This window comes from Lithobates pipiens, unplaced genomic scaffold (assembly GCF_037356315.1).
Source record: "Lithobates pipiens isolate NorthernLeopardFrog02 unplaced genomic scaffold, aLitPip1_a1.2 Scaffold_23, whole genome shotgun sequence".
NCBI classification, from domain to species: Eukaryota; Metazoa; Chordata; class Amphibia; order Anura; family Ranidae; genus Lithobates; species Lithobates pipiens.
In genome coordinates, this window is record NW_027507785.1 from 234,303,278 (window position 1) to 234,447,456 (window position 144,179).

At 44.9% G+C, this 144,179-nt stretch overlaps 1 long non-coding RNA gene across 1 annotated transcript; it reads left to right on the forward strand.

The window, feature by feature from the left end:
• Positions 1-5,953: 5,953 nt before the first annotated feature.
• LOC143927025 (uncharacterized) lies at positions 5,954-111,101 on the forward strand. Its single transcript, XR_013262213.1, has 5 exons — positions 5,954-6,040; positions 73,134-73,233; positions 100,871-100,949; positions 101,507-101,610; positions 110,971-111,101. It is a non-coding gene; the product is annotated as an uncharacterized LOC143927025 (long non-coding RNA).
• The last annotated feature ends 33,078 nt before the right edge of the window (positions 111,102-144,179 follow it).

The window sequence follows — 144,179 nt, forward strand, 5'->3', positions numbered from 1 at the left end:
TGCTGATTTTTTTATTGATTGCCCGCTGCCTGTAGTCTTTTTCAAAATGTCGCTTGGTAAAATACTCTGCATGATGTCAGTACAATGTTCTATCATCTTTTTTCAGTGAAATAACACTCTAACGTTGATTTTTTGGATTAAAAGCTGTCTGGTGCCTCTCCTTTTGAAAATGCAATTCAGTAAACATACTTAAATTCTTTTCACAATGTCAGCACAATTTTTAATTACATTTTACGATATTTATGTACAATAGGACAAAAAGAAGTAAAAAAAAAAATATCTACAAACAAAATTAGACCTCACAGGGCTTATCTTTCTTGCTTAACCACTTGAAACCTGCGCTATAGCCGAATGACGGCTACAGCGTGGATCTCCTTTTCCGGGACTACGTCTATTGACGTAGTCCCGTGCACGAGCGGCGAGACTCGCCTGATCACTCGCCTGATCACCGATCCGTGCAAGGGGTCGATCCCGACCCCTTATCACGTGATCAGCTGTCAGCCAATGACAGCTGATCATGTGGTATAACGGAGCCGGTAAGAGGCTAGTATTCCTCCTCGCACTGTCAGCGCGAGGAGAAAAAAAAGCCGATCACCGGCGGCCGTGATCGGGACATCAGTCCCGATCACGGCCAGCCCTGCTAGTGCCCACCTGCCCCCTGCCAGTGCCCACCTGCCTCCTGCCAGTGCCACATTAATAAAAAGTAAGTGCCCCCCGTCAGAGCCACCCAGCAGTGCCCCAGTGCCACCCAGAAGTGCCCACAGTGCCACCCAGCAAAGCAGGCCACAGCACACCGGACCTCATGGCTCAAGATGGCAGACTCCCGCTGAGACATGCTAAAGATCATTACAAGGAGGCAGTCTGTAAGTTTTTTTGCGAAGGCACCAGCGAAGGACTTGCTTACTAAGGTGACAGACGAAATGGTGGTGAAACTCAACCTAGACAGCTGTGAGGAAACTGATGCTGACTCCATAGACTGGCATACAGTGAGTACAAAATATTCCCAGGCTGACATGGCACCCATGTTAGATCAGGGCAGAGCCACTCCTGAATCCACGCTGAGGAAGACATCCTGGAATACTGCCATTAAAACCTAACCAGTGAGTTTAAAGGTGTAAAAAGGAAAATGTCCCTGGTTAGACAGGACATGCAAAAACTGCAGGATCCCACGGCAACCTTGGAAGGCAGACACAGTACCACAGAGGTTGAATGGACCCTTCTGCAGAGGGATGTAAAATACACCCACTCTATAGCTACTGGGAATGCAGCAAAATTGGAAGACATAGAAAACAGGCTTAGGAGGAATAATATCAGGGCTGTCTGGATTCCTGAGAGGGCAGAAGTCAAAAATCCAGCTGCCCTAATTGAGAAATGGCTAAAAAACACCTTTGGCAATGAATCCTTTTCACCCATGTTTGCTGTTTGAGCATGCCTACAGAGTTTCAGCCACACCTCTGCTGCCTGGAAATGCACAAGGCCATTCCTATTTAACTCCTGAACTATTAAGACCGAGACGCAATCCTGACTACACCTAGGACCACTAAAAACATGCATAAGGACAATGCAAAAACTTCAATAGTTTGTGATTTTTTTTTTGGTTAAACGCCAACATCAAAGGACAAAGTTTACTAAGGTTAAGAAACTCTTTAGGCAATTGAACGTACAATAAGTTATGCTCTACACTTTAAAAAAAAAAAAAAATAGTTCAGCAACACCATAGCTGGATTGAGTGGAACGCTCTCTTAAGGAGGCCCTAATGTCATGTCTACCCCAACGCAGGTGGTCAGACACTATAGCTGGCTACTGTGTGCTTTACCTATAGCAACCCCCTTTCCCATAAGGCAACTAGGTCTACCAGTACTTGGTTGCCTCCAGGACTTTTACACAATGCTACAGTGCCTGGCCACCACACCAGGGCAGATATGAACTGAGCAAAGCAAATAGATACTTGTGGTTAGCAAACAGATAACCTGGTTCTATGACAGTCCAGGTAAAAGACAGGCTAAGTTCAAGGAGTAGTCCAATAACCCGGTCCAAAGTCATACACAGGAAAATCCAAACTATCAAAGCAGGTCAGACAGACAGGGAACTTGATCAGGAACAACACATGTATCACTCTCTATCACAAGCACCCAAATGAGGTTTGAGCTGGCTTATAACAGGCTTGGTTTCCACCCAGATACGGATCACATTAATCAGCCTGCAGGTGGACAGACAGACAAGGCGAGTGCCAGTGAAAACCCTGGATGCTGGAATGAAGAACAGGAACACTAAGTGACCCTAACACCTAGCAGCTTAAACACATCAACCATTTGATTCTTTACCTGAGGCCAATGACTGCTTCTACATATCCTTTTAAAGGCGTAACACAGAGCTATACAATTAAATCTCCCAATGAGATCACTATTCCTTTTACTGCAGCTGGTTTCCTGAGACCAGGCAGACAAGCTACATCTCACCCCCATTGGTTGTCCTGCATGGACATTTGGGAAGAGTTTGTTGTTTTGCTCTCTGTTATTTTCGACAATGTTGGTTCACAAAGTTATATTGGGTTGTTATGCAGTGGACTTACAGGAATGTGCTAAATCAAGTCATTTGTTCACAGTTTGGTATATCTATATAAGCTTGCTCTTTACGCACTCCTGGACTCTCTGCCGACATTGACTCATCTCTCCTCCCCAGTGCAGTATTGTGCAGTATAAGAAACAAGCTGGCAATATCTCCTGCTATTACAGTAGCAACTGTCTCCCTATGGCTAAAGTTCAGACTAGTATCTTGAATATTAGGGGCCTGAAAGAAAATACTTAATCTACAGCTGTTTTTCACATAATATGCGCCATCAGAGGTGTGCTTGCAGGAAACACACCTGAAATCAGATTAATGGTAATCTTCTTCAAGTACACCACTATAGCATACAATATGGCATACACTACCTATACAGTACATCCTTTTCAAGAAGGGTCAGCATACTTGTGTCCCAGATGATACAGCTTTCTTGCATTCAATCTTTGATTGATGGTCATGATAGATACAGTATCTCACAAAACTGAGTACACCCCTCACATTTTTGTAAATGTTTTATTCTATCTTTTCATGTGACAACACTGAAGAAATGACACTTTGCTACAATGTAAAGTAGTAAGTGTACAGCTTGTATAACATTGTAAATTTACCGTTCCCCCAATATAACTCAACACACAGCCATTAATGTCTAAAGCGCTGGCAACAAAAGTGAGTACACCCCTTAGTGAAAATTTTAAAATTGGGCCCAATTAGCCATTTTCTCTCCCCGGTGCCATGTGACTCATTAGTATTACAATGTCTCAAGTGTGAATGGGGAGCAGGTGTGTGCTCTCACTCTCTCATACTGGTCATTGGAAGTTCAACATAGCACCTTGTGGCAAAGAACTCTCTGAGGATCTGAAAAAATGTTTTGTTGCTCCACATAAAGATGGCCTAGGCTATAAGAAGATTGCCAATACCATACAATGGTTTAACAGGACAGGTTCCACTCAGAACAGGACTTACCATGGTTGACCAAAGAAGTTTAGTGCACGTGCTCATCATCATATCCAGAGATTGTTTTGGGAAAATAGACGTATGAGTGCTGCCAGCATTGCTGCAAAGATTGAAGGGTTGGGGGGGGGGGGTCAGCCTGTCAGTGCTCAGACCACTGCATCAAATTGATCTGCATGGCTGTCATCCCAGAAGGAAATCCCCAAACAGTTTGCTGAAGACAAGCAGACTAAGGGCACGGATTGCTGGAACCACGTCCTGTGGTCTGATGAGACCAAGATAAACTTATTTGGTTCAGATGGCGTCAAGCATGTGTGGTGGCAACCAGGTGAGGAGTACAAAGACAAGTGTGTCTTGCCTACAGTCAAACATGGCAGTGGGAGTGTCATGGTCTGGGGCTGCATGAGTGCTGCCAGCACTGGGGAGCTTCAGTTTATTGAGGGAACCATGAATGCCAAAATGTACTGTGACATACTGAAGCAGGGAATGATTCCCCTACCTTCAGAGACTGGGCCACAGGGCCGTATTCCAGCATGATAACGACTCCAAGCACACCCCCAAGACCACCACTGTCTTGCTAAAGAAGCTGAGGGTAAAGGTGAAGGACTTGCCAAGCATGTCTCCAGACCAAAACCCTATTGGGCATCTATGGGGCATCCTCAAATGGAAGGTGGAGGAGTACAAGGTCTGATGTTATCATGGAGGAGTGGAAGAGGACTCCAGTGGCAACCTGTGAAGCTTTGGTGAACTCCATGCCCAAGAGGGTTAAGGCAGTGCTGGAAAAGAGTGGTGGCCACACAAAACATTGACACTTTGGGCCCAATTTGGACATTTTCAATTAGGGGTGTACTCACTTTTTTTGCCAGTGGTTTTGACATTAATGGTTGTGTGTTCAGTTATTTTGAGGGGACAGTAAATGTATACTGTTATACAAGCTGTACACTCAGTACTTTACATTGTAGCAAAGTGTCATTTCTTCAGTGTTGTCACATGAAAAGATATAATAAAATATTTACAAAAATGTAAGGGGTGTACACACTTTTGTGAGATACTGTACATACAGTATTTCTTCTCTGCAAACTTGATGGTACACCTTGTATACTGGCTAATATATGCATGCCTCCACCCTTCTCTCCTAAAAAGATCCAGTTTGGTCCAGTTTGCAGCCTTACAGCCTACTGTAATGGATATAGGAAGGAAAAAGGAGATGCTGGCAAATCAAATGGGAGGACTGCTGCAACTAAGACTCCCTGAACACCGGGAGAAAAATATGTGAATGTGATTAAAGTGCGCTGTCCCAATGTATCACAATATCATACTATAAGTGATACCAGTCTATATGCAACTATTAATGGGACTAATGTCCGTGCAATAAAACATATCACAAATAAAATATTCAAAAATACAAAAGTGAACAACCTCCTAATAGGCTGAAACATATAAAACAAATTAATATTGATTCACACCCATGCCAAGCAGGTATGAAGTAACAACAGTGACCAAGTGAACGCTCAGTCCCAAAAGTTATTATATGAACAAAAGTGTATCAGAATAAGAATAGAAAAATGTATTGCAAACATATTTATAAAACACAGTCCCAAGAAAAAAAAAACAGGTGCTGATGTTATAGTATATTCAGTAGCCTCCAAAGTCTCACATGCATCACCACCTGCACATTACCAGACGAGGGAAAGAAAGGAGGTGGACTGATCATGCATTGCCATTTAAAACTGAAGATTTATTGAATGCACTTAGAAACTATTGCATATTCAATAGCACAGAGTAACTAGATGGCACGGACGACTGCAGTACGGTCCATGTGTGATGATGTCAGGGCAGGTCAGAGTCTGACTGACACGTTTCCCCCTACGAGGCATCATCTCCAGTTTGTCCAGTTTGACGCCTTGTAAAGGGAAACTGCAGGCTGCCATGCCATCTTGATACTCTGTGCTATTGCATATGTAATAGTTTATAAGTGGATTCAATGCACCTCAGAATTGTTTATTGTTTTTTAATGTGATTTTGATAGGGTTTGCATCTTTCAGCACTGCACTTTTTTAGATCATGAATCTATAAATCATCCTGATCATTCACTATTCTGGGTGAAGCTACACATGCACTACCCTACGAGATGCACAATATGGAAGGTAAATACATTATTGTGGTGCTTATTCTTGGAGAATAATCAAATCCTTGAAACACTTACAGCTTTCTTAGAGTGACAATAACTCTGCCCCTATAACTGTAATGTAGGATATCCTCAATGCTTTCTTAAGGGAATAAAAACATTAAAACCATTTCCACCATAAAATTCACTACCAAAGCCAGGGAATTCGCTATTGTTCAGGGTGTTCAAAATGCGGAGCTGCGTATATGTTTAACCCCACCCCACCCTCCGCCACTCAATCCAGGTGATTGGAGGCACAAAACCACGCTACTCGATGTCACCACGCTACTCGAGAGAACGGGCTCCTTACTTTGCCGGCCGCCTTTTGTTTTTAATGTGAATGCTCTCATTTAACATGTAAGTGCAATATGATATTTTTTTTATTAAACATATGAGCGGTATTACACTATGGCCAGTTTTTCTTTCCTTTGAGTTTGTTGCTACACCATCCACATATGGTATGATCCTATGAAACATCAGAGTGGGTTTTCCTGTCATGGTGTTCTGGTCCTGTATGATTTAAAGTGTCTTCAGTGCAAGCTAAAGGCCGCGGCTGGGTTATAGCCGAACGCTACTCATGCTTTGCCATCTGGTAAGCGGATTCATATTCTGGTGGTCGGGCACTTCCTGTCTATGTGTGGAGTCACCGAGGTGTTAATGGATGATTAACCATTGTGGACTTAATTATACTCACTTTTGCGGATAATGTTTTTTTTATATAATTAATATTTTTTACTAATAATCAATTGTTTTATATTGACGCAGCTCCATATATGTCCTAAATATTATATTCAGCTCCAACTGCCATATTGAGAATCAACATTGATTTTTCTGAATCCTTCCCATTAAAAAGAGTGACACATCAGGGATGCCCGCTGTCGCCCCTATTATTTGCCTTGGCGATAGAGCCATTGGCAATCTTAATCGGAGTATCACCTACTATTCATAGGTTTTGTATGGCCCCCAGAAGACAGAATTTCTTTGTATGCTGACAATGTTTTATTGTATTGTGATATGTCCTCATGTTTGCAAGCTGCCATGTCCCTTATCCAAGGCTTTGGTAGCCACTCCAGGTTTAGTATCTACTGGGGCAAGTCGGTGTTGATGCCTTTGGATCCCATTAACCAGTATGTGCTGACTTGTGCCTCACAAATGAAAACAGTTTTTTCCTTTAATAACTTGAAAAACATAGTCATCCCAGACCCATAGCAGTATTTGACTTTGAGTCTCCACACATTATTACAATCCTAAACTGAAATGTTCTTGCTGGTGCAGACTGCCTTTGACTGTGATGGGGAAAGCTAATTTAGTAAAGATGATATGAGGATCACAACTTTTATATACAGATGCATCTCATAAAATTAGAATATCATCAAAAAGTAAATTTACGTTTACTTTAGGTAAAGTGATTCAATTCAAAAAGTGAAACTCATAGCCCTTGTACACAGAAAATGTCCGATCGGACCGTGTTGTCGGATAATCCGACCCTGTGTGGACTGTTTCCATCGGAATATCCAACCAACAGAGTTTGAGAGCTGGATATAAAATTCTCTGACAACATGATCTGATGCACGTCAGTTCCGATCGTGTATAGCCTAGTCCGACGGACAAAGTGCCATGCATGCTCAGAATAAATTCTGAGACCGAAGCGCTCAGTCAGGTAAAACTACCGTTCGTAATCGATATAGCACATTCGTCACGCTGCAATGTTAAAAATTCTTTAAAGGAGCACATTCTCTTTTTCTTTATAATGCTACAAGAATTAAGTTGTTTTGCTGCTCATATTCACACACACTTCTCCCAAACTTATTTATTTATTATTTTTCCTCATTTCATGAATACAATATTTAAATTTGTCACATCTCTCCAATAATTTTTTTTTTTTTTTTGTTAAAATTTTGTGGTTGGTTTTTTTAATCAAGATCTCCTTTTTTGACAGTTCGCTCATCTTCGTAATTTTTTTGGTGTGTTTTGTGTGTCAACTTACCACAACACCATTATTATCTTTTTCTTTTATAGTTTTCTTTTTTAATCTCTAGGAGGTTGTTTGGTGTTGGAGCCCCTTGTTATTAATTCGACTTATTGTATTTTTGAAATGTACCTGCCTACTCACAAATAAACTGTCCCTTTTGAAGTAAAACACATAGTCAAGTATTTCTTGAACCAAAAAAAACTTTATTTAGGTGTCATAAACAAATAAAGAGGGAGGCAGCGCTGGAGAAACTGGAGAAATTAGCGAAGCTTTTGGCCCCCAGGGCACATATCAACTATTTAAACGTAAAAATTGGTGGCCTGAGGAGTACATATCTGAGGGAGAACAGTCTGGTCCTGAAGTCCAAGAAACCCGGAACAGCAGCAGAAGACATCTATATCCCCAGGCTGTGGTCATACAAGAGTCTGCACCTTTTGTCAGACCAGACTGAACCCAGGTCATCACTCTTCCTTCAACGCTTCCTTCCAGGCTGTGGCTGTGGTGCTGGAGGCGGGGCAGAAGGAGGAGGAGGAGCATGGTCCAAATTACACAAGTGTGTTGTTTGTGTGATTTGGCCTTTCAACCCCTTATTGAGTGTTTGGATAATTAGCTCCTCACACATGAGGTGTTGCCCCTCCTCCATTTGCTGGAGTTTGCAGGCTGTCAAGGCGGCAAAGGCCTCTTGATATGTGGGGGTGGCTTTTAGGGCTGCTGAAGCCTCCCTAATTAGCTTGAGAGCCGACTCCTCCACATTCCCCCCTTTCTGGCCCTTTTGGGTGGAAGGCGGAGGGAAGGGACCTGTGATTGAGTCAGGCTGCTAGGCCTGCCCACCTCTTGGCTGCCACTTACCCCTGCCTCCTCCTGGCTGCCACATTCCACAGCCACCTCCTGGCTGCTGCATTCCACACCCTCCTCCTGGCTGAGGTCTTCCTGTGTATGAAAAAGGGACATAGTTTTAGTTTTTGGTTCATCAAACACACACAATTTTCAGCTCTTGACTGTTGCAAATTGTTAACAAATAGAAAAGACTATCATTCTGAGCCCAGCATTTTTCATTCTTGGCCCAAATATTTTGGCCACTACTGTCTATTGATATGGGAAACACTTTTTTAAAATCAGCAGTTAGTGAGCAAAAATCAAGTTAACATCATTCATTTTTACTCCAAAAATATATAGAACAATACTATACCTGGCTCAAGCTGGGCTCCTCCACTTCTTCCTGTCTGGAAGGCCCAGGTTGGGTGTCGGAAGACTCAGCAGGGGTGGAATGAAGCGTAGAAGGAAGCATGGAAGGAAGAGTAGAGAGGGATTCCCTGACCTCAGCCTGGTCTGACAGAAAATGCCTCCTCTCATAGTACCACAGCTTGGGAACATAAACTTAATCTGTTGCTGCTCCAGTTTGCATGGACTTCAGCACCTTCTTGCGCGCCCTCAGATAAAGTACTCCTCAGGCCACCAATTTTATTTTTTAAATAGGTGATGTCTGCCCTGAGGACCACAGTTTCTCCATCGCTGCCTGCCTCTTTAATTTGTTGCTGTAGTGGGGATGTGTAGCTTGCCACAGACAGGGCAGCTCCCTGTACTTGCCGATGAACAGGGGGAGAAAGCTTTGGTCGTTAAACCCATCCATATTATTTTATCTGCAAGACACAACACAAGACAAACCCTAATGTCAGGCTAAACTCTCTTAATCTTGTCCCAATATAGGCCTCAATCTAGAAGCAGTATAGGCTAGTGATGTACCAAGTTAAAATTGTACCTTTGTTTGAACATTAGGTGCTTCAGCTTCTCCCTCTGCTCACAGATCGTACGTACGACACGCGTGTTGCGTTTTATATACAGTGCGCATGTGTGAAACTCTGCCCACCCCTGACGTTCTTTCTAGTCTATTCCCAGCCCCTTCTCTTTCAGCACAGTGTGGAGAGCACATGGCGGAGACACAGCAGGGGCATGATAATTCTACTAACGAGGAGGAGGACGAGGAAAGCCAGGAGCCTGAAACGTCCCGATCCCGGAGGAGAAGATTTAAGGCCTCAAATATGTCCTTTGGAGAGATGTTGGAGATGGTGGACATATTGAAGGGGAACGACTATGATGAGAAGTATTGACCTTACCCAAACCCAAAAGTCAGAAAGGCCAAGATCATGACTAAAGTTGTGAAGAGTCTTCAGAAGAATTTTGGGGTATGACGATTCAAGGATCAACTAAGAAAATGCTGGCCAGACCTGAAACTGAGGGAGCACGAGCAGTACAGAAGGATCAAACGAGTTCTTCAAAAAAGTAAGTAGTTGTCGTGTGTTTATACTATTATTATTATTGCTTGCATAATGCTCCATGTACTTTGATTTAATGTTGTACAGTTTAAAATGACCACTTTCATGTTCATGGGTTCAATCGTTCGTAATAAATATTGTTCGTTAGCCCACTCCAAAGACAATGTTTTGCCAAGTTGCACTTGACTACATTTGTTCACACAACAGATAAGTATTCCAGCTTTACATTTGTTCCTATTTCTGCCCTCAAATATCTGTGTGCTAAGTATTCCTTTTTTACATTCTCATAGGGGAGAGAAGACTCGGGACGTCTGAGGACACCAGGGACCCCACACCTCCCAAAGAAGGGGAAATACCAACACCAGAAGCAGAGGAGGAAGGAGAGATTGTAGAGATTGGCGAAATTGGCACCACAACAGGTGAGTGTCTGAGACCACAGCTTCTGGTTAGCTAATTAATGTATGCCTGCATATTTATAATACACAGTGTTTTTTTTTTTTGTTTTTTTTTTTAGGTGATGTGAATGTTGTGGAAGAAGAATCGCATTTTACCAGTGAAAGTGCCCAGATCCTCATTGGGGAGATAATGGGGTGCAATCGTGATTTAGAGAATATCCAGAAAAACATCAATGATGTTCAGCAAAAAATGAAGAACATCATTGATGTTTTAGGGAGAGTCTGAAACACCCAAAGGTAGCTAGCATACATTTAAATTTTTCAAAAACACTTTTATATTTTTAGAAAAGCCAAATTTGGAAGATGCACACAGTGTGTCAACATGTACTATCTCCCATTATGGGGATCAATGTACGCATTTTTTTTTCTGTGCCAATGGGTGTTATTTACTAAAGGCAAATCCACTTTGCACCCAAGTGCACTTTCAGGTGCACTTTTGCAGTGCACTTGTAGTGCATAGTGGATTTGTCTTTAGTAAATAACACCCACAGTGATTTTTAAATTTCCACAATCACGGCATTTTCATGACCCCACATATTTCTGCCATGGTGCTGAAAATTAGCAATATTTTTGTCAGTAATGCAATACATGCATTAACAACAAAAACAAGGTGTGTGTGTAGCAGACCCACAACATAATAAGATTATCTGAAGAAGAGACTGTCATCTCTGAAATTGGGTTTGCACTGTTGTAGAAAAAGGCCCAAAAAACACCTAGGAGACACCTAAAACAAAGCCAAGCAGTAAATGAAAACAAAGATTATTGGAGTTTTTAAAAAAAAGTATTAAGAAAATGCCTCTCAAACATTGTCTGACATATTAATGGCCCCCCTACCCAAAAAGTACTCCACATATCTGGTTCTGACCTCGCGGGCGCTTTGGGGGGGGCAAGCCAAGACGACCAGCTTCAAGGGACATCAGGTTGGCATTTTCAGGTAAGTCTGCATCAGGCCCAACTGAGGCCACGTAGTTTGCTGAGTGTTCTTTCAAAAAATTGTGCACAATGCAGCACAAAAGCACAATATGATTGAGTTTATATTCCGCCATGTGGATTGGAGTCAAAAATAGGCGGAACCGGCTGACCATTATCCCGAAAGTGTTCTCCACTATTCTTCTGGCTCTGGCCAGCCGCAAATTAAAGATCCTCTGGTCCGGGGTGAGGGTCCTCATTGGGAAAGGCCGCATCAGATGGTTTGCCAGAGCAAACACCTCATCAGCGATGAAAACAAAGGGGAGTCCTTCCACATTCTCCTCTGGAGGTATCAAGCCCAGACTGCCACTCTGAAGACACCAGTAGAACTCCGTCCGTGCGAACACTCCACCATCCGACATCCGGCCATTTTTCCCCACGTCCACATACAGGAAGTCATATGTCGCTGACACCACTGCCAACATCACGATACTATTATACCCCTTGTAATTATAATAGTAGGACCCCGAGTTGGGGGGTGGGACGATGCGGACGTGTTTGCCATCAATTGCACCTCCACAATTGGGAAAGTCCCAACGGCTGGCAAAGTGGGAGGCCACAGTCTGCCATTACTGTGACGTTGAAGGAAACTGGAGTCAAACAAGAAAAAAAATTGTCCTTTTTGCACATCAACATTGCAAGCAGATTAGACACAAACATTTTTTTGGCCAAGATCAGTATAACATTTTTGGAAATGAGTATTTAAAGCCGAAAGTATAAGGCCCCCTTATCAGATTCCTCAATTGGGGGGGGGATGTTTTGGACAGGTAACCCTCTCCACTTCATTGAGAGCTGAATGCATAAATAATGTGTGTGTCATGGTCGTCTCCGGAATCCAGTGGCTTATGGAAGGCCTACCCACGGAATCCCCTCGTTGAGAGTTAACAGGTATCCATGGGCGCGCGTTGGCGCGAACGGACGCACGCGGGTGCGTGTAGGTACGAACGGGCGCACGCGGGTGCGCGATGTTGCGAACGAGCGCACGCGGGTGCGCGATTATACGAACGGGCGCACGCGGGTGCGCGGGGTCACGAACGGCTGCACGGTTTCACGCGGGCGCGCGCAGGCACGCCGTGCGACCGTTCTTGGCACCCAAAGGGCTACTTAAGGAATCTGTTACAGTGCCTCTGTGCTGTCCAGTCTACAGCGTGTCCGGTTACTCTGTCTCCTGCTTACCTGATTGTTCCTGATCCTTGTTACCCGGCCTGCTCCTGACGACGCCTGCTTGCTGCCAGCCTCTGACCTCCGGACTGTTTGACCACGCTTCTGTCTTCTCCTGTGTACCGTTGCTGCCCGCCTGTTACCGACCCGGCTTGTACCTTGACCTCGCTTCTTCTGCCAGCTGTTCCAGTCTGACCACCTGTGCCTGCTGCTGTCTGCTGCCTGCCTGCCAGCTGTTCCAGTCCGACCACCTGTGCCTGCTGCTGTCTGCTGCCTGCCTGCCAGCTGTTCCAGTCTGACCACCTGTGCCTGCTGCTGTCTGCTGCCTGCCTACCAGCTGTTCCAGTCTGACCACCTGTGCCCGTTGCTGTCTGCTGCCTGCCTACCATCTGTTCCAGGCTGACCACCTGTGCCTGCCATTGTCTGCTGTCAGCTCCAGGTCCGGGTTCTACTCTTCACCAGCTCGGCACTTGTGCCCTCTGAACTCTAGACTTCCTGTCCCCACTTCCAGGAAATCTCGAGCCAGAGTTTTACGAGAGGCCGCTCCCTGCATTCTGGGCTCCTCCACCAGGTACGTGACAGTGTGATACTTTGGCCAGCCCCTCCTTACTTACACTATTGGCAGCCCACCAGACAGGTAAGAAGTTTCATAATACAAAAAAAAGGAACAAATGGAAGCACATTTTGACATTCTACTATTACCTATCAAGATAGTAATAGGAGAAAAAAAACTTCAAACTGTAGCATTTGAAAGTATTGAGGCAGGCCCTTGCACTTCATACTTTGAATTCATCCATAAATCTGACCAGAAAAGGGGTAGGTATAGTGTGTATTGGGTTTGGCAAAGTCAGCAGATAGAGGATTGCTATCAGCTGACCTAGCAGTTGGGGGGAGGGGGGTTCCTAATGAGTTTGGCCCACCAAAAAAAAACCCTCTGGCACACACATAACATTTGTACACATTTTAGGGGGTGTTTAGGGGAAAGCAATACTATGGAGCTGACAAAATACATTGCTAAGTGACTAGGCTATAGGTTTATGGGCCCAGAAGAGCATGTTAGGGAAGTTAGTGAAGGCAAATATGCATGAAGGACAAAAAAGGAACTTGAAAAGCTTCCAGCATGCATGAGGACAAAGGGGCACAGCATATCAATTACAGCATATTGCAATCATGGTAATTAGGGAATGAGGAAAGAAATCCAATACATTAGCAAACATTAAATACATAGAATGTAATTTTAAAGGAGAAAACTTACCTTAATATAGTCCTTCTGCAGGACCTGTATGATGGCAGAACAGGTCTCTGGAATAATGATCCCCAGAGCCTGGGGGGAGATGCCGGTCGAGAACTTCAGGTCCTGAAGACTTCTCCCTGTCGCCAAGTACCGCAACATGTCAATGAGCCTCTGCTCCGGAGTGATGGCTTGCTGCATGCAGGTATCCTGCCTGCTGATATAAGGGGACAGCAAAGCCAGCAGGAGACGGTGAAAAATGGGGTCTGTCATCCGGAGATAATTCCTGAAATCATCAGGATTATTCTCACGGAGCAAAGGCATGTGCGAGAACTGGTCATGCTGGAGCAACCAATTCTTGGTCCACGAACTCCTCCTCGCCCTGTTGATGGACTGGGCTTGTGTCAAAGCTAAAAGCCCAACACCAAGCCCCTGTACAGCACGAACTCTATGACAAGTACGTACACGTTTTGGCTTCAAAACGGTCGGCTGGTCAGAATGGACTAACAGAAAGCACCCATAAACAGCAAGGCCTGAAAGAACGAACTGAAAACCAGAAATGAGCATACTATATGAAGATATAGTCCGCAATGACCAACAAATGCGAACTGACTACACGCACTGATAATCAGATACGCACCGACAAGCACAAACTGAAGAGTAGTAGCGATCTGAAGCACAAATCTGAAAAGCGCGATTCGTCAACCAAACTTCTACTAACACTTGATAAACCCAAGATCAGCAGAAAGAGCCCAAAGGGTGCCGCAGGTGATGCTAAACTTCCCTTTTCTAGTCCCGTCGTACGCGGTTTACATCACTGCGTTCTTTTCGACTGGAAATTCTGACAACTTTGTCCGACCGTGTGTATGCAACACCACTTCCGGACTAAATCCGTCTGAATTTATCCGACGGATTTTGTGGTCGGAATGTTCAACCGTGTGTACAAGGGCATATAGTTTATATAGATGCGTAACCCATATAGTAATATATTTCAAGCATTTCTTTCTTTTAAAGCGGAGCTCCATCCTATTTTCAATGTTTTGCTCAACCAAATGCCATGAATGTGTTTTTAACTAAATGGATATATATTTTTTTTCATCTGTACCTTTTTTTGTAATGTCCTTCTTTGCTTCCCGTCTCTTATCTGCGGATATGAACGGGTCAACTGCGGCTATTTTGTCATTTCCTTTTCACCTGCAATGACTCCTGGGAGCTCCTGTCATTATTCCCAGGAGACATTGCCGATGCCTGCCGCGAGATCTCGCGGGATTTCAATAGAGCCGTGCCACCGTTGTGAGCTGTTGACGGTGTCCTGTCGAATACTATCCCGTCGGATAGTGCCATGTCGTGTACTGCGCATGCACAGTACGGATGACAAGCAGTTTGCAAAAATATCCGAAGATGAGCGGCGCTCCGATTACTACGCATGCACGAGATCAGGGAAACGGGCGGACCATTAGATGCACAGTGTCCCGGAAGAGGATGCCTGTGGGCTTCACATGCCCACAGGCAAAATGACAACCGTCAGCGTAAACTTTTATAACTTTGTTTTTGTGGCGAAAACTGACTGCAGAATTATTTTTTAAATGATCAAGTGAGTTATATCTTTACATATATTAATCATTGTCATGATGCAAAAAAAAAAAAAACCTTGGAGACAGTGGAACCCCGCTTTAATTTTATAGCTTTTAATTTTATAGCTTACAGCTAGTGAAACCCCAAAATTCTGTATCTTAGAAAATTAGAATATTACATAATATGGTGACATGATCATTAAACGTGGTATTGGTAGTTTTGGCAGTGTGGGCAGGTGGCAAGTCCTGCTGTAAAATAAATTCAGCATCTCCATAAAGCTGATCAGCAGAGGGAAGCATGGAGTGCTCTAGAATTTCATGGTAGAGGGCTGTGCTGACTTTGGACTTGATAAAACAGAGTGGACCAACACCAGCAGATGACATGGCTCTTCAAATCATCACTGACTGTGAAAACCTCACACTGGACCTCATGCAAATTGGATTCTGTGCCTCTCCACTCCTCCCTAAGTGTCATGAAAATCGCATGAAGAGACTGACCTCCAGGTCTTCTGGTTTACGATCGCAGGCTTCGTCGCGGGTGCGCAAGATCATACGTACGCGCATGTGTTCGTACGCTAGTGCGCGTGCACGTGCGCGGTCGCGTGCGTGCATCTGTGTTGGCGCCAAACGGCCTATTTAAACGAGCCTCTTGCTAATGGTCTCTGCTGTCTGCTCTACAGCGTTATACCTGTGATACCTGATCCGTAGCATTCGTTCCTGTTTGACCTGGCCTGCCTGTGACCCATCTGCTATCTGCCTGCACCCGACCCCGGCTTGTTGTGACGATTCTTCTGCCTGTTCCCTTGTACTTCACTTCCAGTCTGATATCCGACCCGACTTGCTTTGACCATCCGTCTGCTAAAGGTGAACCTGCTTACATTGAACTGTGTCATCTGTTGCAAGTAACCTGCTTGTATTGAACTGTTCACCTGCTGCAAGTACCTGCTTATATTGAACTGTGTCATCTGCTGCAAGTAACCTGCTTGTATTGAACTGTTCACCTGCTGCAAGTACCTGTTTATATTGCACTGTTCGTCTGCTACAAGTTACTTGTCTTATTGAACTGTTCACCTGCTGCAAGTACCTGCTTATATTGAACTGTGTCATCTGCTGCAAGTAGCTTGCTCATATTGAACTGTTCATCTGCTGCAAGTACCTGTGTATATTGCACTGTTCATCTGCTACAAGTTGCCTACTTCCCTGCACTGTTCATCTGCTACAAGTTGCCTACTTCCCTGCACTGCTTTTCATCTGCTGCAAGTTACCTGTTCCATTGAACCGTGTTATCTGCTATAAATTACCTGCTGATCCATTCGCTGTGATTACCTGCTCCACTGAACTTCACCTATCCATCCTTCTCATCTGTTGATCCTGCCAGGCACCTGTACCCCTCCTTACTCCTGTGTTCCCTGTTACAATGCCAGGAAACCGGTAGTGGGAGTTGTAAGGGAGGCCTCTTTCCGCAATCCGGGCTCGCTACTAGAAGGTACGTGACACTAAGACTCTGGGACCTGGATTTCCAAATGAAATGCAAAATTTTCCACAGTCTGTGATGATTTGCGGAGCAATGTCATCTACTGGTGTTAGCCCACTGTGTTTTAACACGTCCAAAATCAGCGCAGCCCTCTACCAGAAAATTCTAGATCACTTCACGCTTCCCTCTGCTGACCAGCTTTATGGAGATGCTGATTTCATTTTCCACCAAGGCTTGCCACCTGCCCACACTGCCAAAAGTACCAATACCTGGGTTTAATGATCACGTCATCATATTATGTAATATTCAAATTTTATAAGATGTCAATGCCTGGTTTAATGATCATGGTATCACTGTGCTTGATTGGCCAGCAAACTTGCCTGACCTAAACCCCAGAGAAAATCTGTGGGGTATTGTCAAGAGATAGATGAGAGACACCAGGCCCAACAATGCAGATGAGCTGAAGGTTGCTATCAATGAAACCTGGGCTTACATAACACCTCAGCAGTGCCACAGGCTGATTGCCTCCATACCACGCCACATTCATGCAGTAATTCATGCAAAAGGAGCCCTGACCAAGTACCGAGTGCATACTATACTGTATAAGGACATACTGTTCTGCAAGCCAACATTTCTGTAAATCCTTTTTTTATTGGTCTTCTGTAATTTTATAATTTTCTGAGATATTGAATTTTGGATTGTCGCTAGCTGTAAGTAGGGATGGGCCAAACACCCCTCCCCCCCCCCAGTTCAGTTCGCACCAGAACATGCAAAAAGTTTTTAAAATTACAGTGATTTTAATCATTTCTAAAGTGAAACAATAAAAATGAAATATTCCTTTAAATATTGTGCCTGACATTCCGCTCGCTCCGACGGGTTTCCCCTCTGACGGTTGCAGTCCTGACCAAATGGTATGACGTATCTAGTAGAACGGGCCTGTCCACGGATCCCAGCCCTCTCTCCCCCCTGTTTGATAACCCACTCCTTCCCACTCTCCTATCGGCCACCCATGTAGGGGCTTACCACAGGGAGGACTGGCCCACGGCTAATCAATTTGTTCACCCTTCCACAGGTCACCTACGGGTCCCGGCGGCACTGTCATCCTTGTCCAGCTTAGACTGGCTCTCCGAGCGATCCCTTAGCCAATTTTGTAACTTGCTCCATCTATCCGGTAATGTCCATAGACCGCTCACCCTGTTTGAGGAATTTTGCACCCTCCCCCACACTCCGAAACATACGCTATCTCTTCTCTATAAAGAGATCCAATCTCTCACTTACACCTCTCTTCCTACATACACTGATAAGTGGTCCGCTGACGTTGACATGGCAATCACCCCGTCGCAATGGCATACATCCTTTATCCTTACCCATCAATCCTCCAGATCCGGATTCACTCAGGAAAAGAATTATAAATTACTGTCACGGTGGTATAGAGTTCCAGTCTCGGTACACAGGATGTTCCCCGGCTCAACGGATGTGTGCTGGCGATGTCATGGAGCGACAGGTACATTTCTTCATATGTGGTGGGACTGTATTAAGGTTCGCCCGTTCTGGGATAAGGTTTTTGAGACATATAATGCTATGTATCAGTCTGCCATGCCCCCCTCGCCCTTGGTTGCTCTATTGTCCATCATACCGGGCTCCACCAAAACGCACAAAAATTGCCTCCTTAGATTCCTCCTCTCTGCTGCCCGCCATAACATCACCCTTTATTGGAAAAAGGATCGGGCCCCATCGGTGGTTGGCTGGGTTGACATTCTTAATGATATGATGGTCATGGAGGAGCTACAGGCGAGGGTTGACGACAGGTGTGACAAGTTCACCGCCCTATGGTCTATTTGGCGCCATCATTCGGCCTCACTGGGCTTCCTGGATGGTCTCCGCTAGGACAGCGTTCCGTTCTGAATTTTTAATATTTACCTGGGACACCATCCAGGGGGTTGCACGGTTCGAATAGCTGATCTCCTGTTTATTTATATGCGCCCACTACTTACTAACTAGCTCCTTCTCACCTTCCCTCCCCTCCCCTGTGGCGATTTATGTTATAACTCAGGTCCTTGCACCGGGGCTGCCCCGGAGGCTGTACATTCTACCCGAGCGCTCTTTGTTTTGGGGTTCCTGTCTCCCTTGCTTTTCCCCTGTTCCCTTCCCCCCCCTTGCACCCCCCCCCCCTACCCTCCCTATCAACTTATTCCCTCATTTGTTTATGTTTAGAAACGGATATTATCCAGTTCTGTTATACGCAAAGTTCTTTCTATATATGTACATGTACCTAGGCACTTGTGTATTTTTGGAACTGTATTACCACTTTGTATTCCTGACTTGCACTGAGCTTATAATAAAAAATATGTTCAACCTTAAATATTGTGCCTGGGGGTCCCCTTATGCCGCGTACACACGAGCGGATTGTATAGCGTACTTAGTCCGTCATACAATCCGACGGACAATCCGTCGTAGTTTCCACTGAACCGACTTGACCACACACGGATACACAAACAGTCCGTCGAAAGCTTGCGCGATGACGTGTACAGCACGTACGACGGGACTAGAAATAGGAAGTCCAAGACACAGCAAAGCACCCTTCCGCCGTGTAAATCCTTTCTGGGCATGCGCCATTCTTAGTCCGTCGAACTAGCATGTAGTGGCGCATTTGTGTGATGTGTACAGTGGCGCAGCAAAATTACATTTCTAAAGGAATGTAATTTAAACTTGCTTGTGGCTGTAATTAGGGATGAGCCGAACACCCCCCAGTTCGGTTCGCACCAGAACTGACCCCAAATTCATACGAACGTTAGAACCCCATTGAAGTCTATGGGACTCGAACGTTTGAAATTAAAAGTGCTAATTTTAACGGCTAATATGCAAGATACTGTCCTAAAAAGGGTTTGGGGACCTGGCTCCTGCCCCAGGGGACATGGGTCAATGCCTAAAATGTTTTTTAAAATGGCCGTTTTGGCGGGAGCACTGATTTTAATGACGATTAAAGTGAAAAAAAAAAGTGAAATATTCCTTTAAATATGGTGCCTGGGGGGTGTCTGTAGTATGCCTGTGAAGTGCCATTTGTTTCCCGTGTTTAGAACAGTCCCTGCACAAAATGACATTAAACGGAAATAACATCATTTAAAACTGCTTGCGGTTTTAATGTTATATCTGGTTCCTGCAATATGGTTGAAAATGATTGAGAAAAATGGCATGGGTAGCCCTCCCTGCCCATTACCAGCCCCTTTGGGTCTTGTACGCATATTAAGGGGAACCCCATACCCATATTAAAAAAAGGAAATGCGTGTGGCCCCCAGGCCCTATATACTCAGAACAGCAGTATACAGGCGGTGCAAAGAAGACAGGGACTGTGTAGGTTTGTTGTGTTAAGTTGAATCTGTTTGTAATTTTCAACTGGTACATTTTTAAAGTGTAGCTCCAGTCAAAAAAACTATTTTTAAGCTTTTTGGGAAACATAGGGAAGGGTTATCACCCCTGTATAATTTGTTTTGTCGTCCATCTTTTTTCATCTCACTTGCTGTTGTCTCCTTCCGTTTGCAAGTAGGAGATGTTTGAAAGTAGGGGCCTGCCCTATATGCTCTGCAGAAATGGCGGAACAAGGTGTTGGTTTTGCCACAACATTGTAAGCCCTCGAAGTGACTCTTGGTGGGCGCTGGAGCGCCCTGCTGTGAACTATTATATCAAGAATTGTAATTACATGCCATTGTTGAACAGTGGTAGAAAAATTGACCTTTGGTGGTTGTGGTGCTGGTGCCACAACACTATAAGTCCTCACAGTTACTCTGGGTGGGCACAGGAACGGGCCCTCCTGTGAAATATTATATCAAGAATTGTAATTACATGTCCCTGTTAAACAGGGGCAGAAAAATTGGGCCTTAGGCACTGATGATGGTGCCACGACACTGCAACCTCTCCCATATACTCTAGTTTTATTGCAGGAATTAGCCCTGCTGCAAAGCATTGCATCAAAAATTGTACTTAAACGCCCCTGTTAAACAGGGGCAGAGAAATTGGGCCTTAGGCACTGGTGCTGGTGCCACCACACTGCAACCTCTCCCATATACTCTATTTTTATTGCAGGAATTAGCCCTGCTGCAAAGCATTGCATCAAAAATTGTAATTAAACGCCCCTGTTAAACAGGGGCAGAAAAATTGGGCTGATGGCATCACCCAGAACCAGAAATGTTCTTCCAACATATCAGCGGAAGAGGAAGAGGATAGACAATCAACATAACAGGACAGTCACTCAGCATCAGCATAGGCAGTCTTGAAGGGATGTGATATTTCAAAAAAAATTATTCGGTTACATCAGCTTCAGGTGCTTGGTAGCTGTGGGTGATCCAAGACTGATTCATCTTGATGAAGGTCAGTCGATCAACTGATTCGGTGGACAGGCGCACCCTGTGATCGGTAACAAAGCCACCAGCAGCACTGAAGGTGCGTTCCGAAAGAACGCTCGATGCAGGACAGGCCAGTAGCTCAATTGCATGCTGTGCAAGCTCTGGCCAGTGATCCATCCTCAAGACCCAGTAAGCCAGAGGATTTTCGGTGGGAAAGGTGTCCAAGTCTGACCTTGCCCCTAGGTATTCCTGCACCATGTAAATCAGACGCTGGCGATGGTTGCTGGAACCGATCATACCTTGGGGCTGCGGACTAAAAAATTGTCTGAAAGCATCAGTCAGACGGCCACCTTCTCCACCGCTCCTTCTGACCGATGCCTCAGCAACACGTTGTCCAGGACCAGGAGTTTGTAACCTCCCAGTCTCTGGGAACGCGTTGTACAGACCTTTCTGCAAGGCCTCCCGGAGATGTCTCATCCTCTGCTCCCTCTGCGATGGCAAGATAAGTTCGGCAACCTTACCCTTGTACCGTGGATCAAGGAGAGTGGCCAGCCAGTAATGGTCCCTCTCCTTGATCCGAAGAATACGAGGATCCTTCCGCAGGCTTTGCAGGATCAGGGAGGCCATGCAGCGTAGGTTAGCTGAGGCATTCGGTCTGGAGTCCTCTGGGTCACTAAGGACAACATGATCCGCAGCTACCTCCTCCCAGCCACGTACAAGTCCACGTGTTTCTTGGGACTGTAAATCATCCCTACAAGACTGCTGCTGCTGATGCTGAGTGCCAGCCTCCACCTCCATGCTGACACAATCATCCTCCTCCTCCTCTTCATCCTCCTCATCCTCTTCCTGTGTGATGGGTGGCACAGCAGGAACACTGTCTGGATAAAGGGGGCCTTGAGAGGCAAGGAAGTCCTCCTCTTCCTGCCTCTGTTCTGCCTCAAGTGCCCTGTCCATTATTCCACGCAGCGTATGCTCCAAGAGGTGGACAAGAGGTACAGTGTCACTGATACATGCACTGTCACTGCTCACCATCCTTGTGGCCTCCTCAAATGGTGACAGGACAGTGCACGCATCCCTGATCATGCCCCACTGGCGTGGTGAGAAAAAAACCGAGCTCCCCTGACCCTGTCCTGGTGCCGTAGTCGCACAGGTACTCATTGATGGCCCTCTGCTGCGTGTGCAGCCGCTGCAGCATGGCCAACGTTGAGTTCCACCTGGTGGGCATGTCACATATAAGGCGGTTCTTGGGCAGGTTCAACTCCTTTTGGAGCTCAGCCAGCCGAGCACAGGCATTAAATGATCGTCGGAAATGCACACAGACTTTCCTGGCCTGCTTCAGGACATCCTATAAGCCCGGGTACCTGCCCAAGAACCGCTGCACCACCAGGTTAAGGACGTGAGCTACACAGGGCACATGGGTCAGTTGTCCCTGTCAGAGGGCGGAGAGGAGGTTGGTGCCATTGTCGCAAACCACCAGTCCTGGCTTAAGCTGGCGTGGTGTCAACCACCTCTCGGCCTGCCCCTGCAGAGCTGACAAAACATCCGCCCCAGTGTGGCTCCTGTCCCCCAAACAAACCAGCGCAAGCACGGCATGGCATCGTTTTGCCTGCGTACTTGGGTAGCCCCTGGAACGCCTACGGAGCACCGCTGGTTCTGAGGACAGAGCACTGGAAGAGGCCATGGAGGAAGAAGAAGAGGAGGGGGTGGAGGAGAGAGGTGTGTCACAACCAATAGTAGCATTTTGGAGGCGTGGTGGCGGAACAACCTCCAACACTACTGCACCTTGTCCTGCATCCTTCCCAGCTGCCAGAAGAGTGACCCAATGGGCCGTGAAAGACAGGTAACGTCCCTGTCCATGCCTGCTGGACCATGAGTCAGTGGTAATATGCACCTTACCGCTGTCTGCCCTGTCCAGCGAGGCAAGGACATTGCCTTCCACATGCCGGTAGAGAGCCGGAATCGCCTTCCGTGAGAAAAAGTGGCGTTTGGGGACCTGCCACTGAGGAACCGCACATTGTACAAACTCACGGAAGGGGGCCGAGTCTACCAACTGAAAATGCAGCAGTTGAAGTGCTAGCAATTTAGCCAAGCTAGCATTCAACCGCTGGGCATGTGGATGGCTGGGAGTGAACTTCTTTCGCCGGTCCAGCAGCTGGGGCAGGGACATTTGCCTGCTATAATCGGACGTGGGTGTACTGCTAGCAGAGTGCCCGGAAGCACTTGGCTGTGACACACCTAATTCGACACCTTCATTCCTCTCAGAGCAGGTTTCAGAGAGGACTGAAGGTCTAGTGGGGTTGGAGATGCGAGCTGATGAGGAGCAAGGAGAGGTCCGCTTTGTTCTTTGGTGTGGGTCTTTGAGGTACGCTTGCCAACCAGCTGCATGGCAGGTCAACATATGTCTGGTCAAGCATGTGGTGCCCAAGCGGCTGATGTTTTGGCCACGCGAGATACGCTTGAGACATATGTTGCAAATAGCAGCGGTGCGATCTGATGCACTCGTCTCAAAAAAGGCCCACACCAAAGAACTTTTAGAATAACGCGCAGAGGCAGCGCCCTGCACAGGCGGAGCTCTGCGGTGTGATTCAGTCAGTGTGCTGCCCCTAAGCTGGCCCTTGGAGGGCATCCTGCCTCGTTGGACATGTGCCTCCTCCCCCTCCTCCTCTCTCCTACCAGGCACCCACGTGGAGTCAGTGCCCTCATCATCCCCTCCCTCTTCATCGCTGTAGCAAACCTGGCAATATGCTGCAGCTTGTGGAACATGACTGCCAGATTGTTGTCCTTCTTGAGCATCCCCTCTCTCTGCATTCACGCTACTGCCTTCCTCTAGCTGAGTGTCATCATCATAGCCTACAAAACACTGGGCATCCTCCTGGAGCATGTACCCAACACTGTGCTCAAAGAGTTCAGGAGACTGCTCAGGAGGACGTGGTGGGTCTAGGGAAGGAGTCACTGATGATGACATTGAGACGAGGGAAGACGATGCGTTGGCAGCTGCTTTGCTAGTACCCTGAGACTGGGTGAGAGAGGATGAGGAGGATGAAGAGGGCTTGGTCATCCACTCTACCAAGTAGTTGGCATGTTGCGGTTCAACATGTCCAGCTGCCGAAAAGAAGGACAAGCGTGTCCCATGGCCACGTGCTGATGACAATGCACCGCGTCCACGACCAGCACTGTTGTCTCTAGACACAGAGCCTGCTTGCCCTCTTTTATCGGCTCGCGCCTGTCTGCCTCTCCTTGCTGGCCTTCCAGACATGGTAATGGCCTGAAGGGAGTTGGGTAAAACAGCAGTTGGGTAGTGTATATTGTGCTGGAGGCACACACCACCCACTAACTCCTGCAGATGCCTTTATTATAGAACACCAGAGATAAAGGGGTATACTGTAATGGAGTCACACAACACCCACTAAGCGCTGCAGATGGCTCTATTAGAGAACAGCAATAAAGGGTAGATACAGGTGTATATTGTGCTGGAGGCACAAAACACCCACTAACTCCTGCAGATGCCTTTATTATAGAACACCAGAAATAAAGGGGTATATATAGATGTATACTGTGCTGTGCTGGAGGCACACACAACTTCCAATAACTTCTGCAGATGGCAGATGGCTCAAATAGAGAAGAGCTATGTAGGTTGATATAGTGGTGTGTACTGGGTACAGACAGCACACACAAGCTCCTAACACTACTGACTGCAAGCTCTATTATAAAAGATAGATCACTAGCTATATAGGTGAGGTGAATATAGCGGTGTATACTGCGGTCAGGGCACGCAGACAACAACCACTACAGAAGAGCAAGATCAAAAATCGGCCGATCAGTGTATACTGTGTTGAAGGTACACAGAACACCCACTAACTGCTTCAGACGCCAACACACTACACAAGGCCGCCGCGCTGGCGGCCTTATATAGTGTGGGGCGTGTACTACACAGCCTGAGCTATGATTGGCCACAGGCATCCTGCCTGTGGCCAATAATGGCTCTCCACGCTGCTGGCGCTGTGATTGGCCAAGCATGCGGGGTCACAGTGCATGTTTGGCCAATCATGAGCCAGCAATGCACTGCGATGACGCAGTGCATTGTGGGCCGTGAGCGCCACACGAATTTGGCGCGAACGGCCCATAACGTTCGTAATTCGCCGAACGGGCGAACAGCCGATGTTCGAGTCGAACGTGTGTTCGACTCGAACACGAAGCTCATCCCTAGCTGTAATGTATTGTTGGCTTCCGGCAATATATATACTGTTGTGCTCATAAGTTTGCATACTCTGGCAGCATTTATGATTTCTTGGCTATTTTTCAGAGAATGTGAATTATAATACAAAAACTTTTCTTTCACTCATGGTTAGTGTTTGGCCGAAGCCATTTATTATCACTCGACTAGTTTATTCTTTTTAAATCATAATGGCAACAGAAACTACCCAAATGACCCTGATCAAAAGTTTACATATCCTGGCGATTTTGGCCTGATAACATGCACATAAATTGACACAAAGGGGTTTGAATGGCTATTAAAGGTAACCATCCTCAACTGTGATATTTTTGCTTGTGATTAGTGTGTATGTATAAAAGGTCAATGAGTTTCTGGACTCCTGACAGACCCCTTGCATCTTTCATCCAGTGCTGCACTGATGTTTCTGGATTCTGAGTCATGGGAAAAGCAAAAGAACTGTCAAAGGATCTGCGGGAAAGGGTAGTTGAACTGTATAAAACAGAAAAGGAATTTAAAAAGATATCCAAGGAATTGAGAATGCCAATCAGCAGTGTTCCAACTCTAATCAAGAAGTGGAAAATGAGGGGTTCTGTTGAAACCAATCCAGTGATGCGCTATAATCAAACTACCACTGTATGTTGAAAGTGCAAAAAGCTATTTAAATAAAGTGCCACAAAAAATGCCTGCCGAGAAAAAGGAATCATAAACGAATTCCACTCGGACCTGGCAAACCACACAATAGTTTAAATAAATGTGTCTAAATTTTATATTTTATAATTCCACCATTAACAAATAACCATACCTACAAACACAATTCATAAACAAAGTGCACATGTGCTGAAGGTCGTTCAATAAATACTAAAAAATCTTGTTTATAAACAAATGACCACTGGAAAAAAAAAGGAAAGGTTTGTTTAAAATTAGTTCCTAAATAATATAATTAAATTGTAAGGATAGACTCTAACACAAATTAATCATAATTAAAGGTGCACATCACGCGATATTTAGAAAAGCAATATATATAAATAAATTACTTCAAAAAATAAAAACTGCAAATCAATCAGCTAGTGCAATATAATATGAGCAGCAATATTCGGGCAAAAATATGAGAAAAGAGTTGGTAGTCCTAGATCCAATCAAAGGAAAGGAACCTATTACTCCTGGATCAGTTAGGCCGCGTACACACGGGCGGACTGTATGGCCTACTTAGTCCGTCGAAACACATTTCATCGGACAGTCCGCTCGTGTGTGGGCTTCAGCGGACTTTTTCAGCGTGCAGTCTGGCGTACTAAGTATTTCGGATTTTTCAAAATACTGTCCGTCATACTTTGGTTTCAGCGGACAATCCGCTCGTCAGTAGGCTAGTTCGACGGACTAAGAATGGCGCATGCTCAGAAAGGATTTACACGGCGAAAGGTTGCATTGCTGTGTATTGGACTTCCTATTTCTAGTCCCGTCGTACGTGCTGTACACGTCATAGCGCAAGCTTTCGACGGACTGTTTGTGCATCCATGTGTGGTCAAGTCCGTTCATTCGAAAGTAGGACGGACTGTCCGTCGGATTGTATGACGGACTAAGTAGGCCATACAGTCCGCCCGTGTGTACGCAGCTTTAGAATAAAATGATTAGATCATTTTGAATGAAATTAATTAATATTACAATGCAACACACCTCCTGAGCATATTGAAATGTCAGTATCATATAATAAAAAAAAAGTTTAATGCTAAAGTACAAACAACTCCTGAGTGTGTTAGAAAATCAGTGTCATGTGCCAAAATGATTATATAGTCTTCAGTGTTCACTGTTATAGATACTGCACTCAGGGATGGGCGGATGCACGATGCTGTGAGGTATAGAGGCTTATGAAGCACAATAGTATCACTCACATGTGTTGCGAGATCAAAAGCGCTTCAGCTGGGAGGCTCGTATGTCTATCACAGGCTCCGCCTACACGTTACATCACTGTCATGTGACTTTTTCAAGGTGCTAAAGGTAACTAAAATTTCAGCCAAAACTGCCAGGACAATTGTTTGGGATGCAAAGAAAAACCCACAAATAACTTCAGGTGAAATACAGGACTCTCTGAAAATATGTGGTGTGTCTGGTTCATGATGCATACTAAGGAGGACCTTGAAGAAAGATGGGCTACATGGTCGAGTCACCAGGAGAAAGCCATTTGTATACAAATGCTACAAAGTATCCTGCTTACAATACGCTAAACAGCACAAAGACAAGCCCCAAACCTTCTGGCATAAAGTTATTTGGAGTGATGAAACCAAAATTTAGCTTTTTGACCATAATCATAAACGCTACATTTGGAGAGGAGTCAACAAGGCCTATGATCAAAGGTACACTATTCCTACTGTGAAACACGGGAGTGGATCACTGATGTTTTGGGGATGTGTCAATCCTAGGCAAGTCCTAGGTGCAAGGCTGGGTTGCTTGCAGCTAAGTGCAGCGTACCCCTAGGAGTGAGACGGGGAGTATGGTGCCCAAAGGTGCACGGGTTGCCAGGTGCTGCTGCTGTTTAGCAGAAGGCAGCTGGGGTGCGCTGGATAAGCTGGTTGGGCAACCGTGCAAGGAGAGGTCCCAGGTATGGAGCAGTAGAGCAAACTAGGAACAGAGTCGATAGCCAGGCCAGGGGTCAAACACAGCAGGATCAGGATCAGATGAATGCAGTATGTTATCAAAAAATACTTGCCCCCAAATACTTGCCCCCATCTGTCATGCTTGATGTAAGGGGGGCTCCAACGGGGGGACACCTGATGTAAGGGGGCTCCAATGGCAGATGCCTGATTAAGGGGGGCTTAAATGGGGGGGGGACCTGATGTAAGGGGGCTCCAATGGGAGGACATCTGATGTAAGCAGGGACTCCTCTGGGGATGTCTGATAGTTACATAGTAGGTGAGGTTGAAAAAAGACACAAGTGCATCAAGTCCAACCCATGTGTGTGATTATATGTCAGTATTACATTGTATATCCCTGTTTGTTTATAGTAATTTCTAAGCAGTTGTGATTAGAGGCTTTTTTTTGGAACCCCAAAAGAATGCATGCCAGATGTTGCGGATTTTCATTTGCCACATCACCTGCCACCAGATGCGGATTGTTACTTGCCACATCACCTGCCACACCTTGCGGATTGTCACTTGCCACGTCACCTGCCACACATTGCATATTGTCACTTGCTACGTCACCTGCCACCAGATGCGGATTGTCACTTGCCACGTCACCTGCAACACATTGTGGATTGTTACTTGCCACATCACCTGCCACACCTTGCCGATTGTCACTTGCCATGTCACCTGCCACACCTCTGCAGATTGTCACTTGCCATGTCACCTGCCACACCTTGCAGATTGTCACTTGCCACGTCACCTGCCACACATTGCGGATTGTCACTTGCCACATCACCTGCCACCAGATGCGGATTGTCACTTGCCACGTCACCTGCAACACATTGCGGATTGTTACTTGCCACGTCACCTGTCACACCTTGCAGATTGTCATGTGCCTGCACATGTGTTTTGTTTGCCTTTTGCTTCTTTGTCTCAGAGCCAGGCAGCAGAGCTGTAATGTAATCTCTCTGCTGCCCACGCTGCCTGCACAGTGCACAGTGAGGGTGTGCACAGTGAGGGTGGAAGTTACTGCAGGGATGTGGGGGCGGTGAGAGATGTCATCTCTCTGCTCCCCTGCCCACCGGCTCGTTGATTGGCCAGCTGCCCACTCACACCTAGCCTGCTCTCACTCACCCACACACTGTGCCACACGCCCCTGGATCTGCCCCTGCCTAATGCTGACCACCTCTTTTATATGGATATCAGCAACCAGTAAACAAATATTTTCCAATATGCTCTGTCAATCATTTTATTGAACTCTTTCTCTATGTTGATGTTTTATGTCATAAAACATAACATTTTATTATCTATGTATACTTCTTTATTTTGAGCACCGCTATAATCCCAATCTCCTGTTACTACCATTTTCCATGACAGGAGAAATGTTTACATATGAGATCACCTCCCATTGGACTAGCCGATCGAGTGCTAAATGGCCGCTGTGATTGGCCATTTAGCACGATCTGTGATTGGCTGTGTCCGAGGGACACGGCCAACACAGAACTTCCCCGATGCGCGCCCGTGGCGACACGCATTTGGGAAGTAAACAGGAGGACGTTCAGGGACGCCCTCCCAGCAGTAAGCATCCGCTCTGTAGCCGTCTTTTGGCTTTAAAGCGGGCGCAAAGTGGTTAATTTAAAAAATGTTTACTCTGTAACTTAAATTTTTCTTCAATCACTTTTATTGTGATCAGAAAGGATGAACAGCATCCCTTCTGATAGTATGGGCTGTGACAGGTCCTCTTTTTGGACTCCTCTGCCCTCCAAAGCATCAGATCAAATCAAGTTTTGTTTTTTTACATGAGTCCGAAACCATAAGTGACAAAATGCTGGTGGCTCCCACTTTCTGACGTCACATGGTGGGAGGCACACTATTCGTTCCTCTTACTGTGTCTCAGGAACCGAATGCCACCACTCACCGATCACTCGGGAGAGCCCGGTAAAGGTGGCTGGAGAGGGGGTGCCCTTCCGCTGCCTGTAAAAGTAATTCAGAAGCTATTTAGCCACTTAGATTACAATTACTTTGTACAGCATCACTGGCTCTAAAAAAATGATATCTTGGTCATCACTGCAGCTGCTGCAATGATCAGGATATCACCCTTCCAATCCAAGGACACATGAGTACGTTCTATGGACTGGAAGGGGTTTGGCCTGCCAGTGTCATGCTTGTTTGTGATAGTGTTTGCAACACATGCTCCAAGCTCCCTGTTTCCCTGCCTTGTTCCCGTGCCTCGACCTTTATCTTTGCCCAAGCTGTGCCCTGCTAGTTAGTTTGAATTCCCATATTGACGACCTCAAGTAAAATTTTGATTATGCTCAGAACTCAGCCTGCCTTTTGACCAGAAATTTGACCCTTACTATGCTTTGAACTCTGCTTGCTCTGAGTATTTGCGATGTGAGGCAAAGCTGAAATGAAGACGCTGGGCATGGGGGTGACTTGGGGAAAATTTTGTCTTCTGTTTCCACCATAGCAGAACAGAAGCCTGTGAATTGGCCCTAAACATAGCAGCCAGGAAATTTTCTGTCAACTCCTCATAACCACTTGGCAATGATAGGGTGAGATTAGTGGAGGCTGAGGAGAAAAAAGTGCACAGGAACAACACTAGAAGGGAAAACGGCTGCTCTGTGCCCTTGTGGAGGAGGAAGAAAAGGGCACATTGGCAGGCCCAAAATAAATAGCTGCTATGCACCCTTGAGGGGGAGAGGAAGGGAGCATCAGAGGATGCTATGCACACTTGAGGAACATTATGAGGAAAAGGGCTGCTATGCATCCTTTGGGAGGAGGAGAAAAAGGGCTGGGGGCTTTTTGCTAGATTATATGAGAGTATTGCAACACAAAGAAATTAGCCAGATTAATTGTGTAAATGTGTATAATAAATGTATATAACAAAATCAACATCAGGTCTATGCCAGCTGAGAATCCAATCTGCACTCCCGCTGTGCATTTTTCCATTGAAGGAAAATTTGGTGAAGGGCAAGCAACCTATGGCATAGTTTTTGCTGCTGCCTGGCCTTCCCCTGGCCATATAATTTTACTCCTTCCTCTTTATGCTAAACGGAGGTGAAGGCGGAGGAGTAAAATGGTACATAAACAGCATTCTAAAGTGGCTGCTCTGCACCATTAAGGAATAGGAAGCAGTGCCTTTTGCTGCCAACTTGTGTCATGAAGGGTCTGCCCACACCAATATCTACTGTATAGTTCAGTTATGTATTTCCTAATGCATTTGTTGCACAAACGACTGTTCTTTTAGCATGGCTGATATTCTGCAAGCATTTGCTACAGACCAAAGCAGTGCTGTTGGCAACGGATACCTTAAGAAAAGCTCGCACTTCAGCGCTCTTTCTGTTTCCATCCTATTTATGTGCTTGGATACTGTCCTGACCCTAACCAATTTTACCAAGTACATACCTGAAATCTATACTTCCAGTATTCTTGGAATAATTGGGGATACATGAATGGGACGGGATTCAAAGAATGTGGTGTTATGGTTTTAAAGTGTTTTTGTGCACATTTGATTAAACTTTTTTTTTTAAATCAACCAGGTTTATTGCGATTTACAGTGCATACATGTTACAGATTACATTTACAAAAATGCTACATATCGTACAGATCCTCAAATAACAATTGTATAACCATCTCAAATCTTCAATGTCACATCACGTTTTATGCATGAAATAAATAAAGCAAAAAGGTACCTTGTGTCAGTGGTTTGGGTTACTTCACTACCCAGGGGCCGAAGGATCTACTTGTTATTTACATTACTATGTATTATGCATAAACCGGCTATGAACAAGTACTAGACTCCTGCAGCCACCTGTCCCAGATTTTGTAGTATTTCTCAGGACATCCCCTATTTGTGTATATAAATTTTTTGTAGGGGAGGGTGTTGTTTATTTCTACTTTCCATTCTGCAATGCTCGGGGGATAAGTCCTCATCCATTTCCGAGCTATTGTCTTTCGTGCTGTGAATAACGTCTCGTGTAGAAATGTCTTCATGTACCTGTCGGTCGAGTCTGGCAAGAGTCCTAAAAGGCACATTTTTGGGTCCAGCGTGGCTGGAGAGCCCATTTCGTCATGGAGGAATCTTACTATCTATGTCCATAGTCCCTGTACTTTGGGGCATGACCACAGTAAGTGAATGAATGTTCCTGTCTCCCTTCCACACATTTGGCACAAAGTGGACTGGGAGCCTCTGTACCTGGCAACCCTGAGGGGGGTAAGGTACGCTTGATGGAGTATGTAAATTTGGGTCAGCCTGTCCGACAGTTTTGGGGAAACTGTCTTACAGAATTCCAGTGCTTCCTCCCATTCCCCGTCCTCGATAGGTCCCACCGCCCTTTCCCAGCGAGGTTTAAGTCCATAAGCTATTTTAGTTGCTACTGGGGTGGAGAGTAGATTGTAGAAGGCTGAAATTAGTTTTTGAGGATCCGTGTTTTTGATGATTGCCATAGCAACATTTGAAGTGGGCTTAGGGGGGGACAATGGGAATTGAGTGCGGATTGCATGCTTGACTTGCAGATATCTAAAGAACATATGATTGGGAAGATTGTACTCCTCTTGGAGTGTGTGGAAGGTTTTTAGAGTCCCATTGTTAAGTAAGTGATGGAGATAGAAGATTCCATAGGTGGACCAGCAATCTACATCAGGAATTTGCAAGAATTCAGGTAGGACCTTGTTGTGCCATAATGGGGTGAAGTCGTTGTATTGGGGAATCTCTAGTTTAGTGGAGGCAATGTCCCATATGCGTCTGTATTGACGCAGCAGGGCCAGCTCACCAGTCCTCAAATCAGTATTTCCGGTGTTTATTGTTATTGCATAAATAGGGTCTTTAGTGCATCTGGCCCACTTGGGGCACATCAGCTGGAGGAACCGCTCCCTGTCTGTCTTGTCAATGTGGTATAGTTGTGATAATTGGGACGAAATATAGTATAGGTTGAAATCTGGTAGTGCCATACCTCCCAGGTCAGGTGGGTTTTTTAGCGTCTGCCATGCCAGTTTGTGTCTGTTAGAACCCCATACGAAAGGTTTGAGGAGGGCTTCTAGAGTCTTGAAGTATTTCAAAGGTAAGTATGTTGGGGAGTGCCACATAACATATAATACTTTGGGAAGTAGAACCATTTTAATTAAGTTTATTCTGCCCCATACCCCCAGTGGCAAGCGAGCCCAGGTCCTCAGCTTAGTTTTTACATAGGACGTGAGGGGTTCAATATTGAGATGTACAAAGTCTGTCGACATTCTGGATACATGGATCCCAAGATATTTGATGGTACTAACTCTCTGAAGTGGTAGACTGGCCTGTGACTCGGTTGGTGGGAAACTGTCTATTGGTAATATTTGCGATTTTTCCCAATTAATTTTTAAACCAGAGAAGGTCCCAAAGTGTTCGATTGTATGTAGTGCCACCCGCAAAGAGGAACCCGGATCTGCCAGGTATAAAAGGGTGTCATCCGCGTACATACTAATTTTTTCAATCAGGTTACCTGAGCATAGTCCCTTGATTTCTGGATTATTCCGGATGGATATGGCTAGCGGCTCAGCAGCCAGGGCGTATAACAACGGCGAGAGAGGGCAGCCCTGCCTTGTGCCCCTGGTGAGGTCAAACTGCTCGGAGGGCCATCCGTTCGCCATTACCCTGGCTGTGGGCGACTGATACATCAGTTGTACCCATTTGATGAATTTAGGGCTGAAGCCATACCCCTCCAGACATCTCCATAAGTACTCCCATTCCACCGAGTCAAAGGCTTTCGCCGTGTCTAAAGTCACCACCACCCTAGATCCTGCCTCCATGTGTGTAGCCTGTAAGTTGATGAACAATTTGCATAGGTTAAAGGATGTGTTGCGACCCGGCATAAATCCCGCCTGGTCGAAATGTATTAAAGAAAGGATAACTTTGTTCAATCTCAGGGATAGTACCTTGGCGAGAACTTTTATGTCTACCTGGAGTAGGGAGATTGGACGATATGATTCCGGATATCCCGGGTCTTTCCCTGGTTTGGGAATGAGTACTATTACTGCCTCTCTCATGGATGGTGGTAAGGAAAAGGTTTCAAACAGGTGGTTGTATAGCGTGAGCAGTTTCGGGGTAAGAAGTTCACTGTATTGAGAATAAAACTCGATTGGGAGACCGTCTGAACCAGGGGATTTGGATCTGGCAAAACTGGCTATAGCTGTGGCTATTTCGTCTGTAGTGAGGGGTGCCTCAAGAAGGTCAAGCTGGTCTGTTGTCAGTTGAGGGAGGGTAATGCTATGTAAGAAGGCCGTTCTCTGGTCCGTTGGGTCTGTACTCATGGTCTTGTATAAATCTGCAAAGAAGTCTCTAAATCTAGCAGTTACTCTTTGAGGATCTGTTATCTGATGGCCCTCTGGTCCATGTAGCGTGATGACCACTGGGGGTCTATCCTCACTATGTACCAGGTAAGCCAACAGCTTGCCTGCCTTTTCTCCATGCTCAAAGAATTTCTTCTTCGTGAAAAACAGTTTTTGTCTGGCCTTTGTAAACTGAAGTTGAGTTGCCACTCTGGATTGCAGCTTGAGCCGAGCTGCTATCTCTGGGGTAGGATTAATGGCATACTCCCGTTCCGTGGAGCTTAGTTCTGCTAGCGCCCTGTCAAAGATATCTGCGGATTTTGTCTTAATTACATTTATGTGGGAGGTAAGGGTCGCACGCGCGTATAGTTTGAATGAGTCCCAAATTGCCGCAATAGAGGCAGTTTGGTCGTTGTCCGCAAAGTATTGTTTCCATAGGTTCGGGAGCTCGTCATCATCCGGTAACAGGGACAACCAAAATGGGTTTAGGCGCCAGGGCTTATGGGGTTTACCCACGGGGATGCTCAGTGAGGTCCAGTATGGGCTGTGGTCAGATAGTAGTCTTGGGCAAAAGGCTGTTTCTAATATTCGTGGCGTTAGGGTGCTCGATACAAGAATAAAGTCAATGCGGGACATGGAGTTGTGGGAAGGTGAGAAGCAGGAATAGGCTTTTGCGAAGGGAAATTTGTAGCGCCAAGTGTCTATTAAGTGGACAGTGGAGATCAGTTTTGAAAATTTTGTCTCCCTGTTAGCCGCGTCCGTCCCCTGTGTAGTCTGGAGTCTAATGCCGGCCGCAGGGTGGTATTGAAGTCTCCCATCCAGATCACTGGTATTGTGGGATGTCGGGTCATAAGGGCGAGTCCCTCGATGATCACAGTCATACTGAATGGCGGAGGTATGTAAAAGGCCATGAGGATAAATTGCTCGCCATATAATTTGGCATGAAGAAATACATATCGGCCCTGAGGGTCAGTAATTACTTCACATAGCTGAAAGTGCACAGATTTAGCAATTAATATTGAGACACCTCTGGCGTGGGTAGTGTGCGTGGAATGGTATGCCCACCCCACCCACGGGCGTCGGAGGACCATCTGCAGCCTCCCTTCTATATGGGTCTCCACCAATGCCACCACATCCGCCCTCTGCTGCTTTAGGAATGAGAGGGCTGCCGAGCGTTTAACCTTCTCACGCAGGCCCCTCACATTCCATGTCAGGAATTTTATAGTTGTCATAGCATGTCTTGTGAAAGATAACACCACGGATCATCTAGTAAAGCCGCATGAAGTATCCAGAACTTGAGTAACATCAGACACTGGCATAGATCGTACCATACATGTGATACCCATCGAGTAGACATACCTATTGTCGTGGTCCCCTTCTGCGATAATACATGTGCACTGAGACATTGAGAAAATAACAATATAACGTTCCCCTCCCCCCTCCCCACCCTACACCTACCCCCACATGTGCGGGCCTCATCCCCCGACAGTTGTAAATTAACTGTCCTTCCATAACTTCGGTGGCGGTGAACTCCAGGGTTCAGTGAGGCTGAACCTCGCTGCATCTTATGGACTAATGGGAAATATATTATATAGTAGGGCCGAGGCACATGCTGCACCACATCAAGTACCCCCACAGCACCTGAACATTTTCCCATAGGCATTTCCTGAGGCACCATATGCACATTCAAACATTGCAAAATCAACAGTTGAACAACCCTCGCCCCCCTCCCCGCCTTACACCCACCCCAACTTGTGTAGGCATTATCCCTTAACAACTCCGAACTGTCAGCTGGGAAAAACAGTAACTGCACATCTAGAACGAAGATGAGGAACAGTTTTAGTTGCTGGATCAAACAGTGGTCCCGGGCCCACCACCGCAAAGGAGGATGAAAATGGGGCCAAGTTGCGTGCCCCTGCAGGTGGGTATAAAAAACAGGCAGCAAAGCCCAGGTCCAACGCTCATCCACAAAGTCATGGTTCCCAGCGGCTAGTGGGGCATAAATTCGCTGCACTATGCATGCGGCTTGTAAGACCAACACACCTCCGAAGCTCCGTGCGGCGGATACGATCAGGGGTATAGAAAAAAAAGAAAAAAAAAAAAAAAAAAAAAAGACTCCCATGAGGGGAGCAATGAAATATAGCAAGTCCACTCTAAACATCCAAAAGAAAAAAGGGAAACAATTTGGAAATGCGGCCAGGGTAATTAGGAGGGCCGAGTGCCGGGGGAAACATAAAACAAGGTGATCTCACCATTCCATTCACTGAATGTGTCGTCGGTCTCTCCCGTCGTGCGCAGGCCCACGTTCCAGCCACGAGATGACTTCACGAGGGTCCTCAAAAAACGACACTCGGCCATCATGTTCCACTCTCAGGCTTGCAGGAAAGAGCATGGAATACTTCAGGTGACGGTCGCGTAGCCTGCGTTTGGCTTCCATGAAGCTCTGACGTCGCTTCTGTATTTCGGCTGAGAAGTCAGGAAATATCGCCACCTTTACATTTCCCACTGGGATGTTACCTCTCTCTCTCGCAAGTCTCAACGCGGCATCTCGATCCTTGTAGTTTAAAAGCTTTGCAATGAGTGTGCGGGGGGGCGCCCCCTGAGGAGGGGGCTTAGCGGGCATCCTATGCGCCCTTTCCACCACCAGCACAGGGGAGAAGGCCTCGCGACCATAGGTGGCTACCAGCAGCTGTTCCAGGAACAATGTTGGGTCTTTGCCTTCCGCTCCCTCCGGGAGACCGATGAAGCGGAGATTACACCTCCTCAGACGATTTTCCATGTCGTCTTGCTTGGCGAGCAACTGGTTAATCTGTCGCTGCATGTGATCAGATCCGGCCTGCAATGGCGGGAGGACATCTTCAATTGTGCTGATGCGGGTTTCCGTCTCTGTGACCCGATCGCGGATTTTCTGAAAATCTTGTCTAATCAGAGACACGTCCATTTTAACCCCCTCAATCTGGGCGGTGAGGGATGTCCTGCAGAGTGTGATCGCTTCCAGTAGTTTATCCGTGTCTCCCTGCCCTCGCCCCCCTCCGGTCCTCTCGGCACCACCATCCTCCTCCGGCTCCTCTCCTTCGGTCCGGCGGTACTGCGCAAGCTTTGCTGCGGATGATTTTAGGCTCTTCGGGGGGGACATGATATCAGGTTTGTCAATGGTGTGGGCACGGCAAAGCAGGCCAGGGAGGATGGAGAGAGGGTAACAGAGACAAGGCTCAGAGCCTGCCTGAGAGTCAGGTGTACCAAGATGGCGGCGGGCCTCTGTGTGCAGGCCAAGGCCGTGGCCCTGCCTGAGTGGAGAATTAGGTCCACAGGGTCAGCTCTCTACTCTGGGGTCAGATGGCCAGTAATGTAGGGTGTCCAGGCAGGCAATAGGGACGTCGGTCCGCACAGGGCCCTGTGTTGGTGCAGAGAAAGGGTGTTCCAAGATGGCCGCGGCCTCCGTGGGTAGGCCGAAGCCGGGATCTCGCCTGGCTGCTGCCGCTGTGTAGAGCCCGTTTAACAGGGCCACCCCTCCAATCTGGGGGCGGATGGTCAGCAATGCCGAGGGGCTAGTCAGGATGGCAGGATAACAGTCTGCTCAGGGCTCCGCGCTGGTCCCAGGGATGGGTGTGCCAAGATGGCCGCGGCCTCCGTGTGTAGGCCGAAGCCGGGGACTCGCCTGAGCTCCGCCGCCGCGCGGGAGAACGCTGCTCCGATCGGATCACCGGAGGGCCAAAGGATGCGTGGGGTATGCGGAGGGGTCCCAGACAGGCCGCCCGCTCGACTGGGGGGGTTGTTAGAGTGGAGGATTACTGTAATGCAGGATTTATTGTGGTGCTCCTAATGTGCAGGTCTTACCCCATGCTCAGCCAGGCCACGCCCCCCCATTTGATTAAACTTTTAAGAAAATTGTGTGTAGTATTCTGAAAAAAAATAATTCTATAACTGTACTATCAAACTAATGTACAATTTACTAAGTTGATGGCTTTATCGTTTTAGGTCTGTTTAGATCTTTTGGATCTTTCGATCTTTTTAGATATATTATGTCCACAAACCAAACCAGAGCACATTTGCTTATCCCTAGTTTCTACATGGTAGCTAACCAGACCAGTCTCCTCACTACCTGCCTTTGGAGTGCCATGTCCAGGTCTGCTGGACTTGATGCTATGGGGTTAGCCTGAAATATTACCTTTAGGCACTGTGTTCCACTTGTGGCACTTTCTAGTCATCACAAACTAGAAAAAGTTAGTCACAGAGGCTTTCTGTGTCTATAACCATATCTTTTCTTACCACTTGCCTTGTCACTGAATATGCACGTTATGAGTAGGCTGATTGGGCTTAACAGTGGGAGATATCTCTTTATGGGAACACTGAACTTCTTCAAATGTTCCACTTTTTGTCAGCTTAATTTCAGAAGGGGTTAATACTGAGAGATTGAATGTTGGCATCGGGCTTGAAGTAATATATGTGTGTGCACTCTTTCCCACAATTTAACACTGAGAAAGCACCTTTCCTCTTCTGTTCCTGCTTGCAAGATCTATATGGAACTTAGATCCTTATTTTTTGTTGCTTGCCTACACATTTGGCTAACTGACCTAACACCTACTTCCAAGCAGTTGGTTTCATGAGTACCTGGGGCTTTGCCTCATAGCTTCAGCAGTGCAAAATGTTGCCTTGTGGTGAAACAGGTATGATTCTAGACTTAGGGGAACCAGTTCCATTGTTTTGGAGGCCAGTTCCATTGTACGAGGTGATTCCACTAACCACTCTGGTGTTGCCTGTAGCACGCCTACTGATGTGATCAACACCGGAAGTGAATTTTACTCTCTGCTATGCCATCTTCTGAGTCTTCCCCATCTGGGAACCTGCCTTTTGCCATTACTCCCAAATAGAAATAAACTTTTTTGGCTACCAGTGCAATCCCTAGTCTGGGATACTTTAGAACTCACAAGACATTAAGCTTTCTGATCTCAGACTCATACTGTATTCTTCAGTACAGTAATTGACTGACTCTCTTCACTCCTGCATGTGTCCTGGGCCTGACTGATCTTCTTCAAGGCAATCCCATTTCCCAAGGACTAATTTACCCTCCTTTACAAAAACTGATGATCTCGGTAAGGGTGAACCAGCTTCTCATTCCACCACTTTCTTTGTTACAGACCATTATTTAAGCCTATGGTCTCAAGGATGGGATGCCACCCTTTCTTGTCAAGGCACACACCATTAGATCTGTAAGTGGTGTGAGGGGTTTGCTCGGCAGCGGGTGTGTGTGACCCCCTAGATGGGTTCACAACACAAAATCAGGCACAGCAGACAGCATTGTAGGTGCAAAAAACAAAAGATGCGGTTTATTTATGCTACATGCAGTGAAACATATAACAGCCAAACAAAAATAAAACATGAAAATAAATCCTGGTCAGCTTGACCTCTAATTACACACTTAGATTCCCTTTCTAACAACTGAGTGCAGCCTTGTGCTGCACCAGTCCCTGTCTCTGTTGTAGAGGTTTGCCACACAGACGTTAACTCACCGCACAGAACAGGTGTCACACTCCCCAGTCTATACAACACAAAACTGGTTCCAGGATGGAGCATCTCCCTAAGCATGCTGGGGTTTTTTGTAGAGGTCTTAATGAGCCCACTTACTTCAGCTGGGCTCATTAACTCTTCCCCTCTAGTTGTACAAGTCTGCATAAAGCCTGAATCTAGGGCACACATATTTCCCATCCTGGATACAACCAGGTGACTTTACCTGCCTGCTGCCACAGTGGTTGTTGGGCTCTTTGACATCATGCTGACATTTCTGAGATTTTCAAGGCTGCCACCTGGTCTTCTATTTTCACATTCTCCAAATGTTTACCAGATGGATGTTCAGGCCTCATCTGATGCCAACTTCAGGTGTAAAATCCCTCAGATGGCTCTTTGAGCTGTAGGCAGTCATAAGTTATGTTGTTCTTGTGGGCTAGTTATTATTTAGTTTGCTGTTGTCTACCCTTCACTTGGACTGTTTTTGGATATCTTGACTGTATATGACTTCCTGTGCCACTCAATAGATGAGGGAAATTCCCAGAATTCAGCATAATTTCAGTATTATATAAAAACAATTAAATTAATACCGACCAGAGGTCATTTGAAAGTACGGTATAATGGTATGGTATAATGAAGTATGGGCATGTGGGATGCATCTTTGCATATCTTCTGATGGATAGGTAAAAGTTGGCCCCTTAATGCCCATTCCTGGGAGGGCCCTTTATGTGGAATTTAATACACAAATAACACAAATCTCCTGCGCTGTGATTCGTCCCTTGATGCGAAAGTTCCTGTACTGGTGCTTCTAAATGGATAATGCACTTCCTGTACTGGTGCTTCTAAATGGATAATGCACACCTCGCTGCCTATTGCAGACTGGGAAGTCCAAAATATTGGAACATAAACAAAATAGAAATATAGGTCACGCTCCTTCTATTTTCTTTATGTGAGATTTAATACCTGGGAGGCAGCAATACCTCTGCATTATGTGACTACTGTGATTGGCTTTCATAGCGGTCACATGATCTGGACCCCGTCTCACTGTCTTCTGATCAGAAACTTTGGCTGAGAGTTGTCAGTGACAACTTAGTATCCTGGGAGTGTGCAATGAGCATGCTCTCAGAACTCTCAGCAACCTCATACCAATGCATATATCCAGCAGCTGGGTGTTAAGCCCATCTTTCTTGTTGTTGCATATATGCATTACACGGTTGGCAAGAGGTTAAAAATGAAGCATGTTAAAGTGGTTCTTAAGCCTAAACCCTTTTTACTTAAAATAGGTAAAATATGTTTCGGCATCAGATTCCCCCCCCCCTTTACTTACCTGAGCCCTCATTTAGTGCAGCGCTGTAAACGTCTGGAGCTTTCCTCTTCCCTCACTTCCGGGTCTCGCTGGCTTTGCTGGGGCACCAGGAGACATTAAATCCCAGTGCTGTCAATCAAAGCCAGTGAGGCCTGAGTCCCACTGTCTGTGCCAATAGACACATGTTCGGGAGCGAGCAGGCACGAGTGCTCCCTTGGGAAGTGACTTTCCATGGAGGCACTGGACAGCGAGAAGGGGCTAGGAGCACTGGCCGTTGACCCGAGAAGTGGAGGTTCACGGCTGATCTGTGCAATTCCATTATAGACATGATTTATTTATTTTTATTTGCCTTTAAAATCTCTTTAACTAAGCAGCAACATACCAGAGGCAATAAATCATTATGCAAACTGGTTTCAGTTGATAATTATTATTTTTCTTGTTAATTCACAGACATGTTCTGATATGATATGATATGAGTCATGATAAGGCCTTTAGGACACTCATTACAAATTTTCAGTACTAAAATAAATGAAGAATTTTGAAGACTTTTGGAACTGCGTGCGGTACAAAATATGGCAAACACTAAAATCACAAGCAGTGACAATGCACATGGTTTAGCACAGAATGTTTTAAGTGATACATTAAAGCGTTAAAGGGCTATCACAAATTGCTCATGAGGCAGTGAAAGCTTTTCTTTGAAATATAAGCGGGAATGATTACAGTCAATGAAATAAAATCATACTGCTTGCATATAATGGCTGTCACATATTTCAAAATATCACGCACGAAAGGCCTTGTTATCATTAACAATGTGTTTCTTCATAAGATTCCCTTTGAAGGAGCTGGCAAAATGCAATACATAATTATGTCACTGATGCCTAATTAGATGCCATGAAATGACACCGGCATGTTTTCAGCGCTGGAGAGAAAACTTTTCCAATTATATGTTTGATGTGTATTTCTGTATATACATTTGATTCCTGGTTATGTTGCCTGGCATATACAGAGCTCTTTTCTGCTAATGGAATAATTAGTTGTAAGCCGATATAGTAAGTTTGATACTCACAGCCACAACACACTGAGCAAAACCGTTGTATATCAATTTTCAACAGCAGTATTAACTTTCAGTGGATTACTGCATGAAAGAAATTTTAATTATTTGGCACTGTAAGTGCCGTTTATCATTTATTTTATTTTAAAAAAAAACTATTTGTTATAGTTATCCATATATGTTATGGTTTCCATTTGTCCTCATTTCCTGGGAAACAGTCATACCCAGAATTGGCTGCAAGCATGATCCTGTCTCAACGCCAAGATAGCCCAACATTGCATTGCAGTTTGTAGCCAATACTTATTCAGACCTCAGATACAGTGGCTTTCATAGAGCAGAAGACAGTTCCTCCTAACCACCTCTGTGGCTCTGATGTGCAGTGTCACATGACACTGCTGGGGACATACCCCTCACTGTTCTCTGCTGCTGTATGTGAGTTCTGGTAAGTGAAATATGTTGGATGGGGTAGATATTTGCACTGTGGGGTCTGTACTGGCATGGGGGTGAGGCCTGTACTGAAGAGGGAGGTGATCTAGTAGATCTTGGCGGTGGCTGTTGGGACATATTTTTTTGAAGAAGTATGGTGGTTGGCAGGAAGAGCGATATAGTGGTGTAGATAGCAAAAAGGCTTATCAATTCAAGGAAGTCCATTATCCTGTCATAATTAGAGATTCCATTGAGCTCTTCTATATAGAATTATAATTTAACCACCTCGCACACAGCCACTATATACAGTATCTCACAAAAGTGAGTACACCCCTCACATTTTTGTAAATATTTTATTATAACATTCCATGTGACAACACTGAAGAAATTACGCTTTGCTACATTGTAAAGTAGTAAGTGTACAGCTTGTATAACTGTAAATTTCTGTCCCCTCAAAATAACTCAACACACAGCCATTCATGTCTAAACCGCTGGCAACAAATATGAGTACACCCTTAAGTGAAAATGTCCAAATTGGGCCCAAAGTGTCAATATTTTGTGTGGCCACCATTATTTTCCAGCACTGCCTTAACCCTCTTGGGCATGGAGTTCCCCAGAGCTTCACAGGTTGCCACTGGAGTCCTCTTCCACTCCTCCATGATGACATCACAGAGCTGGTGGGTGTTAGAGACCTTGCACTCCTCTACCTTCCATTTGAGTATGCCCCACAGATGCTCATCAGGGTTTAGGTCTGGTAGATCTGGAGACATGCTTGGCCAGTCCATCACCCTTACCCTTAGCTTCTTTAGCAAGGCAGTGGTCGTCTTAGAGGTGTGTTTGGGGTTGTTATCTACTTGTTGGCATTCATGGCTCTCTCAATGAACTGTAGCTCCCCAGTGTCGGCAGCACTCATGCAGCCCCAGACCATGACATTCCCACCACCATGCTTGACTGTAGGCAAGACACACTTATCTTTGTACTCCTCACCTGGTTGCTGCCACACACGCTTGACACCATCTGAACCAAATAAGTTTATATTTGTCTCATCAGACCACAGGACATGGTTCCAGTAATCCATGTCCTTAGTCTGCTTGTCTTCAGCAAACTGTTTGTGGGCTCTCTTGTGCATTATGTTTAGAAGAGGCTTCCTTCTGGGACAACAGCCATGCAGACCAGTTTGCTGCAGTGTGCGGCATATGGTTTGAGCACTGACAGGCTGACCCCCCACTCCTTTAACCTCTGCAGCAAGGCTGGCAGCACTCATAAGTTTATTTCCCAAATACAACCTCTGGATATAACCACCTTTGGCTGCAATTACAGATGAAAGTCTTTTTGGGGATGTCTCTACCAGCTTTGCACATCAAGAGAGTGATATTTTTGCCCATTCATATTTGCAAAATAGCTCAAGCTCTGTCAGATTGGATGGAGAGTGTTTGTGAACAGCAATTTTCAAGTCTTGCCACATATTCTCAATTGGATTTAGGTCTGGACTTTTATTGGGCCATTCTAACACATGAATATGCTTTAATCTAAACCATTCCATTGTACCTCTGGCTGTATGTTTAGGGTCTTTGTCCTGCTGGAAGGTGAACCTCCGCACCAGCCTCAAGTCTTTTGCAGACTTTTAACAGGTTTTCTTATAAGATTGCCCTGTATTTGGGCCATCCACCTTCCCATCAACTCTGACCAGATTCCCTGCTGAAGAAAAGCATTCCTACAACATGATGCTGCCACCACCATGTTTCAGGGTGGGGATGGTGAGTTCAGGGTGATGTGCAGCGTTTTCTGCCAAACATAGCATTCTGCTTTTAGGCCAAAAAGGTAAATTTTGGTTTCATCTGACCAGAGCACCTTCTTCCACATGTTTGCTGTGTCCCCCCGCATGACTTGTCGCAAACTGACTTCTTCTGGCTTTCTTTCAACAATGGCTTTCTTTTTGCCACTCTTCCCTAAAGGCCAGATTTGTGGAGTGCACAGCTAATACACTGTTTCCCCGAAAATAAGACCTAGCGTGATTGTTGGTGATAGCCCTACCCCCCAAATAAACCCTACCCTGAAAATAAGACCTACAAGGACTTTAACTAGGGCTTGTTTGGGGGTAGGGCTTATATTGCAGCCATCACCAACAATCACGCTAGGTTTTATTTTCAGGGGAAACAGGGTAGTTGTCCTATTGACAGTTTCTCCCACCTGAGCTGTGGATCTCTGCAGCCCCTCCAGAGTTACCATGGGCCTCATGGCTGCTTCTCTGATTAATGCTCTCCTTGCCAGCCTGCCAATGGACGGCCATGTCTTGGTAGGTTTGCAATTGTGCCGTACGCTTTCCATTTTCGGATATTGGATGGAACAGTGCTCTGTGATATGTTCAAAGCTTGGGATATGTTTTTAGAACCCAACCCTGCTTTAAACTTCTCCAAAACTTTATCCCTGACCTGTCTGGTCTGTGAACTCAAGCAGGAGCTGGGACCCCACAAATAATTAATTGAAGCTGCAGGTAGTCTCTTAGGGATACCACAGCCCTCAGGCTAGGTCTTACACCCCCTTAAGCAAGAGGAAGCTATTCTAGGCCCCAGCCTACCCCTCTCATACCCTGCTGGTCACTCATTCTCTTGACCAGGGATTAGCTGAGGAGACATGAATATGCAGGCCAGAGTCAAAGCTCCACCCACTTTATCCCAGAGTTCAGTTTGGAGCAGGGAAAAGTAGCTGAGCCTGCACCAGCAGAACCCAGAACAGACACTAACAAACAATTACTGCTTGATTTCCTGATTACATGGAAAATGAAGTTTATCTAACACTAATAGCCTACCGTGGCACTGCACATGCTTTTGAAATTCCATACTTAGTTTTCACAGCTTAGAGAAGCCCATCCTTTTCCCCTTTCACTGCTGGGTCCGTACATCGCATGGACCTGACAGTGGGGGGTATTACACACAATCCAATGGCTGCAGCCACCGGGATTGTGTGTGAAACTGACAGGCAGACTCCAGCCTGTCAGTTGAGAGCATTCGTGCGGCGGTGCTGCCGCTCGATTGTTCTCTCAAACCCCTGGTACCGGCGCCAACCCCCCCTGCCATGCCCCTCTATGCTTACTAGGCTCTGATTGCCCATCAGTGGGCCCAGGAGCTCCATGGTGGGTCTCGGTGGCTGGAGGCGAAGGAGAAGAGCAAACACACGTCTGATCTCATCCCCTTGTTCTTGTGACCCGGAAAGAGACATCTCTGATGCCACTTCCGGGTCAAGCTGTCCATGTCCCTGGCTAGATCATCCGGGAAATAATGTTTTGCATTGCGATCTGCATTGCAAAACATTTAATGGAGCACAGGGGAGACATGCAAGGTCTTTTAGACCCTGCATATCTCAATAAAGAGAACCTGTCACCAAAAAAAAAGTAAAAATATTTTTTTATTTTTTTTTATAAAAAAAAAAGTTACACCCAACCCAAGATTTTGAGGCCCTCCCCCACCTCCACATATACACACACACACGAACGTAAACGCATGCATCTGGGTGCCAACACGGGAAAATGTTGATTGTGATACACATGTTACATATTTCCATGCAAGCTGGAGTGAGAGCAATAATTCTAACACAAGACCTCCTCAGTAACACTAAACTGATACCTATAGAGGGCTTTTGAAGCGTCGCCTATAGAAAATATAGGGTACTGAAGTTTGCCGCCATTTCACGGTGTACAAAAATTGGGTATCTATTTACTCGTTGTGTTTGTTTGCCCTAAAATTCACGTTAGTGTTTTTTCCTGAAATGTTGTGTTTCCTAGACCTTTGCGGTAATATTGTGTGACATAAAAAAATTGGAGCTACCCCTATTTTGTTCTCTAGGGTATCTGCTTTCAGAAAATATATAATATTTGTGGGTTTTATGTAATGTTCAGGCTTAACCCTTTCTCGACTGCCACAAGCTGATGTACGTCGGCAAATGGCACGGATGGGCAAATGGGCATACCTGTATGTCCCACCCTCCCCATGGCACGGCAGTTGGGTTTGTTAGGGGAGCGATCAGTCCCCAAGGCCAGACCAATGATTTATGGTCTGGACCTGGTGATTGCTCCTAACGAATGAAAAGCTTCCCCTGCCTGTGTAAGTGTAAACACAGAAAGCAATGTCATCTCTCCTTGTTGGAGTCTTTGCGATTCCAGTGAGAGAGAGAGGACATCTAACCGTGAGTTGCACCAACAATACACTGACATCAGCACCCATAGGTACACTTTCTACCCCCTGATCACCCCCGATCATCCCCCCAGTTAACCCTTTCACTCCCTGTGTCACTGTGTCACCAATTGCAGTTTTCAGATTTTTCATTGGTGTCATTTGTGACTGAAATAAGTGTTAGCCCTTGTACACACGGTCGGAGATTCCGTCGGAGCGTTTTGTCGGATATTCCGACTGTGTGTGGTATGCATCGGACTGTTTCCATCGGAATATCCGTCGGACCAAATTTTCCAACTTGCTGGAAATATTTTCCGACAAACTGCTCTGATTGGACATACTCCAATCATGTGTAGCCTACTCCGATAGACAAAGTGCCACGCATGCTCACATTCAAATTCCGACACGGAAGCGCTCGTTCAGGTAAAACTACTGCTTGTAATAGATATAGCACATTCGTCACGCTGCAATGTTAAAAATTCTTTCATGAAGTGCATTCTCTTGTTCTTTACAATGCTGCAAGAAGGAACTTCTTTTGATGCTCATAGTCACACACACTTCTCCCGAACGTATTTCATGACTCTCTTTTAACCATTTCGGCAATACAATTTTTGTTTTCGTCACATCTACACAATTTTAGATTTTGTTTATTCTTTTTTTGGATGCTTTTTTTTTAATTTCCTAAAAATCTCCCTTAATCACTTGCCGACCGCCGCACGCCGATGTACGTCGGCAGAATGGCACGGGCAGGCATAAGGGCTTACATGTACGTCCCTTGCCTCCCGCGGGTCGGGGGCCCGATCGGGCCCCCGCCCGGTGCCTGCGGCGGTCGGTATTCGTTCGGGAGCGATCCCGGACGAGGGGACGGCCATTCATTCATGGCCACCCCCTCGCGATCGCTCCCGGCGAATGAAATTGTCCGGTGACATCACTTCCTCTCCTGTAATGTAAACACAGGAGAGGAAGTGATGTATTCTCTCCTCCGTGTCGGTAGTTTTCGTTCCGGCACCGAGGAGAGAGCATCGGTGAGTTGCACAAGCACTACACTACACAGTAGAACATGCCAGGCACACTCACACCCCCCCTTTACCCCCCGATCACCCCCCAATTACCCCTGCCCCCCCAGTCACAGTGACACCAATTGCTTTTTTTTTTTTTTTTTGCATTGGTGTCATTTGTGACTGTAATAACTGTTAGGGCAGTTAGGGTTAGCCCCCTTTAGTTCTAATGTGCCCCCCTAACCCCCCCAATAAAGGTTTAACCCCGTGATCACCCCCCGTCGCCAGTGTCACTAAGGCAGGGTTCACATTGCAGCGGTTTATGAGAACGAATGTGATTCGCACCGCACTGCAGTGCAAATCACATCCGATCTCTGTGCGATTCGAGTTCAGCCATTCGCCGCACCCGCCACACCCGCCGCACCCGCCGCAAATTCGCACGGGACCCTTTTTTTGGCCCGCAGCAGAATCGGATCGCATGGGTGTTCACACCATGCGATCCGAGTTTGCAGATCGCACTGCGATATGCGAACTGATCTGGGGGTGTCAGTAACATTTCACTGACACTCCCAGCAGTTCGCATAGGGCAGTGTGAACTGCCGCCGGGAGGCATGCGATGCGGGAACCCGCCGCGGATTCGTGGCATTTCCGCATCGCTCCAGTGTGAACCCAGCCTAATAAGCGATCATTTTTCTGATCGCCGTATTAGTGTCACAGGTGACACTAGTTAGGCAGGTAGGTATTTAGGTTCGCCGCAGCTTTTTATAGCACCAGGGACCCCCATATACTACCGCATAAAGCCCCCTGATTGTCCCCTAGTTAACCCTTTCACCAGTGATCACCATATAACTGTTACAGGTGACGCTGGTTGGTTAGTTATTTTTTTATAGTTTCAGGGCACCCGCCATTTATTACCTAATAAAGGTTTAACCCCCTGATCACCCGGCGGGTGTCATTTGTGACTGTAATAACTGTTAGGGCAGTTAGGGTTAGCCCCCTTTAGTTCTAAGGTACCCCCCTAACCCCCCCAATAAAGGTTTAACCCCGTGATCACCCCCCGTCGCCAGTGTCACTAAGGCTGGGTTCACATTGCAGCGGTTTATGAGAACGGATGTGATTCGCACTGCACTGCAGTGCAAATCACATCCGATCTCTGTGCGATTCGAGTTCAGCCATACAGATAGTATGGCTGAATTCGTGTCGCACCCGCCGCACCCGCCGCAAACTCGCACGGGACCCTTTTTTTGGTCCGCAGCAGAATCGGATCGCATGGGTGTTCACACCATGCGATCCGAGTTTGCAGATCGCACTGCGATATGCGAACTGATCTGGGGGTGTCATTAACATTTCACTGACACTCCCAGCAGTTCGCATAGGGCAGTGTGAACTGCCGCCGGGAGGCATGCGATGCGGGAACCCGCCGCGGATTCGTGGCGTTCCCGCATCGCTCCAGTGTGAACCCAGCCTAATAAGCGATCGTTTTTCTGATCGCTGTATTAGTGTCACAGGTGACGCTAGTTAGGCAGGTAGGTATTTAGGTTCGCCGCAGCTTTTTATAGCGCCAGGGACCCCCATATACTACCGCATAAAGCCCCCTGATTGCCCCCTAGTTAACCCTTTCACCAGTGATCACCATATAACTGTTACAGGTGACGCTGATTGGTTAGTTATTTTTTTTATAGTTTCAGGGCACCCGCCATTTATTACCTAGTCTCACTAGTGTACCCCTAAATTTAGGGGTGTCTACTTTCCAAAATGGGGTCATTTGGGGGGGGTTTGTGCCATCTTGGCATTTTATGGCCTTCAAAACTGTAACGCCCTTAGAAAGCCTGAAGGCGGTGCTTGGTTTTCGGGGCCCCGTACGTGGCTAGGCTCCCAAAAAGTCCCACATATGTGGTATCCCCGTACTCAGGAGAAGCAGCAGAATTTATTTTGGGGTGTCATTTCACATATGCCCATGGCATGCGTGAGCAATATATCATTTAGTGACAACTTTGTGAAAAAAAAAAAAAAAAAAAAAAAGTTTGTAATTTTCCCGCAACTTGTGGCAAAATATAAAATATTCCATGGACTCAACATGCCTCTCAGCAAATAGCTTGGGGTGTCTACTTTCTAAAATGGGGTCATTTGTGGGGGTTTTGTGCCATCTTGGCATTTTATGGCCTTCAAAACTGTAATAGGTAGTGAGGAGTGAAGTCAAATATTTACGCCCTTAGAAAACCTGAAGGCGGTTCTTGGCTTTCGGGGCCCCGTACGCGGCTAGGCTCCCAAAAAGTCCCACATATGTGGTATCCCCGTACTCAGGAGAAGCAGCAGAATTTATTTTGGGGTGTCATTTCACATATGCCCATAGCATGTGTGAGCAATATATCATTTAGTGACAACTTTGTGAAAAAAAAATAAAAAAAAATTAAAGTTTGTAATTTTCCCGCAACTTGTGGCAAAATATAAAATATTCCATGGACTCAAAATGCCTCTCAGCAAATAGCTTGGGGTGTCTACTTTCTAAAATGGGGTCATTTGTGGGGGTTTTGTGCCATCTTGGCATTTTATGGCCTTCAAAACTGTAATAGGTAGTGAGGCGTGAAATCAAAAATTTACGCCCTTAGAAAGCCTGAAGGCGGTGCTTGGTTTTCGGGGCCCCGTACGCGGCTAGGCTCCCAAAAAGTCCCACATATGTGGTATCCCCATACTCAGGAGAAGCAGCAGAATTTATTTTGAGGTGTCATTTCACATATGCCCATAGCATGTGTGAGCAATATATCATTTAGTGACAACTTTGTGTAAAAAAAAAAAAATAATTTTTTTTTGTCATTATTCAATCGCTTGAGGCAAAAAAATAAAATATTCAATGGGCTCAACATGCCACTTATCAATTTCCTCAGGGTGTCTACTTTCCAAAATGGGGTCATTTGGGGGGGGTTTGTACTGCCCTGCCATTTTAGCACCTCAAGAAATGAGATAGGCAGTCGTAAACTAAAAGCTGCGTAAATTCCAGAAAACGTACCTTAGTTTGTAGATGTGACAACTTTTGCGCAAACCAATAAATATACAATTATTGACTTTTTTTTTACCAAAGACATGTGGCTGAATACATTTTGGCCTAAATGTATGACTAAAATTGAGTTTATTGGATTTTTCTAATAACAAAAAGTAGAAAATATCATTTTTTTTCAAAATTTGCGGTCTTTTTACGTTTATATCGCAAAAAATAAAAATCGCAGAGGCAATCAAATACCATCAAAAGAAAGCTCTATTTGTGGGAAGAAAAGGACGCAAATTTTGTTTGGGTACAACATTGCATGACCGCGCAATTACCAGTTAAAGCAGCGCAGTGCCAAGTTGTAAAAAGACCTCTGGTCATTTACCAGCAAAATGGTCCGGTCTGAAGGTGATTAAAGACAGTTTGCTAATTTCTCCTTTTTTTGGGGTGTTTTTTGTGTGTAAACTTACCACAACAACATTATTGTATTTTTTATCTTTGGTTTTTCGTTTTTAATCTACAGGAGGTTTTTAGTGTTGGTACCCCTTGTTATTCATTTCACTTTGTATTTTTGAAATGTACCTGCCTGCTCACAAATAAACTGGCCTTTTGGAAGTAAAGCACATACACAAGTATTTCATCAAACCAAAAAAACCTTTATTTTGGTCGCAATAAAATAAAAAGAGGAACGCAGCGCTGGAGAAACTTGTTACTTTGGTGCAGCCTTTGGCCCCCAGGGCAGACATGAACAAATTATAATAATAAAAATTGGCGGCCTGAGGAGTACATATCTCAGGGAGAGAAGTCTGGTCCAGAAGTCCTAGAGAACAGGAAATTCAGATGCCATTTATGTCCCCAGGATGTGGTTCTTCAAGAGGCTGCATCTTCTGGCAGACCAGACTGAACCCGGGCTATCACTCTCTCATCTTCCTTAGGCACTTCCCGCCAGGCATCCTTCGAGGCTGTGGCTGGGCTCCTGTAGTTGGGGCAGGTGGAGGAGAAGGAGAACATTGGTCGACCTCCTGGCTGCCACTTGCCACAGCCTCCCCCACGACTGAGGTCTTCCTGTGTATGAAAAGGGGACATAGTTTTATTTTTTTGCTCATCAATCACACCATTTTGTGCTCCTGGCTTTTGCAAATTGAATGTTACCAAATAGAACAGACTATCATTCTGAGCCCAGCATTTTTCTTTCCCGTTCCAATCATTTTTGGTCACTACTGTCTCTTGATATGTAAACCACTTTGTTAAATCACAACTTACTGATCAATAAGAACATCTAGTTAACATCATTAAATGTAACACAAGAAATATGTTCAACAATGCAATACCTGTCTCAAGCTGGGCCCCACCACATGTTGCTGCCTGGAAGGCCCAGGTTGGACTTTGGAAGCCTCAGCTGGGAGTGAAGGATGCCTTGAAGGAAGATGGTCGAGTGGTGGCCTAAGTGGTGGCCTGGGTACCCCCTGGTCTACCAGAAAATGCAGCCTGTGGAAGTAAACCATCCTGGGGTAATAAACGGCATCTGGATCTCCTGCTCTCAAGGACTCCAGGTGCTTTTTTCTCTCCCTGAGATATGTAATCTTCATGGCCCCAATTTTCATATTCATATAGGCCATGTCTGCCGTGGGGACCATGATCCGCACCAAAGAAAGAAGTTTCTCCAGCACTGCGTTCCTCTTTCTTATGTCGTAATAAAACTCGTTGTGGATCTGCCACAGGCAGGGCATCTCCTTGTACATTTGGAGGAATAGCCCCATAAAATTGGGGTTTTGGAATGGATCCATCTTGTCTGCAAGACTCAACACAAGACAAACCCTCAAATACTAATAATGCCATTAAAAACCCTCCTAATCTTGTCCCAACATCGGCCTAAATAGAAGCAGTCTAGTCTAGTGATGCACCAAGTTAAAAATGTTACCTTTGTTTGCACGATCGTCGTGTCCGCGCCTCGCTCTCTTCCCAGATCGTACGGACGATACACGCGTGTTGCGTTTTATATACAGTGCGCATGCCTGAAACTCCGCCCGCCCCTGACGTTCTTTCTAGACTATTCCCCGCCCCTTCGCTTTCGGCACAGTGGGAAGAGCACATGGCGGAGAGAACGCAGGTGCGCAATCACAGTTCCACTAACGAGGAGGAGGGGGAGGAAAGCCCGGAGCCTGAAACGTCCCTATCCAGGAAGAGAAGATTTAAGGTCTCAAATATGTCTTTTGGAGAGATGTTGGAGATGGTGGGCATATTGAACTGGACCGACTATGATGGGAAGTATGGACCTTACCCAAACCCAAATATCAGAAAGGCCAAGATCATGACTAAAGTTGTGAAGAGTCTTCAGAAGAATTTTGGGGTATGACGATCCAAGGATCAACTGAGAAAACGCTGGTCAGACCTGAAACTGAGGGAGCACGAGCAGTACATAAGGATCAAGCGTGTTCTTAAAAAAAGTAAGTAGTTGTTGTGTGTTCATATGATTATTCTTGCTTGCATACTGCTCCATGTGCTTTGATTTGATGTTGTGCATTTTAAAATGGCCACTTTCAAGTTCATGGTTTCATTCGTTCGTAAGAAACATCATTCTGCAGGTAAGTATTCCAGCTTAACAAAGTGTCCACAATAATGTTCTCACCTTGGAACTCGGCCAAAAAACAATTGTACAACACTTCCAAGCAATGTTTCATATTCCTATTTCTGCCATCTGTGTGCTAATTTTTTTATTTTTACATTCTCATAGGGGAGAGAAGACTCGGCAAGTATGAGGACACCAGGGACCACACCCCTCCCAAAGAAGGGCAACTTCAAAAACCAGAAACAGAGGAGCAGAAGGAGGAAGGAGAGATCGTTAAGGTTGGGCAAATTGTCACCACAACAGGTGAGTGTCGGAGAACACAGCTTCCGGTAAGCTCATCAATGTATGTCACCATATTTTTATTACATGGTGTGTTTTTTTGCTTTGTTTTGTAGGTGATGTGGAAGAAGATTCCCGTTTTACCAATGAAAGTGCCCAGATCCTGATTGGGGAGATAATGGGGTGCAATCAGGATTTGGAAAATATACAGCAAAACATCAATGATGTTAAAAATAAAATGAAGAACATCATTGATGTTTTGGGGAGAGTGTGAAACAGAAAAAACTAGATAGGGTTTTAGTTTTGCTATTTTAAAACACAACTTTTGTATTTATCGAAATTACAAATTTGGAAGATGCACAGAGTGTGTAAACATGTACTATCTCCCATCATGGGGGATCAATGTACGTGTTTTGTGGAAAGTGGCTGAGATGAAGGGGTTGCAGCCCCAAAGCATGTGCATTGATCTCCCATGATGGGAGATAACACATGTTGACACACTGTGTGCATCTTCCAAATTTGGATTTTACAGGGGTCACACCCCATGTGATGAAGGCAATATCAGCCCAGTTTGTACATACTCATGTCTGATATTGTCTTCACTTTTCAAAGTTGAACTTTGTAAGTTCCTGTGTTCTGTATTTTACGCTTTGATACATGCCTGTTTACACCAAAACACCAAGTAAACAAAATTTAGCTTAAACTCTGTTTTTGATACACACAATTTCTTGGTTTGTTGTAAAAACCTTTTCTAAACGCACATGTGAATGTGCTTGGATTAAAAAGTTTAATTATCAACAATGTGTGGCTTCCTTTTTCATTGCGCCAAAAATGTATTTGTAGTAAAATTTTAATTTGTGCTGAGAAGGAGTGTGATTTACTAAAGAAAACTCCACTTTGCACTCCAAGTGCAGTTTCAGGTGTACTTTTGCAGTGCACTTGTAGTGCATAGTGGATGTACCTTTAGTAAAAAACACCCACACTGAGGTGTAAATTTGGACAATCATGCCATTTTCCTGCCATGGTGCTGAAAATGAGCACGATTTTGGTCAGTAATGCACTACATACATTAGTTACCAAAAAAAAGGTGTGTGTGTAGCAGACCCACAACATAATAAGCTTATCTGAAGAAGAGACTATCCCCTCATGTCGCTCTGAACTTGGGTTTGCACTGTTGTTGAAAAAGGCACAACTTGAAAAAACATAAATTTACCTAGGAGACACCTAAAACCAAGCCAATCAGTAAATGAAGGAGTTTCAGATAAAAATGTATTCTTAAAATACCACTCAGACATTGTCTGGCATATCAATGGCCCCCCTACCCACAAAGTAGTCCATGTATTGTGTTCTAACCTCATGGGCGCTTTGGGGGGGCAAGCCAGGATGAGCATGTTCAAGGCCCGTGAGGTTATCTTCATTTTTCAGCAAGTCTGCTTCTTGTTGGCCAACTGAGACCGCATAGTTCACAGAAACTTTTTTTAAGAAAATTGTGCAGAACACAACACGCCAGCACTATGTGATTCAGTTTGTATTCCGCCATGTGAATAGGCGTAAGAAAAAGGCGGAACCGGCTGGCCAGTATACCAAAAGTGTTCTCCACCACTCTTCGGGCTCTGGACAGGCGGAAATTAAAAATCCTCTGGTCTGGGGTGAGGGTCCTCATTGGGAAAGGCCGCATCAGATGGTTCGCCAGGGCAAATGCCTCATCCGCGACGAATACAAAGGGGAGTCCTTCCTGATTCTCCTCTGGGGGTGGCAAGCCCAGACTGCCACTCTGGAGACTCCAGTAGAACTCCGTCCGTTGCGAAGACTCCACCATCCAACATCCGTCCATTTTTCCCCACGTCCACATACAAAAACTCATATGTCGCAGACACCACCACCAACATCACGATACTATGAAACCCCTTACAATTATAATAGTACGACCCCGAGTTGGGTGGTGGGACGATGCGGACGTGCTCCCCATCTTTAGCTCCTCCACAATTGGGAAAGTCCCAACGACTGGCAAAGTGGGAGGCCACAGTCTGCCATTCCTGTGGCGTTGAAGGACACTGTGGAGTGAAACAAGACCCAAAATTAGTAATTTGACAAATCAACATTGCAAGCAGATTAGACACCAACATATTTGGACTAAATTAGTCAAACATTTTGGGAACTTAGTAGTAAAAAGCCTAAAGTCTAAGGTCCCCTTATCAGAGTCATCACCCCCCCACCCCCCATCCCCCCATCTGATGGGCCCTTGCTAAAAAAGGAGGGGGGATGTTTTGGACAGGTAACCCTCTTCACTTGATTGAGAGCTGAATGCCTAAATAATGTGTGATACTTTGGGAAGCCCCTCCTTAGTTACACTATTGGCAGCCCACCGGACAGGTAAGAAGTGTCATAATACCAAAAATAAAAAAAAATGGAAGCACATTTTGACATTCTGCTATTACATATCCAGATAATTAATATGTTAAAAAACAAAATAAAAATGGCATTTGAAAGTATTGAGGCAGGCCCTTGCACTACATGCTTAGGTGAATTCATCCATAAATGTGATCATCAAAAAGGTAGGTATAGTGTGTATTGGGTTTGGTAAAGTCATCAGATAGAGGATTGCTATCAGCTGAGCTAGCAGTTGGGGGGAGGGGGGTTCCTAATGAGTTTGGCACAACCCCAAAAATTTAAAAAATGTCACTCTGCATTAATTGAAGCACACACATCACATTTGTAGACATTATAGGGGGTGTTTAGGGGAAAACAATACTATGTAGCTGACAAAGGACATTGGTAAGTGACTAGACTATAGTTTTATGCGCCAAGAAGAGCATGGTGGTGAAGTTAGTGAGGCAAATATGCCTGAGGACAAAGGGGCAGAGTTAATATAGTCCTTCTGCAGGACCTGTATGATGGCAGAACAGGTCTCTGGAATAATGATCCCCAGAGCCTGGGGGGAGATGCCGGTCGAGAACTTCAGGTCCTGAAGACTTCTCCCTGTCGCCAAGTACCGCAACATGTCAATGAGCCTCTGCTCCGGAGTGATGGCTTGCCGCATGCAGGTATCCTGCCTGCTGATATAAGGGGTCAGCAAAGCCAGCAGACGGTGAAAAACGGGGTCCGACATCCGGAGATAATTCCTGAAATCATCAGGATTATTCTCCCGGATCTCACGGAGCAAAGGCATGTGCGAGAACTGGTCACGCTGGTGCAACCAATTCTTGGTCCACAAACGCCTCCCCTCCCTGTTCATGGACCGGGCTTGTGTCAAAGTAAGAACCCCAACACGAAGCCCATGCACAGCACAAACTCTATGACGAGTACGTAGAGGAAACATGGTTTCAAAACGGTCGGCTCATCAGAACGGACAACAGAAAGCACCGATAAACAGCAAGGCCTGAAAGAACGACCTGAATAGCAGAAGCAAGCAGACAATAAGAAATGCAAATCAAAGTGTACTATACCAAGATATAGTCCACAATGATAAACAAATACTTACTGACTGCACGCACTGATTATCAGATACGCAAGCACAAACCGAAGAGCAGTAGCTATCTGAATCACTAATCTGAAAAGCACGAATCGTCTCTCACCAAACTTCTACTAAAGCGATAGACACGAGATCAGCAGAAGGAGCCCAAAGGGTGCCGGACATGGTGCTGAACTTCCCTTTTCTAGTCCCGCCGTACATGGCTTACGTCACCGTGTTCTTGGCAACCGGAAATTCCGACAACTGAGTCCGACCGTGTGTATGCAACATCACTTCCGGACCTGGTCCGGAATTAATCCGTCGGAATAACTCAGACGGATTTGGTCGTCGGAATCTCCGACCGTGTGTACAAGGGCTTAGGGCAGTTAGTAGTAGCACCCTCTAGGTCTAGGTTACCCCCTAAACCCCCCTAATAAAAGATTTAGTTCCTCGATCGCACCCCAGTTAACCCTTTCACCCTCTGTCGCCAGTGTCATTAATCGATTGCTGTATTTGTTACACTGGTGACACTAGTTAGCCAGTTTCACCATCAGGTTTTTATAGCGTCAGGTACTCCCATTTATACTACCTTATAAAGGTTTTAACCCCCTGGTTAACCCTTTCACCCCCTGTCACCAGTGTCACTAACCGATCACCGTATTTGTGTCACTGGTGATGCTAGTTAGCCAGTTACTTTCATCGTAAGGTTTTTATAGCCTCAGGTCCCCCATATATTACCTAATAAAGGCTTTTTTTTTTTTTTTCCAGAATTTTTTTTATTGAGTTTTATAGAATACAAATACAAAACAGTTCCAAAAAGGCACATAAAAGAAATGTTTACCGCATTTGCATGGAGTCAATATGCACAAAAAGCCTTACAGTTGCCAGCTATTACCAAGCAGTGAACATCGCCTTACCAAGCAGTGAACATCGCCTACCTAATAAAGGTTTTACCCCCTTGATTGCCCCCTAGTAAACCCTTTCACCCCCTGCCACCAGTGATCATCATATTAGTGTTACGGTTGACGCTGGTTAGTTTGCTTTTTATAGCATCAGGGCACACGCCGTATATTACCCAACAAAGGTTTAAGCTCGTGATCGCCCAGTGGATGATATAAGTTAAGTTTTAGCATCAGTCAGGGTCTGTGTTGCCCCAGGCAGCACCAGATTAGAGCCAGTAGCGCTAACACCCACCTATGCACCATACACCTTAGTAGTATAGTGTCTGAACGGATCAATGTCTGATCTGATCAGATCTATACTAGCGTCCCCAGCAATTTAGGGTTCCCAAAAATGCACTGTTAGCAGGATCAGCCCAGATACCTGCTAGCACCTGTGTTTATCCACTCTGCCCAGCCAACCCAAGTGCAATATCAATCGATCACTGCCACTTACGAAACACAACACACATAACTGCAGCATTCGCAGAGTCAGGCCTGATCCCTGGGAACGCTCACAGTTTTTTTTTGGTAACGTTTGAATCAGTCGCTGACAGTCAGGAGGTTTTTTACCTGTGAGTCTCACTAGTGTACCAGTAAATTTAGAGACCAAAATGTGAAATCAAAGGTACACTAGTGAAGAGGCCTACACATTTCTGAGCATGACAAGTGAAGGGGAAGTCACTCATCTGTCAGATTAAGGCTCAGAATACAATCCTGTAGACAGCAGGGGCACCCTGACAGATAGCTCTGATCACAGAGTTGTGGTCCCTGCCAAGGTCAGGCGTACCAGACCCCGTTCTTCTGCTATTGTTGAGGTGCAAGAACCGTATACTTATGGAGCAGAGAGCCAGTACTAGCGCCGCTCATCCTTCTGGTGAACTGGCAAGCATCAGCGGCCTAGTACACCCTGGTTGTAGTCAAACCAGCACTGCAGTAACACGTGGTGATGTGGCACGTCCCATAAGTGCAGTTCAAGCTGGTGCAGTGGCTAGCACAACTAGTGTGTTACGCAGTCACCAAAAAGAAGACAAACAAAGGCCCATCGAGCACATAGTGCCCTTCCTGCTGCATTCACCAATCCTAATTGGGAACCCACCACTTCTCCAGCAGCTGTACTTCCTCCATTCACTTGTCAACCCAGAATTCAGGTGGAAACAGTTGATTTTACATCACTTGATTTTTATTCGCTGTTTTTCACAGAAGATCTCTATAGATAGTTTGGCCCCTCGTAAACAGAAGAAAAACAGCTATACAAACAGAAGAAAAACAGCGCCAACCTAAGTGCAGTATTTTAGATCACAGGTATTTATTTGTAAAGTAGTACACTCACTCTCAATCGGAATGTTTCAGGCACATCACGTTTTACGTGTAAGAGAAGGTTCTGGGGGACATCACAGGGCTCCCAGGGAGAAGCGGTTCCTCTTTTAGCTGTTTTTTTCGTCCGGTAGCGCCGGTGGTTCCCAGTGTCTCACGGCCCGGTGTCGCAGCATCAGGGAAGTCCGTTCGTTGGTCGTGCGGGGTCGCGCTGTGATGACGTTCGTTGCACGCGTTCGGAGCATGCGTGCTCCTTCCTCAGGCATCGATGGCCCCTCGTAAACCACTTCAACCAAAGGTTTGCAGTCTTGTTTACTCCCCATCAAGTTTTCTGCATTGATGAGTCTCTGATCAAGTTTTCTGACCACTTGTCTTTCAAACAGTATCTTCCCAGCAAGCGTGCCAGATATGGGGTCAAGATGTATAAGCTCTGTGACAGGGCCACAGGCTATACATATAGTTTTCTGGTTTACGAGTGAAGAGATAGTCACGTAGAGCTGTAGAACTGCCCAGATTACATAGGGAGCGCTGGTAAGATTTTGTGGGACTTGGTGTCACCCTTATTTATTTTATTCATTTATTTATGAAAGGGTTAACACTTGTATTTGGACAATTATTACATGAGCGTGCCACTTTTTAGTCACTTGTTTGATCATGGAATTGACGCATGTGGCACTGTGCAATCTAATTGCCGAGGCTTACCTCAGTGGCTTGTAAATTCCCATCTTAGGCTGGGGGAGAGAGCCTGCTTGAAGTGTAATAATTTGCTCGCTGTGAAGTGGAGGGATAATCGAAATGTTTTTGTTCTGTCCTCCCTTCACGCAGACATGAGGGTCCAAATTCCTACGGCAACTGGTATTGAGGAGAAACCCCTCTGTGTCCACGAATATAACCTTAATATGGGAGGGGTGGACCAGTTGTTGGCGCCGTACCTAATTGTGCGTAAGGCCAGACGCTGGTACAAAGAAGCATCTGTATACTTATTTAAATTGGCTCTGCTGAATGTTTTTGTGCTATACAAAGCTTCAGGACAAACTGGATCCTTCCTTAAATTCCAGGAAGAGCACTTCTGTTTCCAGATGGTGCTGTGGCCAAACTTTCCAATCCATATTGTCATGGAGATCCTGCCAGAAATCTGTGCCCCAGGCTATCTGTCTCGTGTCCTCGGGCACGTGCGCGAACACGTGCGCACGCCCCTGTTGGCGCCAGATGGGCTATTTAAGCCTGTCTGTCACAGCCAGTCCCTGCTGTCTGCTCTACAGCGCTGTGTGCCCGAGAACCTGATCTGAAGTACTTACCTGTGATTTAGACCCGGCTTAATTGTGACCTACCTGTTATTTGCCTGCACCCGACCCCGGCCTGTCTGTGACTACTCTCCTGCCTGTTCCCTTGTACCTTTGCTGCCAGCCTGATACCTGACCTTGGCATGTCTGTGACTTCTCTCCTGCCTGCTCCCTTGTACCTTGCTTCCAGCCTGATACTTGACCCGGCCTGTTTGATGATCCAGTCTGCTAAGCTAATCCAGTTTGCTGAGCTGATCCTACCTGCCAAGCTGTTCCAGTCTGCTAAACTGATCCAGTTTGCTGAGCTGATCCTACCTGCCAAGCTGTTCCAGTCTGCTAAGCTGATCCAGTTAGCTGAGCTGATCCTACCTGCCAAGCTGTTCCAGTCTGCTAAGCTGATCCAGTTTGCTGAGCTGATCCAGGTTACTGAGCTTATCCAGTCTGCTGAGTTGATCCTTTCTGCCAAGCTGTTCCTGTCTGCTGAGCTGACCCAGTCTGTTCATCCTTTCTGGTCTGTTGATCCTGCCAGGCATCCGTGCCCCTCCTTACTCCTGTGTCTCCTGTTACCTTACCAGGGAACCGGTAGTGGGAGCCGTAAAGGAGGCCTTCCTCTTGCAATTCGGGCTCAAACCATTAGGTACATGACACATATGCAGTAATATGGCTGCATGAAAGGCATTTTCCTTATGTCCTCCCTGGTATCCCTACCCAATGAGCCCCCCAAAGAAAATGCAGTGTTTGTAGAAAGCGCAGATATAGGCATGACACCTTCTACTATTGTCCTTCTTGTCCGGACCATCCTGGTCTTTGCATTGGTGAATGTTTTGAATGCTACCATACACTAGTGGAGTGTTAGCGTAGGGTACAGCACTGCACAGACTAGGACACACATTCACAGGGTCTCCAAAGATGTCATCGCATTTTAGGAGACCTGAACCGAACCATTACATCCGTTACAGTTACAAAAAAAGTGTAAAAAAAATAAATAAAAAGTAAAAAAATAAAATAAATTAAAAAAACAAAAAAATTGTTGTCAATTTATTGTTCTCTCTCTCTATTCCCTTTGTATTGTTCTGCTCTTTTTTTTACTGTATTCTACAATGCAATATTTTATTGTTATTATGTTTTATCATGTTTGCTTTTCAGGTATGTAATTCTTTTTTACTTTACTGTTTACTGTGTTTTATTGTTAACCATTTTTTTGTTTTCAGGTACGCCATTCAGCTGCAGCATGGATTTATTTATCTTGACAGCAACAGCATTTGCTCCCACAATATATAAAGCCGTGACTCCAGCGCTGTCGGAGTTGATTTCACCACCACAGTTAAAAAAATAGCATATATGCCGAAGCATGGGGGCAAAGGGGAGGAGCGATTTGCTCCTAACATTAGGGGTAGATTGCCCCCATGTTTCGGCATATATTTTTTAGGCACAGATTGCGTTAAAAAAATGTATTTTTACTATGTTTTATTGTATTTGCTTTGCAGGTATGGTAAAGGCCTGTACACACGGTCGGACTTTTTGACAACAAACATGCAAATGAGCTGTTTTGGAGCAACATTCGACCGTGTGTACGCTCCATCGGACAAACTTTTTCTGTTTTCATCGGACTTTTGTTGGCTGTGCGAACGGACAAACTTTTTGACAACAGAAGTCCGATGGAGCAAAGTCCGATCGTGTGTACACAAAATCATCGGACTTTAGTCCGAAGTACAAACACGCATGCTCGGAAGTAAGGACCAGCACGAAGAGGTCGGTCTTGTAAAGCTAGCATTCGTAATTTAGTTAGCACATTCGTGACGTGTCAAATTTAGAATTTTGGAAATGCAGCGTACATTGTCTTAATTTAATGGCTTAGTAATAATAAATATGATTTGCTGGTGATACTGACCAAGTACTAACAAACATATTTTTACATAGGACTTGTGTGCTAATGATATCCAAAAACAGTTATTTTTTTGGCCATTTTTTTTATTGTGCATTCACAACATAAATCAAATTGGAAAATAATTTTAGACATATTTTCTGTCACCACAATTCTAAAAGAAAAATTAGAAACCAAAGAGCAAATAATACACTGAAAACCAAAACTATAGCTTATTAAATCAGAAGCCTCTAAACTCCCCAGACCACTGGCCTTGTTGGGCCTCCTGGGGCTGATTTTGCCACTGACCACCATGCTGCTGAGGTGGGTGGGCTTGCTGAGGTGGGTAGGTTTGCTGAGGTGGGTAGGTTTACTGAGGTGGGTAGGCTTGCTGAAGTGGGTAGGCTTGTTGTGGAGGAGGTAAAGGTGTGTGGTCCAAATTACACACATGTGATTTGTTGTTTAGCTCACGCTTCCTGGCCTTGCTGAAGAGCTGGATTATGATCCCCTCACATAGCTCCCTTTGATCTGGATCAATTTCTCAGAGTTTATTAGCTGTAAAACAGCCAAACCCTTCAGCACTATCGGGTGCTGTGGTGATAACGGAAGTAGCCCTACTTAGGAAGTCAGCTGTGGCATCATCCAGGTGGTGGCTCTTCCTGGCCCTTTTTTTGGGAGGACGCAGGGGAGGGATTCTGCACTCTGTTGTCTGGCTACTGGGCCCAGCCTCTTCTTGGCTCAAAAGTTCCTATGTGTGAAAAAACATAATTTTAATGTTTGGTCATCCATCACAAACACTTTTCAGATCATGACTTTTTTAATTTGGAATGTGTCCAATTAGTAAAGACTATCAATCTGACTCCAGCATTTATCATTCTTGTCCAAATAATCCTTTTTGGCCACTACTTGTCTATTGATATGGAACTCACTTTTTTAAGACAACTAATTATTTTAGGCATACTAGCATCTAATTAACAACACACACACTATATACATAGATATATATATATATATATATATATATATATATATATATATATCTATGAAAAAATATTGTTTTTTGTAGCCAAGATTTTAAACAATGCTATACCTGAGTCAAGTTGAGCTCCTCCTCCTCTTCATCCTGTGTAGGATCAGGCTCAGTATCGGTGGCCTCAGCTGATGCGGAGGGCAGTGTAGAGAGCGATCTACGTAGTACAGTTTGATCACGTAAAAAATGGAGGCTATTAAAATACCACAGCTTGGGAACATAGATCTCTTCAGCTGCTGCTCCAGTCTTTTTGGATTCCTCGATCTTCTTTTGTTCCCTGTTATACATGCTTCTGAGGCCCCCAATTTTTGTCTTTATTAAACTGTAGGTTGCTCTGGGGTACACAGTTTTTGCTAATTGCACCAGTTGCTCAATTGCTGCTATCCTCAGGTTTTTATTGCAATAGTCTTTATTTTTGACTTGCCACAGACAAGTGAGCTCCCTGTATTTTTCGATAAATTGGCTAAGGAATTTGTGAGAATTTAAACTTGACTTTGCCATTTTGATCTCTGCAAAACATAATAAAAAACAAACCATAATGGGTGGCGTATAGCTCATAAGCTGCTCAAAATATGAGCCTTTATTTAAGCTGTAGGGACGGGCTGTATGTTCAACCCGAACATGAGTTTGACTTGAACATTGACATCACCCAATAGCAAACCATTTAAGGTTGTTTGTGACAAGTAATAAACCCACAGAACACCCTATTAAAAGCCTATGTGAGAATTCCAAAGTCAGAATTTTAATCAACAATATGCAAGCTATTGTCCTAAAAAAACTTTGTGACCCAGCGGACATGTATCAACGCAAAAGAACGTTTTAACAAAACGGCCTTTTTTTATCGTGCCCATGTACTTTAATGTTTAAGTCATTTAACAGTACCAGCGATAACGAAAAGTTTTAGAAACGTACCTTCCTTTCTGGTCTTTCAGTTTGCGTCAGCTTGCGTTTGTCTCCCGCCTATGCTGAACGTTACGTTGCATCATACCCTCGGGCTTTATACATGGCAAACCTCCGCTTTCGGAATGTCATGACGTTGGGCCGTGACGTTACAGATTCTGCCATATATGTCGTATATTCCGATCGGATATAGTCCGCGCGGTACGCTCAACATACAGTGCGCATGCGCGAAACTATGCTCGCGCCGCCCGCCCCTGACGTTCTTTTTCTGTAATATTCCCCGCCCCTTCTCCCTTCGTTGCGCAGTGGGAGTAAAGTAAACATGGCGGAGAGACAGACATCCAGTGAGGAGGAATCCCGATCTAGGAGGAGATTCAAGGCCACCAACATGGCCTTTGAAGAAATGGTGGAGATGGTGGCCATTATGAGAAGGGAGGACTATGATGGGAAGCATGGCCCATATCTGCATCCAAATTTAGTAAAGGATCAAATCCTTACTCGAGTGGTGAAGACTCTGGAGGAGAAATTTGGGGTGCGAAGGTCTAAAGACCAATTGAGAAAACGCTGGTCCGACATAAAATTGAGGGAGCCGGATCAGTACCTCAAAATCAAGAAGGCGCTCCGAAAAAGTAAGTACCTGTCATACGTTCCCATTATACATAGCGACGTGTATGAATTCGTATACCGTTCGTATATTTACATTAAATTTGTATACCTTTCGTATGGTGTTCATTAGCGCATACAATGTTATTAGCTGATCCAGGGTTATGACTGTTTTGGTCTGGATCATTTGACGTAATGAGTAAAGTTCGTAACGTTATTGTTTAGCTGTCTTTGAAATGTATTTCAGTATGGTTAAAAGGGAAATTTCATTGTCTTCAACTTGGATCTCTTCATTAACAGAAAATTGTACAACACCTCAAAGCAATGTTTCATATCTGTGTGCTAAAGTATACCTTTTGTTTGATTCTCATAGGGGATAAAAGACTCAGACACCAACCCCGCCAGGACCCCCAACCTCACCGGAACCCCCAACCCCGCCGGGACCCCCAACCTCACCGGAAAGCCCAACCCCGCCAGGACCCCCAACCTCACCGGAAAGCCCAACCCCGCCAGGACCCCCAACCCCACCAAGACCCCCAACCCCACCAGCCTGAATGGCAGAGAAATCAAGAGGAGGTGGAGGAAAGAGAGGTGGAGGAAGTGAACACACCAGGTGAGTGTCTGACACCCCAGCTTCACGTAATCTATGTCTATGTATATATGCATATTTCTAAATACATGTTTTTTATCCCATTTTTAGATGATGTGCTGTTTGTGGAACAACAACCTGAAGCGTTTAGTACAGACAGTGCACAGAGGCTCATCGGCCAGATCATGGCATGGAATGGGGAGATTGATGCCATGCGCAATCGCCTCAATGTCATGCAGCAGGAAATGAAGAATATGATAGATATTTTGGGAAGAATCTAATCCCTTTTTCAAAAAATAATAATTTTCTTCATTTCCTGCTGCATGGTGTTGAGGCGATGCCCCCATTCCAATGTTATTGTTATTTTAAAAATGTTTTAATTAAAAAAAAAAAAAAATCTATATTTTGATTTTAATAAAAAAATGATCCAAAAAAAACCCCAAAAAAATTTTGATTTAAAAAAAAAATGATCAAAAACAAAAAAGATATTTTGATTTTTTTAAAAAAGGATCAGAAAACAAAAAAAAAAAGATATTTTGATTTAAAAAAAAATGATCAAAAAAAAAAAAGATATTTTGATTTAAAAAAAAAAGATATTTTGATGTAAAAAAAAATGATCAAAAAAAAAAAAAGATATTTTGATTTAAAAAAAAAATGATCAAAAATAAATAAATAAAGATATTTTGATTTTAAAAAAAATGATCAAAAATAAAATATATATTTTGAGTTTAAAAAAAAATGATCACAAAAAAAAAAAATTTGATTTTAATCAAAAATGTGGCACAGATTAAAAAAGTTAAACTAAAAACGATGTGTGGCTTCTTATTTCAATGCTCAATACCAGTATATTTGTTCAGTTGTTGTAGTTACATGTCCATGACCATGTACTCTAAAATGTGTGTAGCTGAGATACAGCACAATATAAAAGTTAGCTCAAAGAGAGATTGTCACCTCATGTTGCACATCAGGTTGGTTTAAACTAGTGGCAAAAAGGACAAAGATCATGGCTATTTGCAAACATAAGAAACACAGACAACAGTAGTTGAACAGAAATATTATTTTATGAATAAGTAATATATTTACAAGTTAGTAAACACATTTTGCTGCCAAGGCACTGCCCCTCTACCAACAAAGTAGTCCATATATTGTTCACGGACAAGACGGCCATTCTGGGAGCCCAAACCAGCACGTGCACCTTCCAGAGCTGGCATCACAGCCTCTTCAGCTGGTACGGAAAAAGCATCATCTGTTTGCCCTGAGGCAATATAGCTGGAAGCATTCCTCCTTAAAAAAATATGGAGGATGCAGCAGCATAACACTACATGATTTAATTTATATTCTGCCAAGTTTATGGCAGTTAAAAAGAGACGAAATCTGCTTGAAAGAATGCCAAAGGCATTTTCAACTACCCTTCGGGCACGAGACAGACGATAATTGAAAACCCTTTGTTCTGGGGTTAGGTTCCTCATTGGAAAGGGTTTGAGAAAATGTTCCCCCAAAGAAAAGGCATCATCTGCCACAAACACGAAATGTAGTCCCTCAATATTTTCCTGAGCAGGTGGCAAATGTAAGGTCCCTTTCTGCAGCCGGTCATAAAATTCAGTATGCATCAGCACACCTCCATCAGAGTGACGGCCATTCATCCCAACATCAACATACAAAAAATCATATTTGGCTGACACCACAGCCAGCAGAACTATGCTGCAAAATCCTTTATAATTAAAAGAATACGATCCCGAGTTTGGCGGTGGAACTATCCTCACATGCTTGCCATCAATGGCACCTCCACAGTTGGGAAAATTCCATAAATTGGCAAACTGTGCCGCCACATCCTGCCATTGCTGGGTGGTTGAAGGAAACTGTGGAATCAAACAAATAAAAAATATTAATACCCGAGTACATAAAATTGCAAACATAGTTGACACAAACATTGTGGGGCAACATAATATTAGAACATTTAAATGTTTTCTTCCAATAAAATGATAAGTTACAATTATATGTTCCCTCACCCTCTCTGGTGGCACATTCCAAAAAACTTGGGGGGGGGGGAGTTGTGTATGATAGTTTGGACAAGTCAACACTTCCATGAGAACTAAATGCATTAAAATGTAAGTTTAATTTGGCCAACACATCCATCTTTCCAAGATTGTCAGGCCAGTGGATAGGTAAGAAGTGGTATAAAACAAAAAGAAGAATGCACATTGTCCAAATCTACACACATTTTGACATACATCATAAACCCAAAAAAATGTTAATTATGAGTAATCGATATGACGAAGTTAAAAAGCCAGGAAGCTGGGACAGCATAGGGATGGTGGGAGCCATTCATAATGATAAGTTAATCCTAACCAAAGTATAATTTGTACATTTTGAAGGTAATCAGGCAGGCCCTTGCACTACATTATTTTAAGTATTTAGGCAGCAATCTTAACTCCAAAAATAAGGTACACAGTGTATGTGTTTAGCTAAATCTGCAGATAGAGTAGTTGTATTGGTTTACTCTGCATTTTTTATTATTGTTTTCTTTAGTTTTTGTTTTTTCTAGATTTTTTTGGGGTGTTAAAATAAGTGTGTGAAACACAAAAAAGGGACTCTTGCACTCTGCATAAATTTAAGGGCAGGAATAAGATTGACACACATTTTAGGTGGTGTTTAGGGTAAGGAATGAAGCATTATAAATAAAGTGTGAAGTACTAGGTAGGGATGCACCGAAATTTCGGCCAAAGAAATATATTGGCTGAAAATGGCCCTTTCGGCAAGAAGCCGAAAGAGAATTTTCGCCAATCCTGGTGCGAACATGGGGCGGGGGCTTCTGGCCTTGGTCCCGCCCCTGGTGCCACCCATCACGGGGGTGTAATTCCATTTTTACTCTCTCCTCCTCTCCTCCCTCCTCACCCATGCTGCAGGCAGCCTGTGGGGTCTCAGTGTAAAGTCTCCTTCTCCACAGCGGTGGCTCCTCAGCTGATGTGGAAATCAGCTGTGGAGGAGCTCGAACATGCCGTTTACTATGAAAGTGAAAGCAAAGGAGAGGCATCTAGCAGTGTGTGCTGTGCTCTCTGCCTCCCCCTACAGTGCAGTACCCAGCATGGAGATTAAAGTACAGAGCTGCAGCTCCCAATTTTAAAAGGACTGTCTATATCTATATATATCTATCTATCTATATATATATATATATTTATTTGTATGCCTCTCTGTGTGTATGTGTGTGTGTATGTTTATTTATGTGTTTGTGTTTTTATATATGTATGTTTATATGCACTGGTGAGGCACAGGCAGGCTATATGATGGCCACTGGTAGGCTGCTGGGGACAGTGAGGCTGCATATGGTGTGCACTGATGAGGCTGCATTGATCTCCTGTAGCATGTACCCAGTCTCTGACCATCTCCTGTAGCATGTACCCAGTCTCTGACCATCTCCTGTATAAAAATATTTTAAAAAAATAGTCAATTTCGGTATCGGTGCTGTTTCAGTATCGGCTTCAGCAACCAAAAAACCCATTCGGTGCATCCCTAGCACTAGGCTAGGTGTGTATGGGCCCAGGGTGACATGCTGGGGAGGTTAGTGAGGGGAAATATGCACGTAGGCCACAAAAGAGGTTACAGTATGCATGAGGACAAAGAGGACATTCATTCACAGCATATCAAAAAAATGGGAAGGATGGAATACAAAAAATATAAATTGAGTTGGAAAACAGGAAGGTGATATTAAAGCAAAAAACGTACACGCATATAGTCCTTCTGCAGGACTTGGATGATGGCACAACATGTTTCAGGAATAATGACTCCCAGAGCCTGCGGAGAGATACCAGTGGTAAACTTAATATCCTGGAGACTCCTCCCTGTCGCCAAATAACGCAAGGTGGCTATGAGTCTTTGTTCTGCTGGAATAGAAGCTCTCATGCAGGTGTCCTGCTTCATGATATAGGGGGACAGCAAGGACAATAGTTGCTGAAAGCAGGAGTCCGTCATCCGGAGATAATTACGAAAATCATTTGGATTATTCTCCTGCAGCTCACGCAATAAGGGCATATGGCTAAATTGGTCTCGATTAAGTAGCCAAGTTTTGGCCCAAATACTCCTCACCCTACTACTCCGATTATTCCTAGACCGGGCTAAAGTCACAGCAACAACTCCAAGCCCATAAATAGCACGCTCTCTCCTAGGATCGCGCAACATAGCTAGTTGGTCAAATCGGTCGGAAACCAACAAGAAACGCACGGAACGAAAAACCGCGAATCAGCACCGACCAAATGTCTACTAACTCGAAAATAGCAGACGGAGCCCGAAGGGTGACGGCAGAGAATTGAACATCCTCTTTTGAAGCGTCGTCAGTACGTTGTGACGTCACTACGTTCGTGTTTGTTGTCAAAAAGTCCGATCGTGTGTATGCAATACAAACTTGTGGACCACGCCCTTTGTACAAAAGTCCACGGAAAAGTTTGTACAAAGTCCGACCATGTGTATGAGGCTTAAGTCTTAAGGCCCATGCACACGATCAGACTTTTTGACAACAAACATGCAAATTAGCTGTTTTGGAGCAACATCCGACCGTGTGTACGCTCCATCGGACAAACTTTTTTGGTTTTCATCTGACTTTTGTTGGCTGTGCGAACGGACAAACTTTCTGGCAACAAAAGTCTGATGGAGCAAAGTCTGATCGTGTGTACAGAAAACCATAGGACTTTTGTACAAAGTACAAACAGGCATGCTCAGAACCAATGCAAAAGATCAGACAACAATACAGAAGTTGACCAAAGGTGGCAGTAAAGAGCAGAAAAACCACGTGATTTGGTGAAAGTTGGCTGAAAAAGTCCTGCTGTGCGTATGCAATACAAGTTCAGGGCCCTTTGTACAAAATTCCAAGGGAAAGTTTGTACAAAGTCCTATCGTGTGTATGAGGCTTTACTGTGATAGTGTAATGTTACTTTGTTTTATTGTTAACAATCATTTGCTTAGAAGGTACGCCATTCAGCTGCAACACTGATTTATTTGTGTTGACAGCAACAGCGTTTGCTCCCACAATACGTAAATCAGTGACTTCCACGTTGTAGGAGGTGATTTCACCACCACAGTTTAAAAAAAAATGGTGCATGTATGCCCACCATTAGAAGTGGGTGGATGAAGGGTGGTATTCTAATGGTGGGCATAACAGATAAAGGGTTTATACAGCGCACTCAGGATCAAGCTGAATACTTATAATAAGGGGTGACGTAGGGGGGAAAGGGGTAGAGGGAAAAGGAAACCAAAGTCTGGCAATAAAAACAATTAAAAGGTTTCACTTCAAGTCCAAGCATTAGTCCATGTGAGGATAATAAAATACTGAAACTGTAGAAGGCTGCCAGTCCATAAAAGCCAGAAGAAGCTCTGAAACAAGACAAGACAAAAAAGACGGCGCCCTCTAAATGCAGCGTGTAAGACAACAAATTTATTAAAACGGGTTAAAGAATCACATTTGAGCAGAACATTTCCATCATACAATGCAGTGGCATTAGGTCTTCCGCATGTTCCCGGGTGGTAGGAGTATTACGGGCTGTAAAGGGTGTCCTATATCTCTAGTCCTTGCAACTACTAACCCCAAATGACTCCTGAAGAAGTGCACAACGAAACACGTAGACGCATTAGGGCTCCCATCATATATAGACTGCTTTTTGTGTATATGATTTTTATCTACATTTCTTTCATGTCCCTGTTCTTTGTATTACATATTTCAATAAATGTTAATATTTTTTAATATTTTTATTGTTTGTTGTGCCTTTAAAGTCCTACCATAGGTTTTCCTCTTTTGGAATCCTTTTTCTTTATTTCTTTATTATTCATGGATGAGGCAATTTGAGTGCTCTTTCTTTTCTTTATTTGAATCACGTACATGTATGTGATTGGCTTCAAGTGGTTATACCAGGGTTATGGCTGAAGCTGTATGCCATAACTCTGGCATTTTTATTTTCAGTCAGCAATGCATCCTCCAACTCCTGCCACCCACCTATGCCTCTCTGGGCTCTCCCGTGCAATTTATTTTTGTTTTTTGTTGTATATATTCGAGTATAAGCCGACCCGAATATAAGCCAAGGCACCTAATTTTACCACAAAAAACTGGGAAAACATATTGACTCAAGTATAAGCCTAGAGTGGGAAAATGCAGCAGCTACTGGGTAAACAATGCCCATCTGCAGCTTCACTGTGCTCATTTGCAGTCTACTTGTGCTCATTTGCAGTCTACTTGTGCCCATTTGCAGTCTAATTGTGCACATTTGCAGTCTCACTGTGCCCATTTTCAGTATAATTGTGCCCATTTGCAGTCTAATTGTGCCCATTTGCAGTCTCACTGTGACCATTCACAGCCTAATTGTGCCCATTTGTAGTCTCACTGTGACCATTTGCAGCCCAATTGTGCCCATTTGTAGTCTCATCTGCATCCGTACCTTTGATTACTAAAACAGCACGTGTCTCCCGCTGTGTTATGCAGTCTGTTCAGCCGTCCATTGTAACAAAGCCCCGCCTCCTCCTCATCTGTGATAGATGGAACACTGATACAGTTTCCCAGCATTATATCAGTGTTCCTCTATCACAGACGAGGAGGAGGTGTGGCTTCATTACAATGGACAGCCAAACAGACTGCATAACACAGCAAGAGACGCAATAGTAATGAAAGGTACGGCTCACTCGAGTATAAGCCGAGTTTTCAGCCTTAAAAAATGGGCTGAAAAACTTGGTTTATATTCGAGTATATACGAAATGTTGTGCCATTGTCAGAACAGTATTTTGTTACCGACAAGCTTCTGATTGTATCAGTATGGTACTAATTGTGTTTCTGGGGACATGTGTTTTGTTGTAATAATATGACACAAATTGTGTCTCTGGGGGCACATTTCTGGCTGTGTGAGAATGGCACAGATTGTGTCAGCAGGTTACTAACTGTGTCACTGTGGACATGCATCTGGTTGTGTCAGTACAGTAATGGTTGTGTCTTTGTGGACAGAATTCTGATTGTGCCTGTTTATTTTGTTTAAAATATATTCCAATGCTATTTCTAACATGTTTACTGAAATGTATTTGTGTATGTTTCTTTTTTATATGGAACAGTGCATGTGCTTGTGTGTATGTTGGTTGTGGGTGGGGTTCAGCAGTGTTCCAAAGCTACTGTTGGGGGGAGGGCAAGGGTGGGCAGCATGGTAAAACAAAAAATAAATAGAAAATTAACACTACTTTATTTTTTATGGTCACCAGTTTTAATTCAGATGCCATATAGGCTGCAAAGTCTGCAGGTGCCTGTGGATAAAATATGCTCCCAAACTCAATGCTTACAAGGATGCACCAAAATACAGTAGGCCAAACATAGGAAAAGATTGCTGCAAAATATAATCATCAGTTAAGCCAGATTATGATCCCAACTGATTACACTGATGATTCTTAGGAGACTGGCATTGTCCACAGAGAATATTAGGATATACTTTTAAATAGCAGGAAATGAAGGTAATAGGTTTGGCAGCTAGGAGAGTGAGAAACAGCTTTTTAAATAGGCCCTTGGGTGGAGTGTTTTATGTTTACTCAAATGACTATGGTATGTAATGCCCTTTCTATTTAACTGAAGTCTGAACCAAACTTTCAGTTTCTAGTACTGTCCCATTTAAAGAAGATGCAGCAGCAAAATACTCATCATCCTCTGCTCAACGGGGGAAAATTGATTCTAAATCTATGGCTCTAATCAAGTAAGTAACTGAGTATTATTATTAATTTGCAGAGATAAAGTTTGTTGGGCTCATTAGTTTTTGAAAGCCTTCCTCTTGTGTAAAAAACGGGTATTTCTTCTAAATAATAAGTTGCTTAAATGTAATTTGTAATTGTTTATAACTATTATTCTTGGAAGAAGCAGCTAATATGCCATCTATTGTCCAACACTCTGAAGGAAATGGTGTATGTACCCGTTCCTCTCACTGCATAACTCTAATGTACACACAAGGTTTGTTGGCATAATAAAGGGCAATCTTGGTCTATTTTAAGACATGCTGAGAAGAACTGACTGTGAAGGTCCTTCTTTTAAGTTTTTTTTTTTTCTATGTATCTGACTTAGATGCATGGGGTTTCCAGATAGAGGTCTATTTCTTATTCAGTGATAATTGGGGCCATGTTGATATTGGGCAGTAAAGCTGCAAGCAGTTATATGTTTATTGTTGATCTGTTCTGAAACCGATGTGAATACAGTTTCACGTGTGTAGGGGTGCACCAGTGTAGTGCTGGGCAGACTGATTGGTGTTGCCACAAATTCAGTCCCACTATAGATTTTTGGGATGCTCAAATAATTAAAAATAATATACATTCTGATGACTGGGAATAAAAACATTTTATATCAAACTGATAAACAAGGACCCAAAATACTGGCACACTAATAAGAGCCATTTGAGAAACCCTATAATTGACTAGAGGAGTCTGTGCGCAAAACTCAAAGTGGTCTCAGTTGCAAGTTAAAGTGGCTCTATCAATTATTTTAAAAATGTAAAACTTAGAATGTGGTTGCCCCATCTACATTTATTATGCCGCGTACACACGATCGGACTATCCGGCGGACAATCCGCCCGTCTGTGTGCTAGTCCGCCGGACTTTTGAAATGAACGGACTTGCCCACACGGAGAAAATTCTATTCATTTTGAACGCGGCTCCAGGTAGACAGGACTAGCGAAGGAAGTCAATGTCGCCGCCTCCATCGGCGAGATTGACACCTCGCTGACCCCGTCACCTGGTATGGATTTAAAGGGGAACCCCTACACCGAATAAAAGGGTGTGGGGGTCCCGCAAAGTCCATAGCAGACCCTTATCTGAGCACGCAGCCCGGCCGGTCAGGAAAGGGGGTGGGGACGAGCGAGCGCCCCCCTCTTGAGCCATACCAGGCTGCGTGCCCTCAACATGGGGGGTGTTTTGGGGAAGGGGGCCCCCCCACCCCAAAGCACCTTGTCCCCATGTTGATGAGGACAAGAACCTCTTCCCGACAACCCTGGCCGTTGGTTGTCAGGGTCTGCGGGCGGGGGGATTATCGGAATCCGGAAGCCCCCTTTAATGAGGGGGCCCCCAGATACCGGCCCCCGACCCCATGTGTATGAGCATGGGGTACATTGTACCCCTGATACAAACAAACCCAAGGATATTTTGAGGAAAAAAATCGGCGTGGGGGTCCCCCCAGGTCCACATCAGACCCTTGTCCGAGCACGCTACCCGGCCGGCCAGGAAAGGGGGGGACGAGCGAGCGCCCCCCCGAGCCGTACCAGGTCGCGTGTCCTCAACATGGGGGGTGCCTTGGGGAAGGGGGGGCCGCGCAGCCCCCCCACCCCAAAGCACCTTGTCCCCATGTTGATGAGGACAAGGGCCTCTTCCTGACAACCCTGAAAGCCCTGAGAACTGAAGAGGGGGACAAGACCCCCGAAGTCGGAAGAAGAGGCCGCGGCGAGGAAGAAAGCCAGGCTCCTCTGCTAGCAAATGAGCTAGAAGAAGATAGCGGAGGAGTCCGGCGAGAAGACCCTCGAAGACGGAAGACCCCCGGAGCTGTGCAATAAACTATTTTATCTTGTGTGTTGTGTTTTTTTTGTACTTTATTTTACAGGTGAATGGGTAGGGGTACATTGTACCCCATACTCATTCACATAGGGTGGGGGGCCGGTATCCGGAGGCCCCTTATTAAAGGGGGCTCCCGGATTCTGATAAGCCCCCCGCCCACAGACCCCGACAACCAACGGCCAGGGTTGTCGGGAAGAGGCCCTTGTCCTCATCAACATGGGGACAAGGTGCTTTGGGGTGGGGGGGTGCTCGTCCCCCCTTTCCTGGCCGGCTGGGTAGCGTGCTCGGACCAGGGTCTGATGTGGACCTGGGGGGACCCCCACGCTGTTTTTTTTTCGGCGTTGGGGTTCCCCTTTAAGTCCATACCAGGTGGCGGGGCCAGCGACGTCTCCTTCGCAGGCCCCGCCTACCTGGAGACCCGCTGGAAATGAGTGGACTTTTCTCCGGGCGGGAAAAGTCCGCTCATTTCAAAAGTAAGGCGGACTGGCAAACACACGGCCGTATTGTCCTCCGAAATGCGAGTCCGGCGGGAAGATTGGAGTGCAAAACTACTTTCTAAGTCCGCCGTACTTTCGGGTCAAAAAAGTATGCCGGAGGCTACACACGGGGGGATTGTCCGGCGGACTTCAGTTTGCCGGACTTTTCCACCTGATTGTTTGATCGTGTGTACGCGGCATAATCAGCATTAGAGTACTTAGTAGTAGGCCCAGATAGATCTAGGGACCCCCCTAAACCCTCCTAATAAAGGTTTAACCCCTTGATCACACCCTGTCACCAGTGCTCACTGTATTAGTGTCATGGATGACACTGGTTAGAAATTTTTTATAGCGTCAGGGCACCCGTTTTTTTGGTAGCGTTTACAGCAGTTGCTGACAGTCAGGTGCTCTTTTCTTTCTTGTGAGTCTCACTAGTTGTACCAGTAAATTTAGAGGCCAAAATGTCCAATCGAAGGTACACTAGTGAAGAGGCTTACACATTTCTGAGCATGACAGAAGAGTGAAGAGGAGCTCGCCTATCCGTCTGATTCAGGCTCAGAATACTAACCTGTAGACAGCAACTGCACCCTGACAGATAACTCTGACGATGGAGTCGTGGTCCCTGCCAAGGTCAGGCGTACCAGACCCCGTTCTTCTGCTGCTGTTGAGGTGCAAGAACCGTAGGGCTCTCGTATGGAGCAGAGAGCCAGTACTAGTGCCACTCATCTTTCTGGGGAACTGGCAAGCACCAGTGGCCTAATACATCCTGGTCATACATCCAGCACTGCAGTAACACTTGGTGACGTGGTGAGTCCCATAAGTACAGTTCAAGCTGGCGAGGTGGCAAGCAGGAGTAGTGTCCATCTGACACCAGAAAGAAGACAAACACAGGCCCGTTGAGCCCATAGTGCCCTTCCTGCTGCATTCACCAATCCTAATTGGGAGCCCATCACTTCTGCAGCACCCGTACTTCCCTGATTCACTGGCCAACCTGGAATTCAGGTGGAAACAGTTGATTTTATGTCACTTGATTTTTATTCTCTATAAATCTATTGTGGACCAAAGCAATTTGTATGCTGGTCAATTCATCGCAGCTAATCCCCAGTTGACTCTTGCCAGAAATTGTAGACCTATTACGGTCCCTGAATTTAAGACCTTTCTGGGCTTATCCCTTCTCATGGGCATAACTAAAAAAAGTGAGTTGCGGTCATATTGGTCCACTGACCCAATTCACCATATGCCCCAAAATTTGGCCCCTCAAACCACTTCAACCAGCAGTTTGCAGCCTTGTTTACTCCAGATAAAGTTGTCTACGTTTGATGAGTCCCCGATTAAGTTTTCTGGCCACTTGTCTTTCAAACAGTATCTTCCCAGCAAGCATGCCAGTTATGGGGTCAAGTTGTATAAACTCTGTGACAGGGCAACAGGCTATACATATAGTTTTATGGTTTACGAGGGAAGAGATAATTACATAGAGCTGGAGAACTGCCCAGACTACATAGGGAGCACTGGTAAGATTGTGTAGGACTTGGTGTCACCCTTATTCAGAAAGGACTACCACATGTATGTGGACAATTATTACACAAGCGTGCCACTTTTTAGTCACTTGTTTGATCATGGAATTAACGCATGTAGCACCGTGCGATCTAATCACCAGGGCTTAGGCTAGGTTCATATTGCAGCGTTGCGGGAACACCGCGAATCCGCGTGGGTTCCCGCATCGCATACCTCCCGGCGGCAGTTCACACTGTCCTATGCGAACTGCTGGGAGTGTCAGTGAAACGTTAATGACACCCCCAGATCAATTCGCATATCGCAGTGCGATCTGCAAACTCGGACAGGAATCGGATCGCATGGTGTGAACACCCATGCGATCCGATTCTGCTGCAGACCAAAAAAAGGGTCCTGTGCGAGTTTGGGCCCGGTGCGATGCAAATTCAGCCATACTATCTGTATGGCTGAACTCACATCACGCAGAGATCGGATGTGATTTGCACTGCAGTGCGGTGCGAATCACATGCGGTTCTCGTAGCCACAGCAGTGTGAACCCAGCCTTACCCCAGTGGCTTTTAGATTCCCGTCTTAGGCTGGGGGAGAGAGCCTGCTTGAAGTGTAATAGTTTGCTCGTTGTGAAGTGGACGAATAATAAGAATGTTTTTGTTCAAATCATATATTTTCTTTTAGACATATTTATATTTTCTTGGGATTAAAATGTTTAAAACTCAGCTATAAGAATGTTTTCAAATTCTAAAATATATAAGGCCATTTATTGTCATTCCCACGAGAATATCTTGAAATTCTTCTTTGCTTTATATCATCCATACTTCAATATGTCTTTTTATTTCTGGTATCAAATAATTTGTCTTATATTCTGTACATGTAATTTATTTTAACATAAAATAAAAACTTTTGAACGAGAAGAATGTTTTCGTTCTGTCCTCCCTTCATGCTGACACGACGGTCCAAATTCAAATGGCAACTGGTGTTGTGGAGAAACCCCTCTGTGTCCACAAATACAACCTTAACATGGGAGGGGTGGACCTCAATGATCAGTTTTTGGTGCCGTATCTAACTGCCATAAGGCCAGACGCTGGTATAAAAAAGTGTCTGTATATTTTTTCCAATTGACTCTGCTGAATGCTTATGTGCTATATAAAGCTTCAGGACAAACTGGATCCTTCCTTAAATTCCAGGAAGAGATCATCACAGCCCTTCTTTTTCCAGTGCTGTGCTGTGGGCCAACTTCCCAATCCAAATGCAGTGAGCCAGTTGCATGGGAGGCATTTTCTGTATGTCTAAAAGAAATATGAGCAAGATATTAGAAAACTAAAATCCCACTCCCTCAGCGCTCACAGTAAGTGCTAAACTATAGCTGCTGCTATATTACTCAAAGATCTCAAATATGGTGCCAAAGAAAGTCACCAACGGTGAACAACACAAAGGCACTAGCAGCGCTTTTAAAAAAAAACCATAAACATAAAACTATAAGTCTGAATTTAAAATGTAATACAAAACTAAGTATATGTAAATATCAACCTACACACAGTAAGAAACCTTATTATGTATATAATTACTTTCAAACAGAAAGCATAAATACTGTATGTTATTTAACAACTTAACAACCGCCCATAGCCGATTAACGGCTTCAGGGCGGTTGTTTAACTCTGAGAGGCCATTAATTAACGGCCTCCCAGAATTCTGCTCTCGCGCGCCCCCTGGGGCGCGCACAGGAGAGCATCCGTGACCACTGGACCCGGCGCATCACGGATCACGGTAAATGGCCGCTCATCGCGGCCGTTTACCACGTGATCACTCCGTCAAATGACGGAGTGATCACTTGTAAACAAACCGGCGTCATGTTATGACGCCGGTTCCTCCCTCCCCCTCTCTGTACCGATCGGTACAGCGGAGGGGAAAGAGATCGGTGTCAGCAGCGCTGAGGGCTGCATCTGCAGTGCCCACATCGCTGCTCACCGAATTTAACCCCTCCATACCCTGGCAATACTCTGCAATACCCACCAATACTCTGCAATACCCGGCAATACTCTGCAATGCCCGCCAATAATCTGCAATACCCCCCAATACTCTGCAATACCCCCTATACTCTGCAATACCCCCCAATATTCTGCAATACCCGCCAATACTCTGCAATACCCACCAATACTCTGCAATACCCCCCAATACTCTGCAATACCTGCCAATACTCTGCAATACCCGCCAATACTCTGCAATACCCGCCAATACTCTGCAATACCCCACCAATACTCTGCAATACCCCGCCAATACTCTGCAATACCCTGCCATAAATTGCCATACACGGAGATACCCAGCCATACTCGATGATACCCTGCAATACCCAGCCATAGACGTCCCCCCCCCCACCGCCCTCCGGTACTTCTACCAACTCGCCAATACGATCAAAGCCAAAATCTTTTTATTTATTTTTTTATTTTTATTTCAGGCTTCCCACCCTAGAGGTGAGATGTGGGGTCTTATTGACCCCCAGATCTCACTGTAAAGAGGACCTGTCATCCCATATTCCTGTTACAAGGGATGTTTACATTCCTTGTAATAAGAAAAAAAGTGATCAAAAATGTATTTTTGGGGAAAAAAATGTCAAACTAAAATGATTAAAGTAAAATGAAGAAAAAAAATATTTAAAGCACCCCTGTCCCCATGTGTTCGCATGCAGAAGCGAATGCATACGTAAGCCCCGCCCACATATAAAACCGGTGTTCAAGGTATCGCCGTGAACGTTAGAGCGAGAGCAATAATTCTAGCCCTAGACTTCCTCTGTAACTCAAAACATGTAACCAGTAAAAAAAAATTTAAGCGTTGCCTATGGGCATTTTTAAGTAGCAACGTTTGGCGCCATTCCATGGGCATGTGCAATTTTGAAGAGTGACATGTTAGGTATCTATTTACTCAGCATAACTTCTTCTTTCACTTTATGCAAAAATTGGGCTAACTTTCCTGTTTTTTTTTAAGCACAAAACTGTTTTTTCCCCTCAAAAAACGCGTTCGAAAAATTGCTGCGCAAATTCCGTGTGAGATAAAAATTTGCAACGACCACCATTGTATTCTCTAGGGTCTTTGCTAAAAAAAAATATATAATGTTTTGGGGTTCTATGTAATTTTCCAGCAAATAAATGATGATTTTTACATGTAGGAGAGAAATGTCAGAATTGTCCTGGGTGCTCCAGAACGCCTGATGGCGCTCCCTGCATGTTGGGCCTCTGTATGTGGCCACGCTGTGTAAAAATCTCACACATGTGGTATCGCCGTACTCGGGAGTAATAGCAGAATGTGTTTTGGGGTGTAATTTGTGGTATGCATATGCTGTGTGTGAGAAATAAACTGATAATATGACAATTTTGTGGAAAAAAAAAGGAAAAAAAATCTTGATTTTGCAAAGTATTTTGGGAAAAAATGACAACTTCAAAAAACTCATCATACCTCTTACTAAATACCTTGGAATGTCTTCTTTCCAAAAAGGGGTCATTTGGGGGGTATTTGTAATTTTATGGCATGTTAGGGTTTCAAGAATTGAAATAGGCCGTCAGTACTTCAGGTGTGATCAATTTTCAGATATTGGCACCATAGCTTGTGGACTCTATAACTTTCACAAAGACCAAATAATATCCACCAAATTGTACTTATTTTTACCAAAGATATGTAGTGGTATAAATTTTGGCCAAAATGTATGAAGAAAAATTACTAATCTGCTAAATTTTATAACAAACGAAGAAAAATTCATTTTTTTTTACAGAATTTTCGGTCTTTTTTCTTTTATAGCACAAAAAATAAATAACCGAGAGGTGATTAAATACCACCAAAAGAAAGCTCTATTTGTGTGAAAAAAAAGGACAACAATCTCATATGGGTACAGTGTTGCATGACTGAGTAATTGTCATTCAAAATGTGAGAGCACCAAAAGCTGAAAATTGGTCTGGTTATTAAGGGTGTTTAAGTGCCCAGTGGTCAAGTGGTTAAGCTCAATTCATTCCTCTATGTATCACTCTACCTACATATTGCTCATATTCAATAGGCATATGTATTCATATAGTTGGTCGCAATACAAATACAAGAAACCAAAAAAAAAAATCTGTTGGTGTCGCGCTGTTCTGGTTTAAGGTATTACATGGGAGGGGATAGTTCCCTATATTTATCACTCAACAAATATGAGTGGGGGAGGTTAAAAAATGGAGAGCAACAGTATTTGGGACTTTAAATGAGGTATACGTAGGAGCCGTTCAAAACTCCTCCTCCATCCCGGGTTCAATATATCGAATAAAAGGGGGAGCAACAGAGCGGGACTTTAAATGAGGCACATGGAAGCTAGAAAATCCAATGAGATAAAAAACTGATTTTAATAAATTCAAATAGTCATGTATTGTACCTATTATTACACATAATCATAAATTAATATTACCGTATATACTCGAGTATAGGCCGACCCGAATATAAGCCGAGGCCCCCAATTTACCCCCAAAAAAACTGGCAAACTTATTGACTCGTGTATAAGCCGAGGGTAAGACATGCCTGTCCATCCCTGTGTGTGTGTCCGTCCATCCCTGTGTGTCCGTCCATCCCTGTGTGTCCGTCCATCCCTGTGTGTCCGTCCATCCATCCCTGTGTGTGTGTGTGTGTCCATCCATCCATCCATCCCTGTGTGTGTGTGTCTCCATCCATCCATCCATCCATCCATCCCTGCGTGTGTGTGTCTCCATCCATCCATCCATCCATCCCTGTGTGTGTGTGTCTCCATCCATCCATCCATCCATCCCTGTGTGTGTGTGTCTCCATCCATCCATCCATCCCTGTGTGTGTGTGTGTGTGTGTGTGTGTGTGTGTGTGTGTGTGTGTGTGTGTGTGTGTGTGTGTGTGTGTGTGTGTGTGTCCAGCCTACCTGTGTCCTGAGCCTTTGTCCCGAGCCTCCGTCCCGTGCCGAGCCTCCTTGCCTCCGTGCCTCGCCGCCGTGCCTCGCCGCCATGCCTCGCCGCCATGCCTCGCCGCCATGCCTTGCCTCCGGTCCCGTCCCGTCCCGTCCCGTGCCGTGCCGTGCCGTCCTGTGCCTTGCCTCCGTCCCGTGCCCTCTTCGTTCGGCGGCCATTGTAAAATTCAAAAGCTGCGCCGCCGCCTTCGCCTGTGATAGGCGGAACACTGAATTTCCCAGCAGCCTGTGTTCCGCCTATCACGTACATCGTATCATCCTCGTCCGTAGTACGAGGATGATACGAAGTCCGTGATAGGCGGAACACAGGCTGCTGGGAAATTCAGTGTTCCGCCTATCACAGGCGAAGGGGGAGCCGGAGGCGCGGCTTTTGAATCAGAATGGCCGCTGTCTGTCTGCTCGACACGCTGATCGAGCGGGCAGACAGCGATGACTCGAGTATAAGCCGAGGGGGGCACTTTCAGCCTCAAAAAAGAGGCTGAAAATCTCGGCTTATACTCGAGTATATACGGTATATAATTTCATCAAAATGTACATTCCAACAAGGACTTGATAGTACATACATAGGAATCTTCACATTGAATAAATACTAGTTATCTATAGATATGTGGCACTCTAAAGTGTCACCTAAGAATAAATAAAAACAAAAATAGGGATAAATCAAAATGGAACGTTCATTCTTTGTTATAAGATGTGTACACAGCATGGAAGTTGACAGCTCTACGCGTTTCGTGACTTTTATATCACTCATCAGGAGAAAAACCATGATGGTAACCTATAAATAGAGAGAACAGCCATGTTTGGAAATGTCTAAGGAAAGGGGGTGACAAATATACAATGTGGGGAAACCCACATGCACACTTGATCCACAAACTTGCATATATACCTGCGCAGAGATGGTGCGGAACACCGGTAATCAGGCCAGCCAAAGATGCCACAGTCCGGGGTTGAGGGGGCAAGGCCAAAGCGATACCCAAAATGCACGAATGGCAACCCAGGCAGGTCCAAGTGTAGGATGAGACATAAATTGAGTGTTGATGGTGGAGTGACAAATGCTGAAGGGACAGCTGAAAATAAGACAATAAAAGAATCTAGATGTGACAGGTGAATGCGAGGAAAATGAGTGATATTGACAAAAGAAATAAGAGGAAAAAAAATATACAATAATGAAAAATAAAATAAAATGAAAAAAGAAATGAAAAGTACAAGGTGCAAAAAAAGGTTAGAATAAAGAGGGATGATGGAAAATGTGAAATGAAAAGACTAGGGTGATAAAAATTACAAAATGGAATCAAGAGGTGAAATAGAAGAACTGCAAAAGGAAGGATTGGTTCTTAACCGGAAGTACAGCGTCCATGTGGCGTACTTATACCAGCTGCTTGGCTGTCCACCTCCGACGATCGGAGGACTCGGTTGACGCTCGTGGCTGCCAAGCCTGGCTGGCATTGTAGGCAGCTGTTGACGCTTCACTTGCCGTCCTTAGTATCGGTTGCATGGCGTTGGGGGTAAGTCTATGGCGGTGCCCTCTGCATGGGTTCTCTTCCCTGAGCAGGTTCCCATACCCAGGTCCTTTCCTTTTCCTGCAGTCCTTTGTTACACTCCCCATCAACACTTACACAATGGTTTCACTCACGTTTTCTCATGCACTTATACATTTATTATTTTTTAATTTAAGAACCAATCCTTCCTTTTGCAGTTCTCTATTTCACCTCTTGATTCCATTTTGTAATTTTTATCACCCTAGTCTTTTCATTTCACATTTTCCATCATCCCTCTTTCTTCTAACCTTTTTTTGCATCTTGTACTTTTCATTTCTTTTTTCATTTTATTTTATTTTTCATTATTATATTTTTTTTCCTCTTATTTCTTTTGTCAATATCACTCATTTTCCTCGCATTCACCTGTCACATCTAGATTATTTTATTGTCTTATTTTCAGCTGTCCCTTCAGCATTTGTCACTCCACCATCAACACTCAATTTATGTCTCAGCCTACACTTGGACCTGCCTGGGTTGCCATTCGTACATTTTGGGTATCGCTTTGGCCTTGCCCCCTCAACCCCGGACTGTGGCATCTTTGGCTGGCCTGATTACCGGTGTTCCACACCATCTCTGCGCAGGTATATATGCAAGTTTGTGGATCAAGTGTGCATGTGGGTTTCTCCACATTGTATATTTGTCCCCCCCTTTCCTTAGACATTTCCAAACATGGCTGTTCTCTCTATTTATAGGTTACCATCATGGTTTTGCTCCTGATGAGTGATATAAAAGTCACGAAACGCGTAGAGCTGTCAACTTCCATGCTGTGTACACATCTTATAACAAAGAATGAACGTTCCATTTTGATTTATCCCTATTTTTGTTTTTATTTATTCTTAGGTGACACTTTAGAGTGCCACATATCTATAGATAACTGGTATTTATTCAATGTGAAGATTCCTATGTATGTACTATCAAGTCCTTGTTGGAATGTACATTTTGATGAAATTCTATAATATTAATTTATGATTATGTGTAATAATAGGTGCAATACATGACTATTTGAATTTATTAAAATCAGTTTTTTATCTAATTGGATTTTCTAGCTTCCGTGTGCCTCATTTAAAGTCTCGCTCTGTTGCTTCCCCTTTTATTCGATATAATGAGTGGGGGAGGTATTTCTCACTCAAAGATATGGGGGAGGGGTATTATCCCTTAACACAATATGAAACTCTTCCCCTCTAGCTAGAAGTGCATATAATATAGTTATATTTATATAAATTATCAGACACTGAAATAAACCCAGGCTATTAAAAAAAGTAAACAATTTTTTTAAATTAGTAAACGCACTACAGGGGTGCCTGCACCTAGACCCCACACAAGAAATATAATACTTGTTTGACCAGAAAGGTAAGTTCAGTGTAATCGTGGTACACCAATACAAACAATATAGTCAGAAGAATTATCAGAAAAGTAAACGCACTGCAGAGCCAGCTATGGTCAGTTGACTAAACATGCACCAGAATGGAAATATAAGCTTATCTCCATCACCTTCAGCAGACCCTGCAAGCAAAAAAGTGCTATGTGCTAATAAAACCAGGGTAAATAAATAACAACTACATGTCTCTTGGTGCAATGTATAAAACTTAATTTAAAATAAAAGTGAAATCAGGTGACCAAAATAGATTAATAAACGTGCTTATCATAAGATAGAATAAACGTGATGTGAGATAAAATTATAAAATCTGTTTCTAAACGAAAAATAAATACCCTACAGAGCCTCTATATCAGGTATATAAGGTTTAACTCGTTGAGAAGTGCTAAGTACAATAAATTAATAAACGTGGATTTCATAAGGTAGACCAAAACATAGTGTGGGGGGAAAAAAAAGATAAAAGTAAATACCCTACAGAGCCACTAGATAAGTATGTTAAGCTTTTTAAAAAAAACACACAATTCCAAAAGTGCTAAGTGCAATAAAGATTAGGTACCGATACGCTAAAGAGACTCTAGAGCAACATATGTGAAAGCAAAAAGGCATAAGTATCAAAAATAATAAACACACTACAGAGGCAAGTCCATATGTGCAGTGAGCTGCATGTGGATCAGCAAGCTGCTGAATCTACTTTAGCAAATTAGTCCAACACACAGGTGATGGGAGGGAACAGTGAGGGCACTTCAACAGTATATATATAGTTCCTCAAGGTGCTCGTATTTTTGTTGTAACTGTGCAATCTGATTGGAGAAACACTGCTTCCCAGTGGATTCCTTTTTTCCTGACCATACACTCAGGTGGGCAGTGGCCCCTTACCTTATGGTAAGGCAAAAAACGCCTTAAGCTGGAGGTCTCTTTAATGTTCTTCCCACCAGGTTAAAACTTCTCCTTTTCAATGTGTTTGGAGCTCCAGGGGACCATAGTAAATTAATACAAGAGGGGTACCATAGTGTAGTAATTTTGAATGATAACCAATTTATTAAAGAAAATTACACAAGCTACTCACAATTTTTCATTCATAAAATATCAGTGTAAAAACGAGTAGCGAACTCGTATCTCTATGCAGTAGCAGAGGGCGTCCTTCCTGTTGGGACAATAGCCTGGGTTTATTTCAGTGTCTGATAATTTATATAAATATAACTATATTATATGCACTTCTAGCTAGAGGGGAAGAGTTTCATATTGTGTTAAGGGATAATACCCCTCCCCCATATCTTTGAGTGAGAAATACCTCTCCCACTCATATTTGTTGAGTGAGAAATATAGGGAACTTTCCCCTCCCGTGTAATACCTTAAACCAGAACAGCGCGACACCAACCTACCCTCACGTTATAACTAAGTGGATTTGGTTTGATCCATCTGGGTGAACGCAGCAGTTCCTCAATCTATCTCATAATAGTGGCAGCGCAGGAATAACTACCCTATTAGCCAAAAAAAAAAGTCCAACAATGTTTCAATAATAATTCATAGTCAGCAAAAATTACTGCAAGCCAAAAAATGAAAATTAAAATGTGGCAAATGTTGCTAGCAGATCATTGGGAATCTCAGTAGTCCACCACCACACCTCCTGTGCAAATCCCTATAGGTTATGCACTTACCAGAAGCACCTGGTTCAAAAGCACATCTCTTATCAACAGATGACCGATCGTATCTTCAGCTCTCACATATGACAAGGCATCGGATATATCCCATCGGTTATATATTAGTCACTTTTCCGAAAGGTGATTTGCACATGTGAAGGAATGAAGAAACTACATAGCGTAATCCCGTTCGTATCAAACCATTTATTTATATTAAAAACTCATCAAAATGCACACTCACAAAATCAACATCTTGAATAGTACATAAAATTCAAAACCATATTACGATCGGTCCGGTCTAACCTTACACCGCCGTCTGCGGTGTTCCCGGGAAGGGTAGACTGTCAAACGATCGTTCAATGAGGTAAGCTGCGTGACTACGCCCTGACACGTTTCAGTCATCACTGTCATCAGAGGGCGTGGCCACGCAGCGCAGCAACCTTCTTTAAATACATTAAACTGAGCGGAAATGCCCTGACACAGTCATCACATGATGTCGTACGACACTTCCTGCACATCCTAAGTTGTCAGCAATGTATGTAACCGTTCGGACGACAGACATGCTTATGCACTACGATTGTTACATAAAAACATCTGAAAATAAATACATAAAATTTGTTTCACAATAGTCTCAACTGCATCAGTACTTAAGCTATTAAGATCAATCCACTTAAATTAAATAATACATTTAATCAGCTTGAATGACTATATCATAAAATGGCCACGATACGAATCGCATGGTTAGTGGCCTTCTAATCAAAACCAAAATTAAGGTAATTGAATGTAGGTGTCAATAATTACTTATGGATCTAATGATGATAATTCTCTTTGGTTTGTATTAGATCAGACTAAACTATAGTCACTTACTTTTTATAGTGTTATACTTACAACCTAAAAGAACTACTCCATCAACACATGCGATTCTATCCTCATGCACATGGACTAACTGATACATAAATCTACATATATCTGTGATCAAAACTGACAACCTAAATAATTCAATCAAATCATATATATTATCTTCATCAAACATTTGAGCATTGTAAAATTACTTAAAACACAACTAGATCAGCAAATGACCAGAAATGGGAAGAAAAAAACAATATATATATATATATATATATATATATATATATATATATATATATAAAATTTAAAAATCGCTGATAAAACAATTTAAATCTAGTTCAACATTCATACCTTTAGGGTGTAAGGTGTCAGCTAAAAATATCCATTTTGTTTCACATTTAGATATTTCCCAAACTTTATTACACCCCCGCCAATCACCTCCGCCAATCAGGATGTAGCTTTTCTATTCCCCAAAACTTGAGGCCTGAGGGATCCCTGCTGTGTTTTGATCTAAAGTGCATAGAAACGCTATGCTCCTTATACCCAATTTTAATATTATTAATATGTTCTGAAATTCTTTTCGTTAAGGTCCTTTTTGTATTTCCTATATAGAGCATATTGCATGGGCAAAGGAGGCCATACACAACATGCGTGGTTGTACATGATATAAAATCTTTGATTTTAAAAGTTTTAAAATTAGAAGGGAATTGGAATTCTGTAAGTCCTCGTAGTCTAGTATGAACCTGCCGACAGGACAAAAAAAAACAGAGGACTCATTGAACATAATAGGTCTCATAGGTGGGTCTAAAATTTTCTTAACAATTGCATCGCCGAAACTCCTAACTTTTTTGTATATAAATACAGGATTCTCAGGGATCGCCCTTGATAAAATCTTGTCGGAAGTCAAAAGAGGCCAATATTTTCAAAAGATACTTTCCACTTCTTTTCGTTGTGTGTGAAACTGAGTGATAAAGCCCCATTCCTGCGTGTTGTTTACTAATTTGGGTTTGTCAGTTAAACAAGCTACCTGGGATGTGGTCATAACTTCATCAACTAATTTAGTTAATCTATCAGGCTTGTATCCTTTTTCTACAAACTGTGTATGCAATAAAATATTGCAGATCTACACATTGACGAAAGTTATGACTGAAACGCGTCAGGGCGTAGTCACGCAGCTTACCTGATTGAACGATCGTTTGACAGTCTACCCTTCCCGGGAACACTGCGGACAGTGGTGTAAGGTTAGACCGGACCGATCGTAATATGGTTTTGAATTTTATGTACTATTCAAGATGTTGATTTTGTGAGTGCGCATTTTGATGAGTTTTTAATATAAATAAATGGTTTGATACGAACGGGATTACGCTATGTAGTTTCTTCATTCCTTCACATGTGCAAATCACCTTTCGGAAAAGTGACTAATATATAACCGATGGGATATATCCAATGCCTTGTCATATGTGAGAGCTGAAGATCGGTCATCTGTTGATAAGAGATGTGCTTTTGAACCAGGTGCTTCTGGTAAGTGCATAACCTATAGGGATTTGCACAGGAGGTGTGGTGACTACTGAGATTCCGAATGATCTGCTAGCAACATTTGCCACATTTTCATTTTCATTTTTTTGCTTGCAGTAATTTTTGCTGACTATGAATTATTATTGAAACATTGTTGGACTTTTTTGTTTCTGGCTTGTAATGGATTTTTTTTTTTTGGTTTCTTGTATTTGTATTGCGACCAAATATATGAATACATATGCCTATTGAATATGAGCAATATGTAGGTAGAGTGATCCATAGAGGAATGGAAGGTTTCTTACTGTGTGTAGGTTGATTTTTACATATACTTAGTTTTGTATTACATTTTAAATTCAGACTTATAGTTTTATGTTTATGTGTTTTTTTTTTTTAAAAGCGCTGCTAGTGCCTTTGTGTTGTTCACCGTTGGTGACTTTCTTTGGCACCATATTTGAGATTTTCTGTATGTCCTCCCTGGTACCCCTACCAAAAGAAATCCCCAAAGAAGATGTTGTGTTTGCAGAAAACGTGGATAATAGGCGTGACACCCACTTTTATTGTCCCTCCTGTCCTGACCTACCTGCTCTTTGCATTGGTGAATGTTTCGAACGCTACTACACACTAGTGGAGTATTAGCGTGGGTACAGAATTGCACAGTCCGAGGGTACACTTATACAGGGTCTCAAAAGATGAGATGGCCATCAGATTTTAAGTGACCCTAATTTTTGAACGTTTACAGTTTATATAAAAGTGCACAAAAAAACACACAAAAACACAAAAAAAAGCCAAAAATAGTTGTGGTTTTATTTTTCTTCTCTCTCTATTGTTCCCTCTCTTATGTTCGCTCTTTATTGTACCATCTATTGTTCGCTCTCTGTTGTTCTATTTTTTAAATTATTTTGCTCTCTATTATTCTATCTCTATTGTTCTCTCTCTATTGTTACCAGTGATGTAAGTAACTCAGTTAAAATAAAGTTACGTAAGAGGATAACAAGTAATCTAACTGATTACTCTTCCCCTCATGGTAACTCAGTTCCCATTACTTGGGCAGAGATACCTCAATTACATCTACTGCCCAGGAGGCCCCGCCATGGCCATTCTGCCTGGCCATTCGATCTGCCGCGGGGAGGTGGGCTTTTGTCCGCTGAGCTGAGAAGAGGCTGAGACTCAGAGAGACTGTCTGGACCACCCCATCCCGCCCGCCTATCCAGAGAGAGAATGTAGGGAGGCGGGGCGGACACTGAAAAATGAAGTCAGCTGACCAGCTGACACCAATCGAGTGAAGGGGGGGTCTCTCTCTCTCCCCATGAGGAAAGGCATCCCTGGAGGCATTTAAGTAAGTGACTGATGATTCAAATTGCAGTGCAATCGATCCATCCCAAGTCCTCCACCACCACTGCTTCTTATGCCGCATACACACGACTGGACTTTTCGAGGGACTAGGTCCGGCGGTCTTTCCGACTGAGTTTCGGCGGAGTTCCGACGGACTTTCCGAATGAACGGACTTGGCCACACACAATCACACCAAAGTCCGACGGATTTGAACGTGATGACGTAGGACTGGACTAGAATAAGGAAGTTCATAGCCAGTAGCCAATAGCTGCCCTAGCGTCGGTTTTTGTCCCTCGGACTAGCATACACACGAACGGATTTCTCGGTCCGGCGGAGTTCCAGTGGAAACATTTAAAACATGTTCTATTTCTAAAGTCCGCTGGATTTTTGGCAAGCAAAGGTCCGATGGAGCCCACACAAGATCGAATTGTCCGACGGACTCATTCCGTCGGACCTTTGCTGTCAAAAAGTCTGGTCGTGTGTACGCGGCATTACTGATCCCTTCCCTACCCACCCACCATCACTTCTACAACAGAGGTGATGGGGGATGGGGTAGGGATGAGATCAGTGGTGGTGGGGGATGGGATCAGTAAGAGGGAGAGGTGGTGGTGGTGGGCGAGGATGGCACCACCACCGCTGCCACCCCCCAAGTACCACGCTGCCTGCCAGCCCCCCAAGTACACCACCACTGCCATCCGCCCAAGTACCACCGCTGCCACCCCCCCAAGTACACCACCACCGCTGCCACCCCCTCAAGTACCACCGCTGCCACCCCCTCAAGTACCACCGCTGCCACCCCCTCAAGTACCACTGCTACCACCCCTCAAGTACCACCGCTGCCACCCCCTCAACATTTGGGTTCAAATAAATACCAAATGTTCTAAAATACTGTATCTAGTGTTTTTATTCTTCAGTTAATATAAACATCTTTGATATTAAAGATGTTATAGAATGTAATTGCATTATAGAATATTTAAAAAAAAGTCACAGTTACTTTGCTGAGTAACTAATTATTTTTCTTGATCATACATCACGGGACACAGGAGCTTCATTACATAGTGGGTTATATAGGCACCTCTGGTGATTGGACACTGGTTGACCCCAATTAAGGAGAATTCCTCCCCTATATAACCCCTCCCATCTGGGAGGCACCTCAGTTTTTTCGCCAGTGTATATGGTGATGGTCACGTAAACACTTTAGCTCTATGCAGGTCCCTGCGAGGGCCGAAGGGCTACAACAAACCAGATCCATACCTCGGGCCGATTTTTGACTCCCAAGATGGTATGGTACCCTGGCCTCGTCAGCCGAAGAAGCGCGGTTTTGCCTGTAAGTCCTCTCCATTGGAAGACTGGGCTCTGGGAAAACCAGACTTGGTGTTATGTTTATACAGAGCACACAAAAGTTTCTGGCAGAGCTTTCTACATGGCCCAGGTGGGAGGTTCTTCCGAGAAGGAACCCCATATAAACCTGAAGGTTGGCTAACAATACCCGCCGTGATGGGTGAAGGCTGGAATTTGTCTGGTTCAGCAATTCCTGCGGTGAGGACAGGTAAGGGAAGTTATCCTGTATATTTAATTATATGAATGGATTTCTTCATTGTGAGTAGTATGTCTTACCTGGTTTCCACCACTAGAGGGAGTAAGAGCAGCCTGATGCATACTTACATGCCTTTCAATACACACGCTCAGTGAAGCCTAGTTCTCCAGCTGACTCACGTCTCCATTGCAGTCCCTGCCACAAACGAAGGTAAACAGGGGTCCCACACAGTTCAGGGGTCCCACGCAGCTCCGTTTTTGGGTTCTCCTTCCCCCCCTGGATTCCGCGGTCCGCGTGCACGCGCGCCGGGCGCGCTCCCAGCCTAATGGAGGAGGAGGGGTGTGGTTGCGAGCCGTGCACGTCAGTGTGCACGCCGCTGTACTGCGCAGGCGCCAGGCGGCAGTTTTTAAAAGCCCAGAGCGTCAGGGGGCTGTAATCGGAGACACAGGAGCTGTGGGCAGTAAGCATCCGTGGGGATTGGATCCAGGAAAACCTTAGACACCTACTCAGCATCAGGTTGTGCAATTTAAGCATATATATTATTGTGAGACTTTAAGCACAACAGTGATTGCACTTGTACTAGTACCTCTGCTTTGTAGCCTAGTACTATGTCTCCTCATAAGAGGGTCTCAGCGGGAGGTAGCAAAGGCACTGGTAAATCACCGCCTAGGTCCAGGGGTTCCAAAAGTGCCTGTAAGTTACCATCCCCCCCTGCAAGACTGGAGCCAGCCTCTCAGGACGAGTCAGTGCCCCTGTTGGGTTTTGCAGCCTCTCCTAATGTTGCAGCCCCGGTTTATGTCACTGAGGACTCCCTTAGGGCTACATTGGAGGGTTTTGAAGGGAGAATCATGAATTTTATTTCTGCTTCCCTAAAAGATAGCAGGAAAAGGGGTAGATCCCCTCCCTCTGCTGAAATCCCTCTCTCAGATGAATCTTCTGAAAATGAGGAAGGATCCCTATCTTGGGATAGGGATCATAAGCAGTCGGATGAGTCAGAGGAAGAGGAGATAGTCCCCTCCTCCCAGGCGCTCAGAAAACAGGTGCAGTATTATACTGAATTGGTGCGTACCACATTCAGAATGCCTGCTGCTGAAGTCGCTACGTCCTCTGTTTCTTCCCTGGGAGTCAGGAAAGCCCCACAGACTGCCTATTCCTTCCCAATTCATCCCTTAATGGATAAATTGATGTATGAGGATTGGGGACATCCCGATAAACTGTTTGCTCCTCCTAAAAGGTTTTCTATGCATTATCCTGTGGAGGAAAGTTTCACCAAGAAGTGGGGGGTCCCATCTGTCGATGCGGCTGTTTCTTGTGTGAATAAGAACCTAACTTGTCCATTGGACAATGCGCAGGTATTCAAGGATCCAGCTGATAAAAAGCTGGAAACCTTATTAAAAGCCTCCTTTTCCATGGCTGGCACTGTGGTGCAACCTACAGTCGCAGCCGTGGGGTTGTGTCAGTTCCTCAAGGAACAGGTTAAACAGATGCTTGGGCTCCTTCCCAGTGAGGAAGTAGAAAATTATACAGAATTGCCTCACATTCTGTGTTTCATAATTGATGCGATTTTGGATTCCGTCCAACAAGCATCACGTTTGTCTCTCATGTTGGTTCACATGCGAAGGGCCCTATCGCTAAAGAATTGGGCAGCTGAGCTGTCATGCAAGAAGCATTTGGCTGGGTTCCCGTTTAAAGGGGAGCGTTTGTTTGGAGAAGAATTAGATAAGTTCGTCCAAAAAATTTCAGGGGGTAAATCTACTCTCCTTCCAGTCAAAAAGAGCAAGCGTCCTTCATTCAGGCGTGCTCTCTCTCCCGAAGCATCAAGCTCTAAACAGTGGCGACGGCCTTCTCAGTCCTCCTCTACTAGAAAGGCTCAAGGCCGAGCCCAGGGACAGAAAAAGACTTGGGGGCGAAAGCCTGCCAAGCAGAGCCCAAAAACTTCCTTGTGAAGGGGCGCCCCCGCTCGGCAGAGTGGGGGGAAGGCTCCTGCAGTTTGCAGGCGCCTGGCGGGAAGAGATCCAGGACAAGTGGGTGATCTCTTCAGTATCTCTGGGCTACAAGCTAGAGTTTCAGGAGATTCCACCTTCTCGTTTCCTAAGGTCAAGGATCCCCAGGGATCCAGTAAAGCAAAAACCGCTATTTCTGGCCTTAGATCAGTTACTATCCCAGGGTGTGATAGTAGAAGTGAACCCGAAAGATCAGGGTTCAGGGTTTTACTCAAATCTCTTCACCGTTCCAAAGCCAAATGGAAGTGTCAGACCTATCCTGGATCTGAAGGATCTGAACCGGTTTTTAAACATCCGGTCCTTCCGAATGCAGTAAATCCGCACTGTAGTCTCCTCCCTGCAAGGGGGAGAATTCATGGCATCAATAGATATCAAGGATGCATATCTCCATGTGCCAATTTTTCCCGCACACCAAAAATTTCTAAGGTTCGCGGTAGAGCGGCGCCATTTTCAATTTGTGGCCTTGCCGTTCGGGCTTGCTACATCCCCTCGAGTCTTCACAAAGATTCTGGACCCTCTCTTAGCAAACTTAAGAGCTCAGGGCATAGCCGTCATGGCTTATCTAGACGACTTGCTTCTCATGGAGAAAACTGCAGCGTTCCTAAATCGCAGCGTCACCAAAACGCTAGAACATCTAGAACGCCTAGGTTGGATCATAAACCTAGAAAAGTCGTCCCTACAACCGACTACCAGGTTGGAATACCTAGGTATGATCATCGACACCGCTCAGAGCAGGGTGTTTCTCCCAAGGCTAAAAGCCTTGGCCATTGGGGATCTGGTGCGCCTGATTCTGGGCAGAAGATCTTCCTCCATTCGGTTGTGCATGAGACTGTTAGGGAAGATGGTCGCCTCCTTCGAGGCCGTCCCATTCGCCCAGTTCCACTCAAGGCCTCTGCAAGGATGCATCCTTGCGGCTTGGAACAGGAAGCCCCAATCTCTGGATCTTCCTATGCGTCTATCCCCAGGGACACGCAAGAGTCTTGTCTGGTGGTTACAAACCAAGAATTTGCTGAAGGGCAAAACTTTTCTTCCTCTCTCATGGAAGATTATCACAACAGATGCCAGCCTGACAGGCTGGGGAGCTGTATTGGAGGAAACATGCTCGCAGGGGAAATGGTCTGCGACCGAGAATCTACTGCCCATAAACATCTTGGAGATCCGGGCAGTTTACATGGCTCTCATAAAGTGGTCTTACAGACTGTGAGGTTTCCCAGTTCGGGTTCAGTCCGACAATGCCACCGCAGTGGCTTATATCAATCACCAGGGCGGTACCAGAAGTCTGGTGGCCCAAAAAGAGGTGAATCGCATACTTGTCTGGGCAGAAAAGCCTGTTCCGTGTCTTTCTGCAGTCTTCATCCCAGGAGTGGAGAATTGGCAGGCGGATTTTCTCAGCCGCCAGCAGTTGTGCCCGGGAGAATGGGCTCTGCACCCCGACGTGTTTCAGAACATATGTCACAAGTGGGGTACTCCAGACGTAGATCTGTTTGCATCCAGGTTCAACAGGAAACTGGACAAGTTTGTATCAAGGACAAGAGATGCACTTGCTCAGGGGTCAGATGCTCTGACAGTTCCCTGGGATCAGTACAATCTGATCTATGCCTTCCCCCCGAGCCCGCTTCTGTCGCGGTTCCTGGGAAGAGTCAAGAGGGAGACAAAGTCGGTTCTTTTGGTGGCCTCGGCTTGGCCCAGGCGACCATGGTATGCAGAAATCATGAAGTTGGCAGTAGGCAGGCCATGGACCCTCCCTCTCCGGCCAGATCTGCTCTCACAGGGTCCAATCTACCATCCTGCTTTACGCAGTCTGAATTTGACGGTTTGGCTGCTGAGACCCACATTCTGAGAGACCGTGGCCTTTCGGGGCCAGTCCTTTCTACTCTGGTCAATGCCAGAAAGCCGGCCTCCAGGCTTATTTATTACAAAATCTGGAGGACATATGTTTCCTGGTGTGAACTCAGGAAATGGCATCCTAGAAAATATATCATTAACAGAATCTTGGCCTTTCTCCAGTCAGGCCTAGAGATGAATTTGGCCATGAGCACTATCAAAGTGCAGATTTCGGCCCTGTCAGTATTTTTTCAAAAGCCGCTTGCATCACATTCCCTAGTACGGGCTTTTATCCAGGGGGCTATGCGGACAAAACCACCAGTTAAACCTCCAGTATGCCCATGGGATCTGAATTTGGTTCTCTCGGCCTTACAGGGGCAACCATTTGAACCTTTGCATCTGGCTTCTTTAGTTCTCCTGACTAAAAAGCTGGTCTTCTTAGTAGCCATATCTACGGCTAGAAGAGTATCAGAGTTGGCAGCTCTTTCCAGTAAAGAGCCGTATTTAATTATACATAAGGACCGGGTGGTCATGCGTCCCAACAGGTCCTTTCTACCTAAGGTGGTTTCGGGTTTCCATTTGAATCAGGATGTAATCCTACCATTCTTTTTTCCGGACCCTCAGTCCACAGAAGAAGAATCTTTACACACTTTGGATGTGGTTAGAGCAATCAGTATGTATCTTCAAGCAACGTCTCAGATAAGGAAAACTAATTGTTTGTTTATCCTGCTGGAAGGCCCTAGAAAGGGCCAGGCGGCGTCAAAATCCACTCTCTCAAGGTGGATCAGGCAAGTTATTTCTCAGGCCTATGGTTTAAAGGGGAAGATTCCTCCTTTTCGGGTGAAGGCGCACTCTACTAGGGCTGTTAGTGCTTCTTGGGCAGTGCATCACCAGGCCTCCCTGGCTCAGATCTGTAAGGCTGCGACTTGGTCATCAGTCCACACATTCACCAGATTCTATCAGGTGGATATCAGAGGGCAAGAGGATATCGCCTTCGGGCGCAGTGTACTGCAGGCTGCAGTTTAGGTCCTCCGATCCCTGGCGGTCTATATTTATGATCTGTGTCTCCCTCCCCTCAATCTGAGCATTGCTATGGGACATCCCACTATGTAATGAAGCTCCTGTGTCCCGTGATGTATGATCAAGAAAATGGGATTTTTATATACAGCTTACCTGTAAAATCCTTTTCTTGAGAGTACATCACGGGACACAGGGCTCCCGCCCCTCTTGGGTTTTACGTGGTTTCTTATTGCTTTGCTACAAAACTGAGGTGCCTCCCAGATGGGAAGGGGATAAATAGGGGAGGAATTCTCCTTAATTGGGGTCAACCAGTGTCCAATCACCAGAGGTGCCTATATAACCCACTATGTAATGAAGCTCCTGTGTCCCGTGATGTACTCTCAAGAAAAGGATTTTACAGGTAAGCTGTATATAAAAATCCCATTTTCCAATGTGGTAATTGAGTTACTAATGCAATTACTTTTTGGGAGAAGTAATTTGTAACTTAACTAATTACTTTTTTAAAGTAAGATGACCAACACTGATTGTTACTGTATTTTAGAACTGTAATTTTTTTTTTACTATGTTTTATTATTTGCTTTGCAGGTATGGTAAGTCTTACTGTTATACTGTAATGTTACTTTGTTTTTTTGTTAACCATCATTTGCTTAGCAGGTACTCCATTCAGCTGCAGCATGGGTTTATTTATTCAGACAGCAACAGTGTTTGCTCCCACAATACGTAAAGCCATGACTCCAGCACTGTAGGAGGTGATTTCACCACCACAGTTAAAAAAAAGAGCATATATGCCGAAGCATGGGGGCAGGGGTGGAGGAGTGATTTGCTCCTAACATTAGGGGCGGATTGACCCCATGCTTTGGCATATATTTTTTAGGATTGCGTTAAAAAATCTAATTGTTTTATTGAGTTAATGTTTCATCGTTACCATTGTTTGCTTTTCAGGTACGCCATCCAGCTGCAGCACTGATATATTTATCATGACAGCAACAGTGTTTGCTCTCACAATACCAAAATCTTTTTCTTTTTTTCTTTTTTTTCTTTTTTTTGTGTCTATGTCTGTGTGTATATGTTTGTAAATACTTGTGTCTAAAGTATGGTTAGGTAGTATATATGATAGTGGCAAGGAAGAAAAATATAAAAAGTTGTTTTGCACGGATCAATTGAAATAAATAGGAAAACGAGAATAGGACATAATAGCGGTATAAGGAAACAAAACTGTAAAATATATACTGATACTGTAACTTGGTCTGTTATAACTTGTAATATGTCAAATAAAGAAATAAACAAAAAAAAAAAAATACCAAAATCAGCAACTCCAGCGCTTTCTAAGGTGATTTTACCACCACAGTTAAAAAAGCAAAAATGGTGCATGTATGTCCATCATTAGAGGTTGGTGGTTGAAGGGTGGTATTCTAATGAAGGACATACCCACCGATCAATCATCATGGTATCATTCTTTTCAGCCAGTGGTTGGCTTTCATATAAAAGCAATCCTAGCAGCTAATTGGCCTCTAGACTGCTTTTACAAGCAGTGGGAGGAAATGACCACCCCCCCACCAACCTCCATGGTTTTCCCTGGCTCTCCTGTCCCAACAGGGAACCCGAGAATGCAGCCAGTGGTTCCGCCAGCTTACCATAGAGCTGATCGGAGACCAGAATGGCTCCAATCTTCTCTATGTCCTAGAAAAACAGAAGCAATGAGCATTTAATGACTTTGGTTTCGCCAGATATAAACAGTGCCGATCCAATCTTGGTGCGGTCAGATGCTTTGAGGGCAGAGGAGAGATCTAGGGTCTAATATACCCCAATTTTTTCTAAAAAAGTACCTGTCACTACCCCCCCTCCTATAGTGTAAAAAAAAGTTTAAAAAAAAGGCCCTTTAAGACATAAAAAAAAAAGTAATTTAACTATTTAACATAGTGTACTGTGGCGCCGGTCGCAGTGCACTATGAGAAGCGCCACATCGATGCAGTCACAAGATTGCATCCATGACGCTTCATTTGCGGGTTAAAAACCCGCCTTGCGGCGCACTGTAGAACGCCGACTAGCTTCCGCCCGTAAAATCACTGTGATTCTACGGGCGGGAGCATTGTCATTCAAAGACAGGCAGGTCACTTCCGCCTTTCGGCTGATTCACGAAACCTGGAAGTGACGTCGGCAGCTCCGTTCCTCAGCCCGAGCGGAGCTGCAAAACAGTGAGGTGAGTGGCATAATTGCTGTCTCTGGGAAAAAATGTAAATTATTAATTGAATTAATTGCCAAATGCACCCCAGCCGGCCTAAGCCTTTACTAGACCACTCTGTTGTGTGCTGTGCAGGAATTATTATTAGAGCAATAAGCAATATGTAAAAGAAACAATATAATTTAATGCTTCTTGCAGGAGGATCACATCATGCCATGCGGTATTCTTATTCAGCAAAGTGCAAAGTAATGGTCTGCTCTGTTGCTTGTTGTTACTCACAGTTAATTTGCTGGCAAAGACATTTTTATAAACCTTTTTTGCATTTTAGTGTAAATATGAGGTCTGAGGACTTTTTGACCCAGATCTCATATTTAAGAGAACCTGTCATGCTTTTTTCTATAACAAGGAATGTTTACATTCCTTGTAATAGGAATAAAAGTGACACAATTTAAAAAAAAACTGTGAAAAAATAAATATAATAATTAAGAAAAAAAAATGTTTTTTAAAGCACCCAGTCCCGACGATCTCGCGTGCATAAGCGAACGCATACATGAGTACTGCGCCCGGCCGCATATGAAAACGGTGGTCAAACCACACATGTGAGGTATCGCTGCGATCATTAGACTGCTATCAATAATTCTAGCCCTAGACCTCCTCTATAACGTTAAAGATGCAACCTGTAGAATTTTTTAAACTATGGGTGGAAGGAAGTGAAATACAGGGGACGGATTGGGTGGATAATATAAGGGGCGTGGTTTATGAGAAGTGGGAGTGGCCAAAAATGGTGGGCGGGGTCTGGCGCCCCCCCATCCAAAAACTTCACCAGCCATCACTGCCCGCAACTTGTGGCAAAATATAAAATGTTCCACGGACTCAACCTGCCTCTCAGCAAATAGCTTGGGGTGTCTCTCAAAATGGGGTCATTTGGGGAGTTTTGTGCTATCTTGGCATTTTATGGCCTTCAAAACTGTCATAGGTAGTGAGGAGTGAAATCAAAAATGTACGCCCTTAGAAATCCTGAAGCAGGTGCTTGGTTTTTGGGGTCCTGTTTGCGGCTAGGCTCCCAAAAAGTCTTACACATGTGGTATCCCAAAACTAAGGAGAAGCAGCAGAATGTATTTTGGGGTGTAATTCCACATATAACCATGGCATTTGTGAGCAATATATCATTTAGTGATAACTTTGTGTAATTTTTTTAGTTTTTTTTGTCATTTCTCAATCACTTGTGACAAAAAAATAAAATATTCAATGGGCTCAACATGCCTCTCAGCAATTTCATTGGGGTGTCTACTTTACAAAATGGGGTCATGGGGGGGGGGGGGGGTTGTACTGCCCTGCCATTTTAGTAGCTCGAGAAATGAGAAAGGAAGTCATAAACTAAAAGCCATAAATTCCAGAAAATACATCCTAGTTTGTAGACGCTATAACTTTTGTGCAAACCAATAAATATACACGTGTTGACATTTTTTTTACCAAAGACATGTGTCTGAATACATTTTGACCTAAATGTATGACTAAAATTGAGTTTATTGGATTTTTATATAACAAAAAGTAGAAAATATTTTTTTTTTCAAAATTTCCGTTTATATCGCAAAAAATAAAAATCGCAGACGCAATCAAATACCATCAAAAGAAAGCTCTATTTGTGGGGGAAAAATATACAAATTTCATTTGGGTACAGCATTGCATGACCGCGCAATTACCAGTTAAAGCAGCGCAGTGCCAAATTGTAAAGAGCGCTCTTGTAATTGAGCAGCCAAATCTTCCAGGGCTGAAGTGGTTAAAAGTAATGTGTAGCTACTAGGTCTGCTGTTGAGTTTCAGCATCAGAGCTGGACTTAGGCTTCCCCTGGCAAAAAGGGAAATATGAATAATGGACATGGCAATTACTTCATAAATATTTTAGAGGAAAAGTAAATAAGATGCACAGTAGTTTCATACCTAACAAACAACTTTGTTTATTTTCTTTTATAAAGTATGTCTAAACTGGGTTTTAAAGACTGTAATATAATTATAGAATTTCTAAGTTTTGAAGCTTTTTTTTTTTTTTTTTCAGAAAGAATACAGAATATACTATACAACATCATGCAGATTTAGGGAATAAGGGAATCTCTAACTACAAACCAAAAAGTTCCGTAAGTTTATTTTATTGTTTAAAGGATAACTCAATTTTCGTGGGAAAAAATGAGCAAAAGAAAATAATAATAATATAGCGTATATAATTGTGACACGTCATATTGTATTTTAATGTTATTAAAAATCACTTTTCCTTTTCAACCTGCAGCGCTGTCATTTTCTGTAAAATGCAATGCAATATGGCTACCTTGAGGCGTTCTGTACACAATGCCCCCCAGATATGTCATGTCCTGCTTGAGTGTTTGGCTTACCAATTTTTCCAGAAGTCTGCACTTAGATACAAATTCAGTTTTGAATGTCCTCTGCACAAAAATGTCATTTCCCATCTAAAGGGATGCAGACCCTGATCATTTTAAAAGCACTTCCATACAGATTCTTCTGAATAACAAAAGATAGGACTCTGCCACAAAGTTTGTTAAAAACCCTGCAATGTACATGGACCACCCAGAGGGGAAGGTTTTTTTCACAAAAAAAAGTGGAGTTGCTCTTTTAATACAAACTAAAACTGTTTATTGGGTCTCCTGAGCTAATTTTTATAAAATACAATTTATGACAGGATGATTCTGATCAATATCTGAAGAACAGAAATTGTGCCAGTGGTGTTTATACCAGGTGTCAATCTGGAGACTTTTTCATCAGTCATGCTACAGGCCATGGAAAGTAAGGTTATGTAGAAATTATTTTGTCTCGTTAAGTGGTAACCACATGAAACCATTGTTATTCTAAACTTGCTTGTCTTTCCTGAAAATTGTTTCTTTTTCATATTTTGGTTACAGAAAAAACTGAACCTGGAATCTCATCGGATATTATAAAAAAACATTAAAAAAAACAATTAAAGTGGTTGTTAGACTAATAAAAAAAAATGCTCCCCTCCCTTTAATGCATGATATATATAGCACAGTGCTTCTGCAGTGTCAATTGGCCCTTTCCATGTTCCACAATACCTGGTTAATCCTGTATGTTCCTGCGTTCCCTTGTTTAAACTGACCATGCTAATCATGACTGCTGATCCATGATAGTGTGGTCAGAATATGTGCCTCCACCATCCTGTTCTCTCCTCAGTGTCTCTGCATCTCCCTCTGGCCCCCTCCTTCTCTCCCTGTCATTTCCATAGTCTGTGTGTGAGGTGATCTCCTCCCCCTCCCTTCCTCCACCGCCTGCTTTGCTTGAGCAATGCTATTCCCCCTGCAGCTGCGTCCCTTTTTTTTCTTTTTAACATGTTCAGCTAATCAGCATGCAAAATGGTTCGGCCAATCAACAAAAGGTCAAAATGTAGAGTTCCTCTGCTGATATAATTACATACATCAGAGAGGAATACCAGCCCATCCCACTGGAGTCCCTGTGCTCGGAAATGAGAGGGAAAAAAACACATGACAGCACAGAAGCTGTGCTCCAAAAAAATTTTTTTTAGAGCTATTAGAACATAAAAATAAAGACAGTAGCATTACTATTTCCCTGAAACAGAAAATATTATGGCAGTTTAAAGCTGAGACTCTACAACCACTTTTATCCAGTTATGAGTCTATTAAAATAATTTAAAGTCTAAGTTCATGATTTAAAGGATTGAATGATGTTGGTAGGTGAATACATGGTAGTGGGGAGCTTATCACATAATGCTACCATAAGACAGTGCAGCATCTTTGTTGGGACCATGCTCTCCAGCCAAACCAAAAGGACTCCCATTTGCCAATATAAATTGAGATTGCGAGTGTAGGCTGTGCAGGAAGAGGGTGAGGTCTGGAGGATCTTTTTGTTTCCACGCCACAACTGCCGTCTTCCTGGTCGCGATTAGACAGTGTGCGATAAAACTAAAAAAAGTAGGGCCAAAGCAGGATCTGGCTGAATTTTGGAATTAGTCACAGTGGATATTAAAGAAACGCAGACCCAAAAAGCAGAGTTTGGAGCAGGCCCATCATGATCCCTTGAGAAGAATAGAAGGTTTGTGGAAGATCTTGTTCCCACTTCTGCATAGAGTGAGTTATGCTCGTGGGTTTTGAACAGATCAGAGTGTGGTAGAAGAAGGAGAACCCTTTAGTCCATTTGTGCTGGTCAGAGTAGAACAGGAACTAGCAAAGGACTAAGATCCCCTCTTTCGGAATAAAGTCCTCTGTATGGCAAAGGCGCAGATATTAATAAAAATCTTTAGAAGGAGGATCATAGTGCTGTTGCAATGTTGAAAAAGTGCTCATGGTTTCTCCCTCAAATAGTTGGCTTTTCGGAGAAAGTCTCAACTGTATCCAATTGTCAATTGATAGGTTTTCTGTAAATGGTTTGAGGAAGCTGATGGGTAGTGAGAAGATAGTTGAGGTTGCAGGGGAAACTTGGTATTGTAGGAGTGCAATCCAGACTGAATAGATGCCTTTGTGGTAAGCTACAGTGTGACTAGGGGAGGGAGACCAAGGATGACAATGATTCTTTTTTACCACAGTTAAAGCATTTGTTACCCTTAAAAAAAGATCCTGTTCTCTTAAGGTCCTGCCCTCCCCCTGTAAACTAACTACGGTTTATCATGGCTGCTGAGCCCTGACACTATGGTCAGTATACATGCCTCCGTCATTCGCAGCTCTCCTCTGTTCTCCCCCCCCCCCCCCCGCGCCTGTCAGCTTGTGACAGTGCCGCTCTGCTTCCTGCCCCTTCATCTCCTGCTGCTATCAAATTTGTTATATTTTCATACTGTTTGTTAACGAAATGTGCCTCAGTGTCTGTGCTGTATAAAAAATATGATTTTTACCTTATTTCACAGCACCTCTCTGTGTTCACATGACTGCTTGCTTCTCTCCTCCTCTCCTCCCCTCCTCCCCAGCTGACATCAGCGGGAGTTCTCAGCCCTCCCAGCTGTAGCTGTCAGTTCAGGAGAAGAGAGCAGTGAGCATCAGCAGCTGCTGTGAAATAAGGTAGAAATTGTGATTTTTTTTTTTTTACAAACAAGTTTTTTTTTTATAGAAAATTAAGCGATACAAAGGTCTGTTTAGTTACAATAACAGTAAAAATTTTTTTTCAGATGGATACAAACAGGCAGTTTTTAACTTCTGAGAGGGATTGTCAAGAACAGTTGAACATACTTGATGATTACATGTCAAAGTTACGTTGAGATTTCAATGTTCTCTCGTTACAACAGTAGTAAGCAGGTCTAATGCTGCTTCTTTCCCTCATGTTTAAAATGAGGTGTACTGAAGAATGATCATCATAGTTAACTTGAAACTTGAATTGCATACTGTAATGTTTGGGTCGGTAAGTCTGTGTCGTCTAGGAGCTTGGTTCTAAACCCAATCGCAATGGGGGATGTGTTTATTGTTTGTGGATGTGTTATGAGCGTATATTCCAGTGTGGTTTGTCTAGCATGTGGTGGTAGCAGAGACACTCAGCCTGGAGTCTCAAAAATTGTCTTTGATCCATAAGGATGGGGCCACCGAACCTCTAGCAACCAGTACGGAGAAAGCAGTGTCTGGAAGGTCTAGTTCACGCTTAAAATGCGCGGGCAAGATAATGAGAATTTTTTTTCTACATACTTTGGAGGGTATGGCTGGTAGTGGGAAGTGTTTCATATGAGGTGGGGGGGGGGGGGGTCATAAAGGGGGACCGTGGGTATGGTTGGGGAGGTGAAGTAGTATATGGTTAGGTAAATGCTCTCTGGGGAAAAGAGAATATGTAGGGAGTCCTACAGTAGTAGAGAGAGAGGAAAGTCAAAGTGGAAGAGAGGAGTGAGATGGGTGAGGGTCCTTCCTCCTCCTCCTCCTCCTCCTCCTCCTCCGATCTGATAAAAAACAGTGAACTACCTTTAATGGGTCAGTATTTGGGAGTATATATATTTTCCGAAACTTGGAAGATGTCTCGTTGGCTTAATGTACCAGGGCTTCCATTTCCTCAACTTTGTTTATGCGCCGGAACCAATCCGCTTTCTCATCTACGTTTTGCGGAGGTGGCGATCAGTTCCCCTCTTATGACGCATTTGTGTGTTTCCCAATATGATTGGTGATGTTTCGAGAGAGTCATTCTCTTGAAAGTATTGAAGGAGGCATTTGTGCACCTTGGAGACCGCTGTTTGGTCTGTGAGCAGGGAGGGGTCTAGCCGCCAGATCGAAGGTCAGGTCGGAGTGTCCGAGTATTCTATGGACATATAAATAGGATGATGATCCAACAGAAAAATGAGGTCTATGGAGGCTGTCTTTAGCATCTGTAAATCTCTTTGTGAAATGAATAGGTAATCAAGTCAGGAATAGCGATTGTGAGTTGCTGAGTAGAATGTGTAGTCTTTTACGTTTGGATGTAACGTGGGCTAGGTGTCATGCAGTGTGAGTTTCTGTAGTTGTGTTTGATTTCTTGCAGTGATTTGTAAGGCACCTCGATGGGAAGTTCCTGTCGAGGTATTGCGTAGGGCAGTGGTCATCAACCCTGTCGTCAGGGCCCACTAACAGGCCAGGTTTTATGTATTACCTTGGGGAGATTCAGACTATACTGCAATCACCGAGCAGCAAATGATATCACCTGTGATGTATTTCAGTTATCTTGCAAACCTGGCCTGTTAGTGGGCCCCGAGGACAGGGTTGATGACCACTGGTGTAGGGGATTCAGGGGGACGTTGAAGTCGCCACCTAAATTTAGAATACCTTTTTGGAACGCCAAGAGCAATTGTGTCATGGATCGAAAGAAAGGGTCTTGTTTCATATTAGGTGCATAGATGTTTGTTAGAGTAACTGGTTTCACGTGTAGGGGGCCCTTTACAAAAAGGAAGCGACCTTCCTTATCAGGATAGGAGTCCAATACTTGGAATGGACAATGTTTAATAAAAAGGATAGAAACCCCCTTAGACTTTGATATGTAATTGGGTGCTTGAATGGCTGTTGGGTAGCGGAAGTTGAATAATTTTGGTATGGTATCTGTTTTAAAGTGTGTTTCCTGTAGGAAGATAATGTCTGCTTTATTTTTATGCATTGAGAGCAGCAATTGGGAGCGTTTTTCTGAGATGTTAAGGCCATGTGCGTTCAGGGAGGTGATTTTTAGGGGGAATTTGGTATGTTTGGATGTAGAAGCTGAGGCCATTTTATGGGAGGAGTTTTATCTACTGTTCGGACAGCTGAGTTACTAGGTGGTACTTGGTTCACGCTGGAGGAGGAGCAAGAGTGATAGTTTCTGATGGGGGAATGTAAGTTAGGACAGTTGAAAGTAATGTGGGGTAGGAGGAAAGGGGGGGAGGGGTAGTGAGAGAGAGAGGAGCACAAGAGGGGTTATCTGTAGAAGGGTGAGTAGTAAGGCCAGGGTATGTTATAGAATGAGGGTGAGTCCGGTGGCTTGCGAGGACCTGCTCGCTGGTCTGGGTGAAATGTACACTGGTAATAGGGTTTGCCCGGATGGTGTCAGGGGCAATGTCTTAGATAATGAGAACGTTAGAGTGAGGCTTGTAGTGATCACCACTGTGTGGGAGGAGGTTTTGAGACTGTGGAAAATAGGTCCTTTAATCAATAAAAATGTGGTATATGTCTGAGGAGGTTTGGTGGTAGAGTTGGTCGAGGTAGAGGAGGAGAGTGTATCCGTAAAATGGGCAGCATGTTGTCAAAATGGGAGTGGGGTATCTAAACGTTATGGGTGTCGGGGCCTGAAACAAGTAGGTCAAATGTGAGTTGCGAACCTGTCCATGGTTTTTTGCTGTGTCAAGTTGTAACACATTGAATACTAGATCGAAAGTTGGGTCTAAACAGAACATCAATAATACGGGTTTCAATAAACGACTGGAGAAAGAAAGTGATTAAATACAACTATAAACCCAATACCAGGATTGATTGGTTCTTAATCCCGTTGCATCAAAACAAAATTTAAACATATGAACCAATCTGTGAAAACTTTCCTATGTTTTTCCGTGTTTAGAGCCTTGTATAACACCATACATGTGTATTAATATGATTGGCACAACAGGGTTTGGATATGGGTATCACTCTGGCATATTCTATTGGTGGACAGAAGCAGTGGGAGGATAGCAAGGTATCTGCGACCAGTGGTAAGCTGTCAGGTTGAATAGATCTCCTGCGGGGAGGATGTGAACCCTGTTAATTTAGAAGTTGGGTGTGTCTCAGGGTGAATGAGACCACTGATAGCTCCTCTGACTGTTTCAGGTTTTCTTTAGTTTAACTGGTGGTCTAGACTAAACTTGCATGCAAATGCATAACCATTGCAGCTCAACCCGCATAACCCAAGGTTTTATGTTATGAGTTAGGGGTTTAACTGGGTGTATATGTCTGTGAAGAGTGAGCGTAAGGGCCAGAAAAACAGTGGGGTAGAGTATAGGTGGAAGGTAGGATAATAGCTTTTTCTGCATGGGAAGTATACTTGTGGGCGTGCAGCCAGCCTGATAGAGATGTACTTTTCTGTACTATTCCAACCCTGCATCGCAGAGGGGGGTGATCATAGGGGCTTTAAGACAGTCTGTAAAGGTCCCTGCGGGTTATTCATTTAAATAACAAGAGCTCAATGTCTGTCTTATGTAAGCGGTAAGAATGGAACCAAATATGGCTAATTGTACATGTGTATGCGATCCCTATGAGGCTTTGCAACACCTAGATATTTCAGATTGTTAGTTTCGTATATATGCATGTAGATCTTACAGGTATCTTACAGTTAATGTAGAGGTGGGTTGCAAATAGGGAAAATGCTTTTCGAGTATTGTGAGTTGCTGGATTGTGCTTACAGACATAAGTGAGAGAGGAGGACTCATCAATCATCTTATGAGGCTGTTTTTATCCTCTAGTGTAGTACCAAAAAAAAATAAAGAGGGAGGAGGATCAATTTTTCTTCCATTGGCGTTTGCATATCTTGATCACTAGGACCATGCTGTGGGGTCCTGAGTTCATATAGGAAGCCGATTCTTGATCACATTAGCCCCGGGTGGTGAATCGTAAGGGAATCAGCCAGGGGGCACAGCAGTTAGTTTGGTCAGCTTTGTAGGTGTGTGGGGTTCATGTAGGAAACTCTCAGTTTGGAATAGATTGCATGGGAAGGAGAGTCTAGTAATAGGGAGCAGAGGTAGAGTGCAGAGAGATCCCACAAGGCCACAGCCATAAAAAAATAGTGAGCAATTACATCCATGTATGGCGGAGATCTTTGGACAGCAGAGGCACGGGGCGATAGTGGGCAGCGATTTTATGCTGCAAGTTTACATGGATGGGCGGAGCGGTATTGGGGTAACAGGTATATCAATGAGCTTCCGCGCTCTATGGAAAAAATTTGGGGAAGGTAAATGGAAAGCAGCAGCAATCACTGTATGAGTGAACTCTCAATGTATAAGATAAATTAAAGGGGGGGTGTGTGTGCGCTCACTTTCAAAAAACAAAAAATGCCAAACAATATTCTAAATAATGACTCAGTGTGAGTAAATGTGGAATATGTGAAACAGCACAACAAATAAATATGTGAACATATAAATAAAATAAAATGAGTGGATTACTACAGACAAAAGATGAATAGTGACCGCCATAGTGTAGTAGTTTAAAACGCTATTTTATTAAACAAAAAATATCTACTCACAGACAAATGAAAACACAGGCACAGCAGATCGCCGAGCGTCTTGCCCGGATGTAGACGTCACTTCCGGTTCCTACGCGTTACGTCAACAATAGGACTTCAACTAGTAGAGTAGAGTAGATATTTTTTGTTTAATAAAATAGCGTTTTAAACTACTACACTATGGCGGTACCTTTTGATTTATTCCTCTGAGCCCGGTGACCATATACGAGGAGATTGGAGACATTTGTGCCATTCCCAAGATTCTGCTGTACAGCTACCCCCTGGATTACCCTCTGTTACCTGGTTGTCTCGTGTGATTTTACGCTGCTTATCTTGCAGCGGGGAGGTAATTACCCAGCGCTAGCACCACTGGCACGGATCACCTACCAGAGGAACGTCCCCTGTTTTGGCACACTGCACTTTAATTTGATTTTGCTGCTGCGATTTTTTGAGTTGCATGTTTGCATCTTTTTGGGACACTTTAACCTGATGCACTGATAGCACTTGTGTTTCACATATATGGTCCGTACCATATTGTATTTCACTGTTTGCTGCTATAATTCACTTATGTGATTTTATTTCTAATAGTTTATGCATACGGTCTATGCATCGTGTATGGATGCAGCAATTTCTATTTCATTTTGCACTTAGTCACTATTCATCTTTTGTCTGTAGTAATCCACTCATTTTATTTTATTTATATGTTCACATATTTATTTGTTGTGCTGTTTCACATATTCCACATTTACTCACACTGAGTCATTATTTAGAATATTGTTTGGCATTTTTTGTTTTTTGAAAGTGAGCGCACACACACCCCCCCTTTAATTTATTGGGGTAACAGGGCAACTTACAAACAGAGGAACCTGTACTTATCTGAACTCAGAAGCCCAAAGTGGATCCATTCAGTGTTCACAGTAAGCTCTACGGGATTGTGGTGCCTTTGTTGGACTGGTGTCATACTGCTGACCTGAAGTGGAGAGATGAGCCTGGGCTTCGGATGGAGACCGTTGTTGGTTGAATCTTTGTTCTTGGGTTTCCATGGGTTCAGCTCTGGATCGCACCAGTTTCACAGTGGACGGGTGAAATTCAGCATACCACTCGAGTACGTCCACCAGTAGTATATCTAGGGGTCTATCAGAAATGCTGCAGATCTTCCGGAACCCTGAGGACGGCATTGTGGCCCTGTGTGGTAGCTGACAGGCAGAAGGGGAATTTCCACCTGTATTTGATTCCTTTTGTGCGAAGAATATCCAGGAGGGAGCGAGGTTCTCGGCGGTGCTGGAGCGTGATGTTTTACAGGTCTTGGAACAATTTAATCTCAGTACCACTGAATGATAGTTGGGTGAGGTTGCACGCCTTCCTTAAGATTTCTTCTTTCCGTTTGTTATCTGTTATACAACAGACTACGTCTCTGGGTGGATCCGACTCCCTGCCTCGTGGATGAAGGGCTCGATGTATACGTTCCATCCAAATTGGGGTAGATGGTAGTCTGTCCAGGAGATTATTAAACAGGCCGTTGGTTGTAATTGCTCTGCATCGATTGATTCTGGAAGGCCTCTCAATCTGAGATTGTGACACCTGCCACAATTGTCGAGATATTCCATGTGGCGGTTTAGATCTCTAAGCTGCAAGGTGTATGTGTCTGTTAATTGATGCAAATGGCAGATTACTGTGGTCTGGTGTGCCGCCACTTTTACTCACCTCCTGCATTCTGCCTGAAATTGACTGAATATCAATCCGAAGATCTGTGATAGCTGCGGTCAGTGTATCCTTTATGTCTGTGGCTACAGAGTGGAGATCGTTCAGGCTGGGCTGATGTTGTGGCATCAGGATCACATCTCCATTATCGGGAGTGGAGCAGGTGTTTGGTGCTCCGACTGATGACAAATCCGCGGGGGGGGGGGGATTGGGACCTGAGAGGATTCCGCCATGCTGCCGCTCTGTGACCTGAACAGTGCCTGGATACTCTGGCTCAGGATGCCGCTGGTGTCCCAAGGGGAGCGGAAGCGTGAGGCGGGGGAGCTGCGGGAGGATGTGCCCATGGTTTGTGGCTGTAAATCGAGTGGGTTACCTCCGTTGATGATAGAAGGAATCCTTTGCTGACGGGGGCTCACAGGTTAAGCAGCCATCTTCCTCTGAGGTCAAACCACGCCCTCCAGAAATCGTCAAATTCTTTATACAGCACAGACACTGGGGCACATGCCATTATTAAACAGAGGGGATTGTATGTACCTAAACAGGTGGCTTTACAACCACTTTAAGTACAAATTATTATTTAAAGTTTTGGAATAATTTTTTTTTTTTATCTCTATAGTTGGTTATTTGCTCTGTTCCTCTCAGCTTCCTAACAGTATAATCATTATTTTTATTATTATTGTGCCAAATTTGTGAAAGTTATGGTTAGGTATGATATTGATTATTTGTGCATTTTTCTTTTTTTTTACTAATAGTTGTGGATATGTTTATGATGTGATTAAATCCAATTTTCTTTCCTGTTTATTTGATTTTTTTATTATCTTTCAGTGACAGTCCAGATGAGGAAACCCAGACATTTATTGGCATATTTGATGGAATTTTTTAATAAGTAAAATCAATAACAAACACTTTGACATGAAGAAGGGGTACCCAACCTTCAGTTTTTATATCCATTCATTCACACATGCTTTCTTTCCTTCTGTTTTTTTTTTAATTGTGCGATTTGTGTTGTTTATGTGTTTAGCACAATCACAATTGTTTCAGTTTTGTTTAACCTTCAGATGCTTTATATGATCTGATCTACTCTAATAAAACAATCTTACACCTTTTCTATGTGGTCACAGTAAGAAGGCAAAATAATTAATTTTCTTGGTTGACGGCAAATTTAATTGGCTTTGAATGAATTAGCAAATCCAACATTATAGGGAGACTGGCTGGTTAGCCTCTACATGAATATTAGTTGTGAAATATATATATATTTTTCCTTAAAATACTCTTTTATTGCGCAAAAGATAAAGGGTATACAGCAATAACATTTTTGAGACAATTATCAATAATGTCGTACAGTATTGCAACAGTCATCCCATCATAGCATTTCATATGCTGTTAGTTTTGACACAGTGTGCTTCCTCCACCATCAGTATTAGTCAGTAATAGTAAATAGTTTTCCAATGAGTGTACCATGCCGGCTTGGTTATCTCCCCTTCTCATTATGTACCCTTAATCTGGAAACATATGGATCTTTATATCCTATTGTGCCCATTATTCACTTATAGACATGTTTCAGGTGCCTTAATCCATCTGTCCCATATTTTTTCGTATTTTGAAGTGCACCTTCTATGTGAGTATATAAGTGTCTTGTAGGGTAGAACAGTGTTAACATCCACTATACAGTGTGTGAGCTCCAAGGGGTCAGGTCTCATCCAGACTCTAGCTAAGACTTTCTGTGCTAAGAATGTTTCATGTAGAAATATCTTAGTAAATTTATTTATCTCTGGGTCATGGAAAATTTCTAGAAGCCATGTTTTGGGCTGTAGTGTGATAGGAGACCCCATTGTGTCATGCAGAAAGCGCATTACCTGTGTGTCCAGAAGGCCTGTTTTTTAGTACATTGCCACAATAGGTGAAAAAAAGGTACCTACTGCTTGATTGCACATTGGGCAATTTGCAGATTGACTACGTTTATATTTGGAGATTCTGAGCGGTGTAAGATAAGATCTGTGGACCACAGAAATTTGGGTTAAACGATCTGATAACTTGGGTGATACTAGTTTGCACATTTCTAAAGCATCGCTCCATTCTTCATCTTCCATGGAGCCTACATCCCCCTCCCATCTTGACTTCAGGACATAGGCCGAAGTGGTGGCCTGCGGGAGTGTCAGCATCGAATAGAATTGGGAGATCATTTTTTTTGGGTCAGGATATTTTATCGCTTCCATAAGAGCAGGGATATGCAATTAGCGGACCTCCAGCTGTTGCAGAACTACAAGTCCCATGAGGCATAGTAAGACTCAAGCATAACATCCAGAGAGAGAGCATGATGGGATTTGTAGTTTTGCAACAGCTGGAGGTCCGCTAATTGCACATCCCTGCATTAGAGGATTACTGGCAGGGGTGAGATCATTGAGGGGGAACTGTGTGCAAACAGTGTGTCAAAGTTGTATATATCTAAAAAAAAAACATCTGGTTCGGTAACATAAATTCAGATTTTAATCTATCGAATGTTTTGAGTTTGCCATTGCATGTGATGTGAGATAGATAGAATATTCCCCTCGAACTCCATACTTCACTATCCGGGAGTAAATTGAGTTCAGAGAGGTTTGTATTGTGCCATATGGGGGTGAAGTCATGTATAGATGGCAAATGTAATCTATCTGAAGCTAGGTTCCAGATCTTTGTGTAGTGATTGTCAGGTCACCTGAGACCAGGTGACAGATGCACTCCGTAGGAGTCGGAAGTGCACCGCTAGGTAGTGGACCTTCGGACTGACTGCTGCGGATTGTACCCAGGGAGATTCAGGACACAGGTCTACTGGATCACTAACACGGATCCCAGTAGGAGCTAGAGCATAGATTCCCCAGGGCACGGAGTCTAAGGCCGCGTACACACGGGCGGACTGTTCGCCCAACTTTGTCCGCTGAACAGTGTTTGGGCGGACAGTCCGCTCGTGTGTGGCTTTCAGCGGACAGTTTCAGCAGACAGTTTGACGAACAAGGTTTTTCGGAAATTCCGTAAAACTGTCCGCTGAAACCTTGTTTCAGCGAACAGTCCGCTCGTGTGTAGGCTTGTTCGTCAAACAAAGTTGCGCGCATGCTCAGAAAGGATTTTCACGCCGAAAGTTATAATGCAGTGTATAGGACGTCATATTTTTCGTCCCGTCGTACGTGCCGTTCACGTCATCGCGCACGGTTTCAGCAAACTGTTCGTCCGTCGTGTGTGGCCATGTCCGTCCATGCTAATTTTGAGCGGACTGTTTGCCGAAACTGTTGGACGGACAAAGTTGGGCGAACAGTCCGCGCGTGTGTACGCGGCCTAAGAGCCAGCAGGTGTTCACCAGAGCCTCCAGTGGTGAGGATGGACTTCGCTGCAGCTGGCTCCAGGTCGCGGCCCCTAGGGTCTCACTGCTCACACTCACAGTAGACTACAGGAGAAGGAAGCAGCAGGCTGGAACAACAAGGATAGTAAGGGGATAAGGCAGAGGTCAGGGTAACTAGCAGACAGGAACAACAGAGTACACGCCAAAGTTTCAGGGTCACAGGCAGACAGGGATGGTCAGGGACATGCCAAAAGGTCAAGGTCACAAGCAGACAGGAATCGTTGAGAACACGCCAAGGTCGGTAACAGAGACAAACATAGAGCACACTGCAAGCAGGAAACAGGAAGCCAAACACACAATGAATACACAATGGTTGATCAGCACCGCTGGCTTGCAGTGCACAGGTTAATATAGGGTTCCCTGATAAGGCCTGGGGTGGAGCCATGCTTAGAGGAGAGGTTATAAAAACCACTAGGTGGAAGTGGCTGGCACTGAACACATGAGGAGAGGTAAGCAAAAAGAGGAAGATTACTGCATAACACTGACAGTGATGCTGTAATGATCTGTGCTTGATCATCCTTTCCTTGCGTCTTGCTCTTCCTGTTATCGCTACTAAAGAGTCTTGTGTCGTCTGTGACCACCTAGGGCAAAGATAGCAGAGACACCTCTGGTTGTCCACTTTGTCTATGTGAAAGATTTGAGACAGTTGAACTGCAAGATAATATGCATTAAAGTCAGGTAGGGGCATACCAGCGAGGTCTGTGGGGCTTTATAGTTTGTGCCATGGGAGTTTGTGTCTATTTTTTCCCCATACAAATGGTTTCAAAATAGTTTCCATTAATTTGAAATGCCTAAGTATTAAGTACACTGGTGAGTGCCAGATCATGTACAGAATTTTTGCCAATAGAACCATCTTTGCTAAATGTATGCGGCCCATAACTCCCAGTGGGAGACGGGTCCATATCTGAGTCTCCTGCTTTAGCATTTCATACAATGGATCTATGTTTAGTGAGACATAATCTGTTGGGTCACGAGTAGTCCGTATTCCCAAATATTTAATGACGTCTACTCTCTGTAGGGGCAATATGGCTCTATCTCTGGGTGGGGGGAAGCTGTCTAGAGGAAGTCTCTGGGACTTGTCCCAATTTATTCTGAAACCAGAGAATGTGCCAAAGCGTTTGATTAAGGCTAGGGCAGTCGGAAGGGAGTTGTCCGAGTCATCTAGGTACAATAATGTATCGTCTGCTTATGTACTGATCTTTTCCGTTACCTCTCCTTTGCTGTGCCCCACTATCCCTGGGTGTGTATGGATAGCTATCGCGAGTGGCTCTGCCGCCAGAGAGTAAAGCAGCGGCAGAGCAGTCTCGTACCCCTGGACAGGGGGAACTGTTTGGATGTCCACCCTTTTGCCAGCTCCCTTGCCACTGGAGCCTGATAAAGGAGCTGTACCCTACCTGGCATAAAGCCCGCCTGGTCACTATGTACCAATGATAGCATGACCTGGTTGATACGGATGGCAAGCACTTTTGCAAGTATCTTTACATCCACCTGAAGCAAAGATATGGGGCGGTGTGGGTCCTTGCCAGGTTTGGGAATTAGCACTATAGTTGCCTCTCTCATAGATGCTGGTAACTCAGAGCTCTCAAATATTGCGTTGTATAGCAAGAGTAGCTTAGGGACCAATAGTTCAGAGTAAGTGGAATAAAACTCCACGGGCAGGCCATCTGATCCCGGAGCTTTAGACCTGGGAAATTCTGCTATGGCCCGAGAAATTTTGTCAGACGTTAATGGGGTTTCAAGTTCCTCGACCTGATCGTCAGTCAGTTTGGGGATCGTCAGTTCTTCAAGAAAGGATTGCATTGAGGAGGTGTCCTCCAATGCTGTGGTTGTATACAGCGTGGTGAAGAGGTCTCTAAACATATCCGTCACCCTACTGGGTTTTGTCTCTAGTACATTGTTCTGAGAGTGCAGTGCAATCACCAAGGGAGGTCTCTCCTCACTATGTGCCAAGTAGGCTAATAGCTTCCCAGCCCTCTCTCCATGCTTAAATGTCTTCTGCCTATGAAAGAAGAGTTTGCGTCTAGACTTTTCGTAGTGTAATTGATCCAGTGTCCTTGAGCATAATTTAAGGCTATTTGCCCTGTCTACAGTGGGATCCTCCATGAACGCCCCCTCTGCTGAGCATAGATTATCTTCTGCCCTGTCCATTGCAGTCTCAGATGTTCTTTTCAGTTTATTAATGCGTGTGGTGAGTGTCATACGGGCATGCTTTTTAAATACTTCCCAGACCACCTGAGCGGGATCAATATCCTCATTAGTCAAGAAAAATTGTTCCCAGTCTGTCGAGAGATCGTCATCTTCTGGGAATAGTGTAACCGGTGGACTACCATGTGACAAAGACAGTTTAACCCAGTAGGGACAATGATCTGATAGGGATCTAGGAGAAAATCCCACATCAGACAGCCTGGAGTGATTTGGATATCAGTATAAGGTCAATACGGGACATAGAGTGATATGATGAGGAGAAGCAGGAATATGCCCTAGATGTAGGTTTCCTAATTCTCCAAGTGTCGACTAGGTTAAAGTCATATATGAGCCTAGCAAATCTCGTGAGGTGTGGGGATATCAATGAGGGTGCTGATCTGCTCGATCTATCTATGGCAGGGTCTAAGACATTATTAAAATCACCCAGCCAGATAGCTGGAGTATTGGGATGCAGAGAAATAACCCAGCCATAAGGATGGTGGAGTGAAACGGTGGCGGGACATAAAATGCCAGTAAGAGTATTTCATCTCCATGTATTTTTGCATTTAGTAACACGTACCTCCCCTTCAGATCAATTTCCGAACCCCGGAGCTCAAAATTTATATTTTTTGCTATTAAAATCGACACCCCTCTGGAGTGTGCAGTGTGGACAGAGTGCTATGCCCAGCCTATCCATGGACATTTAAGTGCCCTGTGCATGGAGGCCTCCGTGTGGGTTTCAACTAGAACGTCTGCCCTCTGTTTTTAAGCAGCGTGAATACAGCTGATCTTTTCACTGGGTCTCTAACTCCCCGGACATTCCATTTGAGTAGCTATGTGAAAAGCCTTTGCGCTACTGAGAGTAAATAAAAAGGGGACTAAATATGTGTATTTAAATGTGAATGTGTTCACAAGTGCTGCAAAATAAAAGTGTTCACAATGACACCAAATTAAATATGATATGTGTAGAATTTCGAACAAAAGTGAAATGGCTTAAATAATAGAATGCCTAGGGAAGTGAGAGCTATCAATCAATAATAAAGTAGAGGAGGGGATCAATTACAAAAAGAAATAAAAAATTGGGAATGCAAAAATTAAGCAAAAAGAAATCAAAAAATAAATAAATCAGTAAGTGTAAAAAATTACTCAGATAAAAAAGTGGAGTGAAAAGAGAAGTATGTGAATATAAAAAAAAGAGTGTAAGATAAAATACATAAATAAAATAAATTAAATAAATAGTGTATATCTATTTAAATCAATCAATAATAAAGTCCATCATAGATTTGAAGTTCATAGGTGCAGTTCATAAGGAGTTAATAGTCATAAAGTGTTGGGGAATAATCTTCCAGTAATATGGTCTCTCTAGACTCTCACCTTCTTACTCTCTATTAAAATCATATAGTAATCTATTAGGTTGACACTTCTTTATACTGCTGCATAGTGGTTCTAGGATGGAATCAATTCCTGGATAACACTCCTCTCTCTGTTCCTCCACACCGAGATCTCCATCACTCCACAGTGTATCAAGGAAGGAAAAGAGAAAGAAAGCCTCCACTAGTGCAGTATGTTAAAATCAATTAGGTACATTTATTAGGTAAATACGAGTGGTCTCTTACAATGTAACAACTTGGAAACGGCAAAGCAAAAAAATCACAACAGGTCGGCGTCAGAAACACCTTCTCACTTGTCCTGTGACGAGCGTCCGTCTCAGCCAATCCCTACCTGTCAACCTATTGTGAGTAATTTTAGGTTGGCCATAAGGAGAAGTGCATATATTGGGGAGCTCCAGGATTCAGAGAGTTTCTAATAGCCGGCATAGTGACGTATATCCTCCAAGAAGAGGCAATCTCTATCAGTGCAATGAGATCACTATACAACACAACACAGACATTTGATTAGCATAGATCAGATATTGTGTCTTATAACATTCTAGCACCCATAACCCCCCCTCCCCGCCCTGCACTTTCCCAACCTGGTGCGGGCATCTATCCCTAACTGGCAACATGGCTTAAACAATGTCCAACCTGTGGAAAAAAAAAGTTAAGGAGCAACAGGATTAGAAAGGTGTCTACTGATGCTACTGTGGTTAGTATCCTGGTATCAGTAACGTTCACCTTCAGTCCAGCAGTGGTTAGGTCGTTCCATGTCAGGTTGCGAACTTTGGTAATTGGGGCAAAACTACGCTGTGTAATGTAACACATTACAGGACTTAGCTCACTGTGAATAGTGAGTTCTCCAAGGGAGAATCTTCCTCCACTGGGAATAAATGAAGACCGTTAATCTTTTAAGTGGAAATGTAAGTCTAGTCAACCCTGTGTTGGGTATATAGGACTAAAAGGTCATCCCGTATGTATTGGTCATAAAGGTTCTGGGCAGAAGAAAGGGGATGTATAGGAGTCCGTTGGGCATGCAGCTGCAGTGGCCCTCTAGTAAGAAGCATTTTGCGGTTATATGAGGGAGGGTGAGTAGTGTCAGGCTGTTCAATGACTGGTAATGGGAATCAACAGTCTATGCCATGAGTGACTTCCCGAGGGTCAATATCTGGTGAAAGGGGCTGCAAGTAGGTATGCTGAGCATGTGTCTGCAGTGTTCCCGCTGCATCAAGTCCACTGTGGCCATATAAAAGGTAATAATCAGAATGAGACTGTTCAATAACAGGCAGTGTGCTCAGCCCATCAAAGCTATGTGGCAGCAGGGACAAGGAAGCTCTCAGCCAATATGTATACTACATCCCCCCCCCCCCCGTTTTAGGGGAACGTGCTATAGGAACAGCCCAGGTAAGTTAACATGTTGAAGAGTCATAGGGAAAGGGTGAGGAGAGAAAAAGAAACCCAAACAACTTGTTTACTTATCTGTGGGCTTCCCTCTGCTCCAGCCACATGATGGCGGCCTCAGGGTCTTCAAAGAAATGGGCTCCATAAAGGTTCTTCTTCTGCACTGTACCTCCGCTGAAAAGTCTGGAAAAATGGCAACCATCTTATCTCCAAAGGGGATGTTGCCCCTTTCTCTGCTTAAGCGAAGTATAGCATCTCTATCTTGGAAATTGAGCAATTTTGCGATAAAGGTGTGTGGGGTGCTCCGGCTAGTGCTCCGGCTCCGGTGGTTTGCCCGACAAGCGATGTGCATGTTCCACCACAAATGTGGTGGAGAATGTTTCCCTTCCATATGTATCGCACAGCAGCTTTTCCAGAAATGTGGGAGGGTCTCTCCCCTCTACCCCCTCAGGGAGACCAATAAATCTAAGATTGCAGCGTCTGAGTCTATTTTCAATATCGTCTTGTTTCTGCAGGAGTTGGCTCACCTGGAGTTGCAGGTCTGCTGTGTTGTTTTGGAAAGGGGGGAGGGAGTCCTCTACAGTGCTCAGTCGGGCCTCCGCCTTAGTGACTCTTTCCTGCAGCTTTTGGAAGTCTTGGCGAACTAATGATATGTCGACTTTGACTTCTTCTATCTGGGCTGTGAGAGTTGTCTGGCATGCTGTAACAGCCTCCTGGCATGTGGTGATAGCTTCCAGCACCTTTGCCGTCTCCGCACCTACATGTGGCTTCTCTTCTTGCGCAGCTCCGCCATCTTGGCTATGGGAGTCAGCTTCTTGCCTTCGGTATTGTCCGAGTTTTGCGACTGCGGATGCAGGTTTTTTTGGCGGCGACATGTTCCCCAAGGGCTCTCGGGGTAGAGGCAGTGTTTTCTTGGTCTTAGATCATTAGCTGGATCTCAGGATATGTATTGCAGGATTACTGGCCGGTGGAGCTCTATTCCCTAGCGTCCTATGCCATGCCGCTCCAGGCCACTCCCCCCCCCTCCCCAACCAGAGTTGGTTTTTAGATTACTTAAGTAAGTTTGATACATACGTAGTAGTCAGCCTGGTTACTCATGTCTTCACACTGATACAGGTTTACTTCTCCTCTGAAAAATTTCCTTGACTGGCCTGGTGCAGTGCCCCCCTCTGAGCCACTCTGTCTTGTTGTGAAATATATTTTACTTTACTTGTTAAGCCAACCAAAATAATATTTTTTTAATCTATTTATTGCTGGTGTGTTAGTGGCCAGAAATTACTATCATGAATTGGTGTTTTTTAGCACCAAGATCCTGGCCTCTGTAGTAACAAGCACTGTGGATCAATTTGTCCCCAAAGATCACAACTGAAACATTGATGTTCTTCTCTCTGCAGCTCAGCTCCCCTGATCCCTTTCCCGGCAGTGACTAAGCAGCCTTTAAAACACAATGCTGGGCAGAAATTATCCCTTACCCTCCCTCCCCTCTAAAAAGGCACTTTGGAAACTTTGGTCCAATTTTCTTGTCATGGTAAATACATTCCATGCATTGAAAGCAGAACTTCACAAATTATATTTTTTTGCAAACTTTCATTGGTTCAGCTGTATATTTTTATTGACCTCAAGGCATTCTCTGATTGGACAAGCTAGAGATTATCCTGTTGTTTGCCCCCTCCTGTAACACCACCCCTCTCCCTCCCTCTCTTTTTTTTAATACAATTGATACATGCATGATTTTAGAAACCAAGTCCATAACGCTACTATTTATCCATATTATTCCTCATTTCCAATAAAGTTGCCCTATCAAGTGCATTGAAGCCTGTCATTTTGAGACATCTTGCAAGGACTGTTTTCCACTTCAAAGCTTTTGTGCTTTCTTTAGTACTGAAACACATAACCAGCTTCTCCTGGCACTGGTTCTGTCCTGTACTTCCTATTGGTCACTTGGCAGTTCTGGCACCTGGCAGGTGGAGCCAGTGCTGTGTTTTAGCCTAGGCTGACAAGGCCCAGGCCTAGGGCGGCACTTTGCAGGGGAAGGGTAGCAAAAAAGCTGCCCCCCGCATGAAAAAAAAATCCCCCCCGACCCGTTCTCCCCTGCCCCGGCTCCTGCGGCCACCTCCCACACAAAATATACAATCCCCGGCTGGTGTGTTCGCTGTTCAGACACTTATTATTATGGGCAGTATGGGGCAGTACAGGCCGAGGGGGAGGAGAGCAACTGGCATCCTCATAAAGTGGCCGATGACTGACAATTAATAAGTTACGATTATTTTTGTAAGTCCTTTGCCAAGCAGCCAATATAAAGTGCTCAATATGGATTGAATTAATATACAGATCATATTGTAAAGAAGTGATCTGTGCTGAAGGGATCCATGCTAAAATGATCCGTGCTAAAGTGATCCGTACTGCAAATTCATTAAACCGTCCGCATTCAGTGAAAGTTCATGTACTGCAAACATTGTGGATGGTTTAATGAGTTTGTATTGATTTCAGCATGCATGGAGCACTTTGCAGTACATGAACTTTCACTGAATGTGGACTGTTTGCATTGGTTTCTTTACATGCAAAATGCTACATGCATGCTGAAATGAAAGTTCATTGTCAATGCAAACCTCTTAAACAGTCTACATTCAGTGAAAATGAATGTACTGCAAAATGCTCTGTGCTATAATCCATACATAATTCATATACACCAATAAGTTGTGATATTATGAAACTGATGAGGCTGCACTAATTGCCACTGATGAGGTGGCACTGTTAAGCTGCACTGATAAAGCAGCACTGGTGGCCCCTGATGATGCTATACTGATAAGCTGCACTGATGGATACTGATGAGGCTGCACTGATGGGCACTGATAAGCTGCACTGATAGGCACTAATAAGGCAGCACTGATGGGGCTACACTGGTGGCCCCTGATAAGCGGCACTGATGTGCGCTGATGAGGCTGCACTGATATGCTGCACTGATAAGGCTGCACTTTTCATTATTTTATTTGATGATGACTATCTCTTAAAATAATAGATACACGGGGCGTGGCTTGATCGCAGCCAAGATGGCAGCTTAGCATCAGAGCTCCGGCGCACAGCGGGAATACATAGCGGCTCACGGAGCACAGCGGTCACAGTTTTCGTTCCCATAGCGGTGGTTCGAATCGGGCAGCACCTGCCGACATGTCCAGGAGAAAAAGAGCGGAGAAGAAGCCTAGAAAACTGACGGCTTACTTCATGCAGCCGCCGAGACAGCATGGCAAAGATGGCGCCGGCGCGTCTTCCACTCCGTTCCTATCGCACAGTGTTTTGGAGCAGCAGGAGAAGCAGGCCCACACCAGCGGTGAGCTCTCCCCTGGCGACTCGCAGACGTCAACCCCGCTGAGTAGGAGCCCAGCCAAGGCCAGGAGCAGGAGAGATTGCTCGGACACACCGCAGCAGCATGAGGTGAGATCCCCCATTGACTCTCAGGAAGACACCAGAGAACTGCATGACTCCATTACCTCTTTTCCTACAGCTAACCAGCCTGTTCTGGATACCACCCTTAAGGACATGCTCATCTCTTTGCGTAGTACTATACACACGGATATGATGTCCTGTATGCGCAGTTTCAACACAGAACTCAAAGAGGTGGGTGAGAGGGTGAGCCATGTTGAAAACAAAATGGGGGAATACGCCACCACCATTAACGACCTGATCGATGCCCAAGATTCAGTCGAGGAGGATCAGAATTGGATTAAAGCCAAATTGGCGGATTTGGAGGACAGGGCCAGGAGAAACAATGTGAAGTTAAGGGGTATCCCCGAGTCGGTAACCCTGGCAGACCTGCGTCCCTATGTTACCAACCTGTTAACCGTTCTCATGCCGGATCTTTCGCCAATCGAGATGTCTATCGACCGAATACACCGTATCCCTAAACCCTCCTTTATTCCCGAAAATGTCCCCAGGGATGTCTTATTCCGCATGCATTTCTTCCAAACCAAAGATCGCCTCATGCAACTCACAAGGCGAGGGGAACACCGCAACACGGAATTTTCTAGTCTACAATTCTATGCAGACCTCTCGCAACACACTCTGCAGTTACGCAAGAACTTGAACAATATCACCAAGGTTTTGAGGAACCACAGCATCAACTACAAGTGGGGATTTCCAACTAAACTAGTGGTGAACAGGGATGGGTCTAATTACGTGATCTCTTCATCTGATAAAGGCCTCCAACTTCTTAGAAAATGGAATATCCTCCCTGACGACTCCTCTCCGTCTCCTGCCGCTCACAGCCCTAAGAGTCACCCATTTGTCGAGTAACTATACTATGCTGATGTTTCTTTTTTTGTCGGTATAGCTGCCAGTTGCTACTCTACCTAGTCCCTAATGGGGCCCGCCTGATGGAGCTGTGCTTTGTTTGGTCAATACAGACCCCACTCACTTGAGCAGATATAATCTGCACACGGGTTATGATGACCCTCCTTTTACCCAGTTTTTGTTACTGTTTTGGAAGTTTTCTCCCTTTTCTTTTTTCCCCTCAGGAGATTCCAGCAATATCCCAACGTCTAGGAACCGTCAATCCTAAGTCATCAAATCACTTTCTTCACGAAGGAGAATTGGAGGTGACATCCTACTCATCGCATTTGTTCCTCTACCTTTCACAGAAATACCGGGTCAAGCTGTGCTGTGAGTATCATTGCATCCAAGAGACGCATTTTCACAGGGACTCCCCTCCCAAGTGCACAGCCAGTGGTTTCCAGCACTACTTCCTATCCAGCGCACAGAAGAAGAAAAGAGGAACGATGATAGCCGTTAGAGATTCTGTCTCTTTTCAACTGCATCAGGAAATTACAGACCCGAACGGTCGCTTCACCATATTAGTATGCGATATTAATAACGCCCGCTACACGCTGGTAAATGTTTATGTACCTAATGTACGACAGATCCGCTTTCTGAACAGACTTATGAACAAAATATGCAAAATTAAACAAGGGGCCTTACTGATGTGCGGGGACTTTAATATTGCACCGGACCCTAAGATGGACTCAACTTGCACTACCACTAGGAGACCTCAGTCTCTGGGCAACTTTTTGCGTAAGAATGATATCTTTGATGTATGGCGTTGTAGACATGCCGATGAGAGAGATTTCTCTTTCTACTCTCATAGGCATTACTCTTATAGCAGGATTGATCTCTTCCTCTCGGACAGGTGGCTCCTCCAAAATATTACACATACTAAAATAAATTCGATCACCTGGTCGGACCATGCATCTGTGCTGGTCACCATTGCAGATAATAGTCCCCCTAATGCCGCTTATTTGTGGCGATCTAATTCCCCATTGATTCAAGATCCTACTTCCAAACGCCTACTTGAGGACCACCTTTCCGAATTTTTTCGGTTTAATTCTACCCCTGAGATCTCTCCTGATCTAAGGCTCATCACACGGCCTTAGGTCATCTTAGACATGAACTTAGGCTTTTGTTACTACACAAATTTGAACAAGTGGAGAGGAGACTCAAATTGTCCTTCTACTCCTCGGGTAACAAGGCTGGTAAAGCCTTGGCGCGTAGACTCCAGGGACAGCGTTTTAAATCAAAACTTCCCTATATATCTAATCCTAAGACTAACATCAAAGTATTCGATCCCCAACAGATTGCTGATTCTTTTAGTGACTATTATGATTCCCTGTACAATTTGAGCAATGACAGCTCTACTCCACAACCTTCCAAGGAAGACATAACAGGTTTCCTAGCGCAAGCAAAACTTCCTACACTGTCTACAGAGCAATTAGATAGCCTAAATCTGCCCTTCACGATAGCTGAGTTGTATAGGGCCATAGACACGCTACCAAGTAATAAATCACCAGGGCCCGATGGGCTGACTGGGGATTATTACAAAACTTTTAAGATGGTCCTCGTCCCCCACCTTCTTAGGGTCTATGAGAATGCCGCTGCCTCTGCTCTCTTCCCGCCGGAGATGTTGGAGGCTATTATAGTTACACTACCCAAACCGGGCAAGGCTCCGGAGGTACCTCAAAACTTTAGGCCCATTTCATTGCTGAATAATGACCTAAAGATATATGCTAAAATGCTTGCACTACGCCTAATGCCGATGCTACCTAATCTGATCAATGCTGACCAATCTGGTTTTACTAAAGGGAGGCAGTCATCGGACGCCACTAGGCGGATTATAAATATTATTGACTTAGCACGGGCTCGGCGAACGCCTTCTCTGCTCCTTGCTTTGGACGCGGAGAAGGCGTTCGACCGAGTACATTGGGGATATTTGGGTGAGGTGTTGAGATCATTTGATTTTACTGGCCATATTTTATCGGCAATATTGGCTCTTTATTCCTCTCCTTCGGCTAGGGTATACTCCTCAGGAATGCTGTCGAAACCCTTTCGGATCACGAATGGTACCCGTCAGGGATGCCCATTATCCCCTTTGATTTTTAATTTGACAATTGAGCCTCTGGCGGCGTGTATCAGGCAGGATCCTAGGATCTGTGGGTTCGAGGTGAATAATCGCAAGCACGTCATTGGCCTTTTCGCTGATGACGTGATCCTCATGCTTACGAATCCGACAACCTCGCTGCTGCACATCGCTAGAACTCTGGAGCATTTTAGCAAAATGTCATACTATAGAGTAAACACAACCAAATCCTATGTTCTTGACCTGGGTATCTCCCCTCACGAAAGGAAAATTTTACAGACTAGCTACCCTTTTATTTGGCAAGACTCCGGGATATCTTACCTAGGGACCACTCTAACCCCTTTCCCTGACCAACTCTTCAAAGCCAACTATGTCCCTCTTGTTGACAAACTGAGGTTGGGTCTTCTTTCACTTAGCAAGCATATTCTCTCCTGGTCAGGGCGCCTAGCGGCGTTTAAAATGCAACTACTACCCCAGCTGCTCTATGTCTTCCGCACTGTTCCCATTCCGGTTTCTAATAAGTTTTTTTAGTAAACTACAGACTATGCTATCACGATTTCTCTGGGAAGGTAAAAAAGCTAGAAGTGCTTTCAAGAAACTGAGCAAAACCAGGAGGGCTGGCGGCTTAGGCCTGCCGGTATTAGTGGACTATCACAGAGCTGCTATCCTAGCACAATTGAGGGACTGGTTTACTGCTAGGCCTTCCTCGTTGTGGGGTGACATAGAGCGGCAAAGTGTTCCAGGTGGCAATTTACTCAACTTTGCACTAGCATTCCCTCACTTAGCACGGGCACCGAAAGGCCTTCCACTCCCTGTATTGGCATCCTTGAACTCCTGGAAACTATTAGTTTCCACACACCCGCGTAGTAGCCCAACCTCTTTAATCCCAGTACCTATTTCAATATTAACATTGCTAATCCCCGAAATGTCCCTGAATAGTTGGAATAATTTGGGAATTCAATGGGTGCAGGATCTATTTAGGGGATCCCGACTTAAGCCTTTTGCGCAGTTGCAGGAGGAATACGGTCTACCTCACTCAGAGTATTTCACTCATTACCGTGTGCAATCCTATCTCACTAGTAAATATGTTCCCCCTTACGTAGTCCATTGGCGAATTAAACAATATCTGTGATGACGTAATGAGAAAAAAGGTGGAATCTCCCTGTTCTATGACACCTTGAACGATAAATCACTACTAGAAAAGACTGGACCCATGCTGGCTTGGGAAAGAGACCTTGGGGTCTCTATCTCTGAGGATCAATGGGGCAGAGCTATCCACCACACCCACGCTGCCACTAGATGTACCTCCCTGTGGGAACTATCACATAAAACTACGCAAAGGTGGTATCTAACTCCATACCGTCTTGCCAAGTTTAAACCCTCGATATCGCCACTTTGTTGGAGGAACTGCTCCCAAATTGGCACTATTTTTCATATACTGTGGTCATGCGGTAAACTAGCTAAGTATTGGACGGGAATATTCGCGATCTTTCGACAAGTAACAGGTATTATTATTCCCCCCACGCCTGCCTTGGCCCTGCTTAACATAGGAATAGAAGATATCCCCCCTACACTTAGACAGTTTGTAACTCACCTATTTTTAGCAGCTAAACTGGTGCTTCTCAGGATTTGGAAAGCACCTCATCCCCCGGAAATCTCAGAAGTTATTAGATCCCTCACTACCCATTATGCCTACGAACTTATTCTGGCATCGATGTCAGGAAAGCGTACTGCCTTTCAAAATAACTGGCAACCCTGGTGCGACTGGTACAAGGCTAATGTTCCACAGTGACTGGTATACTAAATCTTCCTCTCCTAAAACAAATGAATAAATGCAAAACTTTGGTTGAGCGATAATCTCCTGCTTTGGGACCGAGTATTAGGTTCCTTCCTTCCTTTCCTTTCCCTTCCCCCTCCCCGATTTTGGTTTTTGTTTCTGTTCTTCCTTTTGTTCACGACTTTCTTCTAGAGGTATGGGAGACACTATAGAGTGCTGGCATTGGTACCGTTGAAACATTTGCTACAACTTATTGGTAATGGAAATGCAATCGATTGGTCTCTGTGCAACACAGGATTTTGCAAAAGGTCCCGAGTGCCTCTTCCCCCGGGGGTGCAGCTAGCTCCCGGAAGGGGCACCTCCGGTGGGGGGGCAGCACAGACCCAGGCTTCAGTGCAGATGCCTGAGTGGAAACATGCTGTAATGATAGATCACACTCTTGTTATATGGATGTTAAAACGTTGTTACCTAGATAAACCTAAAAAAAGTCTCCGAAGTGTACTGATTGAATGACTCATATGCATGAAAGTCAATTTGTTTATTTTATACTCTGTAATTCTGAAAAATTTGAATAAAAATTATTGGTTAAAAAAAAAAAATAGATACACCATTTGAAATGGTATACAAAACAACAAAATACAAGTAGGTACTTGGTATCCACTTTTAATGTATAGAGAGGAAGAGGTGGCGCTCTAAGAGGAAAGGGTGGGGCCTAAAGAGGAAGGGGTGTGGTTTACAGATCACAGGGTGGGTCTTAAACAAGAAAGGGTGTGGCCTTGACAGAAAGGGGTGGGTTATATTTAAATTAGCAGGTGCACTGGTTTAGTCAGGCCTAGGGCAGCACAAAACTTAAATACACCACTGGGTAGAGCATAGCTGCTAAGTGTCCCAGATTGTGCAGGACAGTCCTGAGATTTTGGAGCCTGTTCTGCATATCTGTGTCCTTCAGGTGGATCCTCAGAACCAGAGACCACAAGGACTTTGTGAAGTATCAGGCACTAAAGTGTCCTCCGCTTGCCAGCACCAGCACTGAAATGTCTACACTCTCAGGCAAAGTAATGTCTGTGACAATATAACTATAGTTCTGGCCCAACATCATCCTGGAGAGAGGTAGCGATGCTGGAGTGGGTTCTCATGTAAGAAAACACTAAATACCAATATAAGAGGCATTGACAATGACTATCAATGCTGGGGGTTGTACATTTCACTATCACTGATCACCAATATGGGAGGGGGGTACATTTTGTTGCCACTCACCAGTATAACTGCCAATGGAGAGGTTACATTTCACCGTTACTCACCATAAATGCAGGTGGGTTAAATTCCACTGCCACTTACCACCAATGCCAGTCTGTAGGACCACTGCTATCTGGACTAAGTGCACGGCCCGGAATCCAAGTTCCATCCTTATGGATTTCTCAGTCCATAGTCCATTGGGCCTTATGCCTTCAACCTTATGTTACTGCATGATTGGCTTGACAGGTACACTTTACCAGATTTCTAGGAGAAGTCTTCTCTTTGTACACATGTGCAGGATCCTCTGGTTTAAATGCTGGTCATCTGAACTCTCATTTAAGAAACACCTTCAGGGGGTACTCTTTGCCTTCTCAAAGTGAGAGGATGCCTTCTTTGCTAGGGATGAGCTCAGTGTTCGACTCGAACGCATGTTCCACTCGAACATCGGCCGTTCATCTGTTCAAACTTTGTGGACCGTTCGCACCAAATTCGTGTAGCACAAACGGCTCACAATGCTGTCACGTACCTGGTAGGCGAGCCCAGAATGCAGGGAGCAGCCTCTCGTAGCCTCTGGCTGGAGAAACCCTGAGGATGGTAACAGGGATTCAAAAGTTCAGAGGGCACAAGTGCCTGGCAGGTGTAAGGCAGATCTGGATTGTCAGCAGCAAACACAGGCAGCAGATAAGAACGGCTGGTGACAGTCGGCAGGTGGCGGCAGGCACAGGCAGTCGGACTGGAACAGCAGAAGGTCGTCAGCAGGTGACAGCAGGTTCAGGCAGTCAGACTGGAACAGCAGAAGGTCGTCAGCAGGTGACAGCAGGTATTGGATATCCGATCGGATCAGCAGGAGGTAACAGCAGAGTCGGATACAGGCCAGGTCGGTAACAGGCGGACAACAACGGTACAAGGGAAGAGGCAGAGACGTAGTCAGACAGGCAAGGAGTCGGTGGCAGGCAGCAAACGAACGTAGTCAGGAACAGGCCGGGTAACAGGAATCAAGGCAACAGATAGCAGGTAACAGAATCACCGGACACGCTGTAGACTGGACAGCAAAAGGGAAGCGGAGCCAGAGTCCTTAAGTAGTCGTTAGGGCGCCAAATCGGTCGTACGGCAAGTCTGCGTGCCCCGCGAGTGACCGTGCGTCCGTTCGTGACCCCACGCACCCGTGTGCGCTCGTTCGCAACATCGCGAACCCGCGTGCGCCCGACCGTACCAACGCGCACCCGCATGCGTCCGTTCGCGTTAACACGCACCAAAGGGTAACGACAGGTTCTCAGCAACGGGCCCCTGCGAGCAGACCTCCCATGTGCGATCGGATCGCCAGGACGGTCATGACATTGCCCCCCCCAAGGGGCAGCCTCCGGATGCCCAATTGTGCCATCTTACCCGGATAGGACCTCTTAAAGGCAAGGATTAGTCTCTTCGCATGGATGTTGGATTCTGGTTCCCAGGAATTTTCCTCAGGCCCATATCCTTTCCATTTAACCAGGAATTGAATCTGGTTCCGTCTCTTCCTACAGTCTAGAATGTATTCAACCTCAAATTCGATTTCCCCATCGATAATCACGGGTTCTGGAGGACTGGTATTTCTGTTGGCAAAAGAATCCGGAACTGCAGGCTTGAGTAGAGATACGTGGAAAACTGGGTGGATCCGAAAAGATTCTGGAAGCTTCAATTCGAATGCCACACTAATCGACTTCCTCACGATCGGAAAGGGACCCACAAATTTTGGGCCCAATTTCTTAGATGGGCAAGACAGCTTTAGATTCAGGGTGGACAACCAGACCTGATCCCCGACCTTGAGATCCAGTTCCCCTCTTCTCTTTCTATCAAACACTTCTTTATTGTACTCCTGTGTTTTGGTCAAAGTCTCTTGCAGGAGCTTGTTGTTTGTCGTGAAGAAATTCAGGTTCTCCTGCACCGCCGGTACCGGACATTCGGGGAGATTGCCAGATAGAAGTAGCGGGTGAAAGCCGAAGTTCGCAAAAAAATGGGGATTGCTTGGTGGCAGAGTGAACAGAGTTGTTGTAGGCAAACTCAGCCAAGGGTAGAAGCGAGGCCCAGTCGTTTTGAGAAAAGGAAGAGAAGCAACGTAGATACTGCTCCAACGTCTGATTCGTCCTTTCGGTCTGGCCGTTGGTCTGGGGATGATATGCCGAGGAGAAGCAGAGTTCAATTTTCAGGGCCCCGCAGAGCGCTCTCCAGAACCTAGAGGTGAACTGCACCCCCCTATCCGATGTGATATTAGCGGGGATGCCGTGGAGCCTCACAATCTCCCTAATGAAGGTCTTGGCCATCTCTGTGGCTGAAGGAGTGCCCCTCATGGGCAAAAAGTGGGCCATCTTGGTGAGCCTATCTACTACCACGAAAATTGTAGAATAATCCTCCGAGGGGGGTAACTCGACGATAAAGTCCATGGAGATCATCCTCCATGGTCTGTCAGGAACGGGCAGTGGCTTCAGCAGACCACAGGCTCTCGACTTACTGCCCTTGCTCCGAATGCAGGTGGTACAAGCCTCCACATATTTCCTGCAGGCTTCCTTCATCTGTGGCCACCAGAACGTACGTCGAAGTAACTCCAAAGTCTTATGCACCCCAAAATGGCCGGCCAACAAATGGTCATTACAGGAGCTCAGAACTAAAGTTCGTACTTCCTGGGGAACAAAGATCTTATCCTTGTACCAAAGGAGATCATCACTGGATAATAGCGGGATGTCGGGTGGAGAGGCAGTGCCTATGGAGGCCTGCTTAATTTGAGACAGTAAGTCTCCCTGGAGCAAGAGAAAGTTCCCTGCGGAGAGGATGGTATCCGGAGACGAAGGGCTTTCTGGTTGACTATACATGCGAGACAGGGCGTCAGGTTTGGTGTTCTTGGATCCTGGACGGTAGGTAATATGGAACGAAAACCTGGAGAAGAAGAGCGCCCACCTGGCCTGACGTGGTTTCAGTCTCTTAGCAGATTTAAGATATTCTAAATTCTTATGGTCTGTATAAACCAGGATCGGGTGGGTGGCGCCCTCAAGAAGATAGCGCCATTCCTCGAGTGCTGCCTTTATTGCCAGTAGCTCACGATCACCGACATCGTAATTATTTTCCGCCTCGGATAGCTTGCGGGAGAAGAAGGCAACCGGGTGCAGCAGAGACTTGGGCCCCTGTCTCTGGGAGAGCACCGCCCCAACCGCTATTTCTGAAGCATCCACCTCTAGAATGTATGGCAGAGTTGAGTCGGGATGTTTTAGGACTGAAGCGGATACAAACAAGTCTTTCAAGATCTTGAAGGCCTCCTGCGCCTTGGGGGTCCATTGGAACTTCTGACCCTGTTTGGTCAGTCCGGTGATGGGGGAAATGATAGAGGAAAATCCTTTAATGAATTTTCTGTAGAAATTAGCGAATACCCACAAATCGCTGAACCCCCTTTTTGTCAGAAGGGGCAGGCCAGTCCTGGATAGCAGAAATTTTCTGGGGGTCCATCTCGATTCCTTTTACTGAGATGATCAGACCGAGGAACTGGATGCTTTGTTGCTCGAAGATGCACTTTTCAGGCTTGGCATACAGGCCGTGAAGACGAGCTAAGAGATTCTTGACATGTTCTCGGTGATCAGCTAAAGTGGGGGAAAAAATCAGGATGTCATCAAGATAGATTATTACAAATAGGTCAAGGTAGTCTCTAAAAATATCATTAACAAAGTGTTGGAATGTGGCAGGGGCATTGCACAAACCAAACGGCATAACTAGATATTCAAAGTGCCCGAAGCGGGTACGGAAGGCAGTCTTCCATTCGTCACCCCTCCAAATACGGACGAGGTTGTAGGCACCCCGAAGATCCAACTTGGTGAATACTTTAGCAGATCCTAGTCTCTGAAATAGTTCGGGTACTAATGGCAGGGGGTAACAGTTTTTAATAGTAATCTTGTTCAGTGCCCCATAGTCCACACATGGGCGTAGGGAATGGTCTTTCTTTTCAACAAAGAAGATCCCTGCACCCGCCGGGGAGGTGGAAGGTCGGATGAATCCCTTCTCTAGGTTGTCATCTAGGTAGGATCTCAGGGTACTCAACTCAGTCTCAGATAAAGGGAAAATTCTTCTGAAAGGAATCTCTGCCCCGGGTAGCAATTCTATAGGACAGTCGTATGGCCTATGGGGAGGTAAGGTTTCGGCACCCTTCTTACTGAATACATCCAGAAAGTCATGATAATCCTTAGGTATGGCTTGTCGGATCTCAGCGTCTGTTTCCAAGCAAAGGAGGGCAGAAGAGTCCCTGTCGACAACCGGGCAGCAATGCTGGAGGCAGTAGGCCGAGGGGAACTCAATTCTGCCTGTGGCCCAATCGATGCGTGGATTGTGTGCCCTCAACCAAGGCATGCCTAGAATGACAGGAAACAATAGAGACTTGATGACGCCTAGGCATAAAAATTCCTGGTGAACCCCGGCAATGGTAGCGGACAACGGGGAAGTCTCCTGAGTCACTGGTCCAGACTCAAGGGTAGAACCATCGGCCAGAAATACTGAAAGTCCTTTCTCCCTAGGCCGAAGAGGAATATTGTTCCTTAGGGCAAAGGACGAGTCTACAAAGCCACTACACGCCCCAGAATCAATAATTGCGTGGGTTTGGATAGTCCTTCCTGGAAGCTGCAAAAGAATAGGAACAGCCAGGTGAGAAGTGTTATTGGACAAAACGGGTGAGGAGGCAGGTGGGATGAAAAGGCACTTACGCATCTTAGCAGGGCAAGTGCGAACAAAATGTCCCGATTCTCCGCAATAAAGACAAAGATTGCTGGCCCGGCGGCGTTGGCGTTCTTCGGGTGTCAGAGATGGTCGGAGTAACCCCAGCTGCATGGGTTCCGGCAGGTCCGGTGTGGCCGTGGCAGGAGCAGAAGGGACCGAATGAGTGGAGCTTGGCACACGTGGCATCATCCAGACGGGGCGAGTGGTTGTGGAGGAACGCTCCTGACGACGCTCTCTCATAAGTCTGTCAATTTGGACCGAAAGGTCTATGAGAGCTTCCAGAGTCTCGGGGATACCTACTCGGGCCAGTTCGTCTTTCAGAGACTCTGACAGGCCCATACGAAATTGGTATCGAAGAGCTGCGTTGTTCCAGTCCGTGTCGGAGCTCCACGGGCCTGCGACCTTGTTGCAGAGCGTGTAAGGCTGCCTCTGCGGTAGCAGCAAATTGAGGGTCTTCATATAACCTTGACATTGCCAGGAAAAAGGTATTCAGGGTGTCTAGGGATGGATCCTTCCGCTCCAAGAGGCGGTGTGCCCAGGCCTGCGGTTCGTCCGTCAATAGGGAAATGACGAATCCCACCTTGGTTGCCTCGAGGGAGAAGGTCCTTGGTTGCAAGGCAAAAAAGAGTTTGCAGGAGTTACGAAAGGCTCTAAACTTATTCCGGTTGCCGGAAAACCGTTCCGGAGTAGGGACCCTAGGTTCGGGCGGCATCATCACCACCGATGGTGAGGCAGAGGACCCGGAGGTGGCTGGCGAGGTAGCGGATAGGGCTTGAACTTGTTCTTCCAATCTGCCGTAACCTTCCTGCAGGTTCTTCACCGCCTGGGTAAGGCCGGCAAGATGGCGGCAGAGCTCGTCCATAGGGGAGGCTCCCTGCTTGGGCTCGGACATGGCTGTCCAGTACTGTCATGTACCTGGTAGGCAAGCCCAGAATACAGGGAGCGGCCTCTCGTAGCCTCTGGCTGGAGAACCCCTGAGGGTGGTAACAGGGATTCAAAAGTTCAGAGGGCACAAGTGCCTGGCAGGTGTAAGGCAGATCCGGATTGTCAGCAGCAAACACAGGCAGCAGATAAGAACGGCTGGTGACAGTCGGCAGGTGGCGGCAGGCACAGGCAGTCGGACTGGAACAGCAGAAGGTCGTCAGCAGGTGACAGCAGGTTCAGGCAGTCAGACTGGAACAGCAGAAGGTCGTCAGCAGGTGACAGCAGGTACTGGATATCCGATCGGATCAGCAGGAGGTAACAGCAGAGTCGGATACAGGCCGGGTCGGTAACAGGCGGACAACAACAGTACAAGGGAAGAGGCAGAGACGTAGTCAGACAGGCAAGGAATTGGTGGCAGGCAGCAAACGAACGTAGTCAGGAACAGGCCGGGTAACAGGAATCAAGGCAACAGATAGCAGGTAACAGAATCACCGGACACGCTGTAGACTGGACAGCAAGAGGGAAACGGAGGCAGAGTCCTTAAGTAGCCTTTAGGGCACCAAAGCGGTCGTACGGCGAGTCTGCGTGCCCCCGCGAGTGACCGTGCGTCCGTTCGTGACCCCGCGCACCCGTGTGCGCTCGTTCGCAACATCGCGCACCCGCGTGCGCCCGACCGTACCAACGCGCACCCGCATGCGTCCGTTCGCGTTAACACGCACCAAAGGGTAACGACAGGTTCTCAGCAACGGGCCCCTGCGAGCAGACCTCCCATGTGCGATCGGATCGCCAGGACGGTCATGACATTGCCCCCCCCAAGGGGCAGCCTCCGGATGCCCAATTGTGCCATCTTACCCGGATAGGACCTCTTAAAGGCAAGGATTAGTCTCTTCGCATGGATGTTGGATTCTGGTTCCCAGGAATTTTCCTCAGGCCCATATCCTTTCCATTTAACCAGGAATTGAATCTGGTTCCGTCTCTTCCTACAGTCTAGAATGTATTCAACCTCAAATTCGATTTCCCCATCGATAATCACGGGTTCTGGAGGACTGGTATTTCTGTTGGCAAAAGAATCCGGAACTGCAGGCTTGAGTAGAGATACGTGGAAAACTGGGTGGATCCGAAAAGATTCTGGAAGCTTCAATTCGAATGCCACACTAATCGACTTCCTCACGATCGGAAAGGGACCCACAAATTTTGGGCCCAATTTCTTAGATGGGCAAGACAGCTTTAGATTCAGGGTGGACAACCAGACCTGATCCCCGACCTTGAGATCCAGTTCCCCTCTTCTCTTTCTATCAAACACTTCTTTATTGTACTCCTGTGTTTTGGTCAAAGTCTCTTGCAGGAGCTTGTTGTTTGTCGTGAAGAAATTCAGGTTCTCCTGCACCGCCGGTACCGGACATTCGGGGAGATTGCCAGATAGAAGTAGCGGGTGAAAGCCGAAGTTCGCAAAAAAATGGGGATTGCTTGGTGGCAGAGTGAACAGAGTTGTTGTAGGCAAACTCAGCCAAGGGTAGAAGCGAGGCCCAGTCGTTTTGAGAAAAGGAAGAGAAGCAACGTAGATACTGCTCCAACGTCTGATTCGTCCTTTTGGTCTGGCCGTTGGTCTGGGGATGATATGCCGAGGAGAAGCAGAGTTCAATTTTCAGGGCCCCGCAGAGCGCTCTCCAGAACCTAGAGGTGAACTGCACCCCCCTATCCGATGTGATATTAGCGGGGATGCCGTGGAGCCTCACAATCTCCCTAATGAAGGTCTTGGCCATCTCTGTGGCTGAAGGAGTGCCCCTCATGGGCAAAAAGTGGGCCATCTTGGTGAGCCTATCTACTACCACGAAAATTGTAGAATAATCCTCCGAGGGGGGTAACTCGACGATAAAGTCCATGGAGATCATCCTCCATGGTCTGTCAGGAACGGGCAGTGGCTTCAGCAGACCACAGGCTCTCGACTTACTGCCCTTGCTCCGAATTCAGGTGGTACAAGCCTCCACATATTTCCTGCAGGCTTCCTTCATCTGTGGCCACCAGAACGTACGTCGAAGTAACTCCAAAGTCTTATGCACCCCAAAATGGCCGGCCAACAAATGGTCATTACAGGAGCTCAGAACTAAAGTTCGTACTTCCTGGGGAACAAAGATCTTATCCTTGTACCAAAGGAGATCATCACTGGATAATAGCGGGATGTCGGGTGGAGAGGCAGTGCCTATGGAGGCCTGCTTAATTTGAGACAGTAAGTCTCCCTGGAGCAAGAGAAAGTTCCCTGCGGAGAGGATGGTATCCGGAGACGAAGGGCTTTCTGGTTGACTATACATGCGAGACAGGGCGTCAGGTTTGGTGTTCTTGGATCCTGGACGGTAGGTAATATGGAACGAAAACCTGGAGAAGAAGAGCGCCCACCTGGCCTGACGTGGTTTCAGTCTCTTAGCAGATTTAAGATATTCTAAATTCTTATGGTCTGTATAAACCAGGATCGGGTGGGTGGCGCCCTCAAGAAGATAGCGCCATTCCTCGAGTGCTGCCTTTATTGCCAGTAGCTCACGATCACCGACATCGTAATTATTTTCCGCCTCGGATAGCTTGCGGGAGAAGAAGGCAACCGGGTGCAGCAGAGACTTGGGCCCCTGTCTCTGGGAGAGCACCGCCCCAACCGCTATTTCTGAAGCATCCACCTCTAGAATGTATGGCAGAGTTGAGTCGGGATGTTTTAGGACTGAAGCGGATACAAACAAGTCTTTCAAGATCTTGAAGGCCTCCTGCGCCTTGGGGGTCCATTGGAACTTCTGACCCTGTTTGGTCAGTCCGGTGATGGGGGAAATGATAGAGGAAAATCCTTTAATGAATTTTCTGTAGAAATTAGCGAATACCCACAAATCGCTGAACCCCCTTTTTGTCAGAAGGGGCAGGCCAGTCCTGGATAGCAGAAATTTTCTGGGGGTCCATCTCGATTCCTTTTACTGAGATGATCAGACCGAGGAACTGGATGCTTTGTTGCTCGAAGATGCACTTTTCAGGCTTGGCATACAGGCCGTGAAGACGAGCTAAGAGATTCTTGACATGTTCTCGGTGATCAGCTAAAGTGGGGGAAAAAATCAGGATGTCATCAAGATAGATTATTACAAATAGGTCAAGGTAGTCTCTAAAAATATCATTAACAAAGTGTTGGAATGTGGCAGGGGCATTGCACAAACCAAACGGCATAACTAGATATTCAAAGTGCCCGAAGCGGGTACGGAAGGCAGTCTTCCATTCGTCACCCCTCCAAATACGGACGAGGTTGTAGGCACCCCGAAGATCCAACTTGGTGAATACTTTAGCAGATCCTAGTCTCTGAAATAGTTCGGGTACTAATGGCAGGGGGTAACAGTTTTTAATAGTAATCTTGTTCAGTGCCCCATAGTCCACACATGGGCGTAGGGAATGGTCTTTCTTTTCAACAAAGAAGATCCCTGCACCCGCCGGGGAGGTGGAAGGTCGGATGAATCCCTTCTCTAGGTTGTCATCTAGGTAGGATCTCAGGGTACTCAACTCAGTCTCAGATAAAGGGAAAATTCTTCCGAAAGGAATCTCTGCCCCGGGTAGCAATTCTATAGGACAGTCGTATGGCCTATGGGGAGGTAAGGTTTCGGCACCCTTCTTACTGAATACATCCAGAAAGTCATGATAATCCTTAGGTATGGCTTGTCGGATCTCAGCGTCTGTTTCCAAGCAAAGGAGGGCAGAAGAGTCCCTGTCGACAACCGGGCAGCAATGCTGGAGGCAGTAGGCCGAGGGGAACTCAATTCTGCCTGTGGCCCAATCGATGCGTGGATTGTGTGCCCTCAACCAAGGCATGCCTAGAATGACAGGAAACAATGGAGACTTGATGACGTCTAGGCATAAAAATTCCTGGTGAACCCCGGCAATGGTAGCGGACAACGGGGAAGTCTCCTGAGTCACTGGTCCAGACTCAAGGGTAGAACCATCGGCCAGAAATACTGAAAGTCCTTTCTCCCTAGGCCGAAGAGGAATATTGTTCCTTAGGGCAAAGGACGAGTCTACAAAGCCACTACACGCCCCAGAATCAATAATTGCGTGGGTTTGGATAGTCCTTCCTGGAAGCTGCAAAAGAATAGGAACAGCCAGGTGAGAAGTGTTATTGGACAAAACGGGTGAGGAGGCAGGTGGGATGAAAAGGCACTTACGCATCTTAGCAGGGCAAGTGCGAACAAAATGTCCCGATTCTTCGCAATAAAGACAAAGATTGCTGGCCCGGCGGCGTTGGCGTTCTTCGGGTGTCAGAGATGGTCGGAGTAACCCCAGCTGCATGGGTTCCGGCAGGTCCGGTGTGGCCGTGGCAGGAGCAGAAGGGACCGAATGAGTGGAGCTTGGCACACGTGGCATCATCCAGACGGGGCGAGTGGTTGTGGAGGAACGCTCCTGACGACGCTCTCTCATAAGTCTGTCAATTTGGACCGAAAGGTCTATGAGAGCTTCCAGAGTCTCGGGGATACCTACTCGGGCCAGTTCGTCTTTCAGAGACTCTGACAGGCCCATACGAAATTGGTATCGAAGAGCTGCGTTGTTCCAGTCCATGTCGGAGCTCCACGGGCCTGCGACCTTGTTGCAGAGCGTGTAAGGCTGCCTCTGCGGTAGCAGCAAATTGAGGGTCTTCATATAACCTTGACATTGCCAGGAAAAAGGTATTCAGGGTGTCTAGGGATGGATCCTTCCGCTCCAAGAGGCGGTGTGCCCAGGCCTGCGGTTCGTCCGTCAATAGGGAAATGACGAATCCCACCTTGGTTGCCTCGAGGGAGAAGGTCCTTGGTTGCAAGGCAAAAAAGAGTTCGCAGGAGTTACGAAAGGCTCTAAACTTATTCCGGTTGCCGGAAAACCGTTCCGGAGTAGGGACCCTAGGTTCGGGCGGCATCATCACCACCGATGGTGAGGCAGAGGACCCGGAGGTGGCTGGTGAGGTAGCGGATAGGGCTTGAACTTGTTCTTCCAATCTGCCGTAACCTTCCTGCAGGTTCTTCACCGCCTGGGTAAGGCCGGCAAGATGGCGGCAGAGCTCGTCCATAGGGGAGGCTCCCTGCTTGGGCTCGGACATGGCTGTCCAGTACTGTCATGTACCTGGTAGGCAAGCCCAGAATACAGGGAGCGGCCTCTCGTAGCCTCTGGCTGGAGAACCCCTGAGGGTGGTAACAGGGATTCAAAAGTTCAGAGGGCACAAGTGCCTGGCAGGTGTAAGGCAGATCCGGATTGTCAGCAGCAAACACAGGCAGCAGATAAGAACGGCTGGTGACAGTCGGCAGGTGGCGGCAGGCACAGGCAGTCGGACTGGAACAGCAGAAGGTCGTCAGCAGGTGACAGCAGGTTCAGGCAGTCAGACTGGAACAGCAGAAGGTCGTCAGCAGGTGACAGCAGGTACTGGATATCCGATCGGATCAGCAGGAGGTAACAGCAGAGTCGGATACAGGCCGGGTCGGTAACAGGCGGACAACAACAGTACAAGGGAAGAGGCAGAGACGTAGTCAGACAGGCAAGGAATTGGTGGCAGGCAGCAAACGAACGTAGTCAGGAACAGGCCGGGTAACAGGAATCAAGGCAACAGATAGCAGGTAACAGAATCACCGGACACGCTGTAGACTGGACAGCAAGAGGGAAACGGAGGCAGAGTCCTTAAGTAGCCTTTAGGGCACCAAAGCGGTCGTACGGCGAGTCTGCGTGCCCCCGCGAGTGACCGTGCGTCCGTTCGTGACCCCGCGCACCCGCGTGCGCTCGTTCGCAACATCGCGCACCCGCGTGCGCCCGACCATACCAACGCGCACCGGCGTGCGTCCGTTCGCGTTAACACGCACCAAAGGGTAACGACAGGTTCTCAGCAACGGGCCCCTGTGAGCAGACCTCCCATGTGCGATTGGATCGGCAGGACGGTCATGACATTGCCCCCCCCAAGGGGCAGCCTCTGCATGATTGGCTAATCACAGTGCCGGCAGGATGCCTGTGGCCAATTATAGCTCAGGGGGTTTAGTACACGCCCCACACTATATAAGGCCGCCAGCACAGCTGCCTTGTGTAGTGTGTTCCGGCATGCAGGGAAAGAGCAAGATAGGCAGGGACAGTGTGTTCTTTTCTCAGGCATCTGCAGGAGTTAAAGTGGGTGTTGTGTGCCTCGAGCACAGTATACACCTGTAGCTACCCTTTTTTGCTGGTGTTCTCTAATACAGGCATCTGCAGGAGTTAGTGAGTGTTGTATGCCTCCAGCACAGCACAGTATACACCCGTATCTACCCTTTATTGCTAGCGTTCTCTAATACAGGCATCTGCAGGAGTTAAAGTGGATGTTGTGTGCCTACAGCACAGTATACACCTGAAGATACCCCTTATTGCTGGTGTTGTCTGTTGCATATCTTGCATATTAGCCTTTAAAATGATCACTTTTGATTTTGAACGTTCAAGTCCCATAGACTTTAATAGGGTTCTAAAGTACGTACGAATTTTCGGTCCGTTCGAAGGTTCTGGTGCGAACTGAACCGGGGGGGTGTTCGGCTCATCTCTGTTCTTTGCTTTCTGGTCCCAAAACATCTCAGACACCTGGGTCCAGAGTGTTGTTTCTAGAAGTGACAAACCAGACTTTTACACTACCTCTTTCAAATCTCATGCACTTAAACTTGTCTCCTTTTCCATGGTGGGTGGATCTGCTTTTCGCTGTATAGTAGCTTTTGAATAAAGGTTTTTTTTACCCCCGTTTCAACAGGTGTATGTTTTCAAGGTTTGTATTCAAAGCACTTCACAGTTCCCAAACTAAATGGAGGAGTTTGGCCTATTCTGGATCTAAAAATTCTCACCTTGTTCTTACAGTTTAGAAGTCTTGCATTGAAGGTTAGTCATTGCCTCTATCCTTTCAGGATAGTTTTCTGCCCTCAATAAACATCTGGGATGCCTATCTACATATTCACATTATCCTGCCTTGTCAACAGTATCTGTATTTTTAAGTGAGTGATCAGCATTACCAGTTTGGCCTATCCACCCCCCCCCCCCCCTAGTTTTCACCAAGGCCCTTCCTCCATTTTTGGCTCTGCTCCGTTCTTATGTAATTCATGTTGTGAAGTACCTGGAAGATCATCTGTTATTGCCAATGTCCAAAAGACAGTATAGACTGATCCCATAAAGGTCCAGAATCTGCTTTGGGATTTTTGTCCTTCCGTTTTAAGACAGGCCTCAGAGGAAACCCTTGATCTGTGCATGCATGAGATCTCGTGTAGCCTCTTTCAAAGTGGTACAATATATCAATTTTCACCTCAGACCCTTGTAACTCAACATTCTGGCCATGTGGAACAAATGGACTCAGTCTTTGGACTGCCCAGTACATCTGAACAAGGCCATATTCTCCCTGATGTTGTGAATTTTGGAATCCGGTGCTGGAGTTAGGGGATCTTTTTCCCTTACAGTCATGGGAAATTCTCATAATGGATGCCAGCCTGTTGGGCTGGGAAGCAGCCTTGATCATTTTATATGTACCGGGCACTAGGGGAAATTTGAGGGTCATCAAATCGTATTTCACCAGTGGGAGCCATGACAGCAATAAAAGGTTCTACACACACGAACTGACTTTCCGGGAGACTAGGTCCGACAGAATCAGTCCGTCTGACAATCCGATCTTGTGTGGGCTAATCTGATTGGTTTTTGTAAAAAAAATCAAGTGGACCTAGAACTAGAACATGTTTCAAATCTGTCCAACAGATTCAATTCCTATCGGGAAAACCGTTTGTCTGTATGCTGGTCCGACGGACCAAATACAACGCAAGGGAAGCTATTGGCTACTGGCTATTGAACTTCCTTTTTTAGTCCCGTCTTATGTCATCACGTTCAAAACTAACGGACTTTTGAACTGACTTAGTCCATTCGTGTGTGGGGAAGTCCGTTCTTTCGGAAGGTCCATTGTAACTCCGCCAATAGTCCATCGTGAAGACCGTCAGACCTAGTCGGCTGGAAAGTCTGTTTGTGTGTATGCGGCATAACTCTTCTCTAATATATTAAAAAAGACTTGGCTTTACATACATATTAGCCATATTTGATAAACCGTTTATAATAGACCAGCAGTCTAGATATAGTATATTACATTAACAGCTATCCCTTTGTCTACTTATTCAAACAAAGATTAGTTTGACAACATCTGTCTTTTAAAATCAGTGCTGGCTAATGCTTATCGTATTGTTTTCTAGCAAATACTGTATGTGGTCTCTTACTAACCCCTCAAGTATATTTCCTGCAATCCAAGTTAAAACTTCACCTTAATTCTTTTTTATATATGGGTAGTACATTTGATTTGTAATATGCAATTTATATTTTAGCTATTATAGAGTATCTCGGATACAGAAAAAAAATGCTTAGGATATTAAAACAGCAAACAATACTCTGCTCTCACCCTAATTTTACCTACAAAAATATATATATATCTGCTACTTCTATAAGCCTGAATACATAACTTGCAAACATATACAAAAGAAATAAGTGCGCAACCTCTTATCCAAAATTTGAACCATCAAGATTCTGAATATAATAGTATAGATTATAAAATCAATCCAAACATATTCAGTCCACAGTGAGAAAAGTCCAATTGATTTATCTGTGCTCTTAAATAAACGGTGCTTTGTAGACAAGTGCTCAGCAAGGTGCCTCCCCCACATATACACAAGCCTATTACCAGAAGGATTGGATCTCAAATTATAGAGATCTAACTCACTCGAACAGATTCTAACCTCCAGAGATATTACACTCCTTGGCCACTTCTAGAACAGTCCCTCTGTGTATGATCACAGCTCCACTGTTACAATTAGGGATGAGCCGAACACCCCCCGGTTCGATTCGCACCAGAACATGCGAACAGACAAAAAATTTGTGTAAACATGTGTATACCATTAAAGTCTATGGGACATGAACATGAAAAATCAATTGTGTTCGTTTTAAAGGTTTATATGCAAGTCATCACCATAAAAAGTGTATGGGGACTCAGGTACTGCCCCAGGGGACATGTATCAATGCAAATAAAAGTTTTTAAAACTGCATTTTTTTCAGGAGTACTGATTGTATTAATGCTTAAAGTGAAACAATAACAATTAAATATTCCTTTAAATATTGTGTCTGGGGTGTCCCCTTAATCTGCCTGTAAAGTAGCGCATCTTTCCCATGTTTATAACAGTACCCCAGAAAAATGACATTTTAAAAGGAAAATAATGTAATACAAAATTGCTTGAGGCTGTAATGTATTGTTGGATCCCAGCACTATATATAAAAAATCATTGAAAAAAATTGTGTGGGGGACCCCTAATCTATTACCAGGCCCTTCAGGTCTGGCATGGATATTAAGAGGAACTTCATGCCAAAATGTTTTTTAAATTTGGCTTGGGGTCCCCCCCCCAAAATCCATACCAGGCCTTTCAGGTCTGGTATGGATTTTAAGGGGAATCCCATGCCACAATGTAAAAAAAAAGTGTCCCGCAATGTCCATCCATCTTCAATCATGGCGCCGATGGACCCGAAGAATAGAAAATAAAAAGCTCTGCCTTGATGGGAGGCGTCCCGCTGACTGCTGTCTCTTGGCTGTGATAGCTGTTATATAAGCAAGGGCGGGGCCACCCGGTGACTCCTGTAGTTTTTTTACTTTTTTGACATTTTATTGGTGAATGGGTAGGGGTAAAATGTTAAAGGGGTACAATGTGCATTGGAAGCCCCCTTGTTAAAGAGGGCTTCCAGATTCCGAAAAGCCCCTGCCCACAGACCCCCACAATCACCGGGCAAGGATAGTGGGGATGAGGCCCTTGTCCCCATCAACATGGGTTACAAGGGGCTTTAGGGGGCTCTTTCGTCCCCCCACCTTTTCCTGTGGTCTGCCAGGTTGCATGCTCAAATAAGGGTCTGGTATGGATTTTGGGGTGGACCCCCATGCCATTTTCTTTTTAAATTGGTGCAGGGTTCACCTTAAAATCCATACCAGACCTGGAGGGCCTAGTATGGATTTTGGGAGGGACCCCCACGCCATTTTTTTTTACATTTTTGTGCAGGGTTCCCTTTTTGGGGTGGACCCCCATGCCATTTTCTTTTTAAATTAGCCCTGAAGACCTGAAGAGCCTGGTATGGATTTTGGGGGGACCTCCACGCCATTTAATAAAAACAAATTGGCGAAGGTTTCCCTTTAACCACTTCAATACATTGTGTTATATATACTACACTAATAAATAAAAAAGAGAAGCTGCGCTAATTATAAAAAAAAACATCCGTATGCACCTGAAATAATCAGCTTATTTGATGAGGTGCAAAATACATTTAAATATAAATCCAATAAATGAATTCCATTAAATTGATATTAACATATGTGTAAATTATCATATAATGATCCAAAAAAAATTTGATAAACCAATCCGTGTATTATAAAAAATTAAAAACTATGTGTGCTAGTTGAAATCCAGAGATTCTTGAATATTCCAAATAAATGACGAAAACACACCAGTGATTTTATCATAACATAGTGCACCACCACCTTAAGGAAAACATGCTTACCAGAGGGTAAGCCAAATGCACAAGTGGCTTTAACTCTGCCCAGACCTTTAATTTGCAAAGGAAATCAAACACGATGAAATCTTCTCAGGCTTAGAAGCAGGT